The 144,179-nt window shown below is 40.7% G+C and overlaps 5 protein-coding genes across 7 annotated transcripts; 1 reads left to right on the top strand and 4 right to left on the bottom strand.

Annotated features, from left to right (window-relative positions):
• Positions 1 to 39,707: 39,707 nt before the first annotated feature.
• On the top strand, positions 39,708 to 45,148 carry LOC107790797 (BTB/POZ and MATH domain-containing protein 3-like). 2 transcript variants are annotated; one of them, XM_075254694.1, is made up of 4 exons: positions 39,708 to 40,469; positions 41,437 to 41,785; positions 42,524 to 42,834; positions 44,634 to 45,148. In XM_075254694.1, the coding sequence occupies exons 1-3, from the start codon at positions 40,075 to 40,077 to the stop codon at positions 42,809 to 42,811; spliced, it is 1,032 nt and encodes a 343-aa protein (XP_075110795.1). In that variant the 5' UTR covers positions 39,708 to 40,074; the 3' UTR covers positions 42,812 to 42,834; positions 44,634 to 45,148. The 2 variants fall into 2 exon arrangements, with proteins under 2 accessions (XP_075110795.1, XP_075110794.1); XM_075254693.1 differs by having other exon boundaries at positions 39,710 to 40,469; positions 42,524 to 42,794.
• Positions 45,149 to 47,912: 2,764 nt separating this feature from the next.
• Positions 47,913 to 48,534, bottom strand: LOC107797516 (uncharacterized). The gene is made up of 2 exons (XM_075255297.1): positions 48,380 to 48,534; positions 47,913 to 48,288 (listed from the first exon to the last, which is right to left on the bottom strand). Exons 1-2 carry the CDS (start codon positions 48,532 to 48,534, stop codon positions 47,913 to 47,915), a joined length of 531 nt encoding a protein of 176 aa, XP_075111398.1.
• Positions 48,052 to 100,521, bottom strand: LOC107790877 (uncharacterized). Of its 2 annotated transcripts, none has more exons than XM_075254695.1 (2): positions 100,469 to 100,521; positions 48,052 to 50,351 (listed from the first exon to the last, which is right to left on the bottom strand). In XM_075254695.1, the coding sequence occupies exon 2, from the start codon at positions 50,327 to 50,329 to the stop codon at positions 49,334 to 49,336; it is 996 nt and encodes a 331-aa protein (XP_075110796.1). In that variant the 5' UTR covers positions 50,330 to 50,351; positions 100,469 to 100,521; the 3' UTR covers positions 48,052 to 49,333. The 2 variants fall into 2 exon arrangements, with proteins under 2 accessions (XP_075110796.1, XP_016468364.1); XM_016612878.2 differs by lacking the exon at positions 100,469 to 100,521 and adding an exon at positions 59,086 to 59,988.
• LOC107790553 (uncharacterized) lies at positions 48,595 to 49,317 on the bottom strand. The gene has a single exon (XM_016612525.1). The coding sequence runs from the start codon at positions 49,315 to 49,317 to the stop codon at positions 48,595 to 48,597; it is 723 nt and encodes a 240-aa protein (XP_016468011.1).
• On the bottom strand, positions 85,914 to 92,900 carry LOC107791361 (uncharacterized). The gene is made up of 2 exons (XM_075255296.1): positions 91,220 to 92,900; positions 85,914 to 86,269 (listed from the first exon to the last, which is right to left on the bottom strand). The coding sequence occupies exons 1-2, from the start codon at positions 92,898 to 92,900 to the stop codon at positions 85,914 to 85,916; spliced, it is 2,037 nt and encodes a 678-aa protein (XP_075111397.1).
• Positions 100,522 to 144,179: the final 43,658 nt, after the last annotated feature.

Genomic DNA, 144,179 nt, shown 5'->3' with positions numbered 1-144,179 from the left:
TACACACCCCAAACCTATACCTGAGGCATCACAATATACCACATAACCTTCTGTTCCTTCAGGAAGAGTGAGCACTGGTGCAGATGTCAATCGATTCTTCAGCTCCTGAAAACTACGTTCACAAGTGTCAGACCGATGGAATTTGGTAGCTTTCTGTGTTAACTTAGTCAATGGTGATGATATAGAGGAAAATCCTTCCACAAACCGCCTATAATATCTTGCTAGCCCTAGGAAGCTGCGGACTTCTGATGGTGTTGTAGGTCTCGGCCAATTCTTTACTGCATCGATCTTCTAAGTGTCGACACTAATACCTTCATCAGATATCACATGGCCAAGGAAGCTACTGAGTTCATCCAGAATTCACATTTTGAGAGCTTAGCATATAACTTACGATACTGAAGCGTCTGTAATACTATCTGCAAGTGTCCCGCATGTTCCGCCTCCGAACGAGAATACACTAGAATGTCATCAATGAATACAATCACGAACACATCAAGATAGGGCCTGAATATAGTATTCATGAGATCCATAAAAGCTGCTGGGGCATTTGTTAGCCCGAACGACATCACCAAGAACTCAAAGTGCCCATATCTTGTCCGGAAGGCCGTCTTTGGAATATCCTTCTCCCTAACCCTCACCTGATGATACCCTGAACGTAAATCAATCTTAGAGAAATACTTGGCACCCTGGAGTTGGTCAAACAGGTCATCAATTCTTGGAAGTGGATACTTGTTCTTTATAGTAGACTTATTCAACTGTCGATAGTCGATACACATCCGTAACGACCCGTCTTTCTTCCGCACGAATAGGACTGGTGCACCCCAAGGTGAAGTGCTAGGCCTAATAAAGCCCTTATCCAGCAAGTCCTTCAACTGCACCTTCAACTCTCGCAACTTTGCCGGGGCCATTCTGTATGGAGGAATAGAGATCGGTTGAGTGTCAGGCAACACATCAATGCTAAACTCAATCTCCCTTTCAGGAGGAAGGCCCGAGAGTTCATCTGGGAAAACATCTGAGAATTCGTTGACCACAAGGATTGATTGTAAAGTAGGCGGTTTCGCCTCCGCATCCCTAACGCGAACGAGATGATAAATGTAACCTTTTGAGATCATTTTCCTTGCCTTAAGATAGGAAATAAACCTACCTTTCGGTGTAGCAATGTTCCCTTTCCATTCAATGACGGGTTCACCCGGAAATTGGAACCTAACCATCTTCGTACGACAGTCAACATTTGCATAGCATGAGGCCAACCAGTCCATTCCCATTATCACGTCAAAATCAACAATTTCTAACTCAAATAAATTTGCCGAGGTTTGATGACTACAAATCATCACAGTGCAACCTCTATATACCCTTCTAGCAATCACAGAATCTCCTATCGGAGTAGATACCGCGAGGGGTTTACTTATCAATTCAGGTTCAATGCCAAACTTATTAGCCACAAAGGGTGTAACATATGATAATGTAGATCCCGGATCAATCAGCGTATATACATCATAAGAAAACACAGATATAATACCTATAACAACATTTGGAGACGACTCGAGATCCTGTCGACCTACTAGAGCATAGGTTCGATTTTGAGCACCACTCAAACTCGGCACTGCACCTCTACCCCTACCACGACCTGTCGACTGCTGAAAACCCCGTGATGGAGGTCGAGCTGATGAGGAAGAACCAGACACAGATCCAATCGGCTGAGCCACACCATCACCTCCTCTATTAGGACAATCCCACATCATATGGCCAGGCTGTCCGCACGAATAGCATGCATCAGAACCTCGATGACATAGTCCAAAGTGGGCCTTGCCGCACTGATCATAATGTGGTGTTTGGGGTCTCATCTGACTAGTATCCTTGTGATGTTGCGAGCCAGATACCCGCAAACTCTGACCTGGACCAGAATAGGATCGATCATATCGAGGCCTCTGAAACTGGGGAGGATCACTAGCTACAGGTGGCGCCGAACTCCTCAAAAATTGTGGCCTGATGCGGCCTCTGAAGTCATCAGAATACCCTACAAATCTCGCCCTCTTATGCTGGCCCCTATCCTGCTCCCTAACTGCCCTCTGCTGGCGCTTACGATCCTTTAGGGTCTAGGCATAAGCTTGAATATGGGAAATATCCATGCCCTCCACCAAGGAGGCTGTCGTACACTCATTTATCAGATGTGGTCCCAACCCATTCACGAACATATGCACCCTATCACTCATCTCGGCCACCATATGGGGAGCATACCTTGCCAAAGAATCAAACTGCATACTGTACTCTCGCACACTCATATTACCTTGTCTAAGGTTCAAGAACTTATCAGCTCTAGCTCGTCGTATCTCAACTGGAAAGTAGTGACGAAGAAAGGCCTCAAAAAATTCCTTCCACATAGCTGGAGGAGGGTTCGGACCCCTGGATCTCTCCCAACTATCATACCAGAGAACCGCTAAATCCCGTAGCCGATAAGAAGCCAACTCTACTGCCTCTGTATCACTAACATGCATAATCCGAAGTGTACGATGAACCTGGTCAATAAAAGTCTGTGGGTCCTCCTTGGGGCCTGATCCGGTAAACACTGGAGGGTCTAAATTAATAAAATCACAAACTCATGTACTAACTGGTTTCTCAGCAGCACCTGTATTCTGCCTCTGAGCCTGAGCAGCTACCAAGCTAGTCAATAACTGCAAAGCACTCCGCATATCTTGGTCTGGAGTGCCAGACGGAGGAACTGGAGGCGCTGGGTGCCTTCTAATATCCTCTGGAGGAGATGGAGTAGATGAGGTATGAGAGGGCATCTCACTTTGAGCCTCACTTTGTCCTGCTCTGACTTGGGGCACCTGACTGGTACCCTCTCCCGCTGTTGTATCAAGCCGTCTACTAATCGTTTGCTTCCTAGTCGAAGGCATCACTGAAAAAAACAAGGTGAATATTAGAGACGAACACTTACGACTCAACTCTACGCACGATCTAGATTCAGGAAGAAGGTAACAACCCTAGATGTCATGTAGCCTCCTGATTATAAATGTGGCGCGCTACACATCCATAATCAAGACTCTACTAGACACGGCTCATAGACAACCCCTAGGACAGACTTGCTCTGATACCAAGTTTGTCACGACCCAAACTGAAGGGCCATGACTAGCACCCGACCACACTTGCCGAGCACCAACGTACATTTCATCTAACCTTCATTATTATCTTTTAGGGCTGACGAGATCAATATAAATGGTTGACCTAGATCATGGACAACCAGCAATAAAATATGACGGCATGAACATAAATAGCAGGGGATGACCAGACAATCAAGAAACTACATATAAGGTATGAGCTACCATGCTACTATGAAAGACTATACAACAAAAACTAGCCGACAAGGCATACCAAACTATACATGAGTCGACACCTGTCTATGAGCCTCTAAAAGAACATAAGTGCTGCAACATAGCCGGAACAGGGCACCGACATACCCATAATATCTATAACAAAAATTGCATACCAAAACCAAGGCAAGTCCGGAGAAGGGATCTCGCCAATCACCGCTGAACTAGACAGTCTACTATGGTGGGGGAGCTGCACCTGCCTGTCTATCAGGACCTGCAGCACGACATGCAGCGTCCACAAATAAAAGGACGTCAGTACGAATAAAGTACTGAGTATGTAAGGCAGGGAACCATAAATACGATCAGTAATATAAGCAAGGATAGAGAATATACAACCTGTAACATCTTAGTACCTCTGAGGACTACTTACATGAAATGCATGATACATATGTATAAATACATAAACCCTTAAAACATTTGCCTCTGTGGGCATCATCATCATCATATCGTACCCGGCCATAATAGGCTCGGTAAAAAAACATACCCGGCCATCATAAGGCTCGGTAGAATCGTACCCGGCCACGTGGAGCTCGGTAAAACCCAACTGATCAATGGTTGCACAATAGGTGCCGTACCCGGCCAACTATAGCGTGGCTCGGTAGAGTAAAATAGATACATATATATAATGCATGCTCGACTCATGGAATCACATTCTAAACCTTTCGGAGTGACGTAAGGTCGGTATCCTCTGTACACGTTATTAGGACTAAAACTTCACTATGAACCTTATAAGAATCAGGAAGTACCAACAACATTGATAACATAAGAATAAGAGAAGCAACATTAACATCAATCGTTCCATAAGAGGGAAAACAGTGTAAGTACTGCTAGCTTCTAAGAGTAGAGTATCTTTGGAAGCTCGTTCATTACATTATGTACAATCGGAGTCGTGCAAAAGAAGGAAAGGGATAGCCTCACATACCTTGTATATACTGCCACAATCTCAAGCTATGCAATTGTCAAAACTCCTTAGTCTACAATAAGAGAAACGATACTATTGTTATCATTTAAGCATCATAACTATTATGTATCGACCACAACCTATTTTACGATGAAACGGACAGCACCTCCCCTATATATATGACCTCACACCATTCCAAACAGTCACCAAACAGCCCAAACAACATCAATAATAAACATATTGAGCCTCCCAAAATAGTCCACACACATCCTAATCACTCCATACATACGACGACCACCGTAGTCGTGTCAAACAACCTGGAAATGTGCCCATAACCCTACATATATATGGTGTTTCTCCACACCCTTCCTCCTCCAAAACTCCACAAGATAGTAGTAAAATACGCAGCCCAACAACAACGCAAAACAGTCCACAAAACAATAACATTACTACCAAGCCTTTCGATATATATATTTCACAAGTTCTAGCTTCAATGGCTTAGCCGAAACTTGTATAATCTTAAATACATATAGAGTAAGAGGTTCCTTACCTTTATACAGAAATAACAACTCCAATTTGACCTTAAATTTCCATGAAATATCCCTCCAATGCTGCCACAACAACAAAAAAGCGAAACTAGCGATCAATTAGTGTTTTTCGGCACTAGAATCACTTTAGAAGGCTTGAAATCACCTAGGATTGATATTAAGAACATGAGGGAGTATTTACAGAACATAAACCCTTTAAAACAACCTCCCACACGAGCTGGAACGACACAAAAATGAGCAACAACAAGAAGAACAAGAGACTTACTAGCGCCACGGAATTCCCGACACTTGATTTGTGTTGTTTGCCCTTTTTTTGGGTCTTGAATCTTGAGAGAACCTTGAGAGGATGTTCCTAGGGTTATAAGGTCTGAAAATAGTGAGAATAAATGACTTAAAACGGGTTGGAGGCATCCTATATAGGTCCAAATATCTTAAACCGCCTTAGTGGGCCCCATAGAGAGGTGCTTGGCGCAGTCTCGCGAAAACGTGAATATCTCTCTACTCCGAGATCGTATCGATGAACGGTTTAATGCGTTGGAAACTAGACTCATAGATATTTAATTTGGTTTGTATATCACCCCGTAATTCCTTGTAAATTATGAGAAAAGATTAGAAACATTTGACCTAATGTGTAAGTAAAATTATGAACCTAAGTTGCGACAACTTTTGTCGACTTTTGTTTCATAACTCGTTTGACTTCAAGACTTATGATACGGATATTATATGATTAAAATACCTTAATAAATGACCTCTTGAGTGTATTAAGCACCGCTTGATTACCTGAAAATACAAGTTACAACATCCTTGATTCGTTTAACTTCTAATACTGGTTAATCACCCTTATACACTCTTGTATCACTTAAGACCAATAGGATTGACTTCTTATCATCTCAAAGATAATTCCTTCTTAGATTTATGTTAACTAATATATGGCATGAACTAACACATGTGGATATGGGTTGTAACACACACACTCAGTAACATTCGTCCTCGAATGTAAGGGTTTATGGGGAGTTTAAATCATCGTGGATTCCAATGGAAATTTCCGATCAATTTTCCCCTATAAAATGGTCACTAGTAAAACTAGCAAGTAATTAAGCCCAACATATGGCTTCACAAGGCTACACAAAGCATTATGCATATTTACATTATCTACATATCACCATTTTGTATTAAGGAGGAGTATTCTCAAATTATTGCTTACCTCATAGAGCTGTTTCACCTTCCAATGTATCCTGTCTTCCACCAGCATCCTTGTTATCTTCATTCTGGAATAAGTAAGGGTATTTAGACTTCATCTCCTCTTCTGCTTCCCATGTCATTTCTTCCATATTTTTGTTCCTCCACAATACTTTGACGGAAGCTACATCTTTTGTTCTCAGCTTGCGGACTTGCCGATCTAATATCGCCACTGGCACTTCTTCATATGATAGGTCCTCTGTAACTTGTACATCTTTGATAGGGACGACTCGAGAAGGGTCTCCAATACATTTTCTCAACATAGATACATGGAATACCGGGTGGACAAATTCCAATTCGGATGGCAATTCTAACTCATAAGCAACCTGTCCAATTCGTCGAAGAATTTTATACGGCCCGATATACCTTGGACTCACATTACCTTTCTTCCCAAAACTCATAATACCCTTCATTGGTGAGATCCTCAGGAAAACCCAATCACCAACCTCAAACTCTGGATCACGACGTCGGACATCAGAATAAGATTTTTGCCTGCTTTGTGCCGTCCTCAATCACTCCTGTATCACTTTCAACTTCTCAATAGCTTGGTGAATCAAATCTGGCCCATATAATTCTGTTTCACCGACTTCGAACCATCTAACTGGTGATCTACATCTCCTCCCGTATAGTGCCTCGTATGAGGCCATTTTAATACTGGAATGGTAGCTTTTATTATAGGCGAATTCTATGAGTGGAAGATGATCATCCCAATTCCCCTTAAAATCTAGAACACATGCTCGTAGCATATATTCCAGTGTCTGAATGGTACATTCAGCCCGTCCGTCAGTCTGCGGATGAAATGCAGTGCTGAGATTTACCTGTGTGCCTAAACCCTTCTGGAAAGACCTCCAAAAGTTAGCCGTAAATTGAGCTCATCGGTCTGATATAATAGATACGGGCACACCATGTAGCCTAACAATCTCCTTGATATACAACTTCGCATAATCTTCAGCCGTGTAAGTTGTCTTCACTGGCAGAAAATGGGCACATTTTGTAAGTCGATCAATTATCACCCATATAGAGTCAAACTTATGATAAGAGCGAGGTAATCCAATAATGAAGTCCATATTAATCACCTCTCACTTCCAGGTCGGAATCTCTATATTTTGAAGAAATCCACCGGGTTTCTGATGTTCTATCTTTACTTGTTGACAATTGGGACACTGGGCTACAAATTCTGCAATAGACTTCTTCATATTATCCCACCAATACTGCTCCTTGACATCATGATACATCTTTGTCGAGCCGGGATGGATGGAATATCGGGATTGATTAATCTCATTCATAATCTTCTCTCGCAACCCTGCCACATTAGGCACACACAATCGGCTCTGGTATCTCAATGCCCCGTCTTTTTCGATCCCAAAAGCCATACTTTTACACTGTTGAATGCTTTCTCTTAATCGTACTAAGATAGGATCTTCATATTGTCGTGCTTTTACCTCGGCTACCAAAGATGATTCTGATGTATTCTGTACAGTAACACCTCCGTCATCAGAGTCTAACAATCTGATTCTCATATTGGCTAGCTGATAAAGCTCTTTAATCAACCCCCATCTACCTGCCTCAATATGTACTAAACTTCCCATTGATTTACGACTGAGAGCGTCTGCCACAACATTGGCTTTACCGGGATGATACAATATCTCGACGTCGTAGTCTTTCAATAATTAAAGCCACCTACGCTGCCTCAAATTTAACTCTTTCTGCTTGAAGATGTATTGTAAACTCTTGTGATCTGTGTAGATGTCAACATGGACGCCGTATAAGTAGTGCCGCTATATCTTCAAAGCATATATTACTGCAGCCAATTCCAAATCATGGGTTGGATAATTCTTTTCATGCTTCTTCAATTGTCTTGATGCATAAGCAATCACATTCCCACGCTGCATCAATACGCACCCCAAACCTATACCTGAGGCATCACAATATACCACATAACCTTCTGTTCCTTCAGGAAGAGTGAGCACTGGTGCAGATGTCAATCGATTCTTCATCTCCTGAAAACTACGTTCACAAGTGTCTGACCACTGGAATTTGGTAGCTTTCTGTGTTAACTTAGTCAATGGTGATGATATAGAGGAAAATCCTTCCACAAACCGCCTATAATATCCTGCTAGCCCTAGGAAGCTGCGGACTTCTGATGGTGTTGTAGGTCTCGGCCAATTCTTTACTGCATCGATCTTCTAAGTGTCGACACTAATACCCTCATCAGATATCACATGGCCAAGGAAGCTACTGAGTTCAGCCAGAATTCACATTTGGAGAGCTTAGCATATAACTTACGATCCTGAAGCGTCTGTAATACTATCTGCAAGTGTCCCGCATGTTTCGCCTCCGAACGAGAATACACTAGAATGTCATCAATGAATACAATCACGAACACATCAAGATAGGGCCGGAATATAGTATTCATGAGATCCATAAAAGCTGCTGGGGCATTTGTTTTCCCGAACGACATCACCAAGAACTCAAAGTGCCCATATCTTGTCCGGAAGGCCGTCTTTGGAATATCCTTCTCCCTAACCCTCACATGATGATACCCTGAACGTAAATCAATCTTAGAGAAATACTTGTCACCCTGGAGTTGGTCAAACAGGTCATCAATTCTTGGAAGTGGATACTTGTTCTTTATAGTAGACTTATTCAACTGTCGATAGTCGATACACATCCGTAACGACCCGTCTTTCTTCCGCACGAATAGGACTGGTGCACCTCAAGGTGAAGTGCTAGGCCTAATAAAGCCCTTATCCAGCAAGTCCTTCAACTGCACCTTCAACTCTCGCAACTTTGCCGGGGCCATTCTGTATGGAGGAATAGAGATCGGTTGAGTGTCAGGCAACACATCAATGCTAAACTCAATCTCCCTTTCAGGAGGAAGGCCCGAGAGTTCATCTGGGAAAACATCTGGGAATTCGTTGACCACAAGGATTGATTGTAAAGTAGGCGGTTTCGCCTCCGCATCCCTAACGCGAACGAGATGATAAATGTAACCTTTTGAGATCATTTTCCTTGCCTTAAGATAGGAAATAAACCTACCTTTCGGTGTAGCAATGTTCCTTTTCCATTCAATGACGGGTTCACCCGGAAATTGGAACCTAACCATCTTTGTACGACAGTCAACATTTGCAAAGCATGAGGCCAACCAGTCCATTCCCATTATCACGTCAAAATCAACCATTTCTAACTCAAATAAATTTGCCGAGGTTTGACGACTACAAATCATCACAGTGCAACCTCTATATACCCTTCTAGCAATCACAGAATCTCCTATCGAAGTAGATACCGCGAGGGGTTTACTTATCAATTCAGGTTCAATGCCAAACTTATTAGCCACAAAGGGTGTAACATATGATAATGTAGATCCCGGATCAATCAGCGTATATACATCATAAGAAAACACAGATATAATACCTATAACAACATTTGGAGACGACTCGAGATCCTGTCGACCTACTAGAGCATAGGTTCGATTTTGAGCACCACTCGAACTTGGCACTGCACCTCTACCCCTACCACGACCTGTCGACTGCTGAAAACCCCATGCTGGAGGTCGAACTGATGAGGAAGAACCAGACACAGATCCAGTCGGCTGAGCCATACCATCACCTCCTCTATTAGGACAATCCCGCATCATATGGCCAGGCTGTCCGCACGAATAGCATGCATCAGAACCTCGATGACACAGTCCAAAGTGGGCCTTGCCGCACTAATCATAATGTGGTGTTTGGGGTCTCATCTGACTAGTATACCTGTGATGTTGTGAGCCAGATGCCCGCAAACTCTGACCTGGACCAGAATAGGATCGATCATATCGAGGCCTCTGAAACTGTGGAGGATCACTAGCTACAGGTGGCGCCGAACTCCTCAAAAACTGTGGCCTGATGCGGCCTCTGAAGTCATCAGAATACCCTACAAATCTCGCCCTCTTATGCTGGCCCCTATCCTGCTCCCTAACTGCCCTCTGCTGGCGCTTACGATCCTCTAGGGTCTAGGCATAAGCTTGAATATGGGAAATATCCATGCCCTCCACCAAGGAGGCTGTCATACACTCATTTATCAGATGTGGTCCCAACCCATTCACGAACATATGCACCCTATCACTCATCTCGGCCACCATATGGGGAGCATACCTTGCCAAAGAATCAAATTGCATACTGTACTCTCGCACACTCATATTACCTTGTCTAAGGTTCAAGAACTTATCAGCTCTAGCTCGTCGTATCTCAACTGGAAAGTAGTGACGAAGAAAGGCCTCAAAAAATTCCTTCCACATAGCTGGAGGAGGGTTCGGACCCCTGGATCTCTCCCAACTATCATACCAGAGAACCGCTAAATCCCGTAGCCGATAAGAAGCCAACTCTACTGCCTCTGTATCACTAACATGCATAATCCGAAATGTACGATGAACATGGTCAATAAAAGTCTGTGGGTCCTCCTTGGGGTCTGATCCGGTAAACACTGGAGGGTCTAAATTAATAAAATCACAAACTCTTGTACTAACTGGTTTCTCAGCAGCACCTGTATTCTGCCTCTGAGCCTGAGCAGCTACCAAGCTAGTCAATAACTGCAAAGCACTCCGCATATCTTGGTCTGGAGTGCCAGACGGAGGAACTGGAGGCGCTGGGTGCCTTCTAATATCCTCTGGAGGAGATGGAGTAGATGAGGTATGAGAGGGCATCTCACTTTGAGCCTCACTTTGTCCTGCTCTGACATGGGGCACTTGACTGGTACCCTCTCCCGCTGCTGTATCAAGCCATCTACTAATCGTTTGCTTCCTAGTCGAAGGCATCACTGAAAAAAACAAGGTGAATATTAGAGACAAACACTTACGACTCAACTCTACGCACGATCTATATTCAGGAAGAAGGTAACAACCCTAGATGTCATGTAGCCTCCTGATTATAAATGTGGCGCGCTACACATCCATAATCAAGACTCTACTAGACACGGCTCATAGACAACCCCTAGGACAGACTTGCTCTGATACCAAGTTTGTCACGACCCAAACTGAAGGGCCATGACTAGCACCCGACCACACTTGCCGAGCACCAACGTACATTTCATCTAACCTTCATTATTATCTTTTAGGGCTGACGAGATCAATATAAATGGTAGACCTAGATCATGGACAACCAGCAATAAAATATGACGGCATGAACATACATAGCAGGGGATGACCAGACAATCAAGAAACTACATATAAGGTATGAGCTACCATGCTACTATGAAAGACTATACAACAAAAACTAGCCGACAAGGCATACCAAACTATACATGAGCCGACACCTGTCTATGAGCCTCTAAAAGAACATAAGTGCTGCAACATAGCCGGAACAGGGCACCGACATACCCATAATGTCTATAACAAAAATTTCATACCAAGACCAAGGCAAGTCCGGAGAAGGGATCTCGCCAATCACTGCTGAACTAGACAGTCTACTGTGGTGGGGGAGCTGCACCTGCCTGTCTATCAGGACCTGCAGCACGACATGCAACGTCCACAAATAAAAGGACGTCAGTACGAATAAAATACTGAGTATGTAAGGCAGGGAACCATAAATACGATCAGTAATATAAGCAGGGATAGAGAATATACAACCGGTAACATCTTAGTACCTCTGAGGAATACTTACATGAAATGCATGATACATATGTATAAATACATAAACCCTTAAAACATTCACCTCTGTGGGTATCATCATCATCATATCGTACCCGGCCATAATAGGCTCAGTAAAAAAATGTACCCAGCCATCATAAGGCTCGGTAGAATCGTACCCGGCCACGTGGAGCTCGGTGAAACCCAACTGATCAATGGTTGCACAATAGGTGCCGTACCCGGCCAACTATAGCGTGGCTCTGTAGAGTAAAATAGATACATATATATAATGCATGCTCGACTCATGGAATCACATTCTAAACCTTTCGGAGTGACGTAAGGTCGGTATCCTCAGTACACGTTATTAGGACTAACTCTTCACTATGAACCTTATAAGAATCAGGAAGTACCAACAACATTGATAACATAAGAATAAGAGAAGCAACATTAACATCAATCGTTCCATAAGAGGGAAAACAATGTAAGTACTGCTAGCTTCTAAGAGTAGAGTATCTTTGGAAGCTCGTTCATTACATTATGTACAATCGGAGTCGTGCAAAAGAAGGAAAGGGATAGCCTCACATACCTTGTATATACTTCCCCAATCTCAAGCTATGCAATTGTCAAAACTCCTTAGTCTACAATAAGAGAAACGATACTATCGTTATCATTTAAGCATCATAACTATTATGTATCGACCACAACCTATTTTACGATGAAACGGACAGCACCTCCCCTATATATATGACCTCACACCATTCAAAACAGTCACCAAACAGCCCAAACAACATCAATAATAAACATATTGAGCCTCCCAAAATAGTCCACACACATCCTAATCACTCCATACATACGACGACCACCGTAGTCGTGTCAAACAACCTGGAAATGTGCCCATAACCCTACATATATATGGTGTTTCTCCACACCCTTCCTCCTCCAAAACTCCACAAGATAGTAGTAAAATACGCAACCCAACAACAACGCAAAACAGTCCACAAAACAATAACATTACTACCAAGCCTTTCGATATATATATTTCACAAGTTCTAGCTTCAATGGCTTAGCCACAACTTGGATAATCTTAAATACATATAGAGTAAGAGGTTCCTTACCTTTATACAGAAAGAACAACTCCAATTTGACCTTAAATTTCCATGAAATATCCCTCCAATGCTGCCACAACAACAAAAAAGCGAAACTAGCGATCAATTAGTGTTTTTCGGCACTAGAATCACTTTAGAAGGCTTGAAATCACCTAGGATTGATATTAAGAACATGAGGGAGTATTTACAGAACATAAACCCTTTAAAACAACCTCCCACACGAGCTGGAACGACACAAAAATGAGCAACAACAAGAAGAACAAGAGACTTACTAGCGCCACGGAATTCCCGACACTTGATTTGTGTTGTTTGCCCTTTTTTTGGGTCTTGAATCTTGAGAGAACCTTGAGAGGATGTTTCTAGGGTTATAAGGTCTGAAAATAGTGAGAAGAAATGACTTAAAACGGGTTGGAGGCATCCTATATAGGTCAAAATTTCTTAAACCGCCTTAGTGGGCCCCATAGAGAGGTGCTTGGCGCAGTCTCGCGAAAATGTGAATATCTCTCTACTCCGAGATCGTATCGATGAACGGTTTAATGCGTTGGAAACTAGACTCATAGATATTTAATTTGGTTTGTATATCACCCCGTAATTCCTTGTAAATTATGAGAAAAGATTAGAAACATTTGACCTAATGTGTAAGTAAAATTATGAACCTAAGTTGCGACAACTTTTGTCGACTTTTGTTTCATAACTCGTTTGACTTCAAGACTTATGATACGGATATTATATGATTAAAATACCTTAATAAATGACCTCTTGAGTGTATTAAGAACAGCTAGATTACCTGAAAATACGAGTTACAACATCCTTGATTCGTTTAACTTCTAATACTGGTTAATCACCCTTACACACTCTTGTATCACTTAAGACCAATAGGATTGACTTCTTATCATCTCAAAGATAATTCCTTCTTGGATTTATGTTAACTAATATATGGCATGAACTAACACATGTGGATATGGGTTGTAACAGATTCGGCACGAGTTGAGGCCGAGGCGAGAGGCAAAGGCGTCTCAGAGTAGTGTTTTCATCCGGTTTGAGGTAAGTAACCATTGTAAATCTGGAACTGAGGGTACAAAACCCTGATATTTGAATTGTTTTAATAAATACGGTGACACACATGCTAGGTGACGAGCGTGTGGACGTGCACCGGTAAGGATTGTGACTTGGTCCGTCCCGTAGAGACTATTAAGCCGCATATTTGATTTGAATCCTTATGATATTCTGTACTTTAGTCATTATACTGTATTATGGGATGTATGCCATTTTTACTATTTTTCCTCACTTTACTTGTTTGAAAGCATATCCTCAGTCATGTTTTACCTATTTAATGTTTAAAACTGGTTTTATCACTCTACTTCTTAAATGCGAGGACTGTTTGGACTGAGTTCCCTAATTTCTACTGTTGTGCCCGAGTGGCTGTGAGGTTAATGACTGAGAGAGGTTGAGAACCTAATGGTGAGGATATTTATATATGTATGAATTATGGATCGGGCTACACGCCGCAGCAATACTTATATGGATCGGTCTGCATGCCGCAGCGACATATATATTGGATCGGGCTACGCGCCGCAGCGATATTACGCTTGGGCTGTAGGAGCCCCTCCAGAGTCTGTACACCCCTAGTGATCGTAGTCGACTATAATTCATGGATCGGATTGCATACCGCAGCGGTTTCTATGATTATTATTATTATGAGATATTAATGAGCCTGAGTGGTGAGAGTGAGTAATGAGTGACGAGAGTTGAGTCACGAGTGACTGAGAGGCTGCCCGAGAGGCCATATCCTGAGTGATACGTTGCCCAAGGGGCCCAGTTATGATACTTTCCCTAATTTTACTCTTCTTTTAAAATAAGCCTCTGTTGTAAAATGGCTAAGTATATGATTTCAAGTATTCCAACTGAAACTGAAGATTTATGACGAAACTAGTTTTAAACTGTGGAGTTTGATCTGTTATTCTGTTATTTATTCCTTTATATGATTTTGACTGCTCGTCACTGCTCTCAGACCTTATTTACTTTAGTTACTTACTAAGTTGGGGTACTCACGTTACTCCCTGCACCTTGTGTGCAGATCCAGGTGCCCGAGCGGTAGAGTGAGGGTCCTCAGCTTTTCTAGAGTTTGCCGAAGATTGCAAGGTAGATGCATGGTGTCCGCAGCCCTGCTTTCCTCCTTCCTATCTTGTTCCTTTCTACATGTTTTTGACTTATGATGTATTAAACAGTCGGTCGTGTATTTAGAGGCTCTAGACTTGTGACACCAGATGTTTGGGCTGTGTTGTCTTATGTTTTATTGATTTTCTCACACTTTTAGTTGTTTTAATCACTTCTTATGAAAATTGGTATTTAAACCAGTGTTAGAAATGGTTTATTAAAAAGAAAAAAGGTTATGATCAAGGTTTGGGTTGGCTTGCCTAGTAATGTATAGGCGTCATCACGATCGGTATTCGGGGTCGTGACAGGCGTTGGTCAACCCAAATGACATCACAAGAAACTCGTAATGACCATACCGAGTCCTGAAGGCAGTTTTTGGAATATTCGGCTCCTGAATCTTCAACTGATGATAGTCTGATCGCAAATCAATCTTTAAAACACTTTGGCACCCTGTAGCTGATCAAATAGGACATCAATGCATGGCAATGGATACCTATTCTTCACTGTGACCTTGTTCAACTATCGATAATCAATACACATACGAATAGAACCATCCTTCTTATTTACAAATAAGACCGGAGCACCCCAAGGTGACACACTAGGCCGAATGAATCCCTTATCAAGCAACTCTTGCAACTACTCTTTTAACTCCTCCAACTTTGCTGGGTCCATACGATATGGTGGAATAGAAATGGGCTAAGTGCCCGGTAAAAAATCAATACTAAAATCGATATCCCTATCGGGTGGCATACCCGAAAGATCCACCAAAAATACATCTGGATAATCCCTCACTACCGGAACTGACTCAACGGTATGAGTCTCAACACTGAAATCTCTTACAAAGTCTAGATATGCCTCATACTCATTTCCCAACCATCTGTTGTGCCTTAAGGAAAGATACCACCTTGCTAGGAACTTAATCAAAACTACCCCTCCACTCCAACTTCAGCAACCCTAGCATAGCTAACGTCATTGTCTTGGCGTGACAATCAAGAATAGCATGATAGGGCAACAATCAGTCCACACCCAAAATAACATCAAAATCTACCATATTGAGCAATAATCAGTCAGCTCTGGTCTCAAAACCACCAAGAACAACTAAACATGACCGATACACACGGTCAAGAACAATGGATTCTCCTGCTAGCATGGACACATAGACAGGAGAACTCAAGGAATCGCAAGATATACCCAAATATGGAGCAAAGTAAGATGATACATAGGAATAAGTGGAGTCTGGGATCAAATAAGACTGATGCATCTCTATGACATACCGAAACAATACATGTGATAACTGGGTCGGATGCAACTACTCCGTCCTAGTAAGAAGAGCATAACATCTGGCCTGGCCTCCCCCTCTAGGGCGACCTCTACCCGCCCGACCTCCACCTTTAGCTGGCTGTGCAGGTAGAGTGGCAACTAGTGCTATAACCACGGCCTGAGAAGCATGAGGACTGTAGAATATGTGGAGCCTGAGTAGTCTATGGAGGTGCACCCTTCCTGAGTTTGGGGCAGTCCCTCACCATATGACGAGTGTCACCACACTCAAAACAAGGTTTCAGAGGATGTGGCTATTGGAACTAGCTTGGGCTTGGTCAGCTAGACTGACCATTTAAAGCAACCCATGCAGGAGGTGCACTAGATAGTGGTGGTGCATAATGGGCAACCTGAGACATAGGAGTAGCCGAAATACCGCTGGAAGCTGGAAGTGTTGAATGAACAGGGCAACTCACATAGCCTCTACCATGACGGGCTGCAACTGGGGCACATGCACCACTATATGTGCCAGAATCTTGAGGACTCTTAGCCTCCATCTTCTCTCTATCCCGACTCCACATACCCTCCAATCTCCTAGAGATCTCCACTACCTACTGGTATGAGGTATCAGTCTCCAACTCTCGAGCCATGCTGAACCTAATACCAGGGTTGAGCCCCAAATCGACGAACTCGCTTTCTAATAGTGGAAACTAATATAGGTGCATGTATGGACAACTCGCTGAACCGGACTGCATACTCCGATACGATCATAGTACCCTATCACAACTGCTCAAACTCTGTGCGCCATGCATTCCTAAGGCACTAGGGAACAAACTCCCTCATGAACATCTCTAAGAACTGAGCCCAGGTAAGTCAAGCTGCCTTGGGCGGGCCACCTAACTCATATGCTCTCCACCAGTAGTAGCTCCTTTACACTGGAATGTAGTGAAATCAACCTCACTCGTCTCCACAATACCTATAGTATGGAGGATACTGTGACACTCATCAAGAAAATTTTATGCATCCTCTGAAGACAAATCGCTGAAAGTACGAGGGTGGTACTTTTGTACCTCTCAAGCCGGAGATGCTTCCCCTCAGAAGTTGCTACCCTAATATCGAGCTAAACTGGGACAACCAGCTATACTAATATGACCTCTAAGACCTGGTCAACCTAGACCTGCTGATCTGGGATATGGGCGGGGGTAGTTTGTGCTCCTCCCCCAGCCTGAGATGTGGCAGGAGCAAGTGGGATCAACCCTGCTTGAGCTAGAGTGCTAAACATGCTCAAAATCTGGGCAAGAGTCTCATGAAGTGCATGAGGCAGTAACATGCGTCTCAGGTGCCTTCCCTTTAACTAGAGCTATTGGTGGCTCCTCTATAGCAACTCAGGCAGGTGCTTTGGCAGCACCACGTGCCTGTCCTCAGCCTCTACCTCGGTCCCGGCCTCTCGCGGCTCTAGTAAAGGGAGGGGGTGTTTGATCATCTGATCCAGCTGTGCGTGTCCTCAATATCTGTGATAGAATAGAAATATAGAGATTTAGAATTTCGAAGTCAACAAATTCACATGATAAGCAATCAAGGAATCGTAACTTTTCCCTACAGTTCCATATCCTCCCAAAGATAATTATAGATGTCTCCGTACCGATCCGCGAGACTTTACAAAACCTACTTGTGACTCATAAAATCTATGAACCTTGAGCTCTAATACCAACTTACCACAACAATAATTTTTCTTTGTAGGCTGTCGTGATGGTACCTAGTCTCTAAGACTAGGCAAGCCTAACATTCATGCAGAAATAACTAAAATAATAATTAAAGTCTCAATAACTCAACAACGAATATAAAGAACTCTACAACTTAGTATATACGACTTCCCAAAACCCGGTACATATCACAAGCTTTATAAAGTGGTATTGAATATCCCTATACATCAGTGTCTATAAAAGGATACGGAAATAAAAGAGTCTAGGTAGAGGGGGACTTCGAGGCCTATGGAGGCCGACAAATATACCTTGAAGTACTCGAAGATGAGCTCTCACTAGTGCCTGGACTGGAAGGAAAAACCTGGATCTACAAAAAAAGATGTGTAGAAGTATAGCATGAGTACACCACAATGATATCCAATAAGTGCCAAGTCTTACCTCGGTAGAGTAGTGACGAGGTCAGGTCATGGCCCTACTGGAATAAATAAGAAACTGAATGAGTAATTAATAGTGTAATAATAATAACAATGTAAATTTTACAAGTAAGAAGTATACTAAGTAGGCGTTTGGACATGAATTCCATTTTTTTCAAATTTGGAATTTCACTAAAATTTGAATTGACGATGAAGTTGTGTTTGGTTATAATTTTTGCAAAAATATTTGGATATCTTTTTTTCAAAACCATGAAACATTATTTATACCCCACAATTTGTAAAAATATCAAAATCACCCCAAATTTATCCTACTTGAAATAAATAATTAAATATACTATTGTTTAACTGTTATTATATTTTGCTTTATTGTAACACACAGATGATGCAAAATCAATATCACATGTTCTAATTCTACTGACACATAGAGAAAGTAAAAAAGCAGGCATAACCACATATTTCTCATAACCATATAATCAAACTTCCAGTAAGTAGAGTTCAAGAATCAACTAGGACTAGTGGGAAAGGTAGCCACACTCTTTGGTGAGAAGAAGACCTGCTGCTTGCGTTTTGTGTTTCTGACTTTGTGGAAGGGAAAGTGGGTAGTTGATAGTTACCTAGGTTAATAACCGATGGGGTCTTTTTATAAATTTTAAAATATATGATAAATTTATAAATCTAAAAAATAGCAACCTTCCAATTTTCAAGTGAGATTGGAAAAAATTATAAGATTTTGATACCCAAACAATCTTTTGATTTTTTTTTTGAAAAAAGGAAAATTTTCTTCCAAATGGGTTCTAAGATTGGCTACACTAATAAGACAAATAACGCATCATGGAAGAAAACACAGAATTTTATAACACTGAACAAGGCAACAGAACACAAGTGAAGTAATAGAAAGGTATCAACAAGAGTCACTACCGAGGTACTGCCTCGTAGTCTCAACTCACAATTCATTTCAAAATCTTTCCTTATATCACCGTGGGAGCCTTGTATTTAGTTTTGAAAAATCATATTCCTGAAAAAGCTTCTCGCATTTTAGCCCACCTTATCACATCGCGTGGCTTCAAGCAGTTCCCCTACTAGAAAGACGTGTATCAAGCCCACCTTATCTCACCGTATGTGTTTCAACCCCAAAACTTTATACCACCGCACGCGTATCAATAACATAACGTACCACAAATCGCACCTCAAGTGACCAGTATCACAACTTGCCAAGAAAACTTAAAACAACAGTATTTTCACAACATGTAGCCCATGGCTCAACCACAATATGCACAAGAGTATCAACAGTAACAACTGAAAGTGAGTAATTCAATAAGAATAGTATTTCACAACTTTTCAACTTTGCCACAATGTAAATCATGGCCTTTATAACTCAATACCAATTTCAACGATAAGATATTCCAAAAATAACAACTTCAATTAAAGAACTCAACGATTAAATAATAAATAAGGAATAGAGGAAATAATGCTTCAACTAAACATGTAAGGCAATTAACAAATAAGAGATAAGACAAGTAGAGCATGTGATGATAGACTAATGATAATGAATATGACATATTACGGTAACTCAATTAAGGCAGTCGACATAGTTAAAATGGTAAATTTTCACATTTAGCCCATGTACACACTCGTCACCTTGCGTACACGACTTTCACATATCACAATTATCACAAATCAACACCAATCCTAAGGGGTAATTCCCCCACATAATGTTAGGCAAGACACTTACCTCAAAACATGCTAACTCAATCCACTACTAAGCCTTTCCTTCGGTTATCTAACTCTAAATGTCTCGAATCTAGCCAAAACAACTTCATACTATAAATATAAACTATAGGAAACTATTTCAAACAATAAAATTAAGATCTTTGTAAAGGAATAAAAAGTCAACCCAGATCATATAAGAATTACTCAAATCTGACCTCAAATCGCGTTTCATATCCCCAAATTTAGCCAAAGGAGTTTCACAATTTTCCTCCCAAATTTCCAACTTAAAACACTAATTAAATAATGAAAACAACAATAGATTCGTCTAATATAGCCAAAACCGAGTTAGAATTTCTTACCCCAATGATTTCCTTGAAAAACTTTAAAAAAAGCCACAAACTAATCTTTCTATGTCCGAAAATGAAATCAAACCCTCGAAATTAGGCCTTTTCTGCCCAGGGATCTTGCTTTTGCGGGCCAACAACCGCTTGCTCCTTTGGCTAGGTTTGAGAGAGTGTGTGTGTGCTCTACACTTGCAAAAATTCCATTGTAGGTGCGTCCATGACTTAAGTTCTGAGAATGCGCATATGTGGACACCCAAGCGCACCTGCGCTAATGCTTCTGCGACCTATGGCCTGCTTCTGCGAGCACGCATTTGTGGAGTTGCAACCGCACTGATAGCCCTTCCCCTGCTCACTCCACTCTGCTCCTGCGATGCCCCCACCACTTCTGCGGTTTTGCTTCTGCGATTCCGCTTCTACGGAATATGGACCGCACCTGAGGTCCCAGTTGGGTATGCCAAAATCTGCTTCTACGGCTCGAGCGCTGCTTCTGCGGTGCCACACCTACGATCCAAAAGGCGCAGGTGCGATTACACCAGTCCAAACAATACTTCAACAATCAAAGAAGTCAAAACATGTTCTGAATTCAATCCGAATCACACCCGATCCCCCCGGGACCTCGTCCAAATATATCAACAAGTTTGAAAACACATAATGGACCTACTCGAGGCCTAAAATCACATAAAACAACATTGATTCAACGAATCGCAACCGAATTCAAGCCTGTTGAAACCATGAACTTTTGATTTCCAAAACTAATGCTGAACCATACTAAATCAACTCCGATTGACCTCAAAATTTTGCACACAAATCATAAATGACATGACGAATCTATTCCAACTTCAGATTCAAAATCTGACCTCGATATCAATAAAGTCAACTCCCGGTTAAACTTTCCAACCTTCCGAAGCTTCAACTTCCTAACTTTCGTCAATTCAAGCCGAACCGACCTACGGACCTCAAAATAAACATCCGGACTTGCTCCCAAGTCTAAATCATCATACGGAGCTATTGGAACCATCAAAACTCCATTCTGGAGATATCTATACAAAAGTCAAACTACAATCAACTCTTTCAACTTAAAGCTCCAACTTAAGGACTATATGTCTTATTTCACTCCGAAACTCACTCGAAACCAAAACCAAACACCCCCGACAAGTCACGTAACCATAAAAAATATAAAAGAGGCAACAAATAGAGGATTGGGGCTAAAATACTCAAAATGGCCGGTCAGGTCGTTACAAGAACTCTATTGTTCATGTATCTCGACAAACACATCAACAATTTCACAAAGAGTCCGTCATATTTAATCAAGTTGTAATAGCCTGAATCATGATTTTTAGCATTAAAATTTGTATTCATATAATTATAGAAATCAAGTAAAATATGAGGTAAGAAAATTGCATAGTCCAACAAGGCACAAAGAATCATATAATCTACCCCGAGCATGGATAACCCTAACACATGCATATACATTCGTCACCTCGCATATATATCACCCCCGTATATAGCAAATAATATCATTTTATTGGAAAACGTTTCCCTCAACAGAGATGGCAAGACACTTACCGCTTTCCGAAATATAATCAACAATGATTTTTCCTTTAGAACAACCTCTGAACCAATTGAATCTAGCCAAATATCATTCAAACAATTCAAAACAAGCTTTAGAAACTATCCATGGATGAAAAATTCAATCTTTAACTAAATTAAAAAAGTCAACAAAAGTCAACTTGGGCCCACGTGGTCGAATTCAAGATTAAGACTAAATCCTGATTACCCATTCACTCCCGAACCCGAATATGTGATTTATTTCGAAATTCAACCTTAATTTTACAAAATTTCTAAATTCTTCGCAAAACCCCAAATTTCTACTTTGAAATTCAAAAATTTGATGATAAAATTTAAAATAATTGAAATTGATTGAAAACAAGTTAAAGTTGCTTACCAATGAATTCGGGAAGAAGTTCCTCTTCAAAAATCGCTTCTATAGTGTTTAAGGTTGAAAGATGGTGTAAAATGAGCTAAGTCTCAATTTTTCCAACTTTTACCCAATTGCAGATGTCGTAATGTCGAACTCTTGTTTGCTAATGTGGCGTTCGCAAATGCGAACCACTAAGCGCAAATGTGATCCGTATCATATACATGAAATTGTCGCAAATGCAACAAAGTCTCGCATTTTTTACCGCACCTTGTGCACAAATGCGAAGTTTCTCAAAATGATCCAGCATCGCAAATGCAACAAAATGAGTCACAAATGCGGTCCCCCACCTATCCGCATTTGTGACGCTTTCTTCGCAAATGCAAAGAGCCATCCCTAGACTAGTATCGCAAATGCGAGTAATAGCTCGCAAAAGCGATGCTCGCATTTAGGAGAAGAACCTTGCAAATGCGAGATCTGCATGTCCAACACACTCGCTTCCTCTCAACAACCAAAATTATTGCGTAACACATCTCCAAACTCAATCGAGCCCCTTGGCTCCAAATGGAACATGCACACAAGTGTAATATCATCATACAAACCTGTTCGCTACCTCAAATCATCAAAATAACATCTAAAATCACAAATCAATCATCAAAACTTACGGTTTTCAAGTTTAAAATCAAAATTTCTAATTTTTTACATTATGTGCCAAAACGCGCTCGGGTCACCCGGGATCCTATCCAAACATATGTACAAGTTCAAAAACACTATGCAAACCTATCAAAATCATCAAAATACTGATCCGGGGTCGTTTACCAAAAATGTTGACTATGGTCAACTCAAATCATTTTTAAAGTCAATAATCATATTTTGTTTTTTAAATTTCACATATAATATTTTCAAAAAGTGACACAGGCTACAAATGCAAGTCATGAATCATCAAATGAAGCTATGATAAGTCTAAAAAAAAACTAGTACTGAAAATGATAGATCGGATCGTTACAGTCTAATAAGCAACCTAAACCTAACATTAGCATGACAGACAAAAAAAGAAGAAAAACAAAACATGGTTGGCGGATGGATTGAAGTGGAATTCAAACCATGGTTCAGAATGGACATGCCCCATTAGGGACTCTACTGGGAAGTAGAATGGCTGAATAGGAACATGCTTATATAATTAATTGTAATCGTGGAGGAATTGAATGATTGCACAGAAGAGTAGAACGACTACTAGGAAGTGAAGTTGTTGAATAGGGACTCTAAATGCTATACAAAGGGACTATAAGTGCTATTGGGAAGTGGAATAGTTGTATTATACCATCACTAGATGTCCCTCTATATATACTTCATTTTTTATTCTACCAACCCTGCATAAAACAAAAGAAAAATTGAAACTACTACTTCTTCTAAGCATAACCATGAATAGGACTCCGAACAAAAATGTTGTTGAACAACCCCTTTATGGTTCACCCGTTAATCCTAATATTTTGCATCAATATCTAAAGCGTGACTTTACGAAGCTGAAGCATGAGACTAATGAATTGCTTGAGAAGCTAGTTCGTGATTCAAGCATTAATTACCTGAGAGTGTCATGTTGGAGAAGCATCAACTAACTTCACTTTACACCATGCTTGATGATATGCCACATCATCCGTCCAAAATGGAGGCTAGAACAATTCCATTATTGTTATCATTAATGACCCTAAATCAGCCTCTAAAACCACCAAGTCTCTTTCTGTTACCCACAAAATTGAGTAGTCCATTATGAAATTTTCTTTGTGCATGCCAAGCATATAGTATGATATTCTAATATTGGGGTTTTGCTAATAGTCTATTAAGTTGTCTTTTGCTTATCGTGGTATTTTTGTTGGTCTTGTTATGTTATGTTGATGTTATGGAATCTCCTACATATATTTTAGTGAAACTATTGTTATGCTTATAGATAATTCTACAATGCTTTCTTTGAATCCTATCCGATTTTGGTTGGACTTAGAATACTAATCATAAACATATATAAAGCCACGTTGTATCCACTCAAGAAAAATCAACTAACATACACCTTATCTCAAATTTGGGGCCAGTAAGGAAACCAATATACGTTTTGGAGACATAACTAAATGAAATTGAGCCAACACAACTTTTCCTTAGTTTATTGATTAATTGAAGACGATGCTACAAATTTTTATACATCAGGCGTAATCTAACTCTTTTTCAGTTTAATAAAGAGCTTTCAGAAGTATAAAATCAGGACAAAGATAGCATGCTTGGACTTACAAAGCAAAATAACATCAAATAAAAATAAAAGAGTACATACAACGAATATTCATCTATAGGAACTTAACGAATTAAGATGATCATATGAAAATTATGACTTTGACAATAGATGATAATACTTTGTCACTTAGAACTAAACCTTTCAATTAACATCCAACAATATAAGCAAAACATTCAGTTCATAAGGGAATAAATGATTTTAATTAATAATAAAATTAACTAATTCTGAAATCTCCTTCCTTACAAACATTCTAGCTAACATAACAGGTGAAATAACATTTGCTCCATTGTTACCATCAACTCCTACTCTACTTTCATCTACAAATAAACTTGAAGATGGTTCTTTACTGTCAGCATTTTTTTCTTGAAATTCATTGAATGCTGCTATGGTTTCATCATAAGATTTGAAAGACTGGAAGATGCTTCCTTTGAAACCTATAACCATAGGAGCACACTCACACCAAGAACTGTATAATCTGGGCCTTTTTCCAATATTTTTCTTTCTGTTAACCATTCCTTAATCTAACTTTCACACTAAAATAAAGATAAGAGATAAAAGAAGAAGAAAATAAATATAGAAAATAAATAGGGTTGGAATAAGCATCTTAGGTGCGACAATGAATATTTAAGGGTGTAGAGTTAGAAAGTGATCAATGCAAGATGTGTATAGTATTGTTCATATCTATGTAATTCATTTAGTATTGTATGTGTATATATGCATTGAGTGCTTTATGGAAAAGGATATAGCCGTGCATGTGTATGTATATGGTAAAATAGGTTCACACTAAATACTCGAATGACAGATGATGTGTGGAACCGGGGACAGATGGAAGACGATATGAGTTAAAACCAAGATCAAGGGCAACAACTTCGGTTGGCATCGGGTAGACCCCGAAGGGAACATTGTCAACCAGGGCAAATAAATATTTGCCACTAGATGACATTCAATGAAGAAGATTCCTCAATATTAAATAAACATCCATTACAGAAAATTTTGGCATTCATGACATGTCGTTACATATTCATCAATGTCCTCCATTATTGTTATTTAAGAGGGGCTTAATCCTAGGACCTTGTTCTCTAGGTATAACTATAAATCGTGGCTTCAACAATAACTGTAAGACACATTATGCTACACATTATTCCAAGCTAAATAATACTAATAATACTTTATTTTCCGTTTAACATTATTCATATTGTTGTCTTTGGAAGCCTTGCTCTCGGAACTAAGCTATCTGCTATTCAATCTCGATTTTAACACTAAGTCTTGCATTTTATTTAATTTATTTATCATTTTGGGATAAAATCGACTCGCTTGTCTATAAACTACCTTATAAATTTAATTGTACCATTTTACGGATAAACAGTTTGACGCCCACCGTGGGGCTTAGACAGTTGCGTAATTGAGTTGATGCGGTTATTACTAATATGATTGATTCTTTGTTTCTTAGCAAAAATCATAAAAGATGGAAGATAACGATGTCAACATCTCACACAACGTTGATGCACAAGAAAATCCTCTTCAGCACGAGGATTCGATCAATGACACCTGCAACGGGGAGGACGAAGCCATGACGGTTCATGGCGCGCGGTATCCCCGACACGTACGAGAGGTGACTCCTAATGACGTTGAAGACGAGCACGTTGCAGAAACAGTGAGGATCTTGAGAGAATAGCAAAAGGCCATCATGGGTCATCTCTCACGGAAAGACCAGGCCATATCAGAATTGAGGCAAGCATTGTCGGGTGCTTTTAACAACGTGAATGGAAGAGGTCCAGTTCCTCCCGGTGCTTGATGTCGTCCAAGTCACACCCTCTAGTTAAGGTAGTGAAACGGTTGATGTAATAGTAATACCCAACTTTGAGTCGGAGTCGAATTCCATATGGAGCTATGAGATTGGGATTTAGGAGTATATATTACGGGATATGAGCTTGAATAATCCTAAATTGAACTTCCACAAACTTGATTGCTTTTATAGCTAAATTAAAATAAGATTTCAACTAAGTAATTAAACTAAGAAATGATTTTTTAGTTGTTTTTTAAATGGTGTAAAAAGACTAGGGCTGTGACCATGACCTAGGTGTTCGTCTAATGGGATAAAGACTTTCATGTTGTTTTGTTGACTGAGGTTTATTATAGCTCACAACAATGCGTTGCCCACTCAATAGCTCTCGGTCAGAGAATGGTTTTGGCCAATTTGACTTTCTCAAGACCAAATGGGTATCTACCGAAACAGTTGATAAGAGCTCGAGTCGGGTTGTTACTATCTCTAGGTTGAACCGTTTAATTGGGTTGATCAGTTTCTCAATTGACTCAATTCATTATTAGCTAGCTTGACCTAGACTAAGTCTCTCTTTCTCAAGAAGAGACTAAGTCAAAAAGACATGAATCAATATTTGCAACCATTAATTCACAAATAAAGCATAAACTTAGCTAAATAACAAATACTCATTCATAAACAAGCATAAAATTAATCACCCATAAGGTTTACACACTAGAGTTGGGTCACAAACCTAGATAAGAATCTAGCTACTCATAACGGATAATCAAGAAAATAGAGAAAAAAAGATAATTAAACTCATATTAAAAGATTAAAAGACAAAAATCTAATATTTAATCACTAAAGTAAGTTAAAGTTGCCTAAAGGAGTAAGAAGAAATGGCTACAAATGTTCAGATCTTCAAAACTTGACCTAATTTCGTGAAATAAGTCTATTTAAACATAACTAGAAATTTCAGACAAAATGCCCTTTCGGAGGTTCTGCGGTCGCACAATTCCATGTGCGGTCCGCACTTCTTCTTCAGTCTTGGCAGGAGCTTGATCTGCAGCCGCATAATTTTGGATTATGGCCGCATGTCACTTGTTCTGCAGTCCACACAAAATGGAGAGCGACAGCACAGGCCTTTCTACAGATCGCACAACTCTGTGTGCGATTGCATGGCTAAATTCTGCGGCCGCACTTCACATATCCTTGAAGCTCGAGCTGGGACTTCTCTGAACTTGAACTCTTTGGTGGCTTTTGTGGCCACACAATAATTGTGCGGTCTACACATTACACTAGACCTTTGACGGGATTCACTTCACCTTTTACAACCGCAGAGAGAATTCTGTGGTCCGCATATTATGCCTTTTTCCTACTTTTTGTTCTTGAGAATACTTTACTCCTTTTTGATTTGGATTGCATCTTTGTGGATCATTTTCCAATTCTCTTGTATTTAAGCACATTTTATCGGTTTTCAAGAATACAATTAAAGACTTTTGGACTAAAACAAAAGTAAAAAGGCGCTAATAAGTAGTCAAGATCCTAACTTATCAGTGCTCCCGTAAATCAATCAATGCAAAGGGTTGATAACAACACCCCGAGGGGCGAGGTCAGCTTCGACGGGGCAAGGAGGTCGATAGCGGATCTAGTAACAATAATAATAATGATCCATTCAAAACCGAGCTCATGCGGTTTATGAGGGAAATAAATGCTCGAAAGGACCAAATTTTGGGCGCACCGCCAATGTTGAAGGGCCTGGACTCAAAGAAATACACCCAGGTTCCATTCAAATGGAGCACAACACTAGAGTTAATTCTGAAGCAATTCAAAATGCCAGATGTGCCAAAATATGATGGGACTTCAGACCCTCAAGAAATATCACCACCTATAAAATATCAGTGAAAGGAAATGACTTGGATCCATATGAGATTGAGTTAGTCCTGCTAAAGAATTTTGGAAAAACCCTCACGAAAGGGGTCTTGACATGGTACTCACTCTTACCCGAACACTCAATAGATTCCTTTTAGAGATGCTCTCAAACTCTTTCATCAAGGCCCATGCCGAGGCTAGGAAGGTCCAAGCCCGTAAGGCAGATATATTCAGGATTTCGCAAGTTGAATCCGAGTTGCTGCGTGAGTTCGTGACCAGGTTATAGAAAGAAAGAATGGTGCTACCAGTCATGCCAGATGAATAGACAGCAGAGGCATTTATTAAAGGGTCAAACCCGAGGAGCTCCAACGCCTCCAAGAAACTGAAAGAAAGCCTGCTCGAGTTCCAGGAAACAACATGGGTAGATTTCCATAACCGTTACGTATCAAAGATAAGAATAGAAGATAATCATCTCGGGTTCTAGACATCAACTAAGATCCAGGATCGAGAAAAGAACAAGGATAAGTCGAAGGATGATTTTGACGCACATCAACGATCTTCTAAGGGCCGATTTTTGCCCTACGAAAGGGCTGAATGCCACAATAGAGAGTTTCGGTTGATGGATAGGTTTGTGCCCAAAAGAAAAACTGGATGTGGCTGGATTAGCAGGTCATTGCAAGATAAAGAGGTATCGGGTTCCCAGGATTCCACCTATCCTGGATTGTCCGAATATAATTTTAATATAAGTGTAGTGGAGTTGATATTGGTGATGAGGAACATCAAGGAAGTATGGTTCCTGAGACCGATGAGATTTGGTCCCAGCCAAAGGGATCCTAATCTATGGTGCGAGTATCATGGGACTAACGGCCACCGAGGTGGGGACTGTCGACATCTATGCGAAGAGGTGGCGACATTTTTGAAAAATGCCATCTTAGAGAGTTCTTAAGAGACCAGGATAAAAACAATTATGGTTGTAACCATGATAACGCAGAGCCCTCAAAGATAGGTGAAGACCCTACCCAGCAAACCATTAACATGATTTTCAGGGGAAACGAGATCAACAGTGTAACTTTCTCGACAACAAAAAAGACAAAAGTATCGATGACTCATAGCAAGAGACTTTGGGAAGTCACCGAGGACGATATAACCTTCACAAAAGAAGATGCCGATGGACTTCTACTTCCGCACAATGATGCCATGGTAATTTTTCTTAACGCTCTAGATTTTAAAAATAAGCGTGTTTTGGTGGACCCAAGAAATTCAGCCAACATCATTCAATGGAGGGTGCTGGAGCAAGCCAAGCTAATCGGAAGTATCATTCCGATAACAAAACTTCTTGCCGGTTTCAACTTAGCAAGTGTGACAACCCGAGGGGAGATCTTACTACCCATGAAGGCCGAAGGGGTCATGAAGATTCCCTTATTTGAAATAGTAGACCGCGACATGGGCTACAACATAATTCTTGATAGACCATGGCTACGCGAGATGAAAGTCATGCCATCAACATATCACCAACTTCTGAAATTCCAAACTCCAGAAGGAATCAAACAAATAATAGGAGATCAACCGGCGGCAAGTGAGATGAACGCGACCTTGGTTTCCAGCAGTAAAAGGGAAGAACATGTGGTATAGCAATTACAAGAACCGACGCCTGCTCCCGAACAAAACGAAGACGATAAAGGGGAGGAGTCATTGGAATCCCACCAGATACCAAGGTATTTCCAGGTACCGAAAGAAATGGGCGCGACCACATCCACTACGGAAGAACTCGAACAATTTGGGGAGAAGACTAAACCCCAAGCTCATGTAAGGATTTAGAGAATTTATTAAAACTAATGTTAATTGTTTTGCATGGATGCAAACGGATGGGATAGGTATCCCGCTTGAGGGATCCATGAACAAGTTAATCTTGGAACCCAACATCTCTCCGGTAAGGAAAAAAGCGCCTAATTTTCGAGGTCAGAAACAGGTCTGTCAAAGAAGAGGTAACCTGATTGCTCGATATTGGTTCAATTGGGAAGGTAAAGTATCCCGACTGGCTAGCTAATGTAGTAGTAGTTCCAAAAAAGAATAATATATTTCGCATGTGCGTAGATTATAAGGATCTGAATAACACATGCCCAAAAGACTCGTTCTCATTGCCAAACATTGATCAAATGATTGATGCAATGACCGGACACGAGTTGCTGAGTTTCCTAAATGTCTATTCCGGGTACAACTAAATCAAGTTGAACCCGGAGGATCAGGAAAAAATTTCATTCCTAACAAACTTTGGCACATATTGCTACAATATGATACCCTTCGGGCTTAAGAACGCCGGGGCCACTTATTAGAGGCTCGTAAATAAAATGTTCGAAAAGCAAATAGGGAAAACAATGGAAATTTACATAAATGATATGTTGGTTAAGTCTTTGAACACATGTGACCATTTAAAACACCTCCAGGAAACTTTTGATATCCGAAGGAAGCACAACATGAAGCTTAACCCTAAAAAATGTGTGTTCGAAGTCAACTCTGGTAAATTTTTGGGTTTCCTGGTATCACAAAGGGGGATCAAAGTCAAACTCGATAAGACTAAAGCCATCTAGGACATTCCAGACCAGCTGACAAACATGAAAGTAGTCCAAAGACTAACTGGAAGAGTGACCGCTCTAAGCAGGTTCATCTCTCGGCCTTCCAAGAAATGCCATCGCATTTTCTCACTTCTGAAGAAGAAGAAAAACTTCAAATGGACTCCGGAATGCCAATAGACTCTAAAAGACCTAAAACAGTATTTATCAAGCCCTCTGTTACTATTAAAACTAGAGGAAGGTGAACAATTTCTAATATATTTAGCGGACTCGGAGGTAGCGCTAAGTGCCATTCTATTCCGGGAAGACGAAGGTACACAATCTCATATCTATTATGTTAGCAAAATTTTACCGGGAGTGATAACTCATTATTCGCACCTCGAAAAATTGGCCTTACCTCTCGCAGTCGCCGTTCAAAATCTTAGGTATTACTTTCAATGCTACCTGATAGCCGTGGTGACAACTTTTCCCCTCGTAATGTCCTTCACAAACCTGAGTTGTCATGTCGACTGGCCAAATGGATAGGCGAAATTAGTGAATTCGATATCGAATATAAATCTAGGACTGCTATCAAATCACAAGTTTTGGCCGACTTTGTGGCTAATTTTATTCTCGGGCTGCTGCCTTTGTCCCCAAAGGAAGCGGTGATGGTGTCGGAAATGACATCAGGAGTTTGGACCTGTTCACAAATGAAGCTTCCAACGTAAAGGGGTCCGGGCTCGAGAAAGCTTTAATCACGCCCTCAGGAGTAGTCCTGAGGCATGCCATAAAAGAGGTTCCCTTGACTAATAATGAAGTCGAGTATGAGGCTTTTATTGTAGGACTTGAACTGGCCCGGGGACTAGACTCTGAGATCACTAAAATCAAATGCGATTCCAAACTAGTGGTAAATCAGGTATATGGAATCTTTGACACCAAAGAGGAACGCATGCAACAATATGTGGTGAAATTTCAAACTCTGCTCACACGGTTCAGGGAATGGTCAATCACCTATATCCCAAGAAAAGAAAACACAGAAGCAGATGCATTAGCCAATTTGGGCTCATCCATGGAAATGATAGGATCAGATTCCAGTACGATCGTACAGCTCATGCACTCGGTATTGGATGTGGACGGTTATTATGAAGTTAATACAACCAACCTGGTCTAGGACTGGAGAAATGAAATCATCGACTACCTTGAGCATGACAAGCTGCCCGAAGACTTGAAGGCATCCTGAGCACTCCGCACCAAAGCAACTCATTATAGCTTCTAGGGAGGACAACTATGCAGAAGGTCATTCCAATGCCCGTTGGCCTGATGCTTAAGAGCCTCCGAGGCTAATTATGTCATGATAGAGGTTCATGAAGGAATTTGTGGAAATCATTCAGGCACAAATTCGTTGGTGTTGAAATTAGTTAGGGCATGATACTTCTAGCTCTGGATGGAGGAAGACGCTAAGGCATTCGTTCAGAAATGTGACAAATGTCAACGCCATGCGCCATTAGCACACCAACAGGCAGAACTTCTACATTTGGTATTATCCCCATGGCCGTTCATGAAATGGGGGATGGATATAGTCGGACCGCTTCCATCAGCTTCCGAGAAGGTAAGGTTCTTTTAATTTTAACCAATTACTTTACTAAGTGGGTTGAAGAAGATCCCTACCAGAAAATCGGTGAGCGCAAACTGGTCGATTTCCTATGGGAAAACATAATCTGCCAGTTCGGAATACCGAAGGAGATTGCCTGCAATAACGGACCACAATTCATAGGCTCAAAGGTCACAAAATCCTTGAAAACTTGAAGATTAAAAGAATTAGATCTTCTCCATACCATCTGAGCGCAAATAGGCAGGTTTAATCAACCAATAAGGTGATTATTTAAAACCTCAAAAAGAGGTTGAAAACAGCTAAAAAGAAAGTGTCCCGAAGAATTACCAGGAGTATTATGAGCATACCGAACGACGACCAAACCAAGCATGGGAGAGACAACTTTCTCTCTCATATACAGTGTAGATGCTCTGATTTCGGTGGAAGTAGGAGAACCAACCTTGTGATACTTCCGAGCAAACAAAGAAACAGACAATGAACTGTTGCTAGTCAAAATGTCGACGTTTGACGGACGCAGGGACTTAACGCACATAAGGATAGTGGCCCAGAAATAAAGAATGAAAAGGTACTATAATTAAAGGGCCATTCTCTACCTATTTCAAAGTGGGAGTCTTGGTTTTAAGAAAAGTGACTCAAAACACTCGGGAACTCAACGCAGGAAAGCTAGGTCCGACGTAGGAAGGCCCCTATAGGGTTTCAACTCTCACCGAGAAAGGATCATATGAACTAGAAAACCAAGATAGAGTCAAATTGCCTAGTAACTAGAATGTGACCCACGTCAAAAGGTATTATTGTTGATGAGCACCGCTATACTAAAAGTTGTGTTACACTCTTTTTCTCTTCACCCAGTTTTTGTCCCAATAGGATTTTTTTGAAAAGGTTTTTAACGAGGCGGCAACGGAAATCATACTACGAAGGAAACACCATCAGCAAAAATAAGACCTTTAAACGACAAGGCATCGAAATGACAAGCCATTGCGAGATGCTTAAATAGTCTTTGGCTCGATGACAAATTCCTAATATGAAGCAAAACTTGCCACTGAACCAAAGGCTATTCAACCATTTACAAGTGTTTTCCCTACAAGCCACTAGGGGTGGTTAGATAATCTTTGGCTCGATAGTAAATTTCCTAACGGGAAACGAATCTTGATATCCAACCAAAGATTATCCATCCGTTCACTAGTGGAATCCTCAAAGGAGCAAGATTTCCAGTATTCTAATTTGCATTCTCGCATTCGAACACTGGGGGGTGGGGGAATGATATAAGAATACGACAACCTGATTGCCATAGAAATCAAGACTACAAAATCCCGATAAAAAAATATCTCATCAGAACCGAGGATTGCACAACCATCCCCATAGAAACACGTTGTACAAATTAGCTACATGTAATGGCAATTTCATTTCTTTTAGCAAAACGAATTCTTATGTATTTTTGGTGATAGAAGGAATAAAATAAAGTCCTTTTATTTTTATCTTGCATCTTGTCCAAACGATAAATTGATTTTATCATTTAAAAGTTAATCAAGTACTTTAAATGCTAGTGCCGGAATGAACAGGAGACGCCCTCTTCAAGAGAACCATAAACATAAGAGGTCTCTCTATTATAAAACCCTTATAGTAAAGGGTTGCTTCCGGAAGAGTTTAAGCCCAGAACCCAAATACTATCGAGGGAAAATGCACCAGAAGTCTTGCATAATTCGATGCAAAAAAGTAAACTTTGCACAATGCTTAGACAAAAAGCACTTTTATTTATCAAACGTGCCAAGCAGCACAAGTACAAAAATACAAAAAAAAACAAAGGAAAGAAAGAAAAAAGTTAAACTACATCGCCCCCACAACTCGGAGGAAGAAGAGAATCAGCGCCCCGGGAGAAGTAGGCGGATCTGCCATCGGCTTAGGATCTTGGCCTTCATCATTATTCCTCTCAAGTTTGTCCTCGATTCCTGAGAACTTGGAACCAAAACCAGAACCAGAAGAGTCAGTTGTATCAGGCTGAGCTGGGAGGCATCTTTGAGCAGTCAACTCCAGCACTTGGGCCTTGGCGATTTCATCCTCATTATCAATGATGCCCGCTTTGGCTCCTCGTGCTATACATAGAATATATTTTTTCAATGATGAGGGAATCCGCTCGGTGCTGGAGATCTGATTTAAGCCGATCAACCTTGGTCAAAAAGCCATCCCGCTAGGATTTCATGGCGCTAAGGCTAAGATCAAGATCACGGATAATGGTTATATGAACATTATTATTTTCCATGATCCTCTTATCCTCCATCTGGGCACACTTCTCCGGCCGCATCAGCCTCTTCAGCTTTGGAGTTCAAGGCTGCCTCCAAGTTATTCACTCTCTCAATGGAGGCAGATTCGCGCTCGGCTACAGCGAGCACACCATTTTGTACCTTAGACAATTTAGCATTAGCTTCTTGAAATTGTACATTTAGCTGTGAGGCTTCTTGTCTAAGGGCCATCACTTCCTTCTCACTCTGTTGCAACCGAGCCTCTAACTCACCCGCCTCAGCAGCTTTTGCTTCCGGCATTAGTAGGCAAGTAGCAATTTGGTCTATCTCGTCTAATAATTAGTCCCACTAGAAGTGGAGTCTTTCTTCATCGAGGATCAATTTTTTAAGGCCCTCAGAAGTAAGGAAGTTGGGATGCAAAGTAAAAACCTAATTTAGAAACCTTGTCATAGCAAGTCAAGAAAAAACAAGCAGTAAACAGAACAAGTACGTTAACGCCGCCGCATTGTGCATTGCATTATTTAAAAAACACTCTCCCCAAAGAGAGTGTATTTTATTTTTATCTTTTTCTGAAGCCAACGACTTTAGATAATTGGCGAATTCCATCGGTCGGGATAGCAGATGCCACTCAGTAGATATCAAGAGCAAGACAATACTCATCCTCCAGGGATCTTCAGAAGGGGGTGAGTAGTTGTGCCCCAAATTCCCATGGTCTGGGGACTGGGGAGGAGGGACATCCTCCTTTCGGGCATTTGTGGCCGATGGGGATAATGTAGTAGTTGCTGGTAATGAAGGTACATCCGGCATGGAAGGAGATGAAGCTGATGGTGTTGTGGGTTGAGAAGCAACTTCGATGGAGGCAATGTTGTTTGTTGGTTGCTCATCAATCAAAGGCGGAAGAAGCCCGGTACTCGGCCTCACAGTATCGGGAGAACCAATTGGGACCGAAAAGGGAGAATTGGCATTCTCCACCAAGTCAAACTCTTCCAAGAGCACTTGGGCATCATCCTCGATTGGGATTATAAGCTCTTCAGATTGAGCATTCTGTTGAGCTTATGAAGGACGTTGTCTCCTTTGTAGGCAAGCCCCTTCATCACTGGCTTCCCCATCATTTTCAATAACCACAGTGGCTATGGTTGGCTTGGTTGCAGCTTTCTTCACCTTTTTATTCTTGCCCTCGACCGAATGCTGCCTTTTTGGTTGCTTATTCTCTGGTCGGAGAAAGCGCTTCCTCTCCGAGCGCTTCAGAGAGGAAGCGCTTGCACCAAAAGCAGATCCGATGGTGTCTGTTCGGGTGAAAGCCTCCTACAACAACCTCACAGCCTCTACGGAATCAACCAAAATGTGCTCTTAGGGATGGTCGTAGAGCCCTACGGGAGACCCGAATCTAACAAAAAGGTGAGGTTAACCTGTTTTCTTATGTATAAAGATAAAACAAAAGCAGAATTGGTTTTACGAGTCAACATACCATGATTTTTGGCCCTCCATCCATATTTGGGGGTTAACTCTTTCCACCTGCGGGTCTCAGGTGTGGTGATGTCCAGGATCTTCTGACCCCACCGGTCCAAGCCTTCAATTCTTGGTGGTGTCCATCGAGTTGCTGAAATAATGAAAAAAGACGGATCAACAACGACATGAAACAACTATTTTTTTCAAAAAAAAAGAGATAGACTTTGAACTTACGTGTACGAGTCTATGAGTCAGGAAAGGATGAAGTTGTGGCCGGGATGATATCCCTGATGGTAACAACGACAAGCGTCTCCATCCACCTATGGTCGTTTTTGTTATCCATGATAGTGATTAAAGTATGGTGGCCATGTTTGCTGAAATTTATTACTACCCCACAAAAATCTTGGGGGAGTAAAGATCCATCACACGAGCCAAAGTGAGGTCCTCCTTCGTTTCCTAGCGCAACCGCTGCAGACAGGCCACTGTTTGCCACACCGAAGGGTCCAACTATGCCAAAAAAACTTGGTACCGATGGCACAACTCCATAATCACGGGGTCAAGGCCCCCGCTCAAAGAAAACGAACCCAAAGTGAATGGGTACATATAAACGTACGTAAAGCCCTTCTTAGTGAAGGTTACTTGCTTCACCATATCGGGAGCAATAATGTTTAGGTCATGACAATCATAATCCTCCTCACAACAGGAATGTTGGAATGGCAAATAGAAAAGGGGTATTTGGCAACAACCCAAGTACAATAGCTTGAAGAAGGGAACTTCTCTTCAAAGTCCTTGGTTGTGTTAGGGATAATGGTGCTCACCGTAGGGGGGTCAGCATCAACGTTGATTTCTTTGTCTATGCTCTCCTTCGGACACCTAGTGAAGAGAAGACTCGAGATCTTTGAAGAGTTAGTGAAAGAAGCCATAATCAACAGAAGGTGATAAGATTTCTTTGAAGAAGATTAAAGAAGGATGAATGCAGAAAAGAGTTGAATGCAAAAAAGGTGAGAGAGTTTGTAAAACTGTTGAGTGTAAAAGAAGAAGAATGAGGCGTATATGTAAAGGAATAGAGGGCTAAAATCGTGGCCATGATTACCTCGAGAACCAGCAAAAATATTGTTAAATCATTGAGTAACATGTGTTTGGGGTATTAAATACGAAACATGCATGCATCTTATCAAGCATAAGAAATTTTTAAGAAGGGTTCGAAAAAATTTCCGCCAAGAAAGGAATCTTCACCAACTTCCCGATGACACAATGATGTGCCACCGGATAGCAGGGGGGCTATCTGTATAGGGTAAAATTAATTCACATTAAATACTCGAATGATAGAGTGACACGTGGAACCGGAGACAGACATAAGACGAAACGTGTGGAAACCAAGACCGAGGGCAACAACTTTAGTTAGCATCAGGTAGACCCCGAGGGGAACATTGTCAACAAGGGCAAACAAATATTTTCCACCAGATGACATTCAATGAAAAATATTCCTCAGTATTAAATACACATTCGTTATAGAGAATTTTGGCATTCATAACCTGCCGTTACATATTCATCAATGACCCTCATTATTGTCATTTCAAAAGGGCTTGATCCTAGGACCTTGTTTCCTAGGTATAGCTATAAATTGTGGCTTCAACAACCATCGTAGGATACAAAAAATTTGACAAACTTATGCTACATATTATTTAAAGCTAAATAATACTTTATTTTCTATTTAACATTATTCCTATTGTTGTCTTCGGAAGCTTGCTCCCGAAACTAAACTATCTGCTATTCAATCTCGATTTCAACTAAGTCTTGAATTTTATTTAATTTATTTATTATTTCGGGATCAAATCGATTCGCTTTTCTATAAACCACGCTATAAATTCAACTGTACCGTTTACGAGTAAACAATGTATTTGTGATATGTGTCTTGGGTAAGGTAAATACAATTAAAATAATGAGAGAGTTGGACCAAAAAATTAAAATTAAAAGGACAATCGACCGAAAGGTAGGAATGGAAAAAAATATATGATTAATTATCCATTATGCCCTCAAAATACGTGTGAGTTACCATAATGCCCCTATTTGGGACATATGTGACATTAATTTTTTGTCTCAATGACATTTTGGGTGAGTTTTTTCTTCTTAAAACACAAATGCCTCTCCTTGTTCTTGTTCTTTTGTTATATTGTAAAGATAGAAAAAGGAAAAACTGACTTTGTAATTTACTTCTGGAGCAGTATACATTAAAAGATACTGTATTAAGTTAAGTGGCAAAACTCGAATTTTAAGAGTCAAATTTCTTAATTTTGATCGTAAATTCAGATACAAAATTTTTAATTTTTTTGAAATAAAATTTATATATTTAAAAATTATGTAAAAAATATTTTACATTACAATATAAAAAAGTTATGGTTAAAAAAAACTACGCACGAAGGGAGTAACTACCCCGCGCAAAAGAAAAAGGGAACAACAACAACAACAACCTAGTGAAATTCCACTAGTGGGGTCTGGGGAGGGTAGTATGTACGCAGACCTTACTCCTATCCCGAAGGAGTAGAGAGACTGTTTTCGAAAGACCCTCGGCTCAAGAAGATAAAAAGACAAAAGGGGACAATATCAGTAACAACGCAGAAATAATATGAAAAATAGGAACAACATGCAATCAAGAAGAAAGATACAAAGCAAAAGCGAAATAGTATACCTACCAGACTAGACTCACAAACTCATGACATAAGCCAAGACTCAACTACCTCCTACCCTACAACCCTAATACTCGACCTCCACGTGTTCCTATCAAGTGCCATATCCTCAGAAATCTGGAGCCTCACCATATCCTGCCTAATCACCTAATACTTCTTAGGCCGCCCTCTACCTCTTCTCGTGCCCTCCATAACCAACCGTTCGCACCTCCTTACCAGAGTATCTGGGCTTCTCCTCTGAACATGCCCGAACCATTTGAGCCTCGCTTCCCGCATTTTGTCATCAATGGGAGCCACACACACCTTTTCCCGAATATCATCATTCCTAATCTTATCCATCATAGTATGCCCGCACATCCACCTCAACATCCTCATTTCTGCTCTAGATATGTGATTTCTTAACCGGCCAACACTTAGCCCCATACATTATGGCCGGTCTAACCACCGCTTTGTAGAACTTACCTTTGAGTATCAGTGGCATTCTCTTGTCATATAATACTCGAGATGCTAACCTCCACTTCATCCATCCTACCCCCAATACGGTGTGCGACATCCTCGTCGATCTCCCCTACCCCGGATAACCGACCCAAGGTACTTGAAGCTGCCTCTACTCGGGATGACCTGTGATTCAAGCCTCACATCCACGCCCACTTCTCCCTGCTCAGTGCTGAACTTACACTCCAGGTATTCCGTCTTCGTCCTGCTAGCTTGAAACCCTTAATTCAAGAGCCTGTCTTCAAACCTCCAGCCTCGTGTTAACACCGACTCACGACTCATCAATCAGAACTATGTCATCGACGAATAACATGCACCATGACATATTCCCTTGAATGTGGTGTGTTAAGGCATGCATCACCAAGACAAATAAGAACGGAGTGAGAAAGAAAAAGGGAAGAGAAAGAAAAAGAAAAAGCAAAAGAAAAAGAAAAAGTAAGGAAAAGAAAGAAAAGAGATCCACCAGATTTTGACAAGTCGCCGCCAATGAAACAACGTTTTCTTAACATCGTAAAATCCCAATTCCAAAGCCTACCAAAAAGCCATAAATCCATCAGATCAAATCATCCACTGACCACATCCACCTCCTTTACCCCCCTCCCCTCCTCCCCAACTACCACAATTTCTTCACCGCTTCGTTTTCCTGCCGTTCGCTCCTCAGCTTTCTGCAGTTTCCCCAGCTAGCCAAACACCTGCTTAAACTGTAGTTTCCTTCCAATTTTGCTTCTCAAGTATCAATTTCCCATTCTCTTTCGCACCTCAACTTTGATCCCTGGGAAATTCGATTCCCCATATCTAGGGTTTCTGTTTGTATTCTCTTTTTTCACCTTCATTCATTCCCATGAAATGATCGTTGATTACGAGGACCGCGGTGGGGGGGATGATTCTGATTCCTGTTCCAAGTCGATAAACGAGACGGTGAATGGGTCCCACCATTTCACCATCAGGGGTTACTCCCTGGCTAAAGGAATGGGTCCCGGAAAGTACATAACTAGCGATACATTCACAGTGGGCGGTTATGATTGGGCCGTTTATTTCTACCCTGATGGTAAGAATATTGAGGATTCTTCCACGTATGTCTCTGTTTTCATCGCCCTTGCTAGTGAGGGCACTGATGTCAGGGCGCTGTTCGAGCTGACTCTATTGGATCAGAGCGGTAAAGGGAAGCACAAAGTTCATAGCCATTTTGATCGGGCGCTCGAGAGTGGCCCGTATTCTTTGAAATATAGAGGAAGCATGTGGTATGTCTGCAAATTTATTCATCTGCTAGCTTGTGTAATGGCACTATTAAATTAGCAAGACTCGTGGCCAAATGGTTTATGTTTTTATGTTTCTTAGGGTTTATGTTGCGTGTACTTGGGGTTTGCATATTAGAAGTTTGTCGATATACTGGAAATAGGAGTGCTTTTGCCTACCCTTGTTGCATTTTTCTTATTTCTCTCATTGTTGTGACCATGAGGTCACAGGTTCAAGCTGCCAAAACAGCCTTTGAGGCTGTATATATAAGACCCAATCTGCTCCGGCCCTTCCCCCGACCTCGCGCATAGCGGGATCCTAGTGCACAAGCCTTTGATCTTGGTTGTTGAGCTGGAAGAGTTAGAGTAATTCAGAATACTGAAATCTTCCTATTTGCAATAAGTATATGGTGGAATAGTCAAGCTGTCCACAAGTTGATTCTGACGCCACTGGTATTTATAAGATTTAAGAAAAAGAAAGGTAGAAAAGAACCAATCCTTGGTTGCAGGGGTATGTCTAACTTTGTCTCCGGGAAACGCTAAATGATTGCTTAGTTTTTTAGAGAATTGACTTACTGAAATCTGGGTCAGCCTCATGATTTGACCCCTGGCTAAACCATTTGAGGCCTCAACTTTTTCTTTTTACCACTTTGAATGGTGTTTGTATGTTCCATTTTCAGTTCTCTCGTGAAATTTCCATATTAATGATCAGTTGATTAAACCACAGTTCATTTAGTTACTATTTTGTAAATCTTGTATTAATGGAATAAAATAATTTTTTTAGTGAAAAATGTAACAGATTTGATATATTATGATTGCCCTTCATAACAAGAGTATCCTTGTTAAAGCTCAAGATAATTCACCAATTGTTTAGTTGGGTCACTACACTACCTTTTTGATTCCATGGTATTTAAGCACATTGATAACTTTCTCTCTTGCTCAAACTAATGGAATTTCTTGCCTGTACGTACAGGGGTTACAAACGATTTTTCAGAAGATCAGTTTTGGAAACTTCTGACTACCTGAAGGATGATTGCCTGTCTATGCACTGTACTGTTGGAGTTGTGAGAACTCGTGTTGAAGGACCCAAAGATTATAGTGTTTCTGTTCCTCCATCAGACATGGGCCAAAGTCTCAAATATGTGCTGGATGCTGAACTTGGTTGTGATATTGATTTCCGTGTTGGCGAAGAGACTTTTAAGGCTCATAAGTTGATACTAGCTGCTCGTTCTCCAGTGTTTAGATCCCAATTCTTTGGGCTTGTGGGGAATCCTAATTCTGACAAAGTAGAACTTGAGGATATTGAGCCCTCAATTTTCAAGGTAATAAGTTCTTGCTTTTTTTGTTCAAAATAGGTTCTTGCATTGATATAATGATTTCTGCTATTAAAAGGAAATAAAAAAGAAAGCTAGGGTGAAAATAGATAATTGAGGGGATATCAGACCTCCCATGGACATTCCAGATTCATTTTGTATGTTAAAGGTGTAAATGGATTATATTTCACTGCTCTTTATTAGACTTCCTTTTTTAGTTAGCATTGTTATACTTAGGCTTAAATGAATCTTATGGCTAATGTTCTGTACATTAAACATCTTTGAACATTACAGTATTTGGTAAAAGTAAATAAATTTTTTCTACAAGCAGAATAATTTTTTTGGTGATGGAAAAAACAATCCTACATACAAGAGCTATACCAAAAAGTAGAGAGTTTACAGAATGTGATTTTTCAGAAGGATAGCCAATTTTCTTATATAAATTGGAACCTCATGATAATACTAAGTTTAGATGGTTTTCTGGAATTTATATCTAAGAACTAACTAAGCTGACAGAATGATGTCCTCCATTATTCTATCACTAAGAGGATATATTGAAAGAAGTTAGCAGTTAGCTAAGCAATTCCATCCTTATAGTCATGGTGTTTCCACCACAATTTTCCCAAATCGAGTTTCTTTCCATAAAAGCTGTTCATTACCATTATGTAATGCACATGCGTATCTTGTGCCAACCTTAGGGCTTTTTCTAATAGCTGGAATGATTGTGTACATCTGTTTGTTTTGTAGGCTATGCTCCATTTCATTTACTCTGATGAGCTTCCGGATTTGCTTGAGATTGCTGGCTCTACTTCAACATGTACATCTACAATAATGATGCAGCATATATTGGCTGCAGCGGACCGCTTTGGTTTAGATAGGTTGAAACAGTTATGCGAGGCTAAATTATGTGAAGAAGTTAATGTGGAGACAGTGGCTACAACTCTTTCCCTTTCGGAGCAGCATCAATGCCTACAGCTTAAAGCCATATGTTTGAAATTTGCTGCAACAAACTTGGGAGGTGCGTGTAGTCCGTAGATGTGAGCAGTGCAGTGTTTCAGGTTATGTCATTTCTAGTTTTTCAATGTCTGTTGATCTGCAGACATGTTTTTGTCTCTGGTTATTCATTTCCAGTGCATTTGTGCCATATTTCATTGTAGTCCAGTTCAAATGATAAGCCAAGATAAGAGTTGGTATCCATAGACCAGAGCAATAGTCCCTTGAACTCCTTTTGCTAAATGACGTATGGATATGCTTAGGTTCTGAAAATTCTCTGTTGAACATCATTTTCAGAAAAAATCTCTGTTGAAATCTTGCTGAAGGACCTTGCTTTTGTATAAAAAGGTGATTTTGGCTTCCAATAGATTATTTGTGGTGTTAAGTTCAGGAATCGGTTGTGAGGCATCTAGCAAAATGGGTATCCATGGAAATATAATAACAAGATTTCCTTTAGAACTTCTTTAAAATGTTTTGGAGCTCTTGGTGGAGGATTGTTGAATGTCAGTACTGCCAGTTGGTTAGGCTCCTAGGCTTTGGCGGAATTGCTTAAATTCTTGAAAGAATATGTTAGTGGTTTTGGCTATTGGAGTTAGTATCTTTGAAAAGGATGTATCTTTAAGATTTGCAGTTGCATTTTCTAAAGGAACCCCCAAATTCTGATAGCCAACAAGTTACATTGAATTTTATCAATCTGCTGGCCTTGTTTAGCTCGTTATCTAAGTTTGTCGTTAGTTAATGTGGTCGGGTCCTGTACGTGCGAGAAGCTAGCTCGTCAGAGATGCATGTTTGCAGGTGCTTCAGGGGGTGGACGTCCACAATTCACCTCTACCAAATCTAACCTAGATTGGGTTTTCTAGACCCAATGGTACTAGTTGCGGATAGATAGATGATGAGATCTAACCTTTGCATCAATCTTCTTTAGCATGGGGGCACACTTGTTTTAAAACTAAGGGTGAGTGTTTCTCCTTTGCTTGTCTAGCCAACATATGCTTATTCTTCTTTTAATAACTCCTAGTAGGGAAAAAAGCCGAAAATTTTGTCTGACCTTGTAGATGCACGTAACTTTTTTTCCGTGTACAATATTGAGTGTCTGGCTTCATTTTCTTAAAGATGAAGATTCCTGATATAGGTGACACAGGAATCATGGAAAATGATAGTTTGATATTGTGTGTAGTACTATTTTTAGAGAAAATATTTTGTATTATTAAAAAGTTAAGTTCTGAGGTAAAGTTCCCAGAAAACTTGCAGAGTAGATATATTCCTGCTACACTTCTCCAATCGACACCATAAAAGAGAATGTTTGGATCGATACTTGAAGTTTGAATGATGGAATGAGAGATTTAAGAGTGGGAAGACATCCAAAGGTGTGGCTTAACGCTCATTATAGTGGGACGAATACCATGAGAGAATAGAGTACAAATCCCAACAGAGACAAATTCCTTGGCGATTTCTTCCCATCTGCCCGTTTTAAATTTTGTATAATAAAGTTGAATTACTTGATTGTGTCTCATGGCTGTTGGTTTTTAGCTAACCTTATATTTATGACCATATAGCTTTTGATGCTGATTGTGCAAGTTGAAATTTGAATAATAAAGTTGAATTAATTGATTATCTCGCGCCTGCTAGTTTTTAGCTAACGTTATGCCTATAATCTGGTTTGGGCAATGTGTTACGAGTACTGGAAGCCTCAACATGTGACAATAATATTGTTTTCCTCTGCTGGAACTATAATCCGTGCCATACAGGTTCTTGCTTAATTTTGTTTGACAGCCTCAAGTTCTTAATGTATGTGTAGCCTGTATAAGATGCGTTTCCTCCATTATTTCAGTAAGTTGCTAAAATACTGATTGTTGTTAAACAGTTGTCATGCAGTCAGAAGGATTTAAGCACTTAGAAGAGAGCTGCCCGTCACTGTTGTCAGAACTACTGGAAACAGTTGCATCAGTTGATGAGAAGGCGCCTGTGATGTCTAGCAAGAAAAGGACTAGCAGCAGCATCTTTGGGTTGGATGTGGCAGCAGATGGTGCTGCAGCAGAATCTGTTAATCCAAATGCTAGGCGTGTGCGAAGACGGATGTAATCTTATAGTAGTCTTTGAGTGCAAAGCAAGCTTCTTGGTAGAAAATCTGCTACTAGAAAATTTAGCTAATGATTATGTTTATGTAAGTCAATTCGTTGTTATCGGGATGTAGGAACAGTTCTAATGAGCTTAAGTGATAACTTTTAATGTTAGCATTATTGGTTTCATGTCCTCTGTTGATCCAAACAACCTAAGGGCAGGATAGGTGGTATATAATGTATCTTGTTATCTTTTTGACTACCCGAGCTACTTGTTTCTGTAAGACACAGCTTTAATGAATATGTAACGAGTTCCCCATATACGTGATGCACGTATTATTTTTTTGCTCAGTTTTGATTTTATTGATGTGTGTGTGTTTGTCTGTGGGTACTTTAAATGTCTGATGCTATAGTAACTTCTTGGTTTATAAATAATACTGAATAACCATATGAAGCCCTTTTATCGCAATAGGAAAAGCATGCGTGCAAATGAAAGACGTTGACTTGAAAAATCTTCCAAGAGAAGGAAACTGTGTGATGACTATAGCTTTGCTGTGGCATATGACAAGGAGCCTAGTAGTGAAAGCATTTCAAAATCGCCTGAAAAGGGAATCAAGAGAGATATTATTACCTCTCCCACAATCTCAGGTGAAGTTCAATACCTTATTAGCGTCCTTACTGTTAAAGGTCCGTGGTTTATGCTGTCTTACTGAGCAGTATGCTGTCTTTCTCTACAGGAGTTGGGTTTCAGAATCAGTTAGAAATCATCAGAAGTATCTTAATGGTAAGAGACTTCAGATTTGAGTTTGGGCTGCATTTCGCCACTTTTGTATAGTTTTCTTCCTATCTGGATTAGATACACTTTTTTCTCGAAAAAGCTTTTGACCGGAGTCAACTTTTCCTTTCCAGTAGAATTTAGCATTAAGTCTTTCAAGGTGCCACAGCTTTGTATTAAGGTTCCTGAAATGGAAGCAATTGGTTCGCTGAAGGTATTTCAGACACTCTATTTTTTGTTCCCGTCAATCACAGATGCATTGTGAAATCTAGAAAATCTTCAATCTTTAATCAAGATTGCTGGACTTTATGCATCCAGGATTCTAGTATTTGCTGTAGGGATTCGATGTATACACTGTTTATGTTGACATTGGACCAACTAAAAAGATGATCGTATGTGCAAATGTTAAGAGCAAGTAGGTATGTTCTTTTTCTTTTTGTTAAGGAGCAACTAGATATGTTTTTGAGAGGTTCACTCAGGTTTCAATGGGTGCTGCATTATGCCCTTGGTATTAACAACTACTCCTATTTTCATTTAAGCTTCTTTGATTTTGCATGCTTATTAGGCATTTTTTATGTGTGGAAAGCTTCATATTACCTTCGAGGAGTCACTTGATAGCTCTTCTAAATGTTTTCTTATGAGGCAGTCTAGAAACCAAATTTTCTCGTTAAATTCAAATAAACATTTTTTACAAGTGGAATTCAAATAAACAGTTCTTTATCTTTTATGCCGAGAACAACTTTTTCTGTGCCTGTTTGTTTGACTATAGGAATTTCAAATAAACAGTTTTTTTTATTTCTCATGCAGAGAACAGTAAATAAAGCTGTTACAGCTATCCTTGGAAGTGGCATACAAGGGTGTACCCTAGTGGTCAATGAAGTGGATAACCATGAGATCTCAGGTTCAAATCATAATAAAGACAAATACACTAGGTTGCTTCCCATTTGTCTAAGCTTTGGTGGACAGAGTTACCTTATACTTGTGTTGGTGGGAGGCGCAGATCTCCTATTGAATTAGTCGAGGTGCGCGCAAGCTGGCTTGGATACCACCCTTATCAAAATTAAACAACTATCACGGGAAGTGGATTACGGTTGACCAGGGAAAGGTCAGAGATGACAATAGAACTCTACAGCAGGCCGGTATTTCCCAGAATGGCAATCTTCACTTTGTAGCCTTGTTTTCACCAAAGGTCCTCCATCAGTCCCTAAAGATGATACTCCTGCTTAAGCATCATACATTACAGATCAAGAATTATCTAGGTATTGTTGGGAAGATGAGCCACATGTGGGAATATACTGCGTACGTTGTTGTTGTTGTTATTGTTGCTGTTGTTGTTGGGAAGATGAGTACTTGTATGCTTTTGAATAGTGATGCTTTGCATAGTTATCAAAAAGAATAGAGGAAGAAATGTTACAACAATAGGTTTTGGCTACTATATGGGTAGCTGATGGTGTCTAATTAGTCATTTTTATATTCAGGCATCCACCTAGTCCTATCTTAGAATTGGGGCCTCCCAATGCTTTGTCAGATCCTCCAGCGACTAAGTGGGACAAGCATGATGAGAATAACCATAAACTGGAGATTTCACCTCTTACGAATCCGATTGATCAATCAGCTGATGATACTGTTCCAGATTCTAAAGCATTGGCCATAGTTCTGCCTGTAAATGCAGAGACACTTGCCGTGGTTCCTGTGAATCATAAAAATAGACGTTCTGAGCTTTCACAGCATAGAACAAGGAGACAATTCTCAGTCGCTTAAGTAGAAGCACGAAGCTGTAGAACAGCTTGGAACTGGAAGGTATGAAAATATTAGCGCTATCTTCACGAGCAACGAGAACAGTTCGAAATTGTAAGTTTCACGGTTGATCTGCATTTCAATCGTTGGTAATGCAGGTGGCTTGATGTTTAAATGTGTGCTTTTAATGATGTTGATCACCGAACTTATGTTTACGTGAAGATCAGACATTGTCCATGGGAACACCTCAGGACTCACCGAGCAAGGTTCACAGAAAATAACCCGAGGTAGACCTGGAAGGTTATTGAATTGCGATGCATACGTCCCAACAGAGGCGGATCCAGGAATTTAACTTTATGGGTTCAAGATTTAGAACTCTAGCACATACCTCAAGTTACTATACAATAATAACCGAACGTAATGGTGATATTTATTGAATATATATTTTGTTAGATGGTTCGATACTTGCTGCATATATATATATATATATATATATATATATATATATATATATATATATGCAGCAAGTATCGAACCATCTAACAAAATATATATTCAATAAATATCACCATTACAATTGTACCCTACATGTTGTCATGCTTTGAAAACGATCAATAATGGCATCATTAGGTACAGTTTCAAATACTTCATCTTCTATATAACAAACTAAACAACCATTCAAAAATTCATCACCAATTCTGCTACGCAAGTCATTTTTGATGTACTTCATTGAAGAAAAAGCTCTTTCTACTGTTGCAGTAGCGACAGGCAATATGAGACTTAACTTCACAAGCAAAAAAACAAGTCTCCAAGTCTTGTACAAATCTGTTTCAACTAGTGTTTCTGAAAGATCTCCAAGTCCTTTCAAGTTAGAGAAATCGTTGTCTTCTTTCACAAAGAGAATATAGTTGTCAAGCTCGTAACTAAGATCTTCAAGCTTTGAACAACTAAACTCATGAGGATAAAGTGTAGCAAGTTTCATAATTCTTTCTTTATCATAATTTGCAAAAGAATTATCCGGACTCAAACTAGCCATACCAAGAAGTATTACTATTCACCGCATCAAAACGACTGTTAAGCTCTGAAAGTTGCAAATCAATAACAGTATTAAAAACATCGACATGCAAATGATGAGAATATGTAACACTTGAACTCCTACGCTTTGACTTTCCAAGATGATAGTTCTTATCCATTTCAGAGATCACAATATCATACTTGGCACAAAATGAAGAGGCATCATTTATCAAAGATTCCTATTTAGATTCTCTCATCCCTTGCAATTGCCTCTTGGCGAAACCAACAAGCTTCATAGTATTTACAATATCCTGATCTTTTCTTTGCAAAGCCATATTCAAATCATTTGTAATTGCCAATAATTTTAACATCAAGTGCATCATATGCACAAACTCAAAAGACCTTATGTCATTCACTAAACTTTTTGCCACTGATCTCTCTAGATAATTTTCACCCTCACTTGCAAGAAACTCAAGTACATTAATGATAGATGAGAATAATGTAATAAAGTTACGCACTATCTTAAAATGAGAACCCCATCGAGTATCACCTGGCCTTTGGAGTTCAAGTTCTTGATTTAGTTCACTTCCTGTATGAAATTCACCAAGCACTTGTAGCTCATCTAATTTTTTTTCCTGATCCTCTCGAAGCATATCCCTATGCTTAAAAGAACTTCCAACAATTTTCAAGACATTAGCAACAATATCAAAAAATTGATCTACATCACAATGTTTTTTTGCAACGGCTACAAGAGTCAATTGCAATTGATGGGCAAAGCAATGTATACAATATGCCGAAGGATTATCATTCAGAATTAAAGTTTTAAGACCATTGATTTCTCCTTGCATGTTACTAGCCCCATCATAACCTTGTCCTCGTATTTGAGATGGACTCAATGAGTGCTCTAAAAGCAAATCATAGATTGCTTTTTGCAATGACGATGAAGTTGTTTTTTTTAACATGAACAATACTAAGGAATCACTCAATAAGTTTTCCCTCTTTGTTGACATACCACAGAACAAGAGCCATTTGTTCCTTATGAGAGACGTCCTTAGATTCATCAACCAAAATTCCAAAATAATCTCCATTCAAATCTTCAACTATTGCTTTCATTATTTCTTTCGCACATGCATTCGCGATCTCTTTTTGGATATTTGGAGAAATCATCATGTTATTTTGTGGAGCACTTTGTAGCACAACTTTTTTCACTTCATCATCCCTACCTGCATACCATTGTAAGAGTTCTACAAACTTTCCTCTTTTAGTAGAAGTTTCACCTTCATCGTGGTCCCGGAAAGACATTCCTTGTTTTAAAAGAAATCTTGCCACATCAATCGAAACATTCAACCGAACTCGATAATCACTTTTAATTTTTTCAGCCTGCTTGTCAAAAGAAGTTAGCATTGATTGTTCTTGATTAATTAAATCTCTCATCATCTTAAAACACCGATTGTGAAGACTATTCACCTCTCCAATATGTGCGTTAAACCTTTCTATAGCTTTATTCGAAGCTCTAAAACCATTCTTTGTGAAAGAATCCCCAACTTTTCCATGTCCTCCATGCTCATTTTTAAACAAGTAACAACATAAGCAAAATGTTGCATCAACTTTAACACTATATTCTAACCATCCAGAGTATGAAGTGTTAAACCATTCAATATTAAATTGACGCATAAATCCACCAAAATCTCTTTTTGGAAAGCTACAATTACAAGGTTGACAAGGCCCTGGTTGAATATAATGTCTCCTCACTCGACCACGTAAATTTGGAGGATACTCTAAAATTTGCTTTCTTTCTGCACGATCGGGTTCAAGATTCAAATTCAACATTTTCTCTTTGTTTAATCCTGCCGAAAGATTGATATTGTCATGAATAGTTGGACTTGGCGAAGAACTTGGCGTAGGAGGACTAGAACCAGAACTAGAACCAGAAGTTTGAGGAGTTGGAATAGCTTTGAAAAATTTCATAATCATATCCACCCTCACTAAAAAGATCCTACAAAAATACAAAAAATAAATTACACTCCAGCAGAGGTACTCTAATTTTGTTAGATTGAATGGAATGATCTAATTAGTTATCCAAACATACGATAATAATTGCTAGACATGGAACTTAATGACAAAACTCAAAAGGGTTACTTTTCAAATATTCAAGAATCAAGAATGGGTGTTCAAGATCTATTAACGAACTTGGTTGTCAGCATATTATTAAATTTGGCACACATAATACATTGATATGCCTAATATTTTTTTTCTTCTTATCTTTCCTCGATACAGAGCTCATAGTCACCCCAAAAATAACAAATCTGCTCATCTGACTATACTTAAACTTAAGGGCAACATCCACTTCTCAAACTCTACAGTAGCCTCAGGTACTAATTTCTTATAAGGAACCAAAATGCAAGAACCAAGATCAAGGACGGATCCTTTAACTTATAATTAATAAATATTGCATTATTATTGAGAAAGAGCCATAGAGTCATACTAGCAAAACAAAGAGAATTATTGCAGTTTATGTCCAAGAAGAAAAGCCTTTGCTTTGATTCTTTTGAAACCCTAACTTTAAAAATTTGGGAAAGAAGAACCTTCTCAAAAGTGGAACTTTTAGATCTCTTAAAACTTTATGAAGACCAAGAAAATAAGAAAGAAGCCTTAACTTTTTATAATTATTAAAAAGACCCATAAGAAGTATACAATAAAGAATAATATTAATTAGGTGGGTCCTCATCTTTTAAGGATAAGAAATTGGCCTCTTTAAATGGTAAGTGGCAAAAGAAGTCCAAAAGTAATAAAGAAGTCAAATAGTAACTTAAATAAAAATGCAATAAAAATCATAGACATAGAGATTCGAACCCCAGTCCTCACTATAATAAGTGGCGCTCTGCCCAGCACTTTTACCACTGAACCCATAGCCTAATTTAGTCTATGGGTTCAAACAATAATATATGACCATATTTCAGTAATTTTGCCCAGTATATTTCCGGATTCTGTCGAAAGTTATGGATTCAATTGAACCCGTATCCATAACACTAGATCCGCCCCTGCTAACACTAATGAAAGACCTAAAAGTGGGTCAGGAGTTATGTGTCATTACTGTAACAAAAGTGTACATAAATATTCGTTTTGTCGCTTTCGTAAAGAAAATGTTTCAGGATGAGTTTGGAAACCAAAAAACAATTCTGAATCTAGTAATACTAACCCTCCAAGACTCAAGCAAGCTTGGGTAACTAAAAGAAAGTAATCACTATGTTTTGCAGGAACACCACAGAATAAGCCGCAAAGGAAAATGGTACTTAGATAGTGCGTGCTCCAGTCACATGACAGGTGATAAAAACCTGTTCAAAGAAGTTACAAAAATTGATGGAGGAAGCGTTAAGTTTGGGGGTGACTCAAAGGGAATGATAATTGGCACTAGAACAATTCCCTTCAATAACAACTGTGATATCACTGAAGTTTATCTCGTCGATGTACTCAACTACAATCTCCTAAGCATAAGTCAACTAGGCGACTCAGGATATGAGGTAAATTTTAAGAAAACATGTCGTGCTATTGAAGACGAGACAAGTGAAATAGTCCTCCCAAGGAAAAAGGTAAGGAAATGTTTATATCCTTGATAGTTTTGAAAAGATAGATGGGCATATTTGCTTAACATCTATGTCTGATGATCCATGGTTATGGCATAGAAAACTTGGTCATGGAAGCATGCATTTGATAGAAAAATTATCCAAACATAAGTTAGTTATTGGTCTACCCAAACTGAATTTTTCTAGAACTCATATCTGTGATGCATATCACATAGGTAAGCAAACCAGAAACTCTTTCAAAAATAAAGATATTGTATCTACTTCTAAACCTTTGCAATTGCTTCATATGGACCTATTTTGGCCTACTAGAACTGCTAGTATAGGAGAAAAAAGATATGCTTTTGTTATTGTTAATGATTATTCACGTTTCACTTGGGTAATTTTCTTGTCTCATAAAGATGAAGCATTAAGAAAGTTTGATATTTTCTGCAAAAAGGTTGAGAGAGAAAAGAGATATCTGATCTCAACAATTCAGAGTGATCATGGAGGAGAATTTGAAAGTAGAGCTTTTGAAGACTTCTGTAATGATCAGGGAGACACTCATAATTTCTTTGCACCACGATCACCACAACAAAATGGGGTTGTTGAGAGGAAAAACAGAACCCTCCAAGGCATGACAAGAACCATGTTACTAGATCATTCACTACCAAATCACTTTTAGGCAGAAGGTGTGAGTATAACATGTCACATTCTCAACCGATGTCTCATAAGGCCCATTTTGAAGAAGACTCCTTATAAATTATGGAAAGGTAAACGTCCTAATATCAGTTACTTTCATCCCTTCGAAAGTAAGTGTTTTATTCACAATAACGGTAAGGACAACCTTGGAAAATTCAATCCAAGAAGTGATTAAGGTATTTTTCTGGGCTACTCATTAAATAGTAGATCTTTTAGAGTCTATAATAAATGCACCTTATGTGTGGAAGAATCTCTACATGTTATATTTGACGAAAATAACCCCTTGGTCGAGAACGGAATTACTATAGGTGATGAAGATCAAGCTCAAGAAACTTAGGAGAAAAGCAAATCTCAAGAATCAACTGATAAATCTGCTATGATGGAGTCAACTAATGAAATCAGCAGCAGTGAACCAGATCATCCGATCGAGTCGACTACTAATGTGGTGCATCCAAATGAATGGAGAAGCGAACCTGAATATCCTCAAAAATTCATCATAGGGGATCCAAATGAAGGAATGAAAACCAGGGAAGCTCTCAAAAAGAAAGCAAATGTAGCATTAATTTTGCAGGTTGAACTAAAAAAGATAGAGGAAGCTCTTAAAGATTCAAGTTGGGTACAAGCAATACAGGAAAAGTTAGATCAGTTTTGTAAATATCAAGTGTGGAAAGTGATACCCAAACCTGAAAATGTTTCTATAATTGAAACAAAGTGGTTCTTTAGAAATAAATTGAACAAGGATGGAAAGGTCGTAAGGAATAAAGCCAGATTAGTTGCTCAGGGATATTCACAACAAGAAGGAGTCGACTATGACGAAACTTTCGCTCCAGTAGCTCGTTTGGAGTCTATACGAATCCTTCTGGCATATGCATCATTTAAAGGATTTAGGTTGTTTCAGATGGATATCAAAATTGCATATTTGAACGGATTTATTGAGAAGAAGTATATGTGAAACAACCGCCTGGGTTTGTAGATTCAAAATTTCCCTACCATGTATATAAGCTCACTAAGGCACTATATGGACTGAAGCAAGCTCCACGAGCATGTTATGATAGACTTAGTTCTTTTCCGATTGATCATGGCTTCACAAGAGGTAAAGTAGACACTACCTTGTTTATTAAAAGATCATCAGAAGGTAATCTTATTATTCAAATTTATGTTGATGATATTATATTTGGTAGTGTCAACCCTCTTATGTGCAAGGAATTTTCAAATCTTATGCAAAGTGAATTCAAAATGAGCATGATGGGAGATTTAACATTCTTCCTTGGCCTTCAAATTCAACAATCTGAAGAAGGAACCTTTATATGTCAGACCAAATACACAAAGGAACTGATTCAAAAATTTGGCATGAGCAATGCAAAATCCATTGGCACACCAATGAGTCCTTCAACAAGTCTAGACAAAGATGAACAGGGGATCCCTGTTGATGAAACTAAGTATCATGGAATGGTTGGCTCATTACTATATCAGACTACAAGTCGACCGGATATTATGTTAAGTGTGTGTAAATGTGCCAGGTTTCAGTCAGCTCCTAAAGAATCTCATCTGACTGCAGTAAAGAGAATCATTCGATATCTCATTGGGACTGTCTCCCATGGACTATGGTATCCTTGTTCTAACTCTTTTAAATTAGAAGGTTTTTCAGATGCTGACCTTGCAGGTGATAAGGAAGATAGAAAGAGCACAAGTGGTACATGTCAATTACTAGGAAAGGCATTGATATCCTGGAATAGTAAAAAACAAGCATAAGTTGTATTATCTACCATTGAAGTTGAATACATTGTTATTGGACAATGCTGTGCACAATTACTGTGGATGTCCCATCAACTGGGTGACTATGAACTTTCCTTTAAACCTATACAAATTTTCTGTGATAATTCAAGTGCTATTTGTCTTTCAAAAAATAATTTTCATCATTCTAGGGCAAAGTGTATAGATATCAAGCATCACTCATTAGAGATCATGTTCTTAAGGGAAATACAGAAATATCTTTTGTAGGAACAACTGATCAACTAGCGGATATCTTTACCAAGCTATTACTAGAAGAAAGATTCTGTTCACTTAGAAAACTTCTTGGCATTATTTGCATTGATAGAGAATAATAGGACCTTTGTGGCATTATTTAATCTTATATAGAATAGTCCACATTTTTTTTCTCGCATTAATTACGCCTCCATTTTCCCTCCTTTTCCTTCTCTTTTCACATCAGTCACAGAACTCAAAAAAGGAAAACCAATTATCGCGCCTGATCAACTGACGCCTTTTCCTTTTTTGTACTCAACCGTCAGTAAACCCCTTTTTATGTTGTCTTCTCATATCAATCTCCATTGTCTCTATCGCCCTCATACCCCTTCTCCGAAATCTTGCTTCACCACCAACCTCCTTCAATGGCTAAACAATCCAAAACCCCTTCTGCCTCGACTAGAAAGAGTACCCGCTCCAAGGGAAAACCCCATCTCAACCCCCTGAATAGGTAGACCTAGGGTCCGATCACTCTGAGGGATTTGCCTCTTCTCAGGGGAATTTCACCGATCATTCTCAACACTTAGGAGAAAAAGCCCTGGGTAAAAGACCCATGGAAGACCCCCCTATCTCCTCCACTCCAAAGAAATCAAAAGTTGATCTCTCCAGTTCCCTTGATTTGGAATTTAATTTCTGGGATTTTCCTAACAGGGACCTCTTTTTCTCCCTATCAGACAAGCCTATTACTCATGGGAGGGTAGTCGACCTTGATGATATAGAAGCCCGAAATTGTAAGGTCAAGGACCTTTTTGTTTACCAAGGGTGGTCTAAGTTCTTTTCTGTTCCTCATCCTAAAGTTTATGAACCTCTTGTGCGAATGTTCTATGCTAATCTTCATTCCAGTAGGTCTGATAAGTTGGAGACCTTAGTACTAGGAAAGTTTATTGTTCTTGACTCTTCCTTGTTTGATTCAATCTTTCAGTGCAAGTGTTCTGGTTTCCCTATGCTGTTTAAAATTGCTGGCCCGATAATTTTGAAATTTCTTTTGATCAAGCCAAAAGATGTATTGCTGAGTGTCCATCTAAATCCCTTCCAAACCAACTTGGTCCTAGTGATGTTTGAAACCCGTATTATAGCTCACATTGTGGGAACTACTTTGCTCCCCCGTACTGACTCTTTCTTAACCTTCTCTCTACGAGATACTTTTCCGGTCTACTATCTTGTGACCAAACTCAAAATCAAGTTGTCCTCTTGGGTTATCAATTTCATGATTGAAAGTGCGGAAGATCCCACTAGTCTACCCTATGGAATGGCCATTACCCACATTCTGGAAGCCCACATTTCCCTCTCTGCATACTTCTTCACTATAGTTTCAAAATCATACAACTCTAGAGCCTTTGCAAGTATGAGGTATGTGTGTGTGAAGGGTTCATGGGTCAAGAAACACGAGAGTGATGTCAAGACTGCCCATCCAAACTCCAAGCCCAAACCTTCTTGTGATGACCCGGTCGGTCGTCTTAAGAATTAACGTTCCGATCCTCTATTAACTGCTTTCCACGAGTTTATTTCTGCTATTTTGATTTATCGGGATGTTCAGTTTTGAGTTTCGGAGAGTTTTGGAACACTTAGTCCCAAAATGAGAGCTTAAGTGCTGGAAAGTTGATCGTAGTCAGAACAGTATAAAGACGGTCTCGGAATTGAAATCCGATGGTTCCGTTAGCTCCGTTGGGTGATTTCGGGCTTATGGGCGTGTTCGGATTGTGTTTTAGAGGTCCATAGCTAATTTAGGCTTGAAATGCCGAAAGTTGAGTTTTTGAAGTTTCCAATCCGATAGTGAGATTTTGATCCGAGGGTTGGAATGGAATTACGAAAATTGGAGTAGCTCCGTAGAGTTGAATTTGACATGTGTGCAAAATTTCAGGTCATTCAGACGAGGTTTGATAGACCTTTTGATCGAAAGCATATTTTGAAAATTTTGGAATTCTTAGGCTTAAATCCATGGTTAATTCGAGGTTTCGATGTTGTTTTAGGTATTTTAAGGATTGGTACATGTTTGGATAGTGGTTTGTGACTTGTTGGTGCCTTTGGTTGAGGTCCCGGAGGCCTCGGGATGATTTCGGATGGTTGACGGAAAGATTTTGGAATTTAAGTTGCAGCTTCAGCTGCTGGTTCTATCATAACCGCACTTGTAGTTTGGGTTCCGCAGGAGCTATCACACCTCCAATTTAAGTGACATTATTCGAAATGGGATTATTTATTTGATTTCAGAGTCGCCACTTGGGATAATTTAATTGGTGTCCCAAGTCACCGGTTTGTTTTAAATCCCAAATCGAGAAAATTTCGACTTTCCTTTTGAAGTCTGCGAACCAGAAATTCTAAGTAAGGAATTCTGTTAACTCGGGAGAAGGTGTTAGGCATTCCCGGGTTCCGTGGTTCTAGCACGGTCGCTTAGCAATTTATACTTGGCTTAAATTGTTTAACTACTCACTTTAGGACCTATGTGCATTTATCTCTTTACCACTTTTAAATCACTTGAATTATTCGTAATTAAAGAATTGAGTTACGCGTACGTATACTCTTTTCTTTTGGCGCGTCAAAATCATGTCACGCGAACGTGTCCATGATTAATAACGCTTTTGTTGATTTATTAAGAAAGTTTTGTCGATGTTGCGCGAACGCATCCCTCGAGTCTTTTAAGAATTTAATTTGCAATTATATTACGCGAACGTATATATAATCGCAATACTAATCTAAATTGGGCCTAAAGCAAACTACGAAAGTTCAAGGCAATTTTTATACTAATATTTTTATTCGTTTATATGAGGGCCATAAATTAAAGGATTTTATTTGTATATGGCACACCCCAAATTATTTTATCTAAATTTGTGAGAGGCCATATGTTATATGTTTAAAGTATGGCACACCTCAAATTATTTCAAAGGGGTATATATATTTTAAAGGCAAACTAAAGATACTTTTATTCTAATTTAAAACTAATTATCACAACCACGTCACGAGAGCCGTACCCGTAGTTGTAATAATTTAATTGCGTGCCTAAAACACACTACAATATTCATTTGTTCTTTTCCTATGTTATGATTTATCAGGGCTTTTCAAGTCCAGAGTATATTCACCTTTTCTCAAGGATAAAGACATGTTAATACATATTGACTATATCATGAAATACTAGTGACACGAAAATTATAGCAAGTTTGGAATACTACACGCACATAGGCAATAAAGTTACGGACAAATACTTAATTTCGCCATAATAAAATTCACAAATGGATAAAATACTCCGATCACCAAAACATGGGCACTACATTTTCTGCAAAAGGGTGAAATGCATCAATGTAGACTAAACTATTTCGCTCCTAGTTATTAGAACTACAAATCAAAGTCGTAGAAGTTACTCCTCTAAATCACATTTAACATCTTAACTAGGCCCTTTACCCAATGAGCCAGACAACAAGAACTGGTATTTCGTTGTTAACTCTGAAAATCCAATGGAACTTCAGATTCTCGTAGGATTGTTCAATGCATGTAAAAAAACATCTATTGTTTCACATGAAATTGAGATCCAACCATACAAACTCAACATAGTAAAGTAAAAAACTCAGTTATTAAGAATAACATCATAAAATAATGATTGGTTGGGGTATTACTGTAGTCACAACACAACATTCAACTTGCGAATCAGTTTCTAATAATAGGCCACAACTAGATGAGCTTACTGACTATTCATGAAGATTTAAGCATTTGACCTATTCATGACTAGCTATTTAGCTACCAAAATCTTTGTCTGCACCCAATTGAATTTGCAAGGACATTCACATGAATTCAATATTTTTACAACTCTTAAGTATATCCTAGCTACTTCTTAATTACTTGATCCAACCTTTCTTTTTTAACTACATGACATTCAAGCACGATAGCACAAGATCTGGAATGAAAGGACAACAACATGCTGTCAAAGAATTTCCAAACATACTAAGAAAGCAGGTCTAGCCAACTATAAATCAGAGTTGCATATTCTTCATATTAAGCATGCTATTGACGTAAATTTAATAGTCATAACACAAACCGAATGAACATGGTAACATTTACATCAAACGCAACAACTAACAGGACATTACAACCAAAGAATTAGGCATACTCTAGCCTAATAAATCACAACAATGATATCTATCTTTTGATGACCATAACAGTTATACTGCTTGAGGTAAAAACAGTGGATCATTTTCAAATCTTAAGTTCATGAAAAGCATTTAACTAAACAAACTTGAATATGGTTAACCGAGGATACAAGTAAGTTTAGCAATCCCAAATGGGCCATCGTGACATGACAAATCTAGCCGCAAATTCAAATTCAAATCCGCCAACAACAGCCTTATCCAGAGAAGTTCATTATATGAAAGGGAATCAAATTTTTATTGAAAAAAAAAAACCCAAAGGAATTAGATCATTCTTACACAACAGTGATTCAAATTCAAGAAGGAGTACCTGGTTGCGCCTCAAACCAATTCTTAAAACCAAATGAAAGCAAGATAAGAAATGTTGATGCCAGCAAGGATGAACAGCTAAATTCAGCGGTGAAACAGCAACATCGGAGCCTAGTTATCCCTCCAAAATCCCAGTACATGCGACGCAGGAGAATAGAATCCAAATCGGTTTTCAATTCCTTTTTTTTTCGAACATAATCGACAGAATGCAGAGATCCAAAAGAAAAAACCAGACACAAACTTCAACTTGAAATTCAATCCAAAACTTCCTTTTAGAACCAGAAATCAAGAAAAGAACCAAGGCTAAAAGATATCTGTTCCAGTAGCCCTTTTTCTTTTTTGATTTTTTCTCTAAAAAAAAAACAAAACTTGAATAAAACCTGAATGAAAGCAGAACTCAAGCCATTTTTTTTTTGTTTTTATGGAAAAAAAAATAGACTGAAGAAGAAGGGCTTGAAGAAAAGTGACTACTAAAAAAAACTTTAGAAATTTTTCGACTAAGTTTTTTGAAGATTTTATCCGATTTTTTCTCCTGATTTTTTTCTCTCTTTGCCCTTTTAGCACAGAAGACTTACCTCATATATATAGAGCCCTCGAAAATTCTTCCAAAATCTGCCAAGAACTCCGTAAATATTTCTCAAATTTTTGAACAATTTTGGGACAAATGGAGGGCGTGGATTGATTCACTTCTATCCACGACTCCCATTTATCCAACAATTTTCCTTTTGTACAAAAATCCGCGGTTTTGAGGGAATAATCGTACTCTTCTCTGACAAATCCATTGGGAAATAGAGGTGACGTGGAGAGAAGGACCGTTTTGAGTGAGCTCGCTCGAACTCAGGCGAGTTGAGGTCGAGCTCAGTGGAGAAGAAGAACAGTAGCGCCGCTTCTCTGATTTCTCTAGGGTTTGGGGAATTTGGGGAAAATGTTTAAGAGGGATTATATATTGAGCGAAATGGGGCGGGTCAGTTTGACGGGTTTGGTCCGGTTATTTGGACTGGGTCATGAATATTTGGGCTGGGGATTAATTAATTATATGGGGAAAGATTGGGCTAGATTGGGGTGCATGGGAGCTGACCCAATTTCGGAAAACTAAAATTCTTCTTCAATTTACTTTTATTTAACAAATCCTTTTCTTTTCTTTTTTCTTTTCTCTCTTTTTAAATTAAAAATCCTAAATTATCTAAAAATGTGAAATTAAAGTAATTAACTAATTATAAAATTGTAAACATTACTCAAATCTATATTAAAAGTGAAAAATCAATGAACTAAAAATTAAAGGCAAAAATGTGAAAATGAACTATTTTTTTTGTGATTTTCAAATTTTACAAAACAAGTAATTACGGATTAACTCTAAAAAGTGTAAAAATAAATCCTAAATGCAGTGCATGATATTTTTGGTATTTTTATGATTTGAATAAAAATTAAACAAGCAAGAAAAATGTAAACAATTAATAAAAATCTACAAAATTCCTAAAAATGGCGAATAATCAATAAGAAAATCTATTTTCTTAGATTTTGTAGGGGTATTTCATATATGGCAAAGATCACGTGCTCACAACTTCCCTTCTTTGCTCGGAGACATGAAGGATCTTCGGGCAAAGATAAAATGAGCAATTACAAAGGATATTTGCCCATTTGAAACTCCATGAGAAGCATTTTTTGAAAAAGTCTGACCGAACCTTGCTTCGGAGGTTGCCTACATATCCTTGGCCATAAAGGAATCAGGTTAGTGTAGTTCTGGGAACTTTTGGTAGCTGAAACTACCAGGAAGCCGTGATTTCACTGCTGTTGCTGCGGTTTCTGCTGGCTGAGCTCCTTATTATACCAAAATGAAAAATAAAAAGCTAAACTAGCTAAGCCTATCAACTACGAGTTACAAGATTCCTATCTATAAATCTTCTGAAACCTGATCTTGAGTCTTGGTTGGTTCTTGTTGTAGCCACTGGTTCACTCTTCAGCTTTAGATCAAGGCGGGACATGCGAAGCTTGTGACTTCAATCGTATCTCGGGCAGTCTGCGTCTTTCTCCGCTTCAGCATTTTGAGTTCATTTCTCTTGCCCTTTTTCTTTATTTTGGATTGAGACTCGTTATTTTGGTCATCTCGAACCTTGTTCCTGAGGCCAAACCTGCTTAGACACCAAATAAACAAACGAACGAAATTTTTCTGCCCCAGTTTTCACTAGGAAAATTTCGTGAATTATTTGTAACTAAAATCTAAACTATTTCTCTATTGAAAGCAATAAAATAAGGATTGTGTGTTTAAGAGGAAAGATTAGGGAATGGAGTCTGATATCTAAAAACTCAACTCAGGGATTGGAACCCTAATGTTGGCAAAAGGTGACTAGGGAATGAGGCCCTATGTCTAAAAATCTCAACTCAGGGATTGGAGCCCCAATGTTGGCAAAAGGCGACTAGGGAATGGAGGCCCTATGTCTAAAAATCTCAACTCAGGGATTGGAGCCCTAATGTTGGCAAAAGGCGAATAGGGAATGGAGGCCCTATATTTAAAAATCTCAACTCAGGGATTGGAGCCCTAATATTGGTAAAAGGCGAATAGGGAATGAAGACCCTATATCTAAAAGTGTCAACTCAGGGATTGAAGCCCTAATGTTGGCAAAAGGCGACTAGGGAATGGAGGCCCCATGTCTAAAATTCTCAACTCAGGGATTGGAGCCCTAATGTTGGTAAAAGGGTAAAAGATTGAGGTTGGGAGTCCCAGGCTAACACATTTTTTTTCTTACTTCTCTTCCTTTTTTTTTCAATTTTTATTTCCAATAAAATGCGGGAAAGAAACTTGGAGTGAACTTCCCTTATTTGGAGTGGTTGTTGCGGAAAACTGTTTCTAGCTCTTGCACATCTTTTCCCTTCTGATTGCACCTGATTCTCGCACGGTTGCTTTGGGTTGCACCTGTTTCAATTTTTCAAACAAAGAACAATTGTTAGTTTGAAACGGTGGTTGGTTTTGTGGTCTTCATCGTTTTTGATTACTTGATCTTGGCTCAACTCTTTTGGTTGGAACCTCTGCTGCTTGCTGGCTTTTCTGAAAGTTGATCTCTATCCTAAAACCGAGGAGATCAACTTTTCAAAATTTCTCATGATGGCTTAATTGCATGGGCTTTGGCCCTTTCACTTCTTTCTGCCTCTAGGGGCTTGGATTTCTTTTCATTTTCAATAAACTCCGATTTCGGAGCATCAGTCATCATGGCCAGTCGAGATCAACTTGATGCACCCGCTGAGGCTAGGTACTTTTATTCGGACTTGGCTTTTATTAAGAAGAACCCTGTAAAACCAATCTTGCCACCTTTCCTTTGCATTAGCTTCGGAACAAAGTTAGACCGAAAGGGATTCAAGGGAAAGTAAACAAAGGACAAGAAAATGAATTTAAAGGAGAAGTGTCCCTTTCGGGAAAGAAGGACGGACTTATCTGGGGTGCATGCAGACTTCAAATAGACATGACATGCCTCTTGGACTAGACAACCGATCCGCACAACTATCCCAACTTCTCATAAACCCATTGCGACCCGTGTTTCAAAACCGAGAAAACTTGCCAGGACTCTTTCAATACCAATGGTGGCAAGGGGTTTCTTCTCTTTGATTAACGGCGCCCTTTGTGGGTTTTCGCCAATTGACCTCTCTCATTTCTCTTCTCACCATCGCCTTATAGTGCTCTTTATGAGTTTTCACTAACAAGACTCTCTCATTTTCAATTTCTCTGCGCACCGTCGTCTTATGGTGCCCGTAGGTTTTCACCGATAAGACTCTCTCATTTTATTTCTCTCATTTTGATTGTATCAGATCCAAACAGTTGTGTTTTCTAGTTCCGACGCCTTTGCCGATTGATCAGAAGGACTTGACCACGGTTTGGGTAAAAAGAATCTGGATGAAATTACAACTTTGGAACCGTTCAGGTAGGCATCATTGTCGAACCATCATAACATCTGCCCCAGTTTCGCTTTTGGGGAAAATTGGATTTTTATTTTGGTGTGACTGAACCCCAGAGAGAGGCTGCCTACGTATCCTTTCGGAATCAAGTCGAACGTAGTTCAGGAAAACATTTTGTTTTGTTTCGTTTGCTTTTTTTAACACTTTACGGTTCCCAAGAGGGTAATCAAAGAAGAGTAACTGGCTCAAATGGGTTTGCAAAGGGTGGAGAGTGTTTGGATAGCGAGAATGAAAGCCTTCGTCATCCCAATCGGACAAAGTTGTCACTGCAGAAAAGCTAAACATAATACCTTTTGACTGCATCTGCATTCATAGCTGCTTCGGGATCATTCCCTTCGATATCACCCAGATACAACGCCCCTTTCGGCAATATCTTTCTGATGATGTATGGGCCCTTCCAATTAGGAGCAAATTTTCCTTTCGCTTCCTAGTGATGGGGAAGGATATGCCTTAAAACAAGCTGCCCCACTTCGAAATTTCTAGGCCGCACTTTCTTGTTGTAGGCACGGGCCATTCCTTGTTGGTACAACTGCCGTGGCAGACCGCGGCCATTCGCTTTTCATCGATCAAGGTTAACTGTTCTATCCGGGTTTTGACCCACTCACTCTCTTCAATTTCGGCTTTAACAATGTTCCGAAGAGAGGGATTTCAACCTCTGCGGGTATTACGGCTTCAGTTCCATAAACCAAAAGATACGGGGTGGCTCCAATTGACGTGCGCACAGTAGTGCGATATCCCAACAATGCAAACGGTAACTTTTCATGCCACTGCCTGGAACTCTGAATCATCTTTCTCAAAATCTTTTTGATGTTTTTGTTTGCTGCTTCGACAGCACCATTGGCTTTGGGCCGATAAAGAGTAGAATTCTGATGCGTTATCTGTAAGCACGTGATTTTTGCCCTATGAAAGAATTACTCCCAAATAGTTTTTGATAGTTTGCATTTGTTGTGAATTTTGTGTATTGTTTGTATTTGTCTGTGCATGTTTATTTATACTTTAATTAAGAAAAAAAAATATGTGTCACATGCGCATTTACAATTTAATTGTGCATTTAGGAATTAATTAAACTTTAATTAGGAAAATCACAAAAAATGCATCTTTTGTTTTTATTTCGTCATTAAGTGATGTTATTTTAATTAAATGTTAATGTGTGTTAATTGTGATGTTTGTATAGTGTTATTTGACATTTTTATTGGAAAATTAAAGGATCTTCGGATTGGGCCAATTTGAACTAAAATGAACAGGCCCAAACCAAACAACCCAATCCTGAAGCCCTGTTTACCCGGTCCAGTTGAACTGGCCACACCACCTGCCAAACGACGTCGTTGAGCCGCTTTCGATCTAGACCGTTGATCTCAAAAGGATCAACGGCCAAGATTATATCCCTCGTACCCACATACAAACCCGACCCATTCAACCCCGGACCTACCCGATCCTAATGCTAAACCAAACGACACCATTTGGATTAACCTTTGAATCTAGGCCGTTGATCTCAGGTGATCTAACGGCCAAAACCCAACCATCCACCCCGTATAAAAGCTTCCATATCATACCCTGCCCCCCTATCCAAGCACCCATGTAGTCGTCTTCTTCACCAGACCCCGAACTCCATGAAACCCTAACGCCGCCTCTTTTTCCCTCACCATTAAACCCGGCGGCAAGGACGCCGGTGACCACCGCCTTAACACCCTAGATGCACCTCAGCACCCTGAATCCAAATCCATCAACCGCTTAGTTCGAATCAGTCCCTAGGTGCTCGAATCATCATTTGAAGATTCGAGCAGAACTCCGATCTACACCGATCTACCCCAGGTTCATACCAGACACTCCCCTGACCTCCCTCGTGACCAAACCAGGCTTGGTTTGGTCCGAATCTAACCAGGGATTTGCTGATTTTTCCAAGACTCCAAGGTATTTTTGCTTTCCCTTTTTCTTTATCAGTTCATGTGTTTTGTTATAGTTAAAGGTCTGTTTGTATGGCTAAATGTCTTTAGTTGATTTGCTTTGAATTTTGACTGCCCCGTCCACTTTGCCCAAGGTTTCTGTATTTGGTCAGGCCCTTCTTCATTTTGTGTGTGTTTATAAGCTGTACAATCAACTGAATTTAAATTTGATCGATTAATTAGTCCCCAGTACAACTTTGGTTAGTCAGTACAATTTGAATCACATGTTGATACTTTTGGATTTCTGATCATTGGCTTCGATTGTATGTATTACAATTAGTATAGTCGAGTCGATATACGTCGTCAATTAGTTCTGCTTGGAATGGTGATAATCTGATCCTTGTCATTGGTTTGTCTGCTGAAATTTTGTTGAATTCAATTAGGAACTGAGTGTGTTTCCTGAGATTTGTTCAATTTGAATCAGAAAACATTTAAGGGTGGTTGCAGTTCAGACTGTGGTTTTTAAATGGATGGCATGTTCACTTGGTTTAGATTGTGGGCAACATGTGTATGGTCAGCTGTTAAGGAATTAAAATAATTGAACAGCATGTGCTGTCAGATTACATTCCTGCTGCCCATGCTTGGTTTTAGTTTAATAAATGATAAGGCATTTTAATAGTTTTTGTCAGGGGAATCTCATGGGAAGGGTTTATTTTTATCTTTGAGTGGGAAGACAGCAGGAGAACATGGGAGGGGGGTTTTGAATGGTCTAACAGGCTGTTCTGAATGGGATGATGCTAGAATAAATAGGGTGGAACACAAGCTAAGCAGGGACAGAAGAAAAAAAGCTAAAAAAGAGGGAGGAAAGGAGAAACGAAAAACAGAAAACAGTTCTGAAAAAAACAGCTGAAGGTTCTGGGAACAACTGAGAGTGTATTCTGATTTCCTTGCGAGATTATTACTGAAATTTGGGCTTCTGTATGCTACTAATTTGAGCCTGGTTTTGTTGTTATTGAGTTTGTTGTTAGTTATTGGTCAAGTTGTTGTGATTAGTGAACTACTTTTACTATTGCATCAAACATCCTGGGTTTTTCTGTTGGTCTACCACTCTGTTCTGGGATTGTTGATTGATGCCCGACCATTTGTGGGTTTATCATTGTGGGAACTGCTGTTGGTTGTTCATGAACTAGTGGTTGTATTGTTGCTGCTGTGATACTGCTGTGTTACTGTTGTCTGTTCGATTGTTGCTGATATCGTTCTTCTTCTCATTCTTATTGTCCAGCATCCAGGTACACATTCTAATTGCACTGGTGTAGTGATGAACTTGGAGCATGTAAGAGTCTAAAGAGAATGGTTGTTTGAACTTAGTGTAGTGATTTTCATCTTCTACTGTTACAGTTTAAAGCATTCTGTATACCCTACATGTAAAGTTTGACCCCATACTGTGTAATGGATTAGTTTTCATTCTATAAGAGTTTGGTCCAGTAATTTGACGATGTATCATAATCAAAATTAGTGGTGTATCAGTGATGTTCGATCAACAAATGGTTTCGTATAGGGTCGATTAAGAAGGGTAATGTAGTAATCACGTTTGTTTTACCTTGGCTCACCAGTATATAACGCATATTTCAAAAGCATGCTATGCAATTTGGGAAAATATATGTATAAACAACAAAATCGTGTAGGTTATATTATTGGATAAGGGTTGCCTAAAACATTTAGTAATACCACCTAAGTTAGATAAGGTCATTTTGGTCTTTTTGCTTTGCGTGTAGGAATAATTAACTGAACCTCATATGTGTGCCCGTCAATGAATAAGGTTGCATACGTTTAATTTCTTCATCTAAAAATAGATAATCTGTTTCGATATTATTGTGCGTCAATCTCATGTTCTAGTATTATTGAATAATAGAATATAGAATGAAAGCAGTTTTTCTTTGTACAAACTTGATCGCAATTTTTCATTTGCATTAGCCGTGAACTAATAAATAAGTTACGTTTTTAGCATGTAAATAATTAAGAAATTTTCTTTTATTTTAGAGACGAACTTAATAGAGAAATGTAGTCACTGTAGGTTTATCCTTTTAAATAAAATGAGACGAGCCTCGCCAAATAAAATGCACAGATTGTGGGGCCCTCATAAAATGTATATATTAAAATACTTAGAATTCGGTACAGGCTGTTTAGCGAATTTTACGGCCTTCCCAAAATAACAATACGCTAGTTGCTTTAGGACGCACCTTAATAAATCTTGCCTTCTTAAACTCGGGTGCACATATATGTGACCTAAATCCAAATCTCAACGGAGTCGAAATGTATCTCTAATCACGGGTACATTGATTGTAACGTGGTTCGAGATGTGTTTCCACGATGTTGCAATTCTTGATAAAAATAACAATAGATGATAAAAGCGGTTAAAAGATAAAATTTGCACATAAGTTCATATTTGTATAAAAAATCAGATAATCAAGCCGAATATAACAGTTGAGTGACCGTGCTAGAACCACGGAACTCAGGAATGCCTAACACCTTCTCCCGGGTTAACAGAATTCCTTATCCGGATTTCTGGTACGCAGACTGTAATATGGAGTAATTCTTTTCCTCGATTCAGGATTAAAATTGGTGACTTGGGACACCCTAAATCTCCCAAGTGGAGACTCTAAAATAAACAAATAAATCCCCTTTCGATTGTCCTTTAATTGGAAAAAACTCCCTTGTACCCCCTCGGGTGCGGAAAAAGGAGGTGTGACAGCTCTGGCGACTTTGCTGGGGACATCTTCTCCCAGAACCACTGGTTCAGGGTTAGAAATTCGAGCTTAGAATAATTGTTCTATTTGGCCTTATTTATTATCTGTTATTCTTATATGTGATTCATGTGCAAAATGATGCATGTTACCGCTTTGATATTATTTGACTGTATATATAAAATGTGCCGAAACCCCTCTCTTCTCTCTCTTGAGGAGTGCACGCTGGCCGTGACTTCTTTCTGTTAGTGTCATATACCCAAATAGAACGAGGATTCGGAGGAGTTGCAAAACCGGATGGCCTTTTGGTTACCGGTACACAGCTCCCATCCTCGGCTCGAGTTGTCCGCTCGGGTAAGCCAGGTCTAGAACAAACACCTAGGTTTTACAACTTAGTATAACATGACTTCACGCCGGATCCCTAGTAGGAACGCGTATTTGCATCACGTTGCATTTAACTTAGGGGGCTCAACACAGGGGTTGGGTCCGTCTAGGACTAGAGACCTAAAATGAAAGACCATCCTGCTACATCCTGTTTGCTTTATGCATTTACTTGTTTCAGACTTGCATGCTGACCGGCTTTTGAATATCAGGAATGTTGTGAAAAAAAAAGAAGAGAAAAAAAGAGGAAGTCACGGTTAGGGAATTAATTATTTATTTTTGGAAAAACCAATACCCAAAAAACGGTTAAAACTCTGTCGGAATTTTGAGAAAATAAAAATGTGTCTTATTAATTTGTTTTATTAAAAGTAAAAGAAAATAGAAAAGAAAAAAAAAGAAAAAAGAGTCTTTGTTTTATTTTTGAACGGAAGAGGAAAAATAGTTTGTCATAAGAAATATGGTTTCCAAAATTTGGTTTATGTTTTCTGCCCGAACTACGCCAGTTTGATTCTCGCAGGGTGTGAGATACATAGGCAACCCCCATCGGGCCCAACTTACTTTTTTTCAATAAAAAAAAAATAAAAAAAAAATCCAAAAGAACAAAAGTTTTGAAATAGTCAAGGTGACATAGTGCTTTTCAGAAACAGCCTAATTTCGTTTTCTTTAAGGAAAGAAAGGTGTGTCAATTTGGTATTTGAGTCAAATGAGTCTGGATCTTTGCTTAATCACCCCCAATAAACATGCAGAATGAGCATAAGTCCAAGTTTGCCGGTAACAGTTAGGAGCAAAATCCCTTTGGAGTTGCGATTATGGTGGGAGGATTTGGAAAAGTCAGAGCAAGACAAGATCAAACTGAACCTGGGAGATCTGGCTAGTTTGCTAAATGTCAGGCCCAGATGCGACATCATAAAGGCTTTGGTTATATTTTGGGACCCGGCCCACAACGTATTCCACTTTTTGGATTTTGAACTCACCCCAACCTTAGAAGAAGTGGCAGGTTACATGGACGTCACTGAAGGTTTGAGACACAAATACCTGATCGCTCCAAGAGCTGTAAATTCACACAAATTCATGGATCTGTTGAAGATAAGCAAGGGAGTCCCGTACGCTGAATTGGATAGAGGTTTTTCTACCTTGCAATTCACATACCAGAGGTACGGACACATAGGAGGATTTAATGATCCGGAAAGTGGTGTCTGCAGCAGAGGGAATCTAGCAAAGTGGAAAGAACATAGGCGGTTCGCTTTCATGGTAGCATTCTTGGGCATTGTGGTGTTTCCCCGGAAAGATAGAAATATCGATCTGAAAGTGGCTGGAATCGTCAAGGTCCTGATTACCAATGATAAAAGCATTCTTGCTCCTGTGATAGTGTCGGAGATATACCGAACCCTCACAGCTTGTAAAGCCGGGGCAGATTTCTTCGAAGGGTGCAACTTGTTATTGCAGATGTGGATGATCGAACATTTATGTCGTCATCCTCAGTGTATGCGCTACATGTCTACAAACGAGGACTGCATCGAAGGTTATAACCTAAGGGTTTCAGGTCTCAGATTACCAGAAGGGTTTGAAGAATGGATATCCTATCTCCGTGCCATCACCGATAAATTGGACTTTGGGTTGGCTTTCTGTGGAAGAAATTGTGTACATGCCCGCCACTGGTCCTCACTTCCTCTTAATGGGACTCAGAGGTATTCAGCCTTATGCCCCTTACAGGGTGATGAGGCAATTAGGAAGGTGTCAGGTGGTACACCCGGACGAAGATCTCAGTACCTATACAGTCGAGGTCAATGACGGCCAATTTCCTGAAAAGACAGTTCGTCGCATATGGAGTGAATGCCAGTACCTGACAGCAAATACTCGGGTAGGTGATGTGTCTAGGGGTGAAGTCTCGCTGGCCTATCTCGCTTGGCATAATAAGAAGAACATTGCGAGAGACGAACCAGAGCGGCCAACCAAACGGCCCCACTTCCAAGATTTTGGTGAGTCATCGCAAGAACAATGGGGCTGGCTCGCAAAAGAAGAAGGTTACCGGGTTGAAATCGGGAAGTTAAAGCAACAAGTTGAAAGGCTTGTATTTGAGAACAACGTGCAAGTCGCTTCCGAGCGGGGTGAAAAGAACAAGCTAGCCCAAGAGAACCAGACACTAAAGGCCCGCATTCGCCAAGCTAGCAAGAGTAACATTGACCGACAGAAACGTCGCTCCGACGAAAAATTGATAGCAGATTTAAGAAGTCAGGTCAGCCAAAGCCAAGAAGAATTAGAACAATCAGAGGCTTGCATAGCAAGGATGAAGGTCAGATGGGCAAAAGGTACAATGGCTCGGAGGCAGCGGCTGCAACAGGTTATAAGGGATTATGAAATGAGCATTGGGATATTAAGAAAAACGAACTCCACTCTTCATGATCGGATCATCAAACAAGCACGAGAAGCCCAGGCCGACAGAGGACGTTGTTACGAGGCAATGGCTTGCATGGAAAGACAAATGGAGATGTTCCAGGATCGACTCGCCGACAATGCTCAAGCACTGGGATTAAAGAACTGGCAAATAAGGCAATTGTTCGCTGAAAGGGACAACATTCGAGGAAGGATCGACGAGATTGGGCATTACATCTACATGAGATGCCTAGCATGCGAGCAAATGCCTCGGAAAACCCTCCTTGTTTCCATCATGGGCTGCGTCCACCGGATCATGAATGAATTGAAAAGCTTGCAGAGAGACCTTACACCAAGGGCCGCGGAAAGGCCGAATGATGCCTCGCGGGCCCCTAAGTTGGAAAATTAATCTTTGGTCGAGTCCTGTTTATTTGGCTTTGTTGCTTTCCCATATGTTTTTTTCTTTTCTTTTAATCCAATAAGGTTAAAAACTGTGGAGTCTGTACTGTTGCTATTCTTTGTTTGAAGTAATTTGTAATAGCAAATTTTGATGATAAATTCAATGATTCCAAAAAGAATTTTGTGTGTCTTTACTTTATGGCAGAACTACGCCGGTCTGATTCACGCGGGGACGTGATACGTAGGCAATCCACATAATATTCGACCGCCATTAATAAAGAAAAAGAAAATACAAAATAGAATAAAATACAGGGGTTCCCAAAGTACTTTAAAGGGGCAAATAAGCAAGCCGGGATGACGCATGTTGTTTGAAGCAAAGCATGTTAGAAACGGTTAACTGCCTAGGAGCATTGCATCCTCAATGTGTTGTTATCAAATCTGTTAAACTCTAACGCTAACAAGTTTGTTGTTTTCCGACATCCAGACAGTTAGTTGTTAAAGAATTCTGGCAACACACCCTTACCAAACTAGATCCAAAGGACCGGTAGCGACAAGCATGACTACTTCAGAGAATAGTACCGAGGAAGAAAGGCCGATGAGCCAGTTGTTAAAAGAAGCGATGGAAAGGATTGAAAGGATGGGACTAGAGATGAATGCAATGCAGCTAGCTCTAGCCAAAGCACAAAAGAGCCCTGAGCCACTAGGGCACATGCCGGAATACCCTCACTCCGGCCCTTCAACAAGCCTCCCGAATCCCCGTTATCATCAGGAGAGAGCCCCCATGATTCCCAAGCTCCACCACCCCATCAACCTCTCCCAACCCCAAATGTGCCCACTTTTGTGGGACCCACATCAGCCACCCTACAAAGAACGACCAGCGAGCCATTGTTTCAGGCTCACGATACGCAATACTATCCCCCTGAGCCCACATTCCATGCCCCCGAGCCACATGCCTACAATCTGCACTTGGAGGTACCGGCAGAGATTGAAAAGCCGGTTAAAGTCCCAGAACAGGATGAGGTGTTGAGGAAGTTCAAAAGCCTGGAGCAATCCTTCAGGAACTTGCACGGATTGGGCAACCAGGTCAGCGTGGCCTATAAGGATCTATGCCCTTTCCTGGACGTCCAACTCCCGGCTGGGTTCAAGATGCCTAAGTTTGATTTATATGAAGGCCACGGTGATCCCATGGCACATTTGCGGGGATTCTGTAGTAGAATGAGAGGGGCAGGCGGCAAAGATGAGCTACTGATAGCTTATTTCGGTCAAAGTCTGAGCGGATCGGCACTAGAATGGTATACCAGGCAGGATTCCAGCAGATGGTACACCTGGGATGATCTGGCGCAGGCTTTCGCAGGTCATTTTCAATACAATCTCGAGATAGTCCCTGACCGTCTCACATTGCTGAGGACCGGGAAGAAGCCCGGGGAAAGTTTTCGCGAGTTCGGGTTCCGTTGGAGAGAGCAAGCGGCCAGAGTCGATCCTCCCATGAGAGAGGGAGAGATGGTGGACTACTTCTTGCAAACGTTGGATCCAACCAACTTTGGTCACTTGGTGACGACGGTTGGAAAATCCTTCAACGAGGTGGTGAAGATATGGGTCATGATAGAAGAGGGTCTGAGGTCTGACAAAATCCTGAATTACTCAGCACTCAAGGCTACGACCCAGGCTATTCAGAGCGGCACAGGAGGTGCGCTAGGAAGAAGAAAGAAAGAAGAAATTGCCACGATCGAGGCAGGCAATTGGTCTAGGGCTGGCAAGCCACACTACAACCAACCCAGACCTCACAGGCAAAACTACCTATACAGCCCACCACATCACTACTATCCACCCCAAGAACCGCATTTCACCGTTCATCAAGCCCAGACATACACCCAACCTCCGGTTTGCCCGCAATGGCATGTGCCAGCTCCCCACAATACATACCCAGCTCTACATAATGCCTACCCACCACCACAAAATACCTACCCTCCACCAAGATCATACAGGAACCCTCCAAGGACGGGTTTTCGAGGGAGTCAAGCTGCTAAAAATGATAGGCTGCAGAAACATCGAGCCTTTACTGAGCTGGGAGAGACTTATACCGCTGTATTCCACAAATTGAGACGGTTGGGTTTGGTGAGTCCTGTCGAACCTAGAGAGCAAAACCCCCCCACCCCAAAATGTGAACATGTCAATAAGCTGTGAGTACTGCTCAGGAATGTTGGGACATGATACTGAAAAGTGTTGGAGGCTAAAGCAGGCGATACAAGATCTCATTGATGATAACAAAATCGAGGTCCAAACGCCGGTGGCACCTAACATCAACCAGAATCCACTGCCAGCGCACCACAAGACTCACATGATCGAGTTGGTGAACGAGGGAGGAGAGATGAGAAAGCCCTCACAGACAGTGATGATGATCCAGGCCGCTCCGAAAGAAGGATCGACCGGTGGAGGAACGGGGGTACAGTCGCAGGGAAGAGGCGTCAAGCCAGTAGTGATATTGGGAAAGAGTCCATCCGCCATAACAAGCGAACCCGAGCCAAACAAGTTGGTAATACCAGGGACTCCACCCACACCCACAGTTGTGTTGAAAGGGGTATACAAGGAACTGGTCACCATAAAGCCTGTAGTCCAGCTGCCGATGATTAATAGCAAGGCCGTGCCTTGGAAATATGAAAAGGCAGTGGTGATGTACAAAGGAAAACAAGTGGAGGAAGTCAGTTGTGAAGCGCAAGGGCTGACTCGATCTGGGCGGTGTTTTGCTCCGGTGGAGCTGAGAAGAACCAACCCCGCTACAACCAAGAAACCTGTGTCCGAAGAAGAGGCTGAGGAGTTCTTGAGGAAGATGAAAGTGCAGGACTACTCCGTGGTCGAACAGTTGAGGAAAACACCAGCCCAGATCTCGCTGCTATCATTACTGATCCATTCTGAGGAACATTGCCGGGCCCTGATGAAGATATTGAACGAAGCTCATGTGCCCAACGAGATTTCTGTAAACCACCTGGAAACCATTGCCAACAAGATATTCGAGGTGAACAGGGTAACATTCTCAGATGATGATCTGTCGGTGGAAGGTACAGAGCATAATAAAGCTCTCTACCTAACTGTCAAATGTGAAAACTCGGTAGTTACTCGGGTATTGGTGGATAACGGTTCAAGTGCCAATATTTGTCCATTATCCACCCTGAACCAGTTAAAAATCGACCACGGAAGAATCCGCAAGAATAGCATCTGTGTCCGAGGATTTGACGGAAAGGGAACAGCCACTGTAGGGGATGTTGTACTTGAGTTGACCATCGGTCCGGTCCAGTTTACCATGGAGTTCCAGGTGCTAGATGCCACAGTATCTTATAACCTTCTGTTAGGACAGCCGTGGATTCATGCAGCCAAAGCGGTGCCTTCCACCCTACATCAGATGATTAAGTTCGAGTGGGATAGACAAGAGGTCGTACTGCACGGCGAAGACACGGCGTGCACCATGGGTGGCGCCATTGTGCCCTTCATAGAGACCGATGATGACAAAGGTCCTTGGGTCTACCAGATTTTCGATACAGTGTCGGCAAACAAAATTTCTGAAGGAGAAATCATCCCGCACCCTAGGGTAGCTGCCGCAACAATCATGATGGTCTCGGAAATGCTGGGTAATGGATTTGTGCCGGGAAAAGGCTTGGGAGTCGAGCTTCAGGGGATTGTCCAACCTGTCTCCCTGCCTAAAAATTTGGAAACTTTCGGGTTGGGGTTCAAGCCAAGCGCAGCAGATGTAAAGCAAGCGCGGAAAATGAAGAAGAAAGTTTGGTATCTTCCCAAACCCGTGCCACGTCTCCCAAAGTCTTTTTGTCAGAGCAAGTGCCAAGGGGCCACCGGTCCCAAAGATTCTCGGACCATTGATTGGCATGGATGGGGACCTGAATCAGAGTTTCGAGAGGCTATTCGCTGATGTCAGTATGGTAGAAGCTGGAGAGAGTTCCAGCAGAGCAGAGATACAATTTGTGGGGCCTGAGGCCAAGACCAACAATTGGACGGTTACTCCTCTTCCTGTCCGGGGGGATTCTTGGTAGTAGGCTTTGATTTATGTTTTTGTTTGTTTTGTTCGGATTATTCCAGGGTGTAATCCAAATTTTACTTTTGTTTGTAAAAGTGTGAACCCTTTTTATCCCGAAAGTTTAATAAAGTTCTCTTCTTTTGTCTCATTTTAATTTTTGTTTTGTTCTTTTTATTTCTGAACAGTTCTCTTTTTACTGGTTCTAATGACATGGCATGCACAACGGATCTTCGACCTAGTCTAATAAATCAATCTGAGTCCGACTTAATGATACAAGAGGTCGTTTGTGACAATGAATCTGAATATGACGAAGATAAGGCCTTCGAAGAGATAAACCGAGAACTGTGCCAATTTGAAGAGAAACCCAAGCCTAACCTAAATGACACTGAGGCTGTGAATCTAGGAAACGCTGATAATGTCAGAGAAACCAAAATCAGCATCCACATTGAGCCAAATGTTAGGAAAGAATTGATCAAAACCCTCGTGGAATTCAAAGATGTTTTTGCATGGTCATATGATGATATGCCGGGATTAAGCACCAATTTAGTGGTTCACAAATTGCCCACTGACCCGGCATACCCTTCGGTCAAGCAAAAGCTAAGGAAATTTAAAACAGAAATAAGTGTAAAGATCAAAGAAGAGGTGATTAAGCAGCTGCAGGCGAAGGTTATTCGGGTCACTCGATATCCCGAGTGGTTGGCCAATGTGGTACCAGTTCCAAAGAAGGATGGGAAAATCAGGGTGTGCGTCGACTACCGCAACCTCAACAAAGTAAGTCCCAAGGACAATTTTCCATTGCCCAACATCCATATACTGATCGATAATTGCGCTGGGCGCAAGATCGGATCCTTTGTGGATTGCTATGCGGGTTATCATCAGATCCTAATGGACGAGGAAGATGCAGAAAAGATAGCTTTTATTACGCCATGGGGAACTTACTGCTATCGGGTAATGCCATTCGGATTGAAGAATGCCGGGGCAACGTACATGCGAGCAATGACTACTGTGTTTCACGACATGATACACAAAGAAATTGAGGTGTACGTAGATGATGTGATCATAAAGTCTTGGCGTCAGGAAGACCATGTAGCATACCTAAGGAGATTTTTCCAAAGACTCCGAAGGTATGATATCAAGCTCAACCCGGCCAAATGCGCGTTCTGGGTTCCATCAGGAAAGCTGTTAGGATTCATCGTCAGTCGACGGGGTATTGAGTTAGACCCATCCAAGATCGAATCCATCCGAGATTTGCCACCGCCAAAGATTAAAACAGAGGTAATGAGTCTGTTGGGTAGACTCAATTACATCAGCAGGTTCATCGCTCAACTCACAGCAACTTGTGAGCCCATATTTCGGCTGCTGAAAAAAGATGCTGCGGTAAGTTGGACGGCAGAGTGTCAAGAGGCTTTCGACCAAATCAAAGGGTATCTGTCTAATCCACCCGTGTTGGTTCCGCCTAAGCCAGGGAAGCCCTTAATTCTTTATCTGACGGTCCTGGAAAATTCATTTGGTTGTGTACTGGGGCAACATGATGACACAGGAAGGAAGGAGCAGGCCATTTATTATCTTAGCAAAAAATTCACAGTATATGAGGTCAAGTACACTCAACTCGAGAAAACATGCTACGCCCTAACTTGGGTAGCTCAGAAGTTGAAGCACTACCTGTCCTCGTATACTACTTATCTCATATCCCGTTTGGACCCATTGAAGTATATCTTTCAGAAACCTATGCCCACGGGGAGGTTGGCAAAATGGAAAATTCTGCTCAGAGAGTTTGATATCGTCTATGTGACGAGGACAGCCATGAAAGCCCAAGCGCTAGCCGACCATTTGGCAGAGAATCCCGTTGATAAAAAATACGAGCCTTTAAGAACGTATTTTCCCGACAAAGAAGTGATGCATACAAGTGAGCTGGAGTTACCCGAGGAACCGGGTTGGAAGCTTTTCTTCGATGGAGTCGCGAACGCGAAAGGGGTTGGAATAGGAGCAGTACTCATTTCTGAAACAGGACGCCATTATCCTGTTACGGCTCAACTGCGCTTCTATTGCACCAATAATATGGCCGAGTATGAAGCTTGCATTTTGGGTCTGCGATTAGCTGCGGACATGGATGTCCAAGACGTTTTGGTCTTGGGAGACTTGGACCTCTTAGTACATCAGATTCAGGGTGAATGGGAAACACGGGATTTGAAACTTATACCATATCGACAATGCTTGCACGATCTGAGCAAGTGATTTCGATCGGTGAAATTCAAACATATCCCGAGAGTTCATAACGAGGTTGTGGATGCATTGGCCACCTTAGCATCAATGTTGCACCACCCTGACAAAATGTACGTGGACCCTCTGCACATCCAGGTTCGTGATCAGCACGCTTATTGCAACGCGGTAGAAGAGGAAGCAGATGGCAAGCCCTGGTTTCATGATATCAAGGAGTACCTCAAAATGGGGATATATCCGGAACAGGCCATTGGAAACCAAAAAAGAGCCCTTCGGCGTCTGTCGAATGGTTTCTTCCTCAGCGGAGGAGTTTTGTACAAAATAACCCCGAACTTGGGGTTGTTGAGATGTATAGATGCCGGTCAGGCCACGACGGTTATGGTAGAGGTACATGTTGGAGTTTGCGGACCATATATGAGCGGATATGTATTGGCAAGGAAGATCCTTCGAGCAGGGTATTATTGGCTTACCATGGAGCATGACTGTATCACTTTCGTGAGGAAATGCCATCAGTGTCAGATACATGGAGATCTGATTCATTCTCCGCCAACAGAGTTACATACGATGTCAGCACCCTGGCCGTTTGTTGCATGGGGCATGGATGTCATTGGGCCTATCGAGCCGGCAGCATCCAACGACCATAGGTTCATTCTGGTGACCATTGACTACTTCACCAAATGGGTCGAGGCTAAAACCTTCAAGTCGGTAACTAAAAAGTCAGTGGTGGATTTTGTTCACTCTCATATCATCTGCAGATTTGGGATCCCAAAAGTGATCATCACGGACAACAGTGCAAATCTTAACAGCAGCCTGATGAGAGAGGTATGCCAACAATTCAAGATTACACACCGCAATTCCACCCTATATCGTCCCAAGGCGAATGGAGCAGTCGAAGCAGCCAATAAGAACATCAAGAAGATACTGCGGAAGATGGTGGAAGGGTCCAGACAATGGCACGAGAGATTACCCTTTGCTTTGTTAGGTTATCGCACTACCGTCCGGACCTCCGTAGGTGCAACCCCTTATTTATTGGTGTACGGAAGTGAGGCCGTAATACCGGCGGAGGTCGAAATTCCGTCCCTCCGGATTGTCGCTGAAGCCGAAATTGCTGATGATGAATGGGTCAAAGCTCGACTAGAGCAGTTGAGCTTGATAAACGAGAAAAGATTGGCAGCAGTATGCCATGGTAAGCTGTATCAAAAGAGAATGGCAAAGGCATACAATAAGAAGGTACGCCCCAGGAAGTTTGAAGTAGGGCAGCAAGTATTGAAGCGGATCCTCCCGCATCAGGTCGAGGCAAAAGGCAAGTTCGCCCCAAATTGGCAAGGGCCTTATATCGTGACCAGAGTGTTGTCCAACGGTGCTTTGTGTCTGACGGATATCGAGGGAAGATGTATCGACATGGCTATCAATTCGGATGCAGTCAAGAGATATTATGCGTAATTTCTTTGATTATGGCAATTATTGGTTCGTTTGTTTGTACTTGGTACTTATTGGATAATGAAATGACGGAGGCAATTCTTTCTTCTATCCAAACACTTTTAACCCATGTTTCCCCCTTTTGAGCCTTAAGTTATTCTTTCATACCCCTCTTTTGGAATCACTAATGGAAAAGATATGAAAAAGAGAAAGAAAAAGAAAAGAAAATTTTTAAGAGAAAATGAAAAAAAAAAGAAAACAAAAGAGATAAAAATCACAAGAAATACAAAACCGTTGGGAACTACGTTTGACCTGATTCCTCAAAGAGGATACGTAGGCGCCTCACGGCTCGGTCATAGTGTTCATAGTGTTAATAGTGTGCATAGTGTACATAAGTGTGCATAGTAGGCACAGTGTGCGTAACACACGTAGCTCAACATAGTGTAAAAAAATAAAATCCCCCAAGCCAGAAAACTGGGGCAGAGGTTATGTTTTAAAAGTTCCAGCGAAGGTTTGATTCCAAAGTTGTAGTGGCTCACCCGTCAGAGTTATTTCAAACTTTTGATAGCTTTTCTTTTTACCCCACACCAAAACCAACATCGACGTCCAAAAAAGACCTCCCGATCACCCTCCAACAGGTGCCAAGTTAGGCAGATAAATCCGAGAATAATACACTGATCCCCGGCAAAGAAGAGGATCATAAAACTGGAAATGAATTGATAGTCCAAAGGAATCTCCAGAAGAGGGTCATATCGACAGTACTCCAATTCTCCTTTGAAGAAATAAAATGAGAGAGTCTTGGCGGTGAAAACCTTCGCAGGCACCACAAGGCGACAAAAGATGAGAGATATGAAACGAGAGAGTCTTATCGGTGAAAACCTTCACAGGCACCATAAGGCGCCGGGAACTGAGAGAAAAGAGAGAGTCTCATTAGTGAAAACCCCTCGAAGGGCACTATGAGGCGACAAGACAGATCAACAAAAGGGTCCACGTTCGCAAATAAATGGACACCCATTTATCCCCAGCAAGTAAGGTCATCAGGCAAGTTGATTGATACAAATAGACTGGGTCGGGAATCTATGATGCACGTCATGATCACAAGGACCAGTCATATCATCCAGATAAGTTCTTCTGAATTCCTTTTTCCACCAAGTATTGGTTCAGAAAGATTTTTCTCCTTTTCTATCTTTTTCATTTTTCTTTCTAAAAATTCGTTTTGAAAAGGATTTTTCAAAGTTTACTACCAGAGGCCGAAGGGGTACAAAAGCAAAATACGAAGAGGATAGTCCAAAGGCCGAGGCAATAAGACAAAAGGCGTCAGTTGCAAAAACCAAAGGACAAATTGTGCAGAAAGTTAAGGGTAAAGAGAGCGGGAAAAGACGGGTGAAGGACTTGTGGACCAAATTTTGAGAAGATGTCCCCGCAGAATGCCGACAAATCATGGGCCCAAGTCCGAAGTGGTCAGACGCCACAGGAAAGGGAAATTAATCCGATGCAAGATAACCCCAACCATCCTAAAGGCTAGCCCCAGGCGATGCAATGTTGTGCCTTGCAGTTCTGGGAGGAAGTAAACTCCTAAAGGGAGTGGTTTCGGGAGTAAAGTAGACTCCCACAGCATGTCCTGTAAAGAGAAAGCAGAAAAGGGGATAAATGGAAAACCATCCCCAGCAGGCAGGGCACCCCCAGCAAGCAACTTTATCCACCCACCATTTGTTGGAGCACAGAGCAAGGAAAAGAAAACAAAAAATCATCCCCAGCGGGAAGGACACCGCTGCCCACCATGATTAAAACTAACTAAATCCTTTTGTCTGCTGCAGGAAAATAAAGGTTGATGATGGCAGCAAGACGCAATGCCAGAAAGGTCACCAAAACCGGGGCAGAAAATTTTCTGCCGTTGTCAAAAAAATTTCTCGAAGGAACGAGGAGACAAATTCAAATACTTTTCAGTCTTAGTTTAAATAGGCGCCCACCTGTATAACGAGAAGAATACTTTTCATGTCTTAGTTTAAATAGGCGCCCACCTGTATAACGAGAGGAATAATTTTCAGTCTTAGTTTAAATAGGCGCCCACCTGTATAACGAGAGGAATACTTTTCAGTCTTAGTTTAAATAGGCGCCCACCTGTATAACGAGAGGAATACTTTTCAGTCTTAGTTTAAATAGGCGCCCACCTGTATAACGAGAGGAATAATTTTCATGTCTTAGTTTAAATAGGCGCCCACCTGTATAACGAGAGGAATACTTTTCATGTCTTAGTTTAAATAGGCGCTCACCTGTATAACGAGAGGAATATTTTCAGTCTTAGTTTAAATAGGCGCCCACCTGTATAAAGAGAGGAATACTTTTCAGTCTTAGTTTAAATAGGCGCCCACCTGTATAACGAGAGGAATACTTTTCATGTCATAGTTTAAATAGGCGCCCACCTGTATAACGAGAGGAATATTTTCAGTCTTAGTTTAAATAGGCGCCCACCTGTATAACGAGAGGAATACTTTTCAGTCTTAGTTTAAATAGGCGCCCACCTGTATAACGAGAGGAATACTTTTCAGTCTTAGTTTAAATAGGTGCCCACCTGTATAACGAGAGGAATACTTTTCAGTCTTAGTTTAAATAGGCGCCCACCTGTATAACGAGAGGAATAATTTTCAGTCTTAGTTTAAATAGGCGCCCACCTGTATAACGAGAGGAATAATTTTCAGTCTTAGTTTAAATAGGCGCCCACCTGTATAACGAGAGGAATAATTTTCAGTCTTAGTTTAAATAGGCGCCCACCTGTATAACGAGAGGAATAATTTTCAGTCTTAGTTTAAATAGGCGCCCACCTGTATAACGAGAGGAATACTTTTCAGTCTTAGTTTAAATAGGCGCCCACCTGTATAACGAGAGGAATAATTTTCAGTCTTAGTTTAAATAGGCGCCCACCTGTATAACGAGAGGAATACTTTTCAGTCTTAGTTTAAATAGGCGCCCACCTGTATAACGAGAGGAATACTTTTCAGTCTTAGTTTAAATAGGCGCCCACCTGTATAACGAGAGGAATAATTTTCAGACTTAGTCTAAATAGGCGCCCACCTGTATAACGAGAGGAATAATTTTCAGTCTTAGTCTAAATAGGCGCTCACCTGTATAACGAGAGGAATATTTTCAGTCTTAGTTTAAATAGGCGCCCACCTTTATAACGAGAGGAATACTTTTCAGTCTTAGTTTAAATAGGCGCCCACCTGTATAACGAGAGGAATATTTTCAGTCTTAGTTTAAATAGGCGCCCACCTGTCTTAGTTTAACGAGAAGAATACTTTTAAGTATTAGTTTAAATAGGCGCCCACCTGTACAACGAGAGGAATACTTTTCAGTCTTAGTTTAAATAGGTGCCCACCTGTATAACGAGAGGAATAATTTTCAGTCTTAGTCTAAATAGGCACCCACCTGTATAATGAGAGGAATAATTTTCAGTCTTAGTCTAAATAGGCGCCCACCTGTATAACGAGAGGAATAATTTTCAGTCTTAGTTTAAATATGCACCCACATGTATAACGAGAGGAATACTTTTCAGTTTTAGTTTAAATAGGCGCCCACCTGTATAACGAGAGGAATACTTTTCAGTCTTAGTTTAAATATGCGCCCACCTGTATAACGAGAGGAATACTTTTCATGTCTTAGTTTAAATAGGCGCCCACCTGTATAACGAGAGGAATACTTTTCAGTCTTAGTTTAAATAGGCGCCCACCTGTATAACGAGAGGAATACTTTTCAGTCTTAGTTTAAATAGGCGCCCACCTGTATAACGAGAGGAATACTTTTCAGTCTTAGTTTAAATAGGCGCCCACCTGTATAACGAGAGGAATAATTTTCAGTCTTAGTTTAAATAGGCGCCCACCTGTATAACGAGAGGAATAATTTTCAGTCTTAGTTTAAATAGGCGCCCACCTGTATAACGAGAGGAATAATTTTCAGTCTTAGTTTAAATAGGCGCCCACCTGTATAACGAGAGGAATAATTTTCAGTCTTAGTTTAAATAGGCGCCCACCTGTATAACGAGAGGAATAATTTTCAGTCTTAGTTTAAATAGGCGCCCACCTGTATAACGAGAGGAATAATTTTCATGTCTTAGTTTAAATAGGCGCCCACCTGTATAACGAGAGGAATAATTTTCAGTCTTAGTTTAAATAGGCGCCCACCTGTATAACGAGAGGAATAATTTTCATGTCTTAGTTTAAATAGGCACCCACCTGTATAACGAGAGGAATAATTTTCAGTCTTAGTTTAAATAGGCGCCCACCTGTATAACGAGAGGAATAATTTTTAGTCTTAGTTTAAATAGGCGCCCACCTGTATAACGAGAGGAATACTTTTCAGTACTAGTTTAAATAGGCGCCCACCTGTATAACGAGAGGAATACTTTTCAGTCCTAGTTTAAATAGGCGCCCACCTGTATAACGAGAGGAATACTTTTCATGTTTTAGTTTAAATATTTCAGATTTTGAGAGCAGTAACCCCACCGGAAGGCCGAAGGTTACAATAGGAATACCTAGCAGGAAACAATAAAAATCCCCAGCACCAGGAAGCAGAAGGTTGCAAACTCAAGTGCATGTGTCAAAAGGAAAGAAAGGACGCGTTTTGAAAAAAAGCGGCTTGTGAACATCAAATCATGCCCGACATAGCAAATCTGATGAAGAGAGTCGTACCACCAGAGGAACCACTGAAAAGCTTAATGAAGAAAGCCATGTCCCCAGCGGACCAAGCAAAATGATGAAAACTGGCATTCAGAAAGGCAAAGGACCAGTGTCATCCCCAAATTCATGGAAGAAAAGCACCGGAGGAAACACAAGACGACAAGAAAGCAAGGCAACAAGAACAAGTTGAAGATAGATGAGATCTTATGATCCGTAGTCTAGCCTAGCTTCTTGTTTTTCTTTTTAGCACGGTGTAACAAGGAGATCGGTAAGCAATAACAATATACAGCAGCATGTAACAGTACACAATAGCAGCGAACATTACAGTCATGCGGTAGTCCCAGCTACCAAAACTTCCCGAACTACATTGACCTGATTCCTGTTCAGCCCAGGATATGTAGGAAACCTCTGAAGCGAAGGTTCGATCAAATCTTTTTCGAAAAAATGCTTCACACGGAGTACTCGGATGAAAAAAATCGCTAACTTTATCTTTGCACGAAAACCCTTCGTGTCTTCGGGCAAAGAGGGGCAGCTGTAAGCACGTGATTTTTGTCCTATGAAAGAATTACTCCCAAATAGTTTTTGATAGTTTGCATTTGTTGTGAATTTTGTGTATTGTTTGTATTTGTCTGTGCATGTTTATTTATACTTTAATTAAGAAAAAAAAATATGTGTCACATGCGCATTTACAATTTAATTGTGCATTTAGGAATTAATTAAACTTTAATTAGGAAAATCACAAAAAATGCATCTTTTGTTTTTATTTCGTCATTAAGTGATGTTATTTTAATTAAATGTTAATGTGTGTTAATTGTGATGTTTGTATAGTGTTATTTGACATTTTTATTGGAAAATTAAAGGATCTTCGGATTGGGCCAATTTGAACTAAAATGAACAGGCCCAAACCAAACAACCCAATCCTGAAGCCCTGTTTACCCGGTCCAGTTGAACTGGCCACACCACCTGCCAAACGACATCGTTGAGCCACTTTTGATCTAGACCGTTGATCTCAGAAGGATCAACGGCCAAGATTATATCCCTCGTACCCACATACGAACCCAACCCATTCAACCCCGGACCTACCCGATCCTAATGCTAAACCAAACGACACCGTTTGGATTAACCTTTGAATCTAGGCCGTTGATCTCAAGTGATCTAACGGCCAAGACCCAACCATCCACCCCGTATAAAAGCTTCCATATCATAACCTGCTCCCATATCCAAGCACCCATGTAGTCCTCTTCTTCACCAGACCCCGAACCCTATGAAACCCTAACGCCGCCTCCTTTTCCCTCACAATTAAACCCGGCGGCAAGGACGCCGGTGACCACCGCCTTAACACCCTAGATGCACCTCACCACCCTGAATCCAAATCCATCAACCGCTTAATTCGAATCAGTCCCTAGGTGCTCGAATCTTCATTTGAAGATTCGAGCAGAACTCCGATCTACACCGATCTACCCCAGGTTCATACCAGACACTCCCCTGACCTCCCTCGTGACCAAACCAGGCTTGGTTTGGTCCGAATCTAACCAGGGAAGCATAAATCCCAAATCTGCCTTTAGGAACCCTAGAAATCATGATGTCCGGTCTGTGTCCGTTTGAACCAGATGATTAGGGTCTAATGGACCTTAATCGAAGTGTTCTCAACTGAGAACACTTCGATTAAAGTCCGTTCAACCCCAAGAAAGGTCGATTCAAATCCGAGTTAGGATTTGCTGATTTTTCCAAGACTCCAAGGTATTTTTGCTTTCCCTTTTTCTTTATCAGTTCATGTGTTTTGTTATAGTTAAAGGTCTGTTTGTATGGCTAAATGTCTTTAGTTGATTTGCTTTGAATTTTGACTGCCCCGTCCACTTTGCCCAAGGTTTCTGTATTTGGTCAAGCCCTTCTTCATTTTGTGTGTGTTTATAAGCTGTACAATCAACTGAATTTAAATTTGATTGATTAATTAGTCCCCAGTACAACTTTGTTTAGTCAGTACAATTTGAATCACATGTTGATACTTTTGGATTTCTGATCATTGGCTTCGATTGTATGTATTACAATTAGTATAGTCGAGTCGATATACGTCGTCAATTAGTTCAGCTTGGAATGGTGATAATCTGATCCTTGTCATTGGTTTGTCTGCTGAAATTTTGTTGAATTCAATTAGGAACTGAGTGTGTTGCCTGAGATTTGATCAATTTGAATCAGAAAACATTTAAGGGTGTGTTATAGTTGCAGTTCAGACTGTGGTTTTTAAATGGATGGCATGTTCACTTGGTTTAGATTGTGGGCAGCATGTGTATGGTCAGCTGTTAAGGAATTAAAATAATTGAACAACATGTGCTGTCAGATTACATTCCTGCTACTCATGCTTGGTTTTAGTTTAATAAATGATAAGGCATTTTAATAGTTTTTGTCAGGGGAATCTCATGGGAAGGGTTTATTTTTATCTTTGAGTGGGAAGACAGCAGGAGAACATGGGAGGGGGGTTTTGAATGGTCTAACATGTTGTTCTGAATGGGCTGATGCTAGAATAAATAGGGGGGAACACAAGCTAAGCAGGGACAAAAGAAAAAAAGCTAAAAAAGAGGGAGGAAAGGAGAAACGAAAAACAGAAAACAGTTCTGAAAAAAACAGCTGAAGGTTCTGGGAACAGCTGAGAGTGTATTCTGATTTCCTTGCGAGATTATTACTGAAATTTGGGCTTCTGTATGCTGCTAATTTGAGCCTGGTTTTGTTGTTATGGAGTTTGTTGTTAGTTATTGGTCAAGTTGTTGTGATTAGTGAACTGCTTTTACTATTGCATCAAACATCCTGGGTTTTTCTGTTGGTCTACCACTCTGTTCTGGGATTGTTGATTGATGCCCGACCATTTGTGGGTTTATCATTGTGGGAACAACTGTTGGTTGTTCATGAACTAGTGGTTGTATTGTTGCTGTTTGTTTCTGCTGTGATACTGCTGTGTTACTGCTGTCTGTTCGATTGTTGCTGATATCGTTCTTCTTCTTCTTCTCATTCTTATTGTCCAGCATCCAGGTACACATTCTAATTGCACTGGTGTAGTGATGAACTTGGAGCATGTAAGAGTCTAAAGAGAATGGTTGTTTGAACTTAGTGTAGTGATTTTCATCTTCTACTGTTACAGTTTAAAGCATTCTGTATACCCTACATGTAAAGTTTGACCCCATACTGTGTAATGGATTAGTTTTCATTCTATAAGAGTTTGGTCCAGTAATTTGACGATGTATCATAATCAAAATTAGTGGTGTATCAGTGATGTTCGATCAACAAATGGTTTCGTATAGGGTCGATTAAGAAGGGTAATGTAGTAATCACGTTTGTTTTACCTTGGCTCACCAGTATATAACGCATATTTCAAAAGCATGCTATGCAATTTGGGAAAATATATGTATAAACAACAAAATCGTGTAGGTTATATTATTGGATAAGGGTTGCCTAAAACATGTAGTAATACCACCTAAGTTAGATAAAGTCATTTTGGTCTTTTCGCCTTTGCATGTAGGAATAATTACTGAACCTCATATGTGTGCCCGTCAATGAATAAGGTTGCATACGTTTAATTTCTTCATCTAAAAATAGATAATCTGTTTTGATATTATTGTGCGTCAATCTCATGTTCTAGTATTATTGAATAATAGAATATAGAATGAAAGCAGTTTTTCTTTGTACAAACTCGATCGCAATTTTCCATTCGCATTAGCCGTGAACTAATAAATAAGTTACGTTTTTCAGCATGTAAATAATTAAGAAATTTTCTTTTATTTTAGAGACAAACTTAATAGAGAAATGTAGTCACTGTAGGTTTATCCTTTTAAATAAAATGAGACGAGCCTCGCCAAATAAAATTCACAGATTGCGAGGCCCTCACAAAATGTATATATTAAAATACTTAGAATTCGGGACAGGCCGTTTAGCGAATTTTACGGCCTTCCCAAAATAACAATACGCTAGTTGCTTTAGGACGCGCCTTAATAAATCTTACCTTCTTAAACTCGGGTGCACATATATGTGACCCAAATCCAAATCTCAACGGAGTCGAAATGTATCTCTAATCACGGGTACATTGATTGTGACGTGGTTCGAGATGTGTTTCCACGATGTTGCAATTCTTGATAAAAATAACAATAGATGATAAAAGCGGTTAAAAGATAAAATTTGCACATAAGTTCATATTTGTATAAAAAATCAGATAATCATGCCGAATATAACAGTTGAGCGACCGTGCTAGAACCACGGAACTCGGGAATGCCTAACACCTTCTCCCGGGTTAACAGAATTCCTTATCCGGATTTCTGGTACGCAGACTGTAATATAGAGTCATTCTTTTCCTCGATTCGGGATTAAAATTGGTGACTTGGGACACCCTAAATCTCCCAAGTGGCGACTCTGAAATAAACAAATAAATCCCCTTTCGATTGTCATTTAATTGGAAAAAACTCCTTTGTACCCCCTCGGGTGCGGAAAAAGGAGGTGTGACATTATCTTGAATTGTTCGCATATCTCTCCCATCAAATGACTATTCAAGTTTGCAGCATTGTCTGTGATAATAGTTGTAGGAATGCCAAAATGGCAGACAAGATTGGAGTGCACGAAATCTACCACAGCTTTCTTGGTGACGGATTTGAGAGTGATAGCTTCAACCCACTTCATGAAGTAGTCAATGGCAACTAGTATGAATCGGTTCCCATTTGAGGCTTTCGGCTCGATCGGCCCGATGACGTCCTTACCCCAAGCAACAAATGGCCAAGGTGCTGACATGGGATGCAGTTCTGTGGGAGGTGCGTGAATCTAATCACCGTGCACCTAACACTGATGATACTTCCGAACAAAACTAAAGCAGTCCTTTTCCATGGTTATCCAGTAATAGCCTGCTCGAAGGATTTTCTTTGCTAAAACATACCCGTTCATGTGGGGTCCGCATACTCCCGCGTGTACCTCATGCATGATTCTTCCAACCTCCTCTGCGTCAACACATCTCAACAAGTTGAGGTCCGAAGTTCTTTTGTACAAGATGTTACCACTCAAAAAGAAACCACTCGCGTGCCGCCTAATGGTTCTCTTCTGGTCTCCACTGGCTTGCTTAGGGTATTCTTGTGTTTTCAAAAACCTTTTGATGTCATGATACCATGGCTGGGTATTTGGCACTATTTCAACCGTATTACAATAACCATGCCTTTCCCGAATTTGGATTTCCAAGGGATCAATGCGGGCATTGCCTGGTTATGGCAACATTGAGGCTAAGGTGGCAAGCGCATCAGCTAATTCATTGTGGCAACGAGGAATGTACCTTAACTCTATTGACTTGAATCGTTTTCCAAGTTCTTCCACATGTTGCCTATAAGGAATAAGCTTGACGCCTCGAGTTTCCTATTCTCCTTGAGCTTGTCGGATAATCAAATCTGAGTCACCCATGATTACCAGTTCTTAGACATCTTGGTCGATCGCCATGTTCATACCCATAATGCAAGCTTCGTACTCGGCAGTGTTGTTTGTGCAGAAAAACCAGAGCCTAGCTGTGGCCGGATAATGCTAGCCGGTGGGCGAGATCAAGATTGCCCCAATTCCAACACCTTTTGCGTTTACCGCTCCGTCGAAAAACATTTTCCAAGCATTGATGTCTTCGGATATTCCCTCAACCGAGTTTACCTCTTCATCTGGGAAGTAAGTATTCAAAGGCTGGTATTCATCATCGATCGGATTTTCAGCCAAATGGTCTGCTAACGCCTGGGCTTTCATTGCCATGCGAGTGACATATACTATGTCGAATTCCGTAAGCAGGATCTGCCACTTTGCTAGCATCCCAGTGGGCATCGGCTTCTGTAATATGTATTTTAAAGGATCCAACCTGGTTATGAGGTAAGTGGTGTAGGCTTGCAAGTAATGCCTCAGCTTCTGAGCGACCCAAGTCAAAGCGCAGCAGGTCATTTCCAACAAAGTGTACTTGCCTTCATAACTGGTGAACTTCTTGCTCAGATAGTAAATAGCCCGCTCTTTCTTTCCGGTCACATCGTGTTGCCCGAGGACACAGCCGAAAGAATTTTCCAAGACTGTCAGGTACAAGAACAAAGGCCTCCCTGTCTCAGGTGGGACCAAGACCGGCGGATTCGACATATATTCCTTGATTTTATCAAAAGCTCTTTGACATTCATCTGTCCACTTGACAGCTGCGTCTTTCTTTAGTAGTTTGAATATGGGTTCACATGTGGATGTCATCTGGGCAATGAATCGGCTGATGTAGTTCAATCTACCCAACAGACTCATAACATCCTTCTTGGTTTTTGGAGGAGGCAAATCTCGAATAGACTTTATCTTTGTTGGGTCTAACTCGATGCCCCTCCGACTGACGATGAATCCCAAGAGTTTGCCGGATGGTACCCCAAATGCACATTTGGCTGGGTTCAGTTTCAAATCATATTTGCACAGCCGCTCAAAAAACTTTCTCAAGTCCCGAACGTGGTCGTCCTGGGTTTTGGATTTGATGATTACATCGTCCACATACACCTTTATCTCTTGGTGCATCATATCGTGAAAAATGGCTGTCATGGCTCTCATATAGGTTGCCCCGGCGTTCTTGAGACCAAACAGTATGACTCTGTAACAGTATGTACCCCACGGTGTGGTAAAAGCTATCTTCTCTACATCTTCTTCATCCATCAACACCTGATGATATCCTGCGTAACAATCCACGAAGGACTATATTTCATGCTTGGCACAGTTATCAACAAGGATGTGGATGTTTGGCAAAGGAAAGTTATCTTTGGGACTTGCCTTGTTTAAATCTCTATAATCCACACACACCCGGGTCTTCCCGTCTTTTTTTGGCACTGGAACTACATTAGCTAACCAGGTGGTGTACCGGACCACTCGGATCACCCCCGCTTTCCACTGCTTCGTGACCTCTTCTTTGATCTTGTCACTAACATCAGTTTTGAACTTTCTTTGCTTTTGCTGGACTGGGGGACAGTCGGGGTATGTTGGCAACTTGTGAACAACCAAATCAACACTCAGCCCTGGCATGTCATCGTATGACCAATCAAACACATCTTTGAACTCAAAAAGGAGTTGGATTAATGCGTCTCGAGTTTTTTCACCTGTGAAAATGCTTATCTTGGTTTCTCTGACTTCTTCAGAACTACCCAAATTAACCGGTTCAGTATCATTTAAGTTCGGCTTAGGTTTATTCTTAAATTGTTCCAATTCTCGATTTATTTCCCTAAAAGCCTCCTCTTCATCGTATTCCGGCTCTTGGTTCATTATTTCACAATTAGACAGCATGTTTGGATCTGGGCATGAAGTCCGCAAGCATATCATGTTATTTAAAGCCGCATTATTAGAACTGAAAGAAGAAATAAAAAAAAGAAAAATAACAAAATCAGAAAGAATAAAGAAAGATAAACTATGAAATATTAACTTCATTTCGTGGATTTTGGAGATAACAGGGTTTACATTGGAAAATTAAAAAACAAGAAAATAAAGAAAACATCCGATTTACCCCATGAAATAACTCGTGATGTAGAAAAGGTGGCAGGACAGGTCTACCGGGACTCCCGCCTGATCGGGAATGGCGTAGCCTTCCAATTCTGCAGCTTGGCATTAGGTCCCATATACAGCACCTCAGCGGTGATCGAGCCTTCCCTTGGTTGAACTATGTGGGCTTCATACAGTATCTTCCTCATTGCCCCACATATCTCTTCAGTTTCTTCGGCTGTGAAAGCCTCATTTTCTTCCTCCTCATGGTATTTTGGCTTGACAAATGTTCTGTACAGATGCGGCACCGGCTGAGGCAAGACCCAATCATCATTCTTTCTATCATTTGCCTATTTTACATCATCTGGAGTGGGTCGGAAGCCTATCCTGAAGAACTTATCACTAGCTGTCAGGGTAACAGGTTCAGTTATTCCTTTCAATGATTTCCCGATCCCCTTCCCTAATTTGAAACCATGTCTGATCATTTCTTTGGCCACCATGATTGATGCATTAGAAAGAAAGGGTTGAGGGCAAGGGTTTCCTTCTTCGTACTGGTCCGCGACCACAATTTCAAAGGCTTGATAAACTATGTGCTCACTCCCCTCTTTTGCTTCAAGACATAGGACTGATGGGTCCCGATAAATTGATTGCTCGTCTTCCCCGTGGACCACAATCTCTTGATCTTCATGCTCAAATTTTACCATCTGATGGAGGGTAGAGGGTACAGCCCCTGCTGCATGAATCCATGGCCTCCCCAAAAGAAAATTGTAGGAGGTGTCCATATCCAACACCTGGAAGGTTACTTCAAAGTCTACTGGGCTGATGGTCAGAATCAGATCAATCTCTCCAATCGTGTCCCTTTTTATACCATCGAAATCCCGTACACAGACATTATTGGGTCGAATTCTTTCAGTCCTAATTTCCATGCGCTGTAGAGTCGAGAGTGGGCAGATGTCTACCCCAGAGCCTCCGTCCAACATAACCCTTTTCACATAGTACCCTTTGCATTTGACTATCAAGTGCAGAGCTTTGTTATGCGCGGCCCCTTCTGGAGGCAAGTCATTTTTGCTGAAGGAAATCTGGTTAGTTGAGAAAAACCTTTCTGCCATCCTCTCCAACTGTTCTATAGAAGTTTCAATAGGAACATATGCTTCGTTAAGGGTCTTGATCAATACCTTCTGATGTTTGGGGGAGTTTATCAGCAAAGCCAACAAGGAGACTTGTTCGGGAAATTTTTGAAGCTGGTCGATCACCTCATAATCTGCCATTTTCATCTTTTGAAAGAAAGTCTCTGCTTCTTCGGCACTTACGGGCTTCTTAGATGGGAAGCATTTTCGAGTGGCATTGTTCACCTCTTCCAAGTTAGAATACTTTTCAACGGGGTTATTTTCTTGGACTTCTCCTGAGATTTCTTTGCCCTTATAGGTCACCACCATTTTTTTGTAATTCCAGGGCACATCGGTAGGATTCGTTATGGGCTTTTGCGGTGTGCGGCCAATAACCACGGGCTCACTCAGCCTTGGAGGATTAATTGGCCCCCGCATCACACAAGCTCCCTTGGGCACATACATTTGGGTTGCTTTGTTTAGCTCGAATCTTCTAGGAGTACTCAAAGTCATCTGTTTTTCTTCGCGGCCCCGAGGGACATAGAGAACAACATCTTTGGAAGGTGTTGCCCCAATTCCCGCTTCAACTTTCTTTTCTGATTTTGGAGGGGTGATTTTGTTCTTTTCCTCCCCTTTGTCTTGCTTCGGGGCAACTTTTGGTTTCTTTTCTGGGTCAGCAATGGCAATGATGGCATTCAATGCTGGGTTAAATTCTTTATCCTTACAAATCATCCCGATTACCGGTTCGTTGTTGTGGGCTGGCAGTGGGTTATTAGTCACATTGGGGACATCCTCATCAATTAGCACTATCTTCCTTTGTTCTATAAAATTCTCCACTGCTCTCTTCAGAGTCCAGCAATCATCAGTGTCGTGCCCTTCTGCCCCTAAGTGATAGGTGCATCGGGCACCAACTTTGTAAGCGGGAGATGTTGGGTTTTGCCTAGTTTGAGGAACCGGTTGTAGCAGACCCATTTGGACAAGCTTTGGGAAAAGGCTGGAGTAGGACTCGCCGATTGGTGTAAAATTTGGCCTTTTAGGTAGTTCACGAGGGGGAAAATTGTTTTGCGGAGGACGGGGGTTGTAGTGGTTTTGGTAAGGAGGTTGATTTCTAGGAAATGGAGCTTGGTTATGGTGGGCTTGTTGCTGTGGGCGGACATAAGATTGAGCATTCATGACTGTGGGGGTAATAGTGTTGCGGGTAATAGTCTTGGTGGGGGTAATAGTGTTGCGGGGTCGTTTCTGGGAAAAGGGATCTGGGAGTACGGTATTTTCTTGCGCCCGACGCTGCCATGGACGTTTCTTCCTTCTTCTTGCCTTTCGCTATTCCTCCAGACCCACCCTGAATGCCTTGGGAAGTAGCTCTGATAGCGGATTGGCTTAGAATTCGACCCGTTTTCAACCCATTTTCAACCATTTCGCCAATCTTGATGGCTTCAGCAAACGGTTTACACATAGCAGACATCATATTTTGGAAGTAGTCGGCTTCCTGAGCTTATAAAAAAACTGTGACCATTTCGACCTCATACATCGGAGGTTTTACCCTAGATGCTTGCTCTCACCATTTAACCGCATACTCCCGGAAGCTTTCCGAGGACTTCTTTTTCAAGTTCGTCAATGAGTTCCTATCTCGAGCAATATCAATGTTGTACTGGAACCGCCTGACAAAATCTCTAGCAAGATCATCCTAGATATGCCAGCGGGATATATCCTGGTCCATGTACCACTCAGAAGCGATGCCAACCAGACTTTCTCCGAAATAGGCCATGAGTAGTTCTTCTTTTCCACCGGCCCCTCGTAATTGATTGCAATATTTATTAAGATGAGCAATAGGATCACCGTGCCCATCGTACTTCTCAAATTTCGGGGTTTTGAATCCTAATGGCAGATGCATATAAGGGAACATGCATAAGTCAGTATAGGATACACTTTTATGTCCACTCAAGCCTTGTATGCTTTTGAGACTCTGTTCCATACTTCTCATCTTCCTCGCAATCTCTTCTTGCTCAGGAGTTTTGGTAGTCTTTTCTTGCCCTATAGTGAACTCATATCGGGGTGGTTGAGAGTAAGTATAGGTGGGAAACTGTGTAGGTTCCAGTAGGAAAGATGGTGTTTGGAAGGTGAAGATTGATGGGTCAAAGTTGGGTCTGGGCAGCGTAGGCTGTGTAGTAGCTGAGCATGGAGGAGCAGTGAAAATATTTGGAGCCGCTCCTGAAGCTAACACCTGGGGGCGAACCTCAGAAGGTGTTCCAACAAAGTGGGCCGATATGGTAGGATGTCCGAGTGGGATATTGGGGTGACTAATCGGGATATTGGAGGTTCCACCTACCCTAGGGAAAAGCTCGGGAAATCCGGGGATTACACTTGGTGGCTCTCTTCCGTTTGACCAGGCATCCCACATTTCCATGCGGATACGCAGTAACCTGTTTTCCTCGGCAGCTGCCGACTCCAAAGTCGGGATGCCCGAGGTCAGACTCTCTTCCATGATAGGAACTGTTGGCAGAGTGATTTCTGAAGACATTTCAACACTACCTTTCGACCTCGTGAAATATGGATGCGAAGCCAGACTAACACAAAACCAACCACCTTACTATAGAACCTGTTACTTGGGATAACAGCAACAAACAGTTAGTTTGAAATAAATAACAGATAGGTAATCGCATGTTGGGGTGTGATGCATCTATACAGTTAAATGTGTTTCTACATGTTTTGCAACGGTCGCATGCTTCATCCCAGCTTTACTTATTCTTATTATTATTGTTTTTTTTCCTTCTTTCCAATTCCACTCTCTCTCTCTTTTCATCTCTTTCTTTGCCTCCTTTTTTCTTTTCCTTTGATTTTCCTTCTTTTCCTTCTTTTGGGTTTTTCTTTCGGATCTTTGCTCTTTTATTTAAATTGTTTACAAAAATCATGACCGGATCCGATAAGGATTGCCTACGTATCACGACGCCGCGTGAATCAGATCATAACGTAGTTCAAGAAGTAAATGAGAAAAAGAAAAGAACAATTTTTTGTGGGTTTTTTTCTTCTTCTTTTTTTCAAATTTTCATTAACACAACTTTACTGAATTACAAAAGACTCAAAACATACCTTTTCTAGGACTTTAAGACTCTGGACAACTTTTCTAGGAATTGAAAACAGACTCAAAATATGAAAAATACAGACTCGGAAAAAGGAAGAAAATACAATCAAGAAAACATCAGTGCCTCCAACCCTGCCCTAGGAACACCAACCGGTCTTGCAGCGGGCCTACTTGCCATGTCATCTTAGAGCCGATAGAGTTCTTCCATTATCTGACGGACGAAGATCATTACAGTGGTGAAAAACATGGATCTTGTCATGTCCTCACACGCACTGCATTTCATGGTGATGTAGTCAGCAATCCTTCGAACCCTTTCTCTTATGATGCCCTTCTCTTGCAAAAAACGGCCAATCTGACGAGATCTAGCCTCTAAGACTTGGGTGGCAGCGTGATTTGCTCTTGCAAGTGATGTAAGTCTTCTTCCCACCGTGCCATTAAGGCATAACAATGTTCTCTTTCGGCCTTAAAATTTTTGGCTTGTTTGGCCATTTCACCTTCGAGGTTGCCAATCGCCTTTTCCCAACCTGTGACCCCTCTTTCATATCTTTCTTTCATCTGTTGAACAAAAGCTGCACGCCCTTCGGCATTTTTAGCCAATCTCGTTCGTGCTTTTGCTAGTTCAGACTCAGCTTTCTGCAGGTCATCTTCATAGTCACACACCTTTTGAGTAAGGTAATAAATGAGCCTTTCATCTTTTCTGCTTCGGCCCGGATTCTCGGCTGCTATTTTCAGCTGTCAAACCTGGGCCCTGAGAGCTTCATTTTCTCGAACCAATCTTCTCCTCTCTCCCTCAGCCTCTTGTGCCTGTAAATCATTGTTGAAGGTGACATTTCTCAACTCTTCTCGCAGATCATGGATGGTGGCCTGATATTCCTTTTCCTTTTCTCCTCAAGCTAACCTTTCCTGAATTTTGTCATCAAAAGCTTGAACATGGGGACTTTTGGCAGGCCTCACGGGTTCGGGCTCGGGCTCCAGCTCATTGTACACATAAAAACTCCTTTCAAACCAAACCGCATAATTGGGATCAGCTTCGCCCTTAGCTAGGTCTGGTACTTGGGTGTTACTTTTTAGATACCGACAACAATTCCAGTCTCTTTGAACTAACACCTCGGGTATCGTTGCTTCTGGGTGTAGTTCAATAACTTGAGTGCTTAGGTCCGCCTCTTCGGGTATCACCTGATATCTTCCCAGTTGTCTCAAAACTCTTTGTAGTGCATATGGTTGTATACTTCTCGCTCCCATTATCATCAAGTAGCCCTTTGAAGAGGTCATGTAGATGATTTATGTTACTGGGAGCCATCCTATGGTCCATTCAATTTGATCTGCTCTTAATTTCCTCAAATAGGAAACCCATGCTTCAAACCCTTCCAGTGGTTTGTAATCTTCCACCCTTTCCTCATACTTTTTGATGAAATTGTTCCCGTCTGAAGCATATCTCATGAACTTAGGATGGCGGCGAAGGTGCTCGATCATCCACATCTGAAGAAGAATATCGCAGCCTTCGAAAAATTGACCCCCAGATTTGCACAATGTTAATGCCCGGTAAATGTCCGCCAGCACTAATGGGACAAGTGTTTGATCTTTTTTGTCGACGAGGACCTGTGCGATTCTGGCCATACGAAGGTCTATTGTACCCTCAGAATTCGGAAATACCATGATTCCTAGAAATGCCACGATGAAAGTAAACCGTCGATGAATTTGCCATATGCTCTTGTCCTATTTGTTATTCAACCCCTTCTCATGTGTTTCAAACCCGGCCGAGTGTCCAAACCTGAAATACAGGAAGTAGAACGAACAACTCCCTTTGCTTACACGGTCCTTGCTCATTTGTTTGCTAATTTTCAAAAGATCGAAGAATTTGTGTACTGAGGGAGCCCTGGGGAATATTAGTTGCTGCTTTCTTAACTTTTGGCCGAAATCGATGTACCCGGCTATTTCTTCCAGAGTGGGTGTGAGTTCGAAATCCGAGAAACGGAACACATTGTGAACGGGATCCCAAAAGGTCACCAAAGCCTTAATTAAATCCTCATGTGGTTTGACGTGCATGATGTCTACCAGGGAACCCAAATGCTCTTTTACCCAAAGTTGGTCATCTTCATCTAAATCACCCCACCACTTACGTAGCTGCATCCGAGCCCTTTCTATGATAGATTGCGATGATTCCTAGACGGTATTCATTTGTACCTGTGGAGGGTTAAGTTTAGGGTTGACTCTTGTGGACTCTTTTTGCAAAACAAGTTTTTAAAAAAATCAACGGACAAGGACCCCTTTTATTGCTATGTTAGCAAAATGGTCATTTTTGCAAACGTGGCACCCTTCACAATTCCAAATGAATTTTGAGGCCGGGGGTAGGTATTTTATTGGAAAAGACACCTTTGCCTGTTCCTCTCGAAAATAGCCTTTCGACAATTGGAATGCAATCTAAAGTTATTCCGGGGAGAAATGACTTAAGTACAACCGAAGCTGGGTCGGCATATTGTTTTGACCAAAGCCCTGAAACACCTTTTTATTTTATTATTTGGTAAAAATGAGGCCGAAACTTATGTGGGTTGCCTACGTATCCCACATCCGGTGAGAATCAGACTTGCGTAGTTTGGGCAGTTTTGATACAAAAACATGATATTTGACTCACTCTTTTGAAATGCATTTCTCTTTTTTTTCTTTTTTTTTTTTTTTAAAATTCGGCAAAGTTTCGGGATATTTTCAAATACTGGGATTTTTATAAACCGGGTAAATTTTCTCTCCTACCTCACTCTTTTTTTTGATTTCCTTTCCTATCCGGTCAACATGCAAGCCGAAACAGATAAATATTCACATAGCACGTAGGATGCATCAGGATGGTCTTTATTTTGGGTGCACCTGTCCTAGACGGACCCAACCCCTGTGTTGAGTCCCCAAGATCAAATGCACGTGATGAAAATAATCGTTCCTACTAGGGATCCGGCATGAGGTTGCGTTATTCTAGGGTTAAAAATCTGGGGTTTGTGGTCTAGACTTGGGTTACCCGAGCGGACAACTGGGGTCGAGGAGGGGGCAACGTACTGGGAGCACGAGAGTCTTTCCGGTCTTGTTGCTTGCCCAACCCCGTCTTATTTGGTATAATTTCTACAGAAAAAGCGGGTCACGCGAACATGTGCACCATTTTCAGAAGACTCAGATGGGTGGCGTAAGAAGACATTTAAATACAGTTCATGTAATATCAAAGCGATAAATGACAATTAGCACATTAAGTCTACAAAATGCAGTAATATCAACAATAAAGTCAAATAAAAATTACTTTAACAAGCTCGAATTATTGAACCCTGAACCAGAGATTCTGGGTTCGTTCCCCAGCAGAGTCGTCAGAGCTGTCACACCTCCTTTTTACACACCGAAAGTGATATAAGGGAGTTTTTCCAATTTAAGTGACATTATTCGAAATGGTATTATTTATTTGATTTCAGAGTCGCCACTTGGGATAATTTAATTGGTGTCCCAAGTCACTGGTTTGTTTTAAATCCCAAATCGAGGAAATTTCGACTTTCCTTTTGAAGTCTGCGAACCAGAAATTCTAAGTAAGAAATTCTGTTAACCCAGGAGAAGGTGTTAGGCATTCCCGGGTTCCGTGGTTCTAGCACGGTCGCTTAGCAATTTATACTTGGCTTAAATTGTTTAACTACTCACTTTTAGGACCTATGTGCATTTATCTCTTTACCACTTTTAAATCACTTGAATTATTCGTAATTTAAAGAATTGAGTTACGCGTACGTATACTCTTTTCTTTTGGTGCGTCACAATCATGTCACGCGAACGTGTACATGATTAATAACGCTTTTGTTGATTTATTAAGAAAGTTTGGTTGAAGTTGCGCGAACGCATCCCTCGAGTCTTTTAAAAATTTAATTTGCAATTATATTACGCGAACGTATATATAATCGCAATACTAATCTAAATTGGGCCTAAAGCAAACACCGAAAGTTCAAGGCAATTTTTATTTGTTTATATGAGGGCCATAAATTAAAGGATTTTATTTGTATATGGCACACCCCAAATTATTTTATCTAAATTTGTGAGAGGCCATATGTTATATGTTTAAAGTATGGCACACCTCAAATTATTTCAAAGGGGTATATATATTTTAAAGGCAAACTAAAGATACTTTTATTATAATTTAAAACTAATTATCACAACCACGTCACGAGAGCCGTACCCGTAGTTGTAATAATTTAATTGCGTGCCTAAAAAAAACTACGGTATTCATTTGTTTCTTTCCTATGTTATGAATTATCAGTGCTTTTCAAGTCCAGAGTATATTCACCTTTTCTCTAGGATAAAGACATGCTAATACATATTGACTATATCATGAAATACTAGTGACACAAAAAATATAGCAAGTTTGGAATACTACACGCACATAGACAATAAAGTTACTGACAAATAATTAATTTCGCCATAATAAAATTCACAAATGGATAAAATACTCCGATCACCAAAACATGGGCACTACATTTTCTGCAAAAGGGTGAAATGCATCAATGTAGACTAAACTATTTCGCTCCTGGTTATTAGAACTACAAATCAAAGTCGTAGAAGTTACTCCTCTAAATCACATTTAACATCTTAACTAGGCCCTTTACCCAATGAGCCAGACAACAAGAACTGGTATTTCGTTGTTAACTCTGAAAATCCAATGGAACTTCAGATTCTCGTAGGATTGTTCAATGCATGTAAAAAACATCTATTGTTTCACATGAAATTGAGATCCAACCATACAAACTCAACACAGTAAAGTAGAAAACTCAGTTATTAAGAATAACATCATAAAATAAGGATTGGTTGGGGTATTACTGTAGTCACAGCACAACATTCAACTTGTGAATTCGTTTCTAATAATAGGCCACAACTAGATGAGCTTACTGACTATTCATGAAGATTTAAGCATTTGACCTATTCATGACTAGCTATTTAGCTACCAAAATCTTTGTCTGCACCCAATTGAATTTGCAAGGACATTCAAATGAATTCATTTTTTTTACAATTCTTAAGTATATCCTAGGTACTTCTTAATTACTTGATCCAACCTTTCTTTTTTAACTACATGACATTCAAGCACGATAGCACAAGATCTGGAATAAAAGGACAACAACATGTTGTCAAGGAATTTCCAAACATACTAAGAAAGCAGGTCTAGCCAACTATAAATCAGAGTTGTATATTCTTCATATTAAGCATGCTATTGACGTAAATTTAATAGTCATAACACAAACCGAATGAACATGGTAACATTTACATCAAACGCAGCAACTAACAGGACATTACAACCAAAGAATTAGGCATACTCTATCCTAATAAATCACAACAATGATATCTATCTTTTGACGACCATAACAGTTATACTGCTTGAGGCAAAAGCAGTGGATCATTTTCAAATCTTAAGTTCATGAAAAGCATTTAACTAAACAAACTTGAATATGATTAACAAAGGATACAAGTAAGTTTAGCAATCCCAAATGGGCCATCGTGACATGACAAATCTAGCCGCAAATTCAAATTCAAATCCGCCAACAACAGCCTTATCCAGAGAAGTTCATTATATGAAAGGGAATCAGATTTTTATTGGAAAAAAAAACAAAGGAATTAGATAATTCTTACACAACAGTGATTCAAATTCAAGAAGGAGTACCTGGTTGTGCCTCAAACCAATTCTTAAAACCAAATGAAAGCAAGATAAGAAATGTTGAAGCCAACAAGGATGAACAGCTAAATTCAGCGGTGAAACAGCAACATCGGAGCCTAGTTATCCCTCCAAAATCCCAGTACATGCGACGCAGGAGAATAGAATCTAAATCGGTTCCGCCTGCAGTGCCAGTTCAGCCCGAGGACAGGGCAGTGGCTTCCGAGGATGAGCAGCTGAGGCTTAAGTGGTTCAAGAAGTAAAAGTCTCCTGTATTCACTGGTCTAGCATCAGATGTGGCTTCCGAGGATGAGCAGTTGAGGGTTGAGAGGTTCAAGAAGTACAAGCCTCCTGTATTCAGTGGTCTAGCATCGGAGGATGCTTTGGTATTTCTTGATGAGTGGCACACCTATAAGTTAGACAGTCCAGATGAGGCTGCTTCACTGACTTGGACTCAGTTTTCAGATCTGTTCCTAAGGGAGTATGTTCCTCAGAGCCTCAAGGAAGCGTGGCACGCAGAGTTTGAGCATTTGCGCCAAGGTGTTATGACTGTCTCAGAGTACGCAGTCCGTTACACCAGCTTGGCCAGACATGCCCCAGCCTTGGTTTCTACTATCCGCGAGAGGGTTCGATGGTTGGGAAAGAACTCTCTGCATTCAAGGATCTCCTCATTGCCACCCAGTCCACTGTTGGTACCATTCATGCTATCTCCAAGGAAACAGGGTCTGATGTCTCCAAAATTCGGGTTGTAGTTCTCCGAGTTAGGGAAAATTCCGTCAAGGCTTTCAAGGAGGTTCATGACAGGCTTGATGGAATGAGTGTCTCAGCTAACGCCAGCTTTGATCGACTAAAGGAGGCCGTCTGCAACACTCTTACCTATTTTCTGCGTTGTTAATGTGGAAGTTTAAGACAATATTTTCTTTTACTATGCTGTTTTTGGACTGAGATATCAGTCTGTGGATATTTTTCTTTCTTCTTTTGTTATGGTCTAACTCTACCAGTACATTCTGCTATGGATTCTGTTTATGCATGTTGTCATGTTATTATGTGGATACTCCCTCTTTGCTGATGTCAAAAAGGGGGAGAAAGGATATATGTATTGTGTGCAGGTACATAACAAGTTAACTATGGCACTCATTGAGGGGGAGTCATACATCTTGATGAAGTCGACTACATGCTTCTCAAGCACCCACTGCTCCTATCGAGGGGGAGTAAAACTACCAAGCGAAGTCAACTGATGCAGTCGACTACATGCACCTCAAGTTGCTTACTGCTCCTATTGAGGAGGAGCAAACTACAGAGGAGTCAACTGGTATTTATACATATATAATTTTGTCATCGTCAAAAAAGGGGAGATTGTTAGATCTAATTTAAATGATAAAAATAATATATTTGCCTCTTGTGTAGGAACTCTTGGATTGACGAAGGAACGTATGGAAACACATGGAGATTGACGGAAAATAGGCGCAGTTAAAGGAAGCAATCAATCCTGAAGATACTGACACAATCAATCCTAAAGATACTGATGAAATCAACGGACGCGATTAAAGGAAGTCGAAATCACAGAAGATACAGATGGGATCAATTATAGCTAAACTCAAGGAATCAGATAAATCAACATCTCACTGAAGACTCAATCAAATGTCTAAATACAGAAGATCAAGATTCCAACAGAGTCGTTGAAGAACAACTTTATTCTTGGAAAGAATCAAACTCTTTCCACGGATCAAATCTCTTGGGTTGACAAATCTTTCCAGAAATCAAGCCTCTCCCTCTAAGTATTTAAACATGTAATCTCAAACCAAACACCCTCTCTTTGTTCTACTGCAAACAAATATTGTAGCTCTCTAAGACCTACTGTGTAACAAGTTAGAGAAGAAAGAGAGAACAACACTGGTGAGTCATTGTATCAAAAGACGAGTGATATAGGAATTGAGCTATCGCGTCATTTCCATTGTACTCGAAGAAACACATTCACTAAAGAGAACTCCCTTGGACTAGGATTCACATTGAATCCGAACCAGTATAAAAATTCCGGTATCTTTAATTATTGCATTTACTTTCAGCATCTTATATTCTATTATTACAACTGTTAGCTTGTTGCATCTAGTCGACTAATTGAAAAATCAGTCAACTAACAGTGATTAAGTTTAAAAATATATAATTCACCCCCCATCTTGTACTTTTAATAGGTTCGGACGACCTAAGAGCCCGCCACTAGAAACCGATCCTTAAGAGGCTAAGGTCCAAGGGGAACGACTGAAAGCGGGTGCTTCTAAACCCAAAGCTTTACATCGATTACCCTTAGAATTTATGTTGGGTAGTAACGCGTAAACCATATCAAACCAAGACAAATCAATATCCGAATGGAACAGATTCGAACTTCTCCTAGAAATTATCCTTTTTATTAGTCTTTCAAAATATAATCAACTTTGGGTAGTGCAAAGGCATCTAGAAATAGCTAACGAAACTATTTTTCTTGTTGTCCAGTACATCCTATCTCACATGTAATGGTTGCCAGAATCATGAGAGTTTAAGCTGATTTCAATTAAATGTGAAAGTTGTTATACATGCATCTTGAATATTACAAGGATGGAGTAATGTACCTTCCCATGCCATCCAATAATTTGTACCTCGCGTGATTTCATTTCAACCTTGAATTATGTATATGCACTAGTGTACATGATGAATATCCAGAAGCTCAAAGATTAGGCCAAAGTGGGCAATACCTTGGCAGTTGGCCTGGGTCGTGATAGAGAGGTGGCAGAGCCGTGACCTCCCCCATACGGTGGTGGAACAAATCTCAAGGAGAACACATTAGGGGGTGTGAATGTAATAGCCCAGGAACCGCTGGTGGGTGAAATCAAATTGGGGTTCATGTGAAGCTTACCTTAGGTAAATTGTACAATGGGAGGAACAAATAGATGTCATAAAAAGGTAGGTTTAGAATTCAATTGTCGGTGTGCATATGGTTAAATTTCAAGAGGACAAAATTATGAGGCCCCAAGTTGGCAATGTAGACAATACCTTTGGCAGTTGGGCTTGACCTATGACATGAACCAATAGTTCTCGAATTATATCGATACGGTCTGATTGAACGACTGTGTGGTGTATAAAATTCCTGAACTACTCAAGTGTTTGCGAAAACATTTCACCAACTCAAAACCACATGAATTGTACATGAAAGCTTACCAAACGTGAAGGGAGGATAGACTTTCACTTTCTTGTTCACATCATTGAGATAGATGATCAGAAGATGCAAGCTATTGTGAGTTGATAGCCTCCCAAGAATCTAAGGGCATTTCTTGGGCTATGTTGACCGACTCTGTGTAGCATGTGAAGAAGAAATGTTGCAGCTGTTCTCACATGTACGAGATCATTTGATCAGTGTTTCTGAGAAAGGCAAGACTACAATATTTTGTGCAGAGATGGAATTGCCTCGAAGAGGTGATTTGCGGATGACACTTTTGAATTAAAGCCCCGTGACACATTTGGCTTCAAACCATAAGAAACCTAACAAAAGGATAATAGAACTTGCACCCTATGTGATTTTCATGAATAATAGACCAGACTAATGGATGATACATACATATTATACATGCAAGTCAAAAACTCATTAGGGAAATGTGTATACTTTAAACATTTGCTTCCATCTAGAGAGCGTACGTTATATAGTACTTCAGAACAATTACTTTTAACTTACTTGACTTGATGATTAATTAATATGGAAATAAGTTAACTAATTAAATTAATTAAAGTACATATTACCCTCCACAGATTCCATTTGTGGGATTTTACTGGGTTTGTTATTGTAAATGTGACGACCCGGCCGGTCGTCTTAAGAATTTACGCCCCGATCCCCTATTAACTGTTTTCCTCGAGTTTATTTCTACTATTTTGATTTTCCGGGATATTCGATTTTGAGTTTCGGAGAGTTTTGGGACACTTAGTCCCTAAATGAGATATTAAGTGTTGGAAAGTTGACTGTAGTCGGAACAGTGTGAAGACAGTCTCAGAATAGAATCTGATGGTTCCGTTAGCTCTGTTAGGTGATTTCGGGCTTAGGGGCGTGTTCGGATTGTGTTTTGAAGGTCCGTAGCTAATTTAGGCTTGAAATGCCGAAAGTTGAATTTTTGAAGTTTCCGGTCCGATAGTGAGATTTTGATCCGAAGGTCGGAATGGAATTTTGAAAGTTGGAGTAGCTCCGTAGTATTGAATGTGACGTGTGTGCAAAATTTTAGGTCATTCGGACGAGGTTTGATAGACTTTTTGATCGAAAGCGTATTTTTAGAGTTTTTGGAATTCTTAGGCTTGAATCCGATGAAAAATAGGTGTTTTGATGCTGTTTTAGGTGTTCTAAGGATTGGTACAAGTTTGGATAGTGGTTTGTGACTTGTTGGTGCCTTTGGTTGAGGTCCCGAAGGCCTCGGGATGAATTCGTATGGTTGACGGAAAGATTTTGGAGTTAGAGTTGCAGCTTCAGCTGCTGGTTCTGTCATAACTGCACATGCGGTTTGGGTTCCATAGGTGCAGCGCCGCAGAAGCGGCTCAGTGGCCGCAGAAACAGAATTTGGTAATTTCTTCAGGAACTGTAGAAGCGGTGGTAATTTCGCAGAAGCGCTATTAGGAGTCGCGGATGCGGAACCTGGCCTTTAATGAAAAGTCGCAGATGCAACCTTGGCTCCGTAGAAGCGGGACCGCACCGCAAATGCGGAAATCGCTGGGCAGAACAAATAAATTCTTGCATTCGCGAAATTTAGCCATTTTTCATCTTTTCAAAACGGGAAGAAGCTGGGGAGCACTTTTCAAGAGGAATTTTCAGAGGAGTTCATTGGGGTAAGGTCTTTAGTCCCTAAACACGTTATTGGAGTGATTTTTATCAATTTAAGCATGAAAGATTAAGGAAAATCAGTGGTAATTGGGGGGTTAGGGCTTGTATAATTGGAGAACTTTGAGTGATGATTTGAGGGACAAATTTTGGTACTCTTGATATGACTGAACTCGTGAGAGTGCGAGGTTTCTGAAAATATAAATTTTACCTGATTCCGAGACATGGGCCCGAGGGGCGTTTTGGTCATTTTACCTAATTTCGCGTATTAGCTTAGAATTTAATTGTAGAATCAGTTACTTGAAGTGTTATTTACATTATGAAACTGAATTGAATAGATTTGGGTCATTTGAGTCGAGTACTCGTGGCAAAAGCGTGGTTTCGAATTGATTTTGAGCCGGTTCGAGGTAAGTGGCTTGTCTAACCTTGTGTGGGGGACCTTCCCCTTAGGATATGATGTATTTGATAATTGAAATGCGTTGTATGTGAGGTGACGAGCGCGTACTTGAGCTATTGTTGAAAATTCGGGTTTTTCTTAAGTATTTCACTTGAATTCTTTTTCCTGTTTTATTCTACTTGCAAATTTAGCCTGTTGCTAGTTTAGAAAAGCATGTTTAGTTGACTTAATTGCCTATTTGCTTAAACTGCCTTAATTGCATTACGTGAAGCATGTTAGGCTAGAATTAACTGTTTACTTGGTACGAAATTTAGCTTAATTAGGCATTCTTGTGTTGCTGCTGTGTGTTTTTACTTTGAGACTACGAGACGGTATTCCGGGAGATTCCCTGTACATATTTATGATCTAAACTGAGGTGCGGGATATCAAGAGATCCCTGGCACGTATATTGAGGATACCAAGAGATCCCTAGCATCCCTAGCATATATTGATGATACCAAGAGATCCTCGGGATACCAAGAGATCCCCGGCTATCATCCTTGTTAGGAGTGGTACTTCCTTGTGGTTTGCCTTCATCTCAGTTTCCGTTATTGTACTCTTATTATCCTGTATAGATCCTTATTGTAGATTCTCAATTATATTGCTTATCTTATCTTGTCATCTTTATATTTATTTATTCTTAGTAGGGCCCTGACCTTTCCCGTCACTACCCAACCGAGGTTAGGCTTGGCACTTACTGAGTACCGCTGTGTTGTACTCATGCCTCTTCTGCACATGTTTTTCAAGTGCAGATCCAAGTACCGCTACTCAGGTCTACCATCCTTAAGGAGGCGACTGCTCTAGAGACTTCGAGGTACATCTGCCACGTCTGCAGACCGAGAAGTCCCTTTCAATTCTAGCTGTTAAACATTGCCCTTCTATATTTTTTTCTTTCTTGTTAGATATTCTGGAGTTAGAATGTTAGATATTCCAAAGGCTTGTGTTTCCGTGAGTTTCCAGGTTTTGGGATAGTGTACTTTGTTTTGAGAATGTTGTGTTGTATATGCCGAGAGGGATTATAACTATTGTTTCCATTCAGTCATTTTGTTTTTGATTATTTCTTTCGTAAGTTTCGTTTATGTTCCGCATTTATTAGGCTTACCTAGTCATAGAGACTAGGTGCCATCATGATAGTTCATGGAGGGCGAACTGGGGTCGTGACAAGTTGGTACAGAGCTCTAGGTTCATAGAAGTCATGGATCACAAGCCGGTCTATTAGAGTCTCGTTGATCGGTACAGAGACGTCTGTACTTATCTACGAGAGGCTATGTAACTGTTAAGAAAATTCCACTTCATTTGATTTCCTTGTCGATATTTTGACATCACAATTCTAAACTTATATTTTCTATTCTCTCACAGATGGTGAGGACACGTGCTACCCGAGATGATCAGGCACCCGCACCCCCTACTGCAGCTGTTAAAGGTCAGGGTCAGGGTAGATGCAGAGGACGCGCACCATTTACAGCCAAAGCACCTGTGCGAGCTACCGCCGTGGTACCACTAGCAGTTCCAACTGGAGTCCAGGCACCTGACACGCCTACTGCTACCACTACTCCAGCTCTTCAGGAGACTTTGGCATAGTTCATGAGCATGTAGACCACTCTGGCCTAGGAAAGGTTGTTTCCCCTCGCTGCAGCCACATCTCAGGCCGGGGGAGGAGCACAGAATACCGCTGCCCACATTCCTGAGCAACGAGTGCATGTTGAGCAGGTCCCTGAGATTATTCTTGTACCACCTACAGTGCCAGTTCAGCCCGAGGACAGTGCAACAGCTTCTGAGGAGGAGCAGCTGAGGCTTGAGAGGTTCAAGAGGTACAAGCCTCCTGTATTCAGCGGTCTAGCATCGAAGGATGCTCTAGGATTTCTAGACGAGAGTTACCACATTCTCTGTACCATGAGTATATCAAGATCGAGCGGGGTTTCCTTCACTACTTTCCAGCTTCGAGGAGCCGCCTATGAGTGGTGGCGCACCTATGAGTTAGACAGTCCAGATGAGGCTGCTTCACTGACTTGGACTTAGTTTTCAGATTTGTTCCTGAGAGAGTATGTTGCTCAGAGCCTCAGCACGCATGGCGCACCGAGTTTAAGTATTTGCACTAGGGTGCTATGACTGTCTTAGAGTATGTTGTCTGTTACACCAGTTTGGCTAGGCATGCACCAGCCTTGGTTTCTATTGTTCGCGAGAGAGTTTGCGGGTTTATTGAGGGCCTTATTCCCAGCATCAGGTCTAGCATGGCTCGTGAGTTAGAGATGGATATTTCTTAATAGCAGGTGGTGAGCATTTCTAGGAGGATTGAGGGTATGCATGCTACGGAGAGAGAGGAGAGGGAGACTAAGAGGTCTCGAGAGTCGGGCCATTATTTTGGTGCCTGTACCCCAGCTGCAGGTCATCATGGTAGGGGTTATATGAGTCATCTTGTTCATTCAGCTCTTCCAGCAGCCAGTAGTGCTCCAGCTCCTCCTAGGCCTTAGGAGCCTTATTATGCACCTCCGGTTTCTAGCGCGCCTCCTGCGTGGGGGTGTTTTCGGAGGTCAGTCCAGCAGACCTGGTCCGAGCCAATCACAACTGCCATGTCCTCCCAGAGCTTTTTTTGATTTTGGTATCACACGCCACGTGGTGAGGGATTGCCCTAGACTTGGGAGGAGTGCACCTCCACAGACTTCTCAGCCACAGCGTGCCCCGCAGAGTTCTCAGGCTATGATTACAGCTCCAGTTGCAACCCCACGTGCTCAGCCAACTAGAGGTTGAGGTCGAGGAGGTAGAGGTCGCCCTCGAGGGGGAGGCCAGGCCAGATACTATGCCCTTCCTGCCCATACCGAGGTTGTTGCCTTCGATTCTGTCATCACAGGTATTATATTGCTTTGCCACAAAGATGCATCGGTTCTATTCGATCCGGGCTCTACTTATTCTTATGTGTCTTTTTATTTTGCTCTGCATTTGGGTGTATCTCGAGATTCTTTGAGTTCCCCTGTTTATGTTTCTACTCTTGTGAGAGATTCTCTTATTATGGACCTCATCTATCGATCGTGTTTGGTTGCTCTTAGTGGTTTTGCGACCAGAGCCGATTTATTGTTACTCAACATGGTTGACTTTGATATTATCTTGGGCATGAACTGGTTGTTGCCCCATTATGCTATTCTTCATTGTCATGCCAAAACCGTGATGCTGGCTATGCTAGGTGTACCGCATGTTGAGTGGAGGGGTACTTTAGATCACACTTCCAGTAGAGTCATTTCTTTTCTTAAAGCTTAGTGTATGGTTGAGAAGGGGTGTGATGCGTACTTATCTTATGTGAGAGATGTCAGTATTGATACCCCTTTAGTTGATTCAGTCCCAGTAGTACAGGATTTTCCTGATGTGTTTCTAGATGACCTTCCGGGCATGCCGCCTGATAGAGATATTGATTTTAGCATTGATCTGTTGCCGGGCACTCAGCCCATTTCTATTCCTCCGTATCGTATGGCTCCTCCTGAGTTGAAGGATCAGTTACTGGAATTGCTTGATAAAGGTTTTATCCGGCCCAGTGTATCACCTTAGGGTGCTCTTGTCTTGTTTGTGAAGAAAAAGGATGGTTCTATACGTATATGTATTGATTATCGCTAGTTGAACAAAGTGATAGTTAAGAACCTTTATCCTTTGCCTCGTATTGATGATCTGTTCGACCAGCTTCAGGGCGCACGGGTGTTTTATAAGATTGATTTACGCTCAGATTACCATTAGTTGAAGATTCGGGAGCCAGATATCTCGAAGACTGCTTTCAAGACTCGGTATGGTCATTAGGAGTTCATTGTTATGTCATTTGGGCTGACCAATCCCCTGGCAGCCTTTATGCATTTGATGAACAGTGTGTTTCGGCTGTATCTTGATTCGTTCGTCATTGTCTTTATTGATGATATTCTCGTGTATTCCCGGAGCCGGGAAGATCATGAGTAGCACCTGAGGACTGTGCTTCAGACTCTGAGAGAGAAGAAGTTATATGCTAAGTTCTCGAAATGTGAATTTTGGTTGGTTTCAGTGGCATTCTTAGGCCACGTGGTGTCGAGTGAGGGTATTTAGGTGGATTCAAAGAAAATAGAGGTCGTGCAGAGTTGGCCCAAACCATCCTAAGCTATAAAGATCCGCAGTTTCCTTGGCTTGGCTGGTTACTACCATCATTTTGTGGAGGGGTTTTCATCGATTGCAGCTCCCATGACCAGGTTGACCCAGAAGGGTGCTCCATTCCAATGAACGGAGGAGTGTGAGACGAGCTTTCAGAAGCTCAAGACAGATTTGACCACAACCCTAATTTTGATATTGCCTACAGGTTTGGGGTCTTATACGGTCTATTGTGATGCCTCGAGGATTGGCCTTGGAGCGGTGTTGATGCAGGACGGCAGGGTGATTACCTATGCGTCTATACAATTGAAGATACATGAGAAGAACTACCATGTTCACGACCTTGAGTTAGCTGCCATTTTTCACGACTTGAAGATTTGGTGCCATTACTTATACGGTGTGCCTTGTGAGATTTATACTGACCATCAGAGGTTGCAGCACCTGTTCAAGCAAAAGGATCTAAATTTGCACCAGAGAAGGTGGCTAGAGTTGCTGAAGGACTATAACATCACTATTTTATATCATCCGGGCAAGACCAATGTGGTGGCCGATGCTTTGAGTCTCCAGGCAGAGAGTTTGGGGAGTTTGGCTTATTTACCAGTATCGGAGAGGCCTATGGCAATTGATATTCAGACCTTAGCCAGCCAGTTTTTTAGATTGGATCTTTCGGTGCCCAGTCGGGTTCTCACTTGTGTGGTTTCTCGGTCGTCCTTATTTGATCGTATCAGGGAGAGGCAGTATGATGACCCTCATTTGGTTGTCCTCAAGGATAAGGTTCAGCACGGTGATGACAGATATGTGACTATTGGTGATGATAGGGTATTGAGGATGCAGGGTTAGATTTGTGTACCCAATGTTGATCGGCTTTGAGAGTTGATTCTAGAGGAGGCCCATAGTTCGCGGTATTCCATCTATCCGGGTGCCGCTAAGATGTATTAAGATTTGAGACAGCACTATTGGTGGAGGCGGATAAAGAAAGATATAGTTGGATTCGTAGCTCGGTATCTCAACTGTCAGCAGGTGAAGTATGAGCACCAGAGACCAGGTGGGTTGCTTCATCATATAGAGATTTCGGAGTGGAAGTAGGAGCGGATCACCATGGACTTTGTAGTTGGGCTCCCACGGACTTTGAGGAAGTTTAATGCTATTTGGGTAATTGTGGATTGGCTGACCAAGTTCGCTCATTTCATTCCTGTGTGTACTACTTATTCTTCGGAGCGGTTAGCGGAGATTTATATCCGGAAGGTTGTTTGTCTGCATGGTATTCTAGTGTCCATCATTTCAGATAGAGGTACTCAGTTCACATCACGGTTCTGGAGGGCCGTTCAACATGAGTTGGGTACTCGGGTAGAGTTGAGCACAACATTTCACCCTCAGACGGACGGATAGTCCGAGCGCACTATTCAGATTCTTGAGGATATGCTCTGTGCGTGTGTGGTTGAGTTTGGAGGGTCTTGAGATCAGTTCTTGCCATTGGCGGAGTTTGCCTACAACAACAGTTATCAGTCCAATATTCAGATAGTGCCATATGAGGCTTTATATGGTAGGCGGTGTAGATCCCCGGTGGGGTAGTTCGAGCCGGGTGAGGCTAGACTATTGGGCACAGACTTAGTTCAGGATGCTTTGGAGAAGGTTAAGGTGATTCAGGATAGACTCCATACAGCCTAGTCTAGACAGAAGAGTTACGAGGACCGAAAGGTTCGTGATGTTTCCTATATGGTTGGAGAGCGAGTTCTGCTTCGGGTTTCGCCTATGTAGGGCGTTATGAGATTTGGGAAGAAAGGGAAGTTGAGTTCGAGGTTTATTGACCCTTTTGAGATATTGAGGTGTGTTGGGGAGGTTGCTTATGAGCTTGCCTTACCTCCTAGCTTGGCCGGAGTTCATTCGGTATTCCATCTTTCAATGCTCCGGAGGTATCACGGTGATCTGTCGCACATGTTGGATTTTAGTTCAGTCCAGTTGGACAAGGATCTATCTTATGTTAAGGAGCCAGTGGCAATATTGGACAGGCAGGTTAGAAAGCTGAGGTCAAAGAACATTGCATCCGTGAAAGTTCAGTGGCGGGGCCAGCCGGTCGAGGAGGCGACCTGGGAGACCGAGCAGGATATGCGCAGCCATTAGCCTCATCTTTTCACTACTTCAGGTATGTTTTTATGCTCGTTCGAGGACGAAAGAATGTTTAAGTATAGGAGGATGTGACGACCCGGCCGATCGTCTTAAGAGTTTACGTCCCGATCCCCTATTAACTACTTTCCCCGAGTTTATTTATGCTATTTTGATTTGCTGGGATGTTCGGTTTTGAGTTTCGGAGAGTTTTAGGACACTTAATCCCTAAATGAGAGCTTAAGTGTTGGAATGTTGACCCTAGTCAGAATAGTGTGAAGATGTCCTCGAAATGGAAATTCGATAGTTCCGCTAGCTCCGTTAGGTGATTTCGGGCTTAGGGGCGTGTTCGGATTGTGTTTTGGAGGTCCGTAGCTAATTTAGGCTTGAAATGCTGAAAGTTGAATTTTTGAAGTTTCCGGTCCGATAGTGAGATTTTGATTCGAGGGTCGGAATGGAATTTCGGAAGTTAAAATAGCTCTGTAGTGTTGAATGTGACGTGTGTGCAAAATTTCAAGTCATTCAGACGAGGTTTGATAGACTTTTTGATCGAAAGCGTATTTTTAGAGTTTTTAGAATTCTTAGGCTTGAATCCGATGAAAAATAGGTGATTTGATGTTGTTTTAGGTGTTCCAAGGATTGGTACAAGTTTGGATAGTGGTTTGTGACTTGTTGGTGCCTTTGGTTGAGGTCCCGGAGGCCTCCGGATGAATTCAGATGGTTGGCGGAAAGATTTTGGAGTTAAGCTGGTTCTGTCATAACCACACCTGCGGTTTGGATTCCGCAGGTGCGGCGCCGTAGAAGCGGAATTTGGGAATTTCTTCAGGAACCGCAGAAGCGGTGGTAATTCTGCAGAAGCGGTACCGCATCTACGGATTAGGAGTCGCAGATGCGGAACATGGCCTTTAATGAAAAGTCGCAGATGCGACCTTGGCTCCGTAGAAGCGGGACCGCAAATGCGAAAATCGCTGGGCAGAACATATAAATTCTTGCCTTCGCGAAATTTAGCCATTTTTCATCTTTTCAAAATGGGAAGAAGCTTGGGGAGCACTTTTCAAGAGGGATTTTCAGAGGAGTTCATTGGGGTAAGGTCTTTGGTCCCTAAACTTGTTATTGGAGTGATTTTTATCAATTTAAGCATGGAACATTAAGGAAAATCAGTGGTAATTGGGGGATTAGGGCTTGTATAATTGGAGACCTTTTGAGTGATGACTTGAAGGACAAATTGAGGTCCAATTTTGGTACTCTTAATATGACTGAACTCGTGAGAGCGCGAATTTCTGAAAATACAAATTTTACCTGATTCCGGGGTGTGTGCCCGAGGGGCATTTTGGTCATTTTACCTAATTTCGCGTGTTAGCTTAGAATATAATTGTAGAATCAGTTACTTGAAGTGTTATTTATATTATAAAATTGAATTGAATAGATTTGGGCCATTTGGAGTCGAGTACTCGTGACAAGAGCGTGGTTTCGGATTTATTTTGAGCCGGTTCGAGGTAAGTGGCTTGTCTAACCTTGTGTGGGGGACCTTCCCCTTAGGATATAATATATTTGATAATTGAAATGCCTTGTACGTGAGGTGACGAGCGCATACTTGAGCTAATTGTTGAAAATTCGATTTTTCCTTAAGTATTTCAATTGGGTTTTTTTTCCTGTTTTATTCTACTTGCGAATTTAGCCTGTTGCTAGTTTAGAAAAGCATGTTTAGTTGACTTAATTGCCTATTTTCTTAAACTGCCTTAATTGCATTACGTGAAGCATGTTAGGCTAGAATTAATTGTTTACTTGGTACAAAATTTAGATTAATTGGATATTCTTGTGTTGTTGCTGTGTGTTTTTACTTTGGGACTACGTGACGGTATCCCGAGAGATCCCCTGTATGCATTTATGATCTGAACTGAGGTGCGGGATACCAAGAGATCCTTGGCACGTATATTGAGGATACCAAGAAATCCCTAGCATATATTGAGGATACCAAGAGATCCCTAGAATATCATGTGTTACTTTTACTGTTGTACTTACTTATACTGTTTTGTTCTACACTGTTGAACCTTATATTTTATTTAATCTCAGTAGGCCCTGAACTTCCTCGTCACTACTAGACCGAGGTTAGGCTTGGCACTTACTGAGTACCGTTGTGGTGTACTCATTCCACTTTTACGCATGTTTTTCATGTGCAGATCCAGGTACCGCTACTCAGGCCTACTATCCTTGAGGAGGCAACTGTCTAGAGACTTCGAGGTACATCTGCCGCGTCCGCAGACCGAGAAGTCCCTTTCTATTCTAGTTGTTAAACATTGCCCTTTTATATTTTTTTCTTTCTTGTTAGATATTCTGGAGTTAGACTGTTAGATATTCTAAAGGCTTGTGTTTCTGTGAGTTTCCGGGTTTTGGGATAGTGTACTTGGTTTTGAGAATGTTGTGTTGTATATGCCGAGAAACATTATAATTATTGTTTCCATTTAGTCATAGAGACTAGGTGCCATCACGACAGTTCACGGAGCGCGAACTGGGGTCGTGACAGTAAATTAATCAAAGTATGTGAATCATCTTGAAGTGTCTTAAATACGACATAATCCTAAGATGGTGCAGTGCCAGTTCATTGCACTGTGGCAAGACCAAGCAGATTTTAAAAGGTTGTCAATTGCAGCGAAATGAGGAAATATGCAATATGCTTTTGCTGGGCTTCGACATGAGAGTGGGATCGCGATCGCGATCGCGATATTACACATGAAAAACCACATAGGGATATCTGAGAAGTTCTACTGGTGGGCCTGACAGTTTCAAGATTGATCATTTTGAGCCAGCCGATATATAGTACATAATGAGTTTGTTTGACCCAAAAATTGTGAACCAGGTTTAAACAATTATATTTACTAATAAAGTGGAGTTAATCTTAGTCAATGTTTTTATCCAAAAAATGTCTTAACTGATTTTGTGCAAAGATAATATGGGTGTTGTCTAAGTAGCAATAAATGATGGCAGTATGGTTATATTCAATGATCCAAGAATAAAGGAGATAACATTAAATAACAATAAATAGCAATGAATGATATTTACGTAAATAAAAGCATGTGAGTCACCTGAAAAATGTGAGATTCTTTGGTATGATTTCTGACAATGATGAAGGATTCATGAGCCTTTGAATATTCGGGATCTCCTTGGATCGTGAGAGAAAAGTTAGACAAGAATCTAAAAAAAAGGTATATTTTATATGTGTATAATAAAGTAAAAATCTTCAAAGAATGTCAATGTGTTGTCTTACAAGTGAGTGTTCAATTCCCTATAACTATGTGTCTTTCTATTTATAAGGGAACATGTGCCATAAAACCCTAATAGTACAGATCGAGAGAGTATTCACTGAAATATTATCTTTGAAGTCTTATCCTAAAACTAACCGTTATTACTCTGTTTAAGATGAGTGCTCATCCTCGATCTCGATTACTATTGACTCCTCGACCCCGCCTTCATTTCTTGTAAGATCACCTCAACCTCGACTATGCCTCTTATCAAAGTCACACTGATGACACGTGAAAACTCTCGAAGGCCCTCTTAATGCTGATATGGTCTAAACATAACTAAGTTAATTTTTGGCCCATACAGTTAGTCTCTCCGTTTGTTGAGCGCGTCCTCGTGGGCGAGTTTAATGAGCGGATAATGTCATTCATGGTCGAGCTTATCGAATAGATAACATGGGCCATAAATGTTATAGTGAGCTGGCGACATGGCTTTTTGTGGGCTGCATATTTCAAAACTTTGATTTTCCCGAGTGACCTGCTAGAACCATTTGGTCTAAGAGATGAAGTGACATCATGATGTCACGCATCATGATGATGCTAATTCCCGATGCATTGCATTCTCGCGTGACCTTTGATTGGCTCTGCTGTTTCGATCTGTGTGCTAATTATGACGAACCGTTTTGATTTTGGTGCCACAAGCCTTATAAATAGGGAAGAACTTGTTGAGGTTCAAGTTTTTTACACTCTCTTCATTTCTCAAGAAATAGTTCCTCTTCTTCGTAAGATTTGATCAAATTTTTGTCTTCTTTATATGCCTTCTTACTCACCTTCATAACAATGTTGAGCATTCACCATGTCCCTTTCGATGTCGTGTTCCTTGATCACGTGGAACTAGTAGCTGAGTTTAAGGTTAAGTTTAGTCTTCCTGATCATGTGGAGCTGGTTCCTGTGGGTGACGATGAAGTACAAGTCCATCGTCCCGGGTTCTACGCCCTCTATGACTATCCATTCCCAATCGGATATTCATTCCCTTTCCCACCGTTGATAGAAGAATTTTGCCGCTATTACAACATATGTCCCAAGCAGCTTGGCCCCTCGTCTTCAAGATGGTCAAGATGTTGGCGAAGTTCGACGAATTGGCCGAGGTCGAGGTCATGGTGCGCCACTTGGTGCACCTTTTCGCCCCTCATTTGTACCGAGGAATGTTATTGAACCTTCATCATTGTGAGGGAAAGTTCTTGGTAAAGAGGATAGACGACAAAGTTAGTCGACATTTCAGGCTTGATTATTTCTTCGTCAGGACTGAGGCCGTAGTGTGTGTTGTCACTGGCTTCCCTGAGGCTTGGAACCCTAGCCGTAAATGCTTGTGCTGTTTGTGTTTCTTCTTTTCTTTAAAATATTTCTTGTCATGGGTCACTCAATCAACTCTTTTTTTTGCAGGTACTAATCAACCTCTCCAACTGGTGGCACACGTTGCCGACTGGATCGGCAGATCCTTTCCCATACGGTGGGGATACATGATTGGTCGAGATTTTTGCAGAAATTTAGACCAGTTCCCCCCTCGACAGGTAATCCCTTCCCTGTCGTCGACATTGTTTTTATGCAGTTTGTGTTCGTCCTTTATACGGATCCCTCCTTAACTTTTGTCTAGGCTCTGTCAGAGGGGCCGCGAGGTAGGCTAGGGACCTCGTGCCCTCGTTCCAAAAGAGGAAAGCCACTACGCCTTTAATTTCTACTCCTATACTAGTTGTTGCAACTTCTATCTCCGTCCCAATTTCAACTATTGTAGCCTCTGCCTCTAGCCCTGGTCTAGCCGTTGCGACCTCTGCTTCTTCCTTATTTTCACTTGTTGACCAACACTCGCCTAGTGATGAGGATCTTCGATCTTGAAAAAGGAGATCTGTGGATATGGGTGGTGGGGTTCCTTTGACCGTAGACGCCGTTGAAGAAGGTTTCACGTTGTGCAAGACGGTGACAATTTGTGTTAGCGATGATATTGGGCCGAGCCTTGAGTTCTTGTGACTAGTGGAAGTCAATGCGGGCATTCCCCAATGTTCCAAAGGGGAAACGATCGAGGAGGGGGCACTTGATGGAGGTCATGCACTCCCGAGGCATGAGGAGGCTTCATCCTCTCGAGCGGCAATGGAAGTCTCTTTTCCCACCGGTGATAGAGGAAAAATTGTTGCCGAGGATGGTGACAAGTTGGGCTCTGGTATTGGTTTGTACGATCTGAGAATGATCGATGAGGGGCTTACCCAGATCGAGGTGAGACTGTAGGGAAGTTCGAGTACTATCACGATCTCAATGGATATGTGAACACCGAGGAGGTAGTCCCTGTCCTTGGTCCTGTTTGTTTCGACGTCGAGGGTGAGACCCTCAAGAAGATAACTAATAGTACTTTATCGAAGAGTATTGTCGGCCTCACTCTTAGAGTAAGTACGACTGTTACCCACCTTTTTCCTAATGCCTTAGCTTAGTTTAAGTTCTGACCTATTTTGTTTTGATTTGTAGACGATTATTCAGGAAATCGAGAGTGTTCAGAGGGAGAAGAGGCACATAGAGATTTTTGTGAAGTAGAAAAGGAAGTATACCGAGTACCATGGTAATTACTGGGATCTCCGAAGTCAGCTTGGTGAGGAAGGTGACGTGCGGGCCCTAAGGGATGACTTGAAGAAGAGGGACAAAGAGCTGATGGAGGCCGTAGAAAAGTGCAACATCCTCGATGAGACGTTCAGGAGCAAAGAATAGGAGCTTGAGCTCAGTAAGGGCATGGAGGCCCAATGTAGTGACATTGGAGCTCAAGTGTTCCAACTACGAGGCCATCTTGAATAGTGCTAGTTCTAGGTGAAGGCTCTCATCGGTGAGATTGCTGAGAAGTAGGAGGAGCTCGAGAAGGCAGAATCCTCTCGGTTGGATGCTCGAAGGAAGGTGGATACTTTTGAGCTGGCGAATAAGACTCTTCGTGATGAGTGGGAAAATGATTAGTCGACAGTAAGGGTTAAGAAGGACTGGTTCGAGAAAAGAATCGGGGAGCCGGACAAGGAGACTTCTGAGCTGTATGATCGAGTTGCTATTCCGGAGGCTGAGAAAGCCCAATTGCTCGCGCGACCTTCTTCGGCTAATGCTTCTAATTTCCCTAACATCCCTCACGAGTTATATGAAAAGTGGATTCATGCTAAAGGCGGACTGGACGTGTTCCTTGACCTGTATGTATCAAACTCTTTTTCTGAGGTGGCCCTCGATGATGCTCGAGTTAAGACTCGCGAGGATCGTCTTGCTTGTGGATATGATCCTGCTATGCCCCGCCCTGGTTCCGAGAGGGATGAGGACAAGGACGTGGATCAACTTGCGAATGGTGTTTGGTATGACTTTGCCTATGGTCAAGATGGGGATGGCGAGGGCGTTGTAGGCTGAGACGGCAAAGGTGTTGAGGGACGTGATGACGATGGCCAGTAGTTTTGTTTTAACTCTATTTTTATGTTTTTATTGGCGTCTTTGTAAAAACTCTTCAAGTATAAATATCAATGTTGATCATTGTTTTATACGTACCTTTTTCATTTGCTGTGATTTGTTTCTGTACTTGTATGTTTTGTTTCTTTATCCTTTTTATTGTCGTTGTCTTCTAGTTGACCGTATCCTTTGAGTTGAATATCCATGGGACATATCGTCCCTTCGTTCATATAGGTCGATTATGTCTCTTAATTAAGATGTGGCGAGGGCCGATAGGTGTTGTTTGAACTTGGTCAAACTTGATCTTTTGTTAAGTTGTGGCCGATGGCCGATAGGTGTTGTTCGCACTTGATCGAACTTGATTTTTTGTTAAGTCGTGGCTGAGAGACGATAGGCGTTTGTTCGATTGTTTTCGAACTTAACCTTTTGTTAAGTCGCGATCGAGGGCTGGTAGGTGTTTGTTCAAACTTGGTCAAACATAACCTTTTGGTAAGTCGCGGCTGAGGGCTGATAGGTAATTATTCGAGCTTATTCGAACTTAACCTTTTGTTAAGTCGTGGCCGAGGGCCGATAGGTGTTTGTTCGAGTATTGTCGAACTTAACCCTTTTTAAAGTCACAACCGAGGGCCGGTAGGTATTTTTTCAAACTTGGTCGAACTTAAACTTCTGTTAAATAGCGGCCAAGGGCCGGTAGGTTTTGTTCGATTTTGGTTGAACTTCACCTTTTGTTAAGTCACGGCCAAGGGCCGATAGGTGTTTGTTCAAGCTTGGTTGAACTTAACTTTTGTTAAGTCGCGGTTAAGGGCTGGTAGGTGTTTGTTCGAGCATGGTCAAACTTTTTCGTTAAGTCGTCGCCGAGAGCCGGTAGGTGTTTATTCAAGCTTGGTCGGAACTTAACCTTTTGTTAAATCATGGCTGAGGGCTAGTAGGTGTTATTTCGAGCGTGATGAAACTTAACCTTTCGTTAAATTGCGGCCAAGGGTCGGTAGGTGTTTATTCGAGCATGGTCAAACTTAACCTTTCATTAAAGAAGTTTCAATAAGTGTGAATTTCTATTACTTTAACGTCGTTGCTCTGATTACATAATTGGAGAAAGTTAAAAATTTTGGGCATTAGCTGGCGTTCCAGTCCCGGTCCATCTAGTCCCTTCATTGTTCGACTTGGAAAATCTTGAGGAGTCGGGCAATGAAAAAGATATAAGTTTGTTCTTCGTATACTTTGATTCGAAGTGTCTCTCTCGTCGCCTTGTTAAAAACCTCCTTGAGAAAACCCTAATGGGACAAAACTCAAGTAGAGGAATAAGAGTACGACTTGGGGTACTTCTCATTTTCTAGAAGTTGAAGTATTTGAGGTGGCCGGTATTCTAATTGTTTGGTAACTGTTTTCCTTCCATTGTCTCTAGTTAGAATGAACCCTTGTTTGCTTTGCCTACAATTTTGTACGGGCCATTATAGTTAGTTCCCAATTTGCCTTCTCATGGATCTCTGCTTGCTTGGGTTTTGTCTTTGAGTACTAGTCCCCGATCTTGAGCGGTTGGACCTTTGCCTTTTTCTTGTACTAATGTTCTGCCTATTGTTTTTGGGCGACTATCCTTATGTACGCCATATATCTTCGTTCGTCGATCTCATCGAGCTCTTGCCTCCTACTCTTATTATTGTTGGTGCCGCTTTCACGGGAGTACCTTAGGCTGGGCTCTCCAACCTTAATGGGTATAGCTATTTCTGTTCAATAGAACAGATAATAGGGTGTTTCTCATTGCTCGTCTTCGGGTTGGTTCTATACGCCCACAATACTTCTGGGAGTAATTCTGGCCACAATCCCTTGGCTTCTTCAAATTTTTTCTTCATTATGTTTAATATGAACTTATTGGAGGATTCTGCCTGCCCATTGCCCGTTGGGTGATAAGAGGTTGAAACTATCCTCTTAATGTGCCATTTTTTGAAGAATTCAATGTTTTTCTTTTTGTGAATTGGGCCCGTTGTCGCAGCTTATCTCCTTGGGGAGGCCAAATTAGAAGATGATGTTTTTCCATATGAAGGCGATTACCTCTTGTTCACGCACTTGGGCGAACGCTCCTGTTTCTACCCATTTAGAGAAATAGTCAGTTAAAACTAAGAGAAATTGTACATTACCTCGCCCGGTGGGAGTGGACCCATGATGTCCATTTCCCACTTGATAAATGGCCATGGAAAGGTGACTGAATGGAGGTATTCGCCTGCTTGGTGGATTATTGGGGCGTATTTTTAACATTGTTCCCAAATTTTGAGGCATCTTTTTTCATGGTGGGCCAGTCGTGAGGCACCTAACGAGTGCTCGATCTCCGGAATAAGTGTCGTAGTAGCCTTGATGGACCTCCTCAAGAACGCGTTGGGTTTGGTTTGGACCTAAACACTTCACTAGAGGGTCGCCGTATGTTCTCCTGTACAAGTTGTTATAAAAGAGGTTGTATCTGGCCGCTTGCATTCTTAGTTTTCTAGCTTCCTCTTTGTCATTTGGGAGGGTGTCATCCTACAATTAAGTAATAATACAATTGCTCCAGTCCCAAGTTAAACTTACAGATTTTACCTCGATTTGGTCCAGTGACGAGTTGAGGAGGTGGACTACACTTTTATCCCCGGTCGTGATGTTTTTGGTGGCTACGACCAATTTTCGAGATCGTCTACTTCAATATTCTGGGCTCGTGGGATTTGTTCGAGCTGGCATTCATCAAAATTGTATATTTTTGCAACCTCTATTCTTTGATTTGGAAAGACTCTGTAACTTGCTTGACCACAAGCTGAGAATCACAGCGGAGTTGCAGCCGTTTCGCCCCATATTTGAGTGCTAGCCTTAGCCCTGTAATTATGGCCTCATACTCGACCTCGTTGTTAGTCATATATGGGCATCTTATGGATTGGTGAATTACTTCACTAGTAGAGACCTCGAGTATGAGTTCCAGCCCAGATCTAGAAGCATTGGATGCGTCGTTGGTGTACAGGACCTAGAGGTATTGTGTTTGAAAAGAATCCTGAGTGTCTTCTTTCTCTGCCTCGAGCATTACTTTTGCGCTAAAGTATGTAATGAAATCGATGAGCACTTGCGGCTTTATTGTTATTTGAGGCTGGTATGTGATATCATGCTCACTTAGCTTGATGGCCCATTTAGCCAGTCTCCCTGACAGCTCGGGTTTATGTAAAATGCTTTTTAAAGGAAAAGTGGTAATGATCGAGATTGGGTGGCACTAAAATAGGGTCTAAGCTTTCGTGAAGCTACAACCAGTGCCAAGACCAATTTCTCGAGGTGTGGGTACCTCGTCTTAGCATTGACAAGTGTTTTACTAATGTAATAAATAGGATATTGTGTACCTTTGTTTTCTCAAACCAGGACCGCATTTACTGCTACTTCAGAGACGGTGAGATAGACGAGGAGGTGTTCCTCGGGACCAGGCTTCAAGAGTAGAGGCAGTGATGATAGATGCACCTTTAGTTCTCGTAGGGCTTGTACGCACTCAGGCGTCGACTCAAGGTCATTATTCTTTTTGAGTACGCCGAAAAATCTATGGCATCTATCGGACGACCGTGAGATAAATCTCGATAGGGCAGCGATTCTACCAGTTAACCTTTAGACTTGCTTCTTAGTTGTTAGTTGTTCAGGTATCCCGTCGATAGCCTTGATTTGATCCGGGTTGACTTCAATCCCTCGCTGTGATACTAAGAAACCCAAAAATTTTCCCGAGGCTATGCCAAATGCGCATATATTCGGGTTTAGTTTCATCCCGCACCGTCTTAGTGTGTCGAAAACTTCTTTTCAAATGGTTGATATGGTCTTCTACACTCACAAATTTGACCAGCATGTCGTCAACATATACCTCCATGGTCGTTCTGAGTTGATCTTTGAGTATTCTTGTGACCAACCTCTGACAGGTGGCCCCTACATTCTTCAACCCTAACGGCATGACCTTATAGGAATATGTTCCTCTGTAGGTGATGAACGTGGTTTTCTTTTGGTCCTGTTCTTCCATGAGTATTTGGTTGTAACCTGAGTACGCATCTAGAAAACTCAACAACTCGTGTCCGGCTGTTGCGTCAATGAGTTGGTCGATATGTAGCAATAAAATGAATCTTTTGGTCACGCTTTGTTCATGTTTGTGAAGTCTACACATATCCTCCATTCCCTATTTTTCTTTTTGACCATCACTATGTTGGCTATCTATTTGGGGTATTTCGACTCCCTGATGAAGACATTTTCTAATAGCTTTTCTACCTCCTCGTGGACAACCATATTGATAGTGGGTTTGAATTTTTGTCGGATCCGCCTTACCGGGGGATAAAAGGGTCCGACGTTCAATTTGTATGTGGTGATCTCTTTGGGGATGCCCGACATATATACATGGCTCAAAGCGAACAAATCTGCGTTAGTTATTTAGAATTGACTAAATTTACTTGGCTCTCGAAGTTTGCAGCCGATGTAGGTCTTTTTGCTGGGGTCGCAAAGGTCTAATTGAAGGGGTCAAGGTCCTTTATAGTTGAGTCTGCGGCTTCGACCGTCTCAGGGTCTGTAATGACATCCCTAGCTCCTTCTCGTGATGACCTCGACCCTGCTGATTGCTATGCTTCTTTTCCAATATCAATAGGTTGATTGTTTCGCTCCTGTTCTTCCCAAAGGAAAAAAGATCTTTGAGAGTTGTTTCATGAATTCGAAAGAGAGTACTTGGGTTCTCCCAATAACTAAAAAGTTTTGCCCCCTCGGAAAACTCCATTGCTTTGACCATCCTCAATGACCTGAGGATGCTTCTAGCCTTCAAAGAAGAGTAATTGACTTATCTTTCTACTGTTGAGTTGTCGTGCTATCCATGGATATGCGGTAGCATTCCCGGGACATGCGTTGTTCCCCTCATATGTTGAATATCCCCCAGGATGTTGGAAACTTGATCGCTAGGTATAAGGTGGAGGGGACGACTCTCATAGGATGTATATGTGGTAATCCCACTATAGCGTTGTGTGCGATGGACTGATCCGTGATGTGGAACGTTGTCTCCAGAGTTACGTCATTGGTGAGGATGGGGAGTGTAATTTTTCCCGTTGTCCGCTCAACTACATTATTAAAACTGGTTTGTGTGATAGAGTGTAGCACTATCTTGTCCTTGAGTCTCATCTGGGCGAGGACTCGGGGATGGATGATGCACGCTCCGCTACCAACATCTACCATGATAGGTTTAACATCAGTATCTAAAATTCATAAAGTAATGACTAGAGCATCGTTGTGAGAAAAAGTCAAAACATCGGCATCTGACTCGTCAAAAATGATACTTTCTTCAAGTCCATCATGCCATTCGTGGGTGATTGTTCTTTTGAGCTTGTGGGTGGTATTGAGAATGATGCCATTGATGGAGGGGTCATCTCTTCTGCCAATAATCATATTGATGGTACGCACTAGAGAGGCGGCTTCGGCGGGCCTGGACTTTCTCGACCCTTGGCAAAGGCGTTCCTTAACTTGTCGCCCAACAGCTCTTTGAGGTGCCCTTGCTGCAACATATTTGCTACCTCTTGCCTTAGGGAGATGTAGTCTTCTATCTTGTGCCAACATTTCTGGTGGAATTCGCAGAGGGCATCTAGTTTCATGGTGCTCGGATCGGACCTCATCTTTGGTGGCCACTTCACCTTCATTCTGAGCTTCTCAAGGGCGTAGACTACTCTGTAGGTGAAACACAAAAATTGTGAGCAGATAACAAAGGGGTCATACCTCTCTCATTTCCGTGAGCCCTTGTTCTTGCCTTGGACAGGCCATTGTCATAGCGAAAGGGGGCAGGGACATGTGCCCTAACATAAGGCTGATGTCATTCCCCGTTTGACCGTGAGATTGGGTGATCCCTCCTTATGTTGTCTCTTTGTTATTTCCTTGGATCAGTTTGTACTGAGATAAGTCATCGAGTTGGTCCATTGAGGTTGTCATCATCTGCTCAGATCTCGGAAAAAAGGCATTATGGATTTCATCCCAAGTGGTTGGAAGATACTTCACCAACCGGCTCAGTAGCTTTCTGGTCGCTATTGAACCCTCTCTAATCAACCCGTTCTGGAAGGCTGCGAATGCTATCCTTTTGGATACATTTGGTAAAGTCATCCTCACCCTGTTGAATCTGGCTAGGAAGTCCCTAAATCCATCTCATAGGGATTAATTGATGGTGAAGATGTTGTTCACTTTCGTTTCGGATTTCTCCCCAACATGTGCAGTCACGAACTTGTCGGCCATCTCTTTGAACGTTTCTATGGAGCGGGTTGGAAGCTATGAACTCTATTTTAAAAGGCTGAATTGGGACTCGCCCGGGGCTCGCCCCGGGGTGGAGCATTCGTAGAATGCCCCTGGGCTTATGTGTGGGTCTTAGTTCCGTGAGACTTACGCCTCGGCCACTGGGGTTTACACCTCGTACACGCCCAAGACCCAGGGTACTGAGCTCGCCTAATAGAACTTTATGCAATTGTATGTAACTAACCTTGTAAATCCTCAAATTTTCTTAACAAATCGTTGACTATTCAAAATGACTTTTTTCTTACTAATAAATTATTAAGTTGAGAGTATTTTATGTCATAATTAAAATAAAAATTATTGCATGTTATCCACTAAGACTGTTATGATAGTAAATTTTAAATAAATCTTTCATTTTAAAGGTATTTATTTATTAACTTTTGTTATGTCTTTACTATATAATAGTCATAATTTTTTCTATAATTATTTTTCTAAATATTTTTTTTTTCACGTTTACGAGATACAATACTTGTTAATTTAATATCTCAGTATTAGCTAGTAACTATTTACAAATAATTAGTTATCATGATATTGTATGGTGCATTATGCGTCAGTTTATTAACTTGTTGAAACTTAAAAATAAATGATGCTAGAGAATCATATTTAAATTGTGAATTATGTTTTTATATAAATTCTCTTTCAAATAGAAAGCATATTAAATAAAAAGAGTATTTTAAGTAAAATATCAAATTATAATATTGAAATTCTTTCAAGATTTATTACTCCTTAAGAGATACATATAAGATTTCATATCAAATACATTACTTTTGATGTTTGAGTTGTAACGACGTTGCAACTAATTTGCATATTATGATATATGTAATACTTTTCGTATTATTCATAGTCGAATTATAATTTGTAAATATTTTAAATAGATTATTTGATATAATTTTGTGATTTTGATGTAATTTGTATAATTATTTTTTATTTTATACTATCTTAAAATTCTTGAAATTAGTAAATTTTAAAGATCCGTGGGACTTGCGCCCCATGTCTCAGGGCTTACGTATTGCCTCGTTAGAGGTAAAACGCCTCGCCTCACACCCCCGCCTTTTAAAACATTGTCTATGAATACCATGTTAATGCTCCTCTAGTGAGGGTTTCGCTGAATATCTTTAGTAGAATGGAGAATACATGTTCTTTGGTGAGGTCGTTGCCCTTCACGGTGGTGACATAATGGGTCACATGGTCTTCGGGATCAGTTGTCCCATCGTATATTCTGAGATACATCAGGATTTTTAAGGTATTTGGTATGGCATGTGGAGCTGCTTCTTCGTTGTACGGTTATTCTACGAAACTACCAATGTCCCTTTTTAGCAATAACATAGGGGTGCCCGATATCTTGTCTACTCATTCCTGATGTTCCTTCATTTGGCCTCTAAGCACCTAATTCTAACTTTCCATTTTTTCCCATTCTTTTCAAAATAGCGACGAGGACTCTATCAATAACATTGTGAGTTATCCTGGAGTTGGAGGGTATGGTTGATCGCCATGTTTGTTTCCTCGCTGTACTGTGTGGGGTCTCGCGGTTTTTGCAGTCGTGCATGGAGATTGTTTGTTGAGAACGCTTACTAAGGTATCAGTTAGCCATGCTTCAATGAGCTTTTTCATGGAAGGTTGCATCCTTTCTCCTATGGATGTGGATGCCCCTTTCACATTCGGTTTCGTCATGCTGCAATAAAGGGGAGGCAATCTCTCACGCCTGGGAGGGAGGCAGTGGGTTTCACATCATCACCTAGTGTTTCATAGCTCTCGTTGATAGCATTCACGAGGTTGTTCGGGGATGTCGCCTACCACCGTAGTCCTGTTTCCTTGGTTATCTACCATAGAAATTTCTATATGTGCAGGGAGGAAAAAAACTTTGTGCTCGTTGGGTTAGTGAATCACGTGAGTTGTAGATCTAATGGAAACTAAAAGATTAGCTAAGAAATCCCCATAGACGACACCAAACTATCTGATCCAAAAAATTTAGATCTAAGTTTAAACAATTATATTTACTAAAAAGTGAAGTTAATCTTAGGCCTCATTTGTTTGCGCTTAATGGACGTCTAAATCTTAATCATTCAGATCTCAGCCATTAAGTGTGTTTGTTTTCAAAGTCTGAATCTTAATCATTGAGATCTTATTCATTAAGTGTTTTTATTTTTTTAACTTCACAACCACTTAATGGGTGTGACTAGGTTTGTATGATTAGTATCGATTACAAAGACTTAATTTCATTAAGATACTATTATATATATTCTTTACTAACTATTGTCACCGCCTACCATTATCAACTACCACCATCATCATCATCATCCTCAACCATAACCGCCACCACTACCACCACCCACCACCCCCACCACCATCATCCTCAACCACAACCATAAACTCACTCACCTCAACTGCTACATCCAACCACACAATCACCATCAATAACCATAGCCGGCACCGCCCACCACTATAAGCTAGCTACAACCATCCACTATCACCTTCCTCAATCACAACCACTACCACCATCACCATCATTATTAACTATTACCACCCACCACTACCATCCTCAACCATAATCGTCATCGCTGCCAATCACCACTAGCTATTACCCGGAACCACCACCATCAACCAAAACCACTACTAACTACCGTCTTTGGTCGACACTAACAAGCACATGTGTTAGCCACCTGTGTGTGTGTGTGTGTGTGTGTGTATATATATATATATATATATATATATATATATATATATATATATATATATATATATATATATATATATATAGAGAGAGAGAGAGAGAGAGAGAGAGAGAGAGAGAGAGAGAGAGAGAGAGAGAGAAAGATAAATTTTATGTATTCAGATGTTAAAAAACAAACAGCCTTAATCATTTAATATTCGGATCTTAATACACATCTTAATATTCAGATTCAGGTGTCTTAATCTTAATACACATATTGATATTCACATGTCTTAATCTTTAAAAAAACAAATGAGGCCTAATGCCAATGTTAATATCCAAGAGATGTCTTAACCGATTTTGTTGAAAGATAATATGGGTATTGTCTAAGTAGCAATAAATAGTGGCAATATGGTTATATTCAATGATTCAAGAATAAAGGAGATAACATTACAATAATAATAGCAAACCCAGTAGTTTCTCACAAGTGGGGTCTGGGGAAGGTAAGATGTACGCAGCCTTACCCTTACCCCTGGAAGGGCAGAGAGGCTGTTTTCGATAGATCCTCGGTTAGAGAACGACTGAAAAAGAAAAGGTAATTACAACAAGTAGGAATAACAACAAGATAAATAAGATTGAAACCAAGAGTGCAGTCAAACTCTAGGTAGTAATAGCCATCTATGAATAAAATATATCATAGTAAAACTAGTGCTAGCGAACTGAGTAAGACAAAGAGAAATGCTCGACTATCTACGAATCTTCTACCCTAATCTTTAACCTTCACACCCTCTTGTGTAGGGCCATATCCTTAGCAAGCTCTAGTTGTGCCATGTCCCGCCTAATAACATCTTCCCAAGACTTTTTAGGCCTACCTCTACCCCTCCTGCTACCCACTGAGGCTAACCGCTCACACCTTCTAACTGGGGATTCTCTTCTCCTCTTAACATGCCCTAACTATCTCAACCTCGGCTCCTGCATCTTATCCTCCATAGGGGTCACTCCTACCTTTTTCTGAATAACTTCATTCCTAATCTTATCCCACCGGGTATGCCCACACATCCACCTCAACATCCTCATCTCAGCTACTTTTAGCTTCTGGGTATGAGAGTTCTTGACCGCCAATACTCTACTCCATACAACATAGTCGGTCTAACTACAACCTTGTAGAACTTACCTTTAAGTCTCAACGGCACATTCTTATCACATAAGACACCGGAAGCAAGCCTCCATTTCATCCATCTTGCTCCGATACGATGCATGAAGTCTTAATCAATCTCCCTGTTACCTTATATTATAGATCCAATATACTTGAAACTACCTCTCTTGGGGATGACTTGCGTATCAAGCCTCACCTCCATATCCCCTTCCTGGGTATCATTGCTAAACTTGCACTCCACGTATTCCATCTTGGTCCTACTCAACTTGAAGCCCTCAGACTCTAGGGTCTGCCTTCAAACCTCCAACCTCTCGTTAACACCATCCCAACCCACGTCTCGTCAATTAAAACTATGTCATCCACAAATAACATACATCATAGCACCTCACCTTGAATGTCTCGTCAATGCGTCTATGCTAAGAAAAATAGGAATGAACTAAGAGTTGATCCCTGGTGCAACCACATCATAACCAGAAAGTGTTCTGAGTTTCCTGCTGCCCTAACCCGAGTTTTAGCTTCATCATACATGTCCTTAATCATCCTAATGTAGGCTACTGGGACCCCTTCAGCCTCCAAGCATCTCTAGTGCACCTCTCTCGGGACTTTGTCATATGATTTCTCTAGGTCAATGAACACCATGTACAAGTCCTTCTTCATCTCACTATCCCGCTCCACCAATATCCTCACAATGTAAATGGCGTCCATTGTCGAACGCCTCGGCATAAAACCAAACTGGTTCTCAGAAATGGACACACTGGTCCTCACCCTCACTTCAACCACCCTCTCCCAAACTTTCATAGTATGGCTTAGCAGCTTAATCCCCCTATAATTAAAAGGAAATAACATTAAATAATAATAAATGGCATTTAGGTAAAATAAAAGCATGTGAGTTACCCGAAAAAGGTGAGATTCTTCTGTATTCGTTCTGACAATGATGAATAATTGATGAACTTTTTAATATTTGGATTCTCTTTGGATCGTGGGAGAAAAGTTAGACAAGAATCTCAAGAAAAGGTATATTTTGTATGCGTATAATAAAGTAAGAATCTTCAGAGAATGTCAATATGTTGTATTAAAAGTGAGTGTTCAATGTCCCCTATAACTTGTGTCTTTCTATTTATAAGGGAACATGTGCCATAAAACCCTAATAGTACAGATCCATAGATATTCACTGGAATATTCTCTTTGAGTGTCGTATCCTAAAACTAGCGGTTATTACTCTGTCTAAGATGTATGCTCGACCCCGACCTTGTTCTTCAATGACTCATCGACCCCGCCCTTCATCTCTTGGGGGCCACTTCGACCTTGGGCAGACCTTTGTCGAAGTCACACTGATAACATGTTGAAACTCTTGAAGGCCCTCTTAATATTGATATGGTCTAAATATAACTAGGTTAATTTTTGCCGCATATAGACTTCGCAATTGGGAAAAAAATCAGAAATAGCTAGATTTACAATCAGTAATTGAAAAATAGCCATAGTTTCAAAAGTAATCGAAATTTAGTCATATTTTCATGCAAAGATAAAATCTAAACAAAAAACACTTAAAAATATGAAACTTTTTATGTATAATATGTTGGAGTTTGAATTTTTTACATATGAGATTCCAACACAATATGCTGGAATTTCATAATGTGAGCTCCATAATCCAGCATATTATGCTGGAACGTTGCGTGTGCTGGAGTTCCAACATAATATGCGGGAAGTTTATACGCAGTAGTTCCACAATCTATGCTGGAACTTTTCGTGTTTCCGTAAAATAATTATTATTTTTCAATGACATTGTAAAAGCTGGCTATTTTTCAATTACCAATCTGAAAACTGGTTAACCCGTGCTATTTTCACCATTATAAGCAAGCTTTAGGCTTGACCAATTTTTGACTGTAGTGGAAACGAGCTACACAAATTAACATTTACCTATTTATACTACATTATAGATTTATTAGGTTTAGTGTACACGCGTTGCAAGTATTTTTCTGTCTCATTGAGTAATTGTTGTAGATTAGATAAAATATTATTTTAAAAATATGTTTGAATTATAAAATAAAAATATAAAATTCTAAAATTGATAAATTGTATATTATATATAGCTAACTCAATAAAAAAAATTAAGATTTGTGTTTAAATGTTTGGCGTTCAAATAATTTTACGTGCTTGTGTACTTTCCTTAAATGTACATTTATATCTTGTCTTTGGTACTGATCTTATGAAAACTATTTCTCATCACGATAAGCATTCTAAATGTTACATATATGGATTTATTTTCAATTGGTATAATTTATTTAAAATAAAATATCAGTGGATTTTAAAGTCTTAAATATTAAGATTTCTTACTTAGTTTATGTGAAAATATTTAATAAATAAAACTTTAGTTAATTCTAAAGTTCTAAATATTATGAAAGTAACTTATACTGCAATATTGTTCAATATAAAAGCTATTTTTAATAGGGTAAAAGAAAAATTAAAGCAATAAATTAATAGAAGATAATCTAAAAAAATAAAAAAAATGGAGATTTATAATTACCTTCTCAGAGAAATCAAGATGTTTAGGCAAAAATGATCTAACTGGACTATTTATAGAGCCATCATTAAGGTGATTAAGGCCTCATTTGATTGCACTTAACGGAGATCTGAATCTTAACCATTCAAATTTCAAACATTAAGTGTGTTTATTTTTTAGTAAATCCTAATTATTTATATATTAATCATTAGATGTATTTTTTTTATTTTGCAACCATTTAATGGGTCTGAATAGATCTGAATGATTAAGATCTATGACAAAGACTTAATTTCATTGAGATGCTACCATCCATATTCACTACTAACTGTTGTTATTGTCCACCATTATCACCTGCCATTATGCACCACCATCCTCAACCACAACCACCGACCGCTACCATCTTCAACCATAGCCACCACCGCATTATTATCGACTATCAACACCCCCTCACCCCATTATTTTTGACTACCACTACCCACCAACCCCATTATTATCAACTACTGCCATTATCATTATTCTCACCCACAATCACCCACACACCCACATCATCTACCATAACTAATCACCACCACCACCACCATCACCAATCATAACCGCTAATATCTACCATTATAAACTACTATCATACACCATTACCTTCCTCAATCACAACTCTCACTACCAATCAACACTAGCTACTAACCAGAATTATCACTTTCAACCAATACGATCATCAATGACCACCACAGTCGACATCCACAAGCTCCATCATTCGTCATCACCAGCATCAACTACTATATTATTTTTATATTTATTAATATTTAAATTTTATATATTTAGATGTTAAAAAAACATGCGGTCTTAATCATTTAGTATTCAAATATTAATACACATCTGAATATTCAGATGTGTATTTAGATGCAAGCATTTTAATCTTAATACATATCTTAATATTTAAATGTGCATTCAGATTTATGGGATTTAATTTGTGAGTAAGATTTTCAATTCCATTAGATTCTAAGTTTTTACCAACATTAATAAGAGGGACGTAAATCTTCGTGGAGCCAATTTGAATGGGTAAATGCAATATAAATTCTCCTAAAGACAAATATGAGTTGACTTCAAAGAGATATTCATAACATAAATAAATAAATAAATAAATAAATAAATAAATAAAACATATTAATTATACCTATATAAGGACTTATTAATAAGGGCGGATTTAATAACTAAAATTTAGTTAATTTAAAATTTTAAATATTAAAGAAATAATTTAATTACGATTTTTCCAATGTAACTAAATGGCTTCAGGTTTTTAATATAGTACAGATTTACCCCTCTTAGAGGAGTTATCACTTAATTAACATTAGCATACTTACCATTTATATACAAAATATTGTATTAGACTTCAATCTTACCCATTTTCTCTCCCTTTTCTTCCTTTCCCAAATTCAAACCTCTTCAAACTCGTCGATAATCCATACAATATGTTACGATCTATTTCCATTATAGGTCATGATGGCGTGCAACACCATTGTCAGGCAAGCCAACGGGGAAATATAAATAAGTGTTCACTTTACTTTACCAAAACAAGTACTGCAATTTCTAAACTTAAAGTTAAAACAAGTGATAATCAGTAATGTACCCAAAATAATTATACAGTTCCCAAAAGAATAGTCTACTAATGTATGTGTCAAGACCCGGTGTCATAAGTTGTGGGCAACTAGTAGAATATACCAAAGAATAAATCTATCCTACTGTCCGAAATAGAATAGACGACCAAAAATAAAGAGAGACTCCATCAAGCTGTAGAACGGCGCGGGAAGGGAGCAACTCATCGTGGAAGTCTCGGACTATGATCACGGATACGCACCAGACTGATAGTCAGAAGTACCTGCCTCAGATCCTGTACAATTAAGTACAGAAGCGTAGTATGCGTACATAAACAATATGTACCCAGTAAGAATCCCGTCTAATCTCGAAAAAGTAGAGACGAGAGGTCGACTTGATACTTACTAGGGTCAAATAATATAATAAAGTGTTATGCTAAGGATGGAAGTCACAAGTAATGAACAGTTTGTAGCAAGATGTAATAAGTCATGTCCTTAACAATGTCACAGTTAGCCATTTACATTTTAAAACAATTAACAAAGCAAGTCATGAATAAGATTTCACATAGATACATGCACACATTATGCCGAGGTCGACGGCCCGATCCAACAGAAAATAAATTGTGCACTGCCAGAGGGTCGAATGGTGCGAACCATAGATGCATCTATTTCTACCGAGGCGATCGGCCCGATCCACAAATATCAATTATCATCAGGAAAACACATGAAGGCGCATTTATATTCAAATAAATTCATACAAGTGTTCAACAAGTACATACGTTCACTTATGTTCATTTCAAATTCTCTAGCATATCCTAAGTGATCACCTTAGCAAGAAAATATATAAACATTCGCAAATATGGCATGATACGGGTCCTAAACTACCCGGAAAAATTAACATAATAGTAGCTACGCACAGACTCTCGTCACCTAGTGCGTACGTAGCCCCCGCATTTAGTGGAAAATTATTCAATTATTACACCTATGGGACAATTCCCTCTTACAAGGTTAGAAAGGAGACTTACCTCGCTCCAAGGTGTACTTCCAATACCAAGAACGTGCTCAAACTCTCAATTTGGAGCCGAACGATCCAAAACTAATTAAATGATGTAGGAACTAGTCAATACAACCTCACAAGATCGCATTCTAACTATTAAAGCAATTTCTCATCCTTAAACATAAGTTTCTTAAAATCTGACCCGGACCCACATGCACGGATTCCGAAATTATTCGAAGAAAGTTGTTCTTTATAACCTAAGGATCAATAATATATGATTTCTAATTCATTTCATAAGAAATTTCATGGTTAAATCTAACTTTTATCAAAACTCTAGGTTTTGCTCTAATCCCATAATTTTACCTTAATCTTTGTGTGTTAATCTACCCAAGACTCAAGTACTAAACTAGAAATAGGTAGAATAAACTTACCTCAAGATGCTAGGTAAAAGTCCTCTCTCAAGAGCTCCAAAATCGCCCAATGGGTGAGTGAAAATGGCCAAAATGGCTTAGAGCCGTATTAAATGAAGCTTACTGCTTCTGTGATTTCGGCATCTGCGGTCATGGGACCGCATCTGTGGTCCCGCTTCTGCGAGAGGAAGGCCGCATCTGCGGAGTTGTCCAAGAAAGCTGGGACCGCTTCTGCGGTCTTGAAGCCGCTTCTGCAGCTAAGGAGCTGCTACTACGGCTTTGGCTTGCCTGCCTTGGCCACATCTGCGAGAGGATGATTGCTTCTGCGGTCTCGCAACTGCGGCTGACCAACCGTAGGTGTGGTTATAACAGCAACCTGAAGCTTCAGCTCTATCGAAAAATTCCAACTTCACTTGAGCCTCATCCGATTGACGCTCGGGGTTCCCTGGCCCTGCCCGAACATACCGACAAGTCTGAAATCATGAAACGGACTCGCTCGAACCTTCGGATCACCCGAAACAATGCTAACTCTAAGAATCACCTCATAAAACCAATTTACTCAAACTTATGAACTTCAAGTTCTTCAATTCACTACTAACGTACCGAAACGTACTTATACTACTCGGATTGATACCAAATTTTGCGAGCAAGTCTTAAATGTTATATTGGACCTGTATCGGGCTCCGAAACCAACATACGGGCCCGATACCAACATGATAAATCATTAGTTAATTTCTTTAAATCCTTAGAATTTTGGTTTAATAATTTCTAACAAAAATTCACTACTCGAGCTAGGAACCTCAGAATTCGATTTCGGGCATACGCCCAGGTCCCATATTTTCCTACGGACCCTCCGGGACCATCAAAACACAAATCCGAGTCCGTTTGCTAAAAATGTTGACCAAAGTCAAACTTAACCTTTTAAGAAAATCTTAAGGAATCAAATGAGCCTATTTCAACCCAAACTCTTCCAAATCCCAAACCAACCATCCCCACAGGTCGTGAATTAATTAAAGCAAGCACGGGAAGTTTTATTTAGGAGGATGGGGTTCTAAGAAGAAAAACGACCAGTCGGGTCATTACATTCTCCACCTCTTAAACAAACGTTCATCCTCGAACGGACATAGAAAATTACCTGAGGTGCCGAATAAATGTGGATATTTGCTCTGCATGTCCTCCTCGGACTCCCAGGTCGCCTCCTCGACTGGTTGGCCCCTCCACTAGACCTTCACCGCTAAAATTCTCTAGGATATTAACTGTCGATCCTGTCTATCAACAATTGCAACTGGCTCATCCTCATAACCCAAGCTCTCATCCAGCTGAATAGTACTAAAGTCTAACACATGGGACAAGTCGGCATGATACCTCCGAAGCATGGACACGTGGAAAAATAGATGAACTCCCGATAAGCTGGGGGGTAGAGCAAGCTCATAAGCAACCTCCCCAACTTGCCTCAACACCTCAAACGGGCCAATAAACCTTAGGCTCAATTTTCCCTTCTTCCCGAAACCTCATAATACCTTTCATTGGCGAGACTTTCAAGAGGACCTTCTCGCCAACCATGAATGATACATCACGCACCTTCTGATCTGCGTAACTCTTCTGCCTGGATTGAGCTATGCGAAGCCTTTCCTGAATCAACTTCACCTTATCCAGGGAATCTTTCACCAAGTCTGTGTCATACAACTTAGCCTCACCGGGTTCAAACCACCTCGATGTTGGACTGGTAGTTGTTGTTGTAAGCAAACTCTGTCAAAGGCAAGAATTGATCCCACTGTCCTCCAAAGTCAATCACACATGCTCTAAGCATGTCCTCCAAAATCGAAACTATTCGCTCCGACTGCCTGTTGGTCTGAGGATGGAATGATGTGCTAAGCTCTACATGGGTCCCCAACTCACTCTGAATGGCTCTCCAGAAATGGTAAGTGAACTGAGGGCCCCTATATGATATGATGGAAACAGGCACCTAGTGCAACCTGACTATCTCCCGAATGTAAATCTGAGCCAATCTCTCTGAAGTGTAAGTAGTCACAACCGGAATAAAGTGTGCCGACTTGGTCAACCTGTCAACAATGACCCACACTGTATCAAACTTTCGCAAAGTCCGAGGCAACCCAACTACAAAGTCCATAGTAATGCGCTCCCACTTCCACTCTAGTATATGCATCTGCTGAAGTAGGCCACCCGGCCTCTGGTGCTCATACTTAACCTGCTGGCAATTCAAACACCTAGTCACATACTCTACTATGTCTTTCTTCATCCTCTGCCACCAATAATGCTGCCTCAAGTCACGATACATCTTTATCGCACCCGGATGAATGGAATATCGCAAACGGTGCATTTCCTATAGTATTCTCTCCCTCAGACCATCAACATCAGGAACACATAGGCGACCCTGGAGTCCCAAAACACCATCCTCGCCAATAGAAACCTCCTTGCCACTACCCTGAAGCACTGTCTCTCTGAGAACCGCCAAATATGGATCATCGAAATGCCGAGCCTTGATCTACCCCAATAATAAAGACTGAGCAACAGCACACGCAAGAACTCGACTGGGCTCTGAAATATCCAACATCACAAGTCTGTTAGCCAAGGACAGAATGTCCAAAACTAGTAGTCTCTCCTCTACTAGAATGAATGCCAAGCTACCCATACTCTCTGCTTTCCTGCTTAAGGCATCCGCGACCGCATTTTTTCCTTGCCCGGATGATAAAGAATGGTGATGTCATAATCCTTCAGTAAATCAAGCCATCTACGCTGCCTCAAATTGAGATCTCTCTGCTTGAACAAATGCTGTGAGCTGTGATGATCAGTATAAATCTCATATGACATCCTATACAGATAATGCCTCCATATTTTAAGAGCATGAACAATCGCGGCCAACTCCAAATCGTGCATAGTATAATTCTTCTCATGAATCTTCAGCTGACGCGACGCATATTCAATAACTTTCCCCTCCTGCATCAATACACATCCCAATCCAACTCGTGAAGCGTCTCAGTATACCATATACATCCATGAACCGGAAGGCAACACAAGAACTGGTGTTGTAGTCAAAGTTGTATTGAGCTTCTGAAAGCTCGCCTCACAATCAACGGACCAACGGAAAGGAGCACCCTTCTTGGTCAATCTAGTCAGAGGTGATGCAATAGATGAAAAGCCCTGCACGAATCGTCTATAATAGCCTGCTAACCCCAGGAAACTCCTGATCTCGGTCACTGAAGTAGGACGTGGGCAACTTTGAACTGCCTCAATCTTCTTGGGATCCACCTTAATACCCTCTCCTGACACAACATGCCCCAAGAATGCCACTGACTCTAGCCAAAACTCACACTTAGAGAACTTAGCATATAGCTTTTGCTCCCGCAAGGTCTGAAGCACTACTCTCAAATGTTGTTCGTGCTCCCCCAGGCTACGTGAGTATATCAAGATGTTTGAAGACGGTGATAAAGGAATCAATATAAGGTCTGAACACCATGTTTATCAAGTCCATAAATGTTGTTGGGGCATTAGTCAAGCCAAAAGACATCACCAAAAACTCATAATGGCCATATCTAGTCCAGAATGCAGTCTTCGGAACATCCGAGTCCCAAATCTTCAGTTGATGATACCCTGACCTCAAGTCTATCTTAGAGAACACCCTATAACCCTCCAACTAGTCAAACAAATCATCGATACGAGGGAACGGATACTTGTTCTTGATGGTGACTTTGTTCAACTGGCGTTAACCAATGCACATCCGCATAGTCCCATCCTTCTTCACAAATAGCACTGGTGCACCCCAAGGTGATACACTAGGTCTAACAAACCCCTTTGATAACAACTCTTCCAGCTGCTCCTTCAACTCTTTTGGAGCCATAAGGTATGGTGGGATAGATATAGGCTGGGTGCCTGGAGCCAAATCAATACAGAAATCAATATCACGATTTGGTGGCATGCCAGGAAGATCAGAAGGAAACACATCGGCGAACTCCTAGACTACTGGAACTAAATCAATCATCGGAGAATCTGCGGTGGTGTCTCGAACATAAGCTAGGTAAGCCAAGCACCCCTTCTCGGCCATATGCTGAGCCTTCAGGAAAGAGATAACCCGACTAGATGTATCAACTGTGGAACCCTTCCACTCCAACATTGGAAACCATGGAATTGCTAATGTAACAGTCTTGGCATGGCAATCTAGGACGGCGTGACATGGAGATAACCAATCCATGCCCAGGATGATCTCAAAGTAGATCATATCAAGCAATAGGAGATCCGCTCTAGTCTCGAAACCACATAATGTGACCACACAGGACCGGTAGATCTAATCCACAACCAAAGAATCGCCCATATGAGTAGATACATGAATAGGAGTGTCTAAAGGCTCAGGAGAAATAACCAGGAAACGAGCAAACATAGATGATACATATGAATAGGTAGACCCCGGATCAAATAATACTGAAGCATCTCTACCGCATGTTGATACCCAATTTTTCCCTATATATTTTTTCAATATGCAAAATACTTTAAAAATAACATATATATGCATATATAATTATGTCCAAATGTTTTATTATTTTTCCTTAATTTTTAAAGGTTTTAAATCAATTTATTCCCCTATTTTACCTATAAAAACCCCAATAATTATTTCCAAAAATTATTATTTTTGGTAATTCATTTATTTGAATTTTATATTTATGCTAAAATATATCTAAAGTAATTTTTGCATAATTATACAAATTTATTTAGTATTTGTAGAGCTAAATTGCATATAATTGCAATATTAGCCTCTTTTAGGATTTAATTGCGTTTATATTTATAAAAATTAAGTCCAGTATTTTTAAATTTATATTTATATGTTATAAGTCATTTTAGTGCTTTTAATTTGTTTCCAGAAATTAATTTACTATTTTTATAATTTTAAAAGGGGAAAATTGGCTATTTAAATAATAGCCCAATTTCATTTCAATTATAGCCTAATTTGAACCCCAAATCAGACCCAATTTCCCGACCCAATTTCGTTTAAACCCGATCCCTAACCCAACTAATCCTATCCAAACCCGGATCCCCACCTAACCCCTTTAATCTTAGCTGTTAATCATTTAGATCAACGGCCACTATACGTCGTTTCCATTTTTAACCTTAAACGACCCCTTACCCGACCTTATTCTTTATCAAACGCCTCCTCTGAATCCATTTCCCTCCCAATTCTCTTTGCAACCCCTTATGAACCCTAGCCGCCGCCATCTAATCCCACTTCAATCCACCCTAATACCTTCCTAATCCATGGCCCCTCGTGGACATTTGAGACATGTATCAGCTTCCCATGGCTCTTGGGTGTTTGTTTCTGTGGTTTCATAGCCAGTCCTTGAAGGAATCTGGTCTAGTCCTTGCTCGACTTTAGTTCATAGCTTTTCTCCAGCTATCCACGACCTTTCTCCGGCCATCCTTGGCCTTTCAAGGTAGATCCTTGACTTTCCTGGTTAGATCGGAAACTTTCAAGGCCTTTCTCACCTTTTCTGGGTTTTTCGAAACCCTAATCTTTCAGATCTTTTGATTTTCTTTCAGATCTACTTTAGATCTATACTTGCTATGAATGTTTTAAGTGTTTTTCTCGAAAGTTCTTCAACTTTTCTTCTAAAATGACTTTTCGTTAAGGTTTTCCTTTAAGTTTTTCAAAAGATTTCTTCTCCGATTTTTAATGTTGTTTGTGATTCTTCTATGTTTTGATCATGTTGTTCTTCTATCGAAGTCAGCATGTTGAAAACCCTAATTCCTTTTTGGTCTCATCCGAGTTCTGAGACTGTTTGTTTAAATGTGTACTGGTTTGATTAAGTTCTTCGTTCTTGTTTGACTTATTTGATTCTGAGTTTTACCATCTTTTAAACTTGTTTATTGTGGAAAACCCTAGGTCTTTTGGTCTAAGACTGTTTATTTGAAAGTATACTTGACTCGATTAAAGGTTCCTTGTTTCAGACCCTCTTTTTTTATGTGACTTATCTAATTCTGAGTTTTACTCGACTATGGTTGAAACCCTAATTTCTCAAAAGGTTTCCTCACTTGTTGTTGTGAGACCTTTATTTGTTTCCAATTCTCTTTACCTGTTGCTATGATTTCTTCACTGTTGATTCTATGTGACTACCTATCATACTTGACTACTATGCTTCGAATATTTTTCTCACTACTGAATCTTATGCTTATTTCTGCTACTATTGTCTGTTGTTTCTTCTGCCAATGTGCTTGGTCTCGCATGTCTGATGCTTCTGTTCACTCTATTTATATACTAATTGATCTTCCTTGATTGATCTTGATATTGAGAATGATTGCAAAAAGTTTTCTTACGAGCCCTAATTTCTACTCATCTGTTTAAAGTTAATTGATTCCTTTCCTTTACTATGATATTTTACCTTACTGAATCTTTTCCAAAATAAGCATATTTTTTGTACTCAGACTCGATTGTTTCCTTCATGATTTTACTGCCCTTTTATGGCAATAATCAATCTGTCTCCAAACTGATTTTCTTTCCTTAATTGGACTTGCTGCTACTCGTTAAATAGTGATTCCTTAATTAAAGGTGAATCACTTAGGTTAATTGATTCTGACTTGTGATTGTTTCCATATTTGTGTTAATACTTTGCTTATTACCTTATTCTTCACCTATTTTCAAAACTATAAATACCCACCCTCTTTTCTTTCAAACACATGAACCATCTGAGTTCAGAACACACACTTCACTCAAAACTCTCTCTCTTTTCACTATCACTACTTGTGCTACTACTTTGTCTAGCCGGCTGAAAGCCAAGGCTATACTGTAGAAATTTGCTTACTTTTTCTTTCTGCACTTTGCTTCTTACTGGTATGTCCTAGTTAATCTCCAAGCATCAACAACAACATGTTTCTTTAGATGTTTCAGTTTCCTTCACTCTTGCCTGCTTCTGCTTATGTTTATGCAATCAAGTTATATTACTAAGCATGTTGTAATATGCTCCCTCCTCTTCTAAATTAATGTTTTCCCTTATGCATGTACTATGTCAATCACTTGTTATATGATTTGCTGACTTATGAATCCCAAACCCCCATATCCCTATATGTGCTTGTGTTCTCTGGCTGGTTTGTGGCCATGTCAGCATCATCTATTGTTGTGCATGTCCAAACCTGACCCCTTTTGTGCAATTACTGATTCTGTGTAATTTAAGTTTTACTACTACTGTTTTCAAATCACCTTACTCCTTACTATTCTCAACCCAGTTTTAAGTAAATTTCTATTTCTGCACTTCTACTACACTCTTAGAACTTAGGTTCTGCCCCTCTTGTGTGAGCCTTGCCTTGGGACCCTTGAGCTTCCTCTGAACTTGGACACATAAGGGCTGGCCTTTCTACACTGCACTCATCTTTTTCTGGTTATGCAAACCTGGGTGTGAGCACTGCCTGTGGTCCCTTGAGACCTTTAGGGAACTTTGACACACCCAGGTCTAAGAAAGGCTTTGAAACAAGTGGTGCTTGAGGTGGTTTATTCCATAACTCAGAGAGGAAGTCAAGAATCAGGCTTCCTATGGTTGTAACTTCTTATAATTGGTCTATAATAATTTGTAACAAATACTGGGGGCTAGTTAGTGAAAGGTGATGGGTAATCATGCACGTGTAGCTATTAGAAGGGAAGAGAACATGCCTATAGGATATGTTTCTTTAAATTCTGCATGTTTTAATTCTATATTTAGATAACATGCCTATAGGACCTATTTTAAATTCTGCATGTTTTATTACCACGCTTAGACACCATGCCTATAGGATCTAAAGGACCATAATCAGACGCCATGTCTACAAGGTTAAAATCAGCTTCGAAATTAGTTGTCATGTTCATAAGGTTAAAATCAGTATTTTTCATAGAAATCATGCCTATTGAAATTTCAAGTAAATCCTGCCTGCTTCATTTCACGTTCAACTAGATATCATGTCTATAGGAATTAAAAAAACCAACAATAATAGAGATCATGCCTATGGGATCTGAAACCAGTCTAGTTTAAAATTAGTTTGACTCGTACTGCTCTGAATCAATTTTAAACAACATACTCCTTTTATTAAAATAGTTTAGAAAGCATGCCTATAGGATCCCAAATCTCTCGTTTAAAATTGTTACTTCTTTGCTGCATTTCTAATCAGTAATAGATATCATGCTTATAGGATATCACCAATACACACTTAGGCAAGCCTTAGGTGATAACAAAAAAACTGAATCCGCCTTTGTTAATTAGTAACCGTTACAACCAGCAGGTAGGCCTGATTCGGAATTCTTATCTGAGTTATGTAATAAACTAGTCTGCTTCAACAACTAAAACTCCCCTGTCTTAGTATTTTAAATTCTGACCCTAATTGTGTTTGAGTCGTGCTATTTATGTGCTTTACTTGAAGAGGTATATATGAGCCTCTTAGTTGCTTACATGTTTCCCCTAATATGCAATCCTATATGTTTTGAATGTCGCCTTAGTCTTTTTACCTTTAAAAACCTAAGAGTCAGCCTAAAATCCTCTCTCTTATAGGAATAGTAGTCCTAAATTCCTCCAGGACTGATAGGAACGGGATGGGTAATAGCATGCAATAGAGGTCGAGACTAATCCGTGCTTTAATACCTTAACGGGGTGAGAAGGGTAGATATGGATATGATGACCGGTGCGTTAATGCCACGTGTATCCCCTCTTCTAAGGAGTGTCATACCGGGTATCGCATTGATGTGATCCATATTATAAATAAACCTAGGACCCCCCCCCCCTTTCCTTTTTTTTATATTCTCAAGTATTTATAGAACTGTGACTTCTTTTTCGAAATTCGCCTTTAATAATTGTTCTTTCAAACTCTTATGTGTTTAAACCTACATTCCCTACTACTTGAGCCTATACTTGTCTATTTGCTAATTGTACAAATTCACAAAACTGTCTGGCCGGGAACCACACTAGTGGATCTTGAGGGGTGCCTAACACCTTCCCCTTGGGATAATTTCAAGCCCTTACCCTATCTCTGGTTAGCACACAAACTTAGGAGTGAACCTTATAGGTATCCTAATGCACCTTAAATCATTAGGTGGCGACTCTTCAAATGCAAACCTAGTGCCCAAAACGAATGAGTTGTCCTATACCCAAAATGTCATAAATTCGATTTTTGTATGCAAAGAGGGAAAAAGGGGGCGCAACACTGTAGACAGAAATAATACTTGTGATGACGGCATCTGAGGCCAATGCATCTGGCCTAGCCGGAAGGGCATAGAATCTGGCTGGAGAACTAGCTGGCTGGCCTCCACCTGACTGAACAGTAGTTGGCTGACCTCTCCTTGTCTGGCCTCCACCTCTAGGACGGCCTCTACCAGTCTGCCCCCACCTCTAGACGGCTGGGCAACTGGTGTTGAAATCATGGGCTACTGACCCTGCTATACTTCCTTGCCCCAAAGCCTACGGCAGTATCTCCTCATATGACCAAGGTCTCCACACTCTAAACAACCCCGCGGTGTGGCGACCTCCTGCCCTGATGGCTGAACCTAATGGCCTGTAGACCCACTGGAAGAAGCCTGGATAGCCGGTGGACGGTATGAACTCTCTGGTATAGAACTGAAATAGGAACCAGAAGAACCCTAGGGACCTGAATACCCACTGGAGGAACCCTGAATAGCTGGCGGCCGATAAGAACTCTCTGGCATGGCACTGAAATAAGGGCGTGCTAGAACACCCCGAGCAGGTGGTGGTGCTGAATATGGGGGTATGTTGGGTTGACCCCTCCTAAACTGACCTCTATCCCTAGCCGAGGCACCTCTGAACTCTCCGAAGGATCTAGCCCTCTTATCCTGCTGCATCTGCTCTCTACCCCTTAGACGGTAGCCCTCAATACTCCAAGCAATCTCCACTACTAGCTGATAAGGAGTCCCCATCTCCACCTCTCGGGCCATGTTGGCCCTAATGCCAGAATGCAACCCTACAACGAACCTTCGCACCCTCTCTACGTCAGTAGGAAATATCATTAA

The sequence above is a fragment of the Nicotiana tabacum genome, chromosome 6, assembly GCF_000715075.1.
Source record: "Nicotiana tabacum cultivar K326 chromosome 6, ASM71507v2, whole genome shotgun sequence".
NCBI classification, from domain to species: domain Eukaryota; kingdom Viridiplantae; phylum Streptophyta; class Magnoliopsida; order Solanales; family Solanaceae; genus Nicotiana; species Nicotiana tabacum.
This window is presented reverse-complemented; position numbering and strand designations above follow the sequence as displayed.

Excerpts from the sequence above, each read along its gene's own strand:
- LOC107790553 (XM_016612525.1), bottom strand. The coding sequence starts at position 49,317 with ATGTTAAAAAAAACAACTTCATCGTCATTGCAAAAAGCAATCTATGAT.
- LOC107790797 (XM_075254693.1), top strand. The coding sequence starts at position 40,075 with ATGATCGTTGATTACGAGGACCGCGGTGGGGGGGATGATTCTGATTCC. Across the intron at positions 40,470-41,436 it reads AAATATAGAGGAAGCATGTG|GGGTTACAAACGATTTTTCA; the intron begins GTATGTCTGCAA and ends CTGTACGTACAG. Across the intron at positions 42,795-44,633 it reads TGCTGCAACAAACTTGGGAG|TTGTCATGCAGTCAGAAGGA; the intron begins GTGCGTGTAGTC and ends GTTGTTAAACAG.
- LOC107791361 (XM_075255296.1), bottom strand. The coding sequence starts at position 92,900 with ATGAATGCTCAATCTTATGTCCGCCCACAGCAACAAGCCCACCATAAC. Across the intron at positions 86,270-91,219 it reads TCTTGAAGCAAAAGAGGGGA|TAGAAGATGAAAATCACTAC; the intron begins GTGAGCACATAG and ends AAACTGTAACAG.
- LOC107797516 (XM_075255297.1), bottom strand. The coding sequence starts at position 48,534 with ATGGATAAGAACTATCATCTTGGAAAGTCAAAGCGTAGGAGTTCAAGT. Across the intron at positions 48,289-48,379 it reads GTGAATAGTAATACTTCTTG|TTGTTCAAAGCTTGAAGATC; the intron begins GTATGGCTAGTT and ends TCATGAGTTTAG.
- LOC107790877 (XM_075254695.1), bottom strand. The coding sequence starts at position 50,329 with ATGATTATGAAATTTTTCAAAGCTATTCCAACTCCTCAAACTTCTGGT.